General features: G+C 45.7%; 2 long non-coding RNA genes across 2 annotated transcripts; both read left to right on the forward strand.

Moving 5' to 3' along the window:
• The first annotated feature begins 1,713 nt into the window (after positions 1-1,713).
• Positions 1,714-62,669, forward strand: LOC112989013 (uncharacterized). The gene is made up of 6 exons (XR_003260691.2): positions 1,714-2,537; positions 3,354-3,562; positions 3,958-4,009; positions 61,290-61,577; positions 62,160-62,350; positions 62,473-62,669. It is a non-coding gene; the product is annotated as an uncharacterized LOC112989013 (long non-coding RNA).
• Positions 62,670-63,950: 1,281 nt separating this feature from the next.
• On the forward strand, positions 63,951-67,357 carry LOC135328410 (uncharacterized). The gene is made up of 3 exons (XR_010389244.1): positions 63,951-64,222; positions 64,853-64,999; positions 66,231-67,357. It is a non-coding gene; the product is annotated as an uncharacterized LOC135328410 (long non-coding RNA).
• Positions 67,358-144,179: the final 76,822 nt, after the last annotated feature.

Raw genomic sequence — 144,179 nt, forward strand, 5'->3', positions numbered from 1 at the left:
TCAGCATTGCATTAACCTTGTTGGACAAAACTCTAGATACTCAGCCCTAAACAAGGCCAGTTTCCTCCAGCACCTGTCTGGCAGTACTCTAAGCCTGGTCCCTTGCCTGAAGATAATCTCAGCCTTGGCTTGAGGCGACAGTCCCAGTGTTGCAATGCCCAAAGCTGGTTTTCTGAAGGACAGAAGCTGGTGCTGACTGGTGCAGCCAGGGCTCATTCTGGGAGCAGGCAGAGGAATTACATTCTTAGGGCAAGCGAACAAAATCAGATAGTCTCTTTTTGCCAATACGCTATGAAGCCAAGGTGGCTGCCACTGCTGCTGAGGGAGGACTTTGGGCTTTGGGCCTGTGCAGAGGTGAAACAGGAGGAGGACACCTCTTCCATTTCCCTTCCTCTTCCTCTCTGCAGCAGCAGGAGCAGCATTTAGGGGTTCTCCTTAGCTCAGTTGCACCTCCTTCCCTTCTTTCTGTCCTTCTCCTTCTTGTCGTGGGATTGATCCACGGGGTCTGCTTTACCCCAGTGCTGAAAAGCTGTGTGTCATCTCCACCCACCACATCCCGTGCGCACTGAGATCATGCTTATCCAAAATCCCCTTGCGCACGAGGTCCTCACCCCCAGCAGTACCCATGCCCCAGCCCTGCCAGCCTACCGCAGAGCAGCTGGGGCTGCCAGGGTGGATAATTAACAGCAGCAATTAATAAGCTCTGTTGCTGCTGTCAGGTGATGTCTAACACGGGATGTCTGATGCGGTCTTTGGTTGCGCCCCGGTTTTTGAATGACACTCGGAAGCTCAGCGGAGGGTGGGGGGGGGTACAGTGGAATGAGGCCCTCGAAGGGCAATCTTGGGCGAGGGTAATTGACTTCATATGTCTCACAGGCCACTTCTGAGATCTCAAAGCAGGGTCAGGGGTGCTTGAGGCAGAGACAAGAGGCTGTTCTTGCTAACAGTCATTTCCCAGTGGTATGTCAACAGCTTGTTACACAGCCAGGGCTGACGACTGTTAAAGATTGGGATGGGTGACTCATCGCATTTGCTTTAATATCCATTTTTATTTAGTATCGCGGTGCAGTGGCTTGACTAATCGGCATAAATCTCCCCTGCTTCCCAGGAGTGGAACACATCAGCATTGGGCCCGGAAGGAAAAGCAGAAAAGCTTTTTAAAACGAGGTCTGACCAATGGTGTCCAATGAGACCGTCAGCCTTCACTTTTGACCGTTCTTTAGGGTTTCCTGCTTATCTTGCTGGGTGGATTTCACATTGCCAAATTATCCTTCCTTCCCATTGCTGGGCCCTCAGGCTTTTCTTAACATGTTCTCCTTCTCAATCCTGACACTCAATGTAATGTCAGCAGCGTACGCCACTGATGCTGCTAACGGAGCTAGTTTGGGCCAAAAAATACTGGTGTTGACATCCAAGTGCTCAGCAAAAGCTTAGTTCACAGCAGATGAAGGTACTTCAGCTTTCTGTTGATTCCTGTCACTGCAGAGCTGACTACCTTTGGAGAGTATTAGCCACTTGTCCTAGTGACTAAATATGTGCTGAGCTCTTCAGAAAATCTAGTGATTTTATGTGATGGTGGGTTTTGGGGGTGGGGAATTGGGGTTAAGACAGTTGGATAAAATTAAAAGCATTAAGCTTACTTTACAGCTAGCCTTCCATTCCAGGAGGTCAAGCAGGACCCAGGAGCTCATGGAGAAAGACCCTGTGCTTGATGGTAGGGTTTTTGTCTGGCCCTGGATATCTTCTGCTGGGAGTGACTGATAGAAGGGCTTTAGGATGAATTTAGTTCCTCTCCTGGCCTGAGAGATGCTGCTACTCACGCTGTGGAAGCTTGCCCATGCTTTGAATAGGTACCAGGCATCTTTGTTGGTGCTCCATGAAATGTTTCCCTTTGTATTCCTCAAATGCCCTGTGAAGAGAAGGAGGTGAAAATAAACCTGTTTTGCCTAGGGAAGGACACACAGGCATGATCTGTCAGCTGTAGGATGCTGGTTTGGAAATTCTAATCCTCCTATTAAAGGATGAGATCCGTGGGAACTTCCAGTGTTTAAAAAGTTGGCTCTTGGTCCCTGTCAGGTTATTCCGGGTGTCAGAGAGAGGCCTCATAGCTCCTCATTTGGTCAAAGGAGGATTCCCAGATCCCACATGCTAAGTGGAAACCCTCCGTAGGAAACACCAGCCCCAGGGCTGCTCTTCCTGAATTTGGTGCCTCTGCTCAGATAGGACCCAGGACACTGACTCCACCTGAGGGTAAGGGCTCTCTGAGATAAGCAGTACCCTCTCTAAAACCTTGTAAAATCTCAGCTGCCTTTAGTACTTCCAGTGCTTGCCAGCAAAGTGAGAGACCAGAGCCCCCTCCTCGACTTCTGGACTCCAGCCGTTCCTCACCAGGCCAGGGAAGAGGCTACGGAGATGGTGACCCTCCATCCCTCCATCGAGCAGGGCGTCCGTGCACTGGAGTGGTGCAATGCAAAGAGAAGGGGCAAGAGAGAGCCCAGCTTTTCACACCGAGTCATTCGGCTTCTCAGCTTGGAGCGGTGAGCATTATTACGGTCCCTTCTGCCAAGACTGGTGCAGTTTTTGTTATTTTTTCTGAAGGAGAGTCAGTGAATGAAATAGAGCCACTGAAACATGGATCATTTTCTGGTTTGTGTTTGTGGACCTGGGTGTTTGGATTCTACCCAAGTCCCTCTCTACATGTGAATGTAGCTACCTGGGACCTCACACGTAAGTGTTGCTACATCTCCAGAGAGAGAAGGACATCTCTAGGAGGTGGGTCATGCCCACCTAGGCTCTCACATGCCCTCTGGAGCTATCTGCTGCTCTCCACTGGCTGCTGAATCAACCCCAGTGCTTAGTTTCGAGTAGGCCTTTAACCTTTAAATGTACCACATTCAGTGAGGTGAATTTGGAGGATTAACACCTACCTACATAACATTGCTCTTTCCTCCATCTTGAGTTTTTTTTTTCTCCAGTGACAAAGTCTAGCCTGACAATCCACAGCTCTGATCCCCCTTTCTTCCCCCACAAAATCTTTTGTTCAGTCTTTTGGGCAGTGGATAATAGAAACTCTAAGGTCAGCCTGACTCTTTTTTTGCTTCAAATTTGCTCTCGCCGCTGTTAGTTTCATCACCTTCTTCATGAAACAAATTTATTTCTTTACCTGAATTGTATTCAGTTGCCTGGGTGCCTCTTAGCACCAATTTCAATGGAATCTCACCAGTGGAAAGTCATACCAAAGTCACTCCAGTGCCTCAGCAGTTCTTACATCCCCTGTAAAATGACTAGTGTAATCTGCAGGGGTAAAAATTGTCCAATACTATCTCATAATTAATATGTTAATTAATTCACAGGTTTCGAACTGCCTGGGCTCTCTGTTCAGATCCCAGGAGAAGAAGAGATCCATATGCTGTCAGAACAGGACAGCTCTTGTCTTTTGGCAATGAGCAGGTTGGCTTTGGCCTCCAGCTGAAGTGGGATATACTCATCCCCAAACAGCTTCTACCTCCTGAGATCTCCGTCTAATTGAATCACCTTACACCTTCCATTGAAGAGGAGATAGGTGAGGAAGGGTCATCTGTGTATCCTCCTTTAAGCCTCCTTGGGTTAGCCAATGACTTTGGGCTGAGATGATGCACTTTCTCCAGTGCCTATTTCTCTCAGATCCACTGGTTACAAAGAGAGCCCAGAATGACTAACTCGATCCAATGTTTCAATATGTCGTTTGGGGCAGACGTTAATGGCAAGAGAATGGAAAGGGGAATGAAAGCTCTGAGACAGAGTGGCATTGCCTAGATTCGAAAAGCAGGTTGCAACATCAATGCTGGAAGCCAAATTTCCTGATTCCTTGTTTGGTGTCCTATGGACTACATTACAGTGCTCCTCTTGTTGACTCCTTGGTGTAACTCCAGCAAAGTCAATGGATTCACCCTCTCCCGTTTCCTCCTTTCCCTCTAGGCATGAATCAGCCTCCAAGCCTTTGGCTCCAGGATGCATCCATGACGATGAGGTAAGTTTCCAGTCTTAGACACTGACAGAGACAAGCTGGGAAGAATTTGTCTCTATGTGGCTGGAGAATGACTGTGTCCTCCCAGAAGGGAGCAAAACTGGAAGCCAGAAAAAGGATCGCCTCTTGGCAGTGCCTCCAAGTTCAGCGTTACAGTAGCAAAAGGTCAGGACTCAGTGCAAATGTGGCTAATCCTGCAGCAGCAGGGGCAGGGGAAAGACTTTATATGGTACAGCCCTCTCCTCCTTTTCTCAGGAGAAACGACTTGCAGAACAGCCCAGTGGAAGGAGCCAGAAGTGAGGGATTCTGCAAATTTTTCTCGAAACCCCTTAAGGGAATCCTATCAAAGTAGAAAGCTGGTTACAGCCTTCTGCCGTTACAAATACCATCTAAGCAACCTCAGGCTGACCTTAGTTGGTCAGTGACACTGGTCTTTCTCAGAAACCCACAGTCCTAAAAAAGAAGGAGCCGCTTTTTCTCTTTCCTCCCCTCCGTCGCCCTCTCCCTATTGAACCTCGGGCCAGAAATGACAAACAATCTCTCGACCTTCCAAGAAAACAAGGCAGAGCCACCGAGAGCGGAACAATAGGGAATGATGAAGACACAGCCACAATAGCTGGCTGTGGTTAACCTCAGAGGCTGCAGTCAAACCCAAGGAAATTACAGAAAACCCTTAAACAAATACAATGGCCACGACTGTTTTCTCCCCAGGCGACCCATAAATAGAAGCTAGTGCTCCCGGGGAGGGAGGAGGGGAGAAGCGGGTGGCCACTGTTTTGTTCTTCTGTGGTTCGGTGGAGGCTAAACTGGAGATTAGGCTATGAAATTTAAGGCAGCAAGAAAGCAAGGAATAATGGATTTTGGCGCTGATTCTCATGAGCTGCGTAAATCCAGAGCATAAAAAATGCTGCGTTTCTGCACGGTTCTGCGAGACTTGCGTGGGCTTGCTCGATAGTCTGCGAGTGGGGAGGAAACACACCTTGAGCCAAGGGTCACTAATAATTAAGGTTTTTCCATCCCTATTCCCTATCGCTAGCCCCAAAACATGTTACAGCTGAAGCTTAGATGATGCCTAAGTGGGCTATGGTTTGAAGTGAGTCCTCTGTACAGGAATATCGTGCTATTGTGCTTGTATGCACTTCAGACCAGTGATCTCTCTCTTTCTGTTTTCATTCTATATATTGTTTTGAGACCTGGTTCCCTGCAGGGATATCTGGATGATACCTACAGTGCTGATAATAGAGAGCAGTATAACAAAATGAAAGGTCTAGATAGGAGCTGACAGCAAACAGTGACAGATGGATCTCTCTCCTTTAGCTTCCGTATCTACTGCATGCTGCTTGTGTGAAGTTTTAACTCAGACGTCAGTGTAATTTGGTGCATTTCCCTCTAGGGCTGGGCTTGCACTGGTGGAGAGCTCTGTAAATTTTTTGCGGAGAGAGCTGCAACTGCACTTGATGGCACCTTTCCTTTAGGGCAACCTATGCTGCAGCACCAGTTTGCATCATTAGATACTGCTGCCGTGAGCTCTTCCATTTTTGCGGATTTCTGTACCTGAGCCGGTTGTCTAGACTATCTTTACAGACCATAGGTGCTTCTAGGCTGTGACTCATCTTACCCTAGACTAGTCTTCTGAAATAGGCACCCTTCCATAAAGGGAATCAGGTGCCTAATTCAAATGTAGAGTCTGTACCAGAGATCTCTAAGGTGAGATGAAACCCACCTAGGCATTTAGGTAGTGTCTGCTGTTACATTGCCTGCAGAGACTGCTTTTACATCAGTGGTGAACAGAAATGAGAAATTTAAGTCAACCATTGTCTCTAAGTTATTAAGGCAAGGAGGTAGGGGCTCTGATCCCCTATCATAGCTGTATTTCTGTTAACAGAATTGTATTTTTCCACTGATAGTCCACTTTGGAGAGCCAGCAGCCGGAGCCACTTTCATCACTTCCTTCTCTTCAGACCAGTGGTTTCCAGAGTTCATCCCACAACGCCCTTCTATGCAGCTCTTGAAAAGAGTGTTCAAATGTGGGCATCCGTGTAGGACACTGAAGAGATGGATTTCCATTACATAGCCACCATCTGGATGTCCTGCTTCTCTAGGGGCCCTCCGTGAACAAATCTTGGCCATCCTTTTAATTACTATAAACCTAATAAAGGGACTTATGGAGGGACCCATTGCATCTAGCTTTCAAACATCTAGAAGATGAGACAGCCCTTTTGGCTCTGTTAATAGAAAATGGTGAGAGACCAGTATCTCCAGAAGTGAGTTTATTCCATGCTAAAATGAGTGGCTAAAACAGCTGAGATTAATTACCTGCTGGAAGTGCTGGTGTCTTTCCCTTGGCTAGGGAGGAAGCCTAGGCAGACAGCTTAGGTTAGATGCTGAAGTTGGATGAGATGAAATATGGCCCAGTGGTGTGGCTACGGTGATGGAAAATAGCCATGCAAGTCTTTGGAGTCCTCAGAAAAGGCAGAGCTGAGAAGCTGTGGGATTCTGGGGATGAATTTGCCACAGTCAAGTTGCAAAGAAACAAAATACATAGTATGTGGCTGTAATGAGGCAGATTTAAAAGAAATGGAGGACGCACTAGGGCTTACCATTACATTTATATCTTGCAGTACAGAGGTAGGGTTAACTAGCTCACTAGTAATAAATGCAACCTGGCTAGAGCAGTGTGGAGCTCGAGGCCTTTCTGAATCCCCAGATTACCTTAAGAGTAGCCAGCTCAGGTATTCTGCACAGCTTAACCACCCTTTCAATGAGCCTGGATGCACAGAAAGCGGAGTGGCCCAGAGAATGGCACCTTGAACAGAAAAGGGTGGCTGTTACTGGAAAGAAGGGTGACTCATGCAGCCTAGGTGCTACCTTCATGCCACCTCAGGCTGCAACTGCCTGCTGGCAGTCCTCCAGCCCCATCACCTCCGGCCCATTCTCCTCAAGCAAATGCAATTGCTGAGGCAGTAGCAACATCCACTTCTGTTCCTTACAAACCTAAACTCCACCAGGCAAATCCCTCTGTATTAGATGATGCAGAATTGGACAGGCAGGTCCTAGCTGGATTCTGCTGAGATTTTTGTTTTTGGGTCTGCCTTTCTAGAAGGTATAGGTCATAACCCAAGTAGGTGAGAATTTCACATTAGTATTAGCTGGGAGCTGGGGAAACCTCAGGTGCAGTGAATTAATGTGACAAATCATCAGTTTTTTTTTCTTTCTTTTTTTTTTTTTTTTTTTTTTTTTTTTTTTAAGAAAATTAAGGAGAGACCAGCAGATATGCTGGGATTTGAGTTTGGGGAGATTTGACTCAGAGCTGGTTTGATGCTAGTGGCTGAAGGTATGGTCCAAGGTTTTGTTCTGCTTCTTTTTCACTAGATGGAGGATTAGCAAAAAGAATAACTGATACCTACCTTTTCTGTCAAGCAAATTGCAGTACCTGTTATTAATATTCTGACCTTGCCTTCCAGCTTCTTTGACATAATGTAAATTATAGAGATGAAGTCTGGGAAAGTCAGATTCCCAGTGGCTCTGGGATCTGGATCTGGTCCCTTTTGTTTTCTGTAAAATTAATGAAAACTTGCAGTAGTCCTGGAGACTGTTTTAGTGTTTCTCTGGAAATCGCTAATTAGTTGAAACAAGAACTCCTTTGTGGAGATCTAGCTGATGAATCTGTTGATGTCCCTAGCAGGATGAAACTGTCAGGATGTACTTGGTCCGGGACAAAGTTGGTTCTTAAGGTCAGACCGACCAGCCAGTGTCTGGCATGCTTGTCATCAGGGTTCAACTTCTGCGTCTGATTCATGCAATGCCGGAATTAAAATCAGTCTCTCGTATCTCGTATGATTTCCCTAATAACTGACCTATTTGTCCTTTTGCTTCCTTTCTTCCTCTCAACTCCACAATATTTATGAAAAACCTCCAAAGGACACATAATAGTGGGATAATGTGCTCTTCAAGTCATGGACAAGGAAAAAAGTTTTCTGTTTAACTAAACTTTGCAAATAATTCAGCTTGGCTTGGTGTTTTCTCTCTTGTTAATATTAGCTCTGAATCATCTAGGGGAGGAACTAACTAATGTTTGGCCTGGGATCTTGAAAGAGGTATCCAAGGCCACATTAATCTGGGTGAGTGATGTAAATTCAGCTTTCTGATTCACCCATTGTTCACAAGGTCATGATTAAGGCTTGCAAATGTCACTTACCTGGAGGTTCCTCTGGGGATGAGTCATGACTTCTTGCCTACAAACCCCCTTCAAAGACAGCTTTGGCAATGTCCTGCAAAGACTGAAAGGAGCAAGCAGCAGATGCCTCTGCTCTCCCCATGGCAAAAGAAGCAGCTTAAGCAAAAACAACTGTAGTGAAATGACTTCTTGGCATTTGGCAGATGATTCTGCTGACTCTTCCCTGAGCCTCAAGATGGGTTCTGATCTCAGGACAAGATGAAGCTTTATAACAAAGCAAGAAGGCCTCAGCGGCTATATAAAAAGTTTAGGCCTGTCTCTGTCTCCGTTGCTGACCTCTGTCAGTATTTAAGAGATACTCTCTCGCTTAAACATAAGGGACCTCTTCTCCACCTTGCCATGACCGGGCTCTCCAACCCTAAGCCTACACTACAACCATAAACCTGGACACCATCTTCTATGATTGTTGCAGTAGCAACTTGGGGGAGGGAGGAGGAGAATGAAGTTACGCAGAGATGTCCTGTGCTCTGGAAAGTTGGAAACATGCTGGAGTGAGATGGGGAAGGCTGGTGAATGTCCGAGGAGGATTCTGACAAAAGCTGATGAATGCTGGAAGGATGTCTCTGAGATTAAGGTGGGGAGAGTGTCTTATTTAAGGAAAGCTGTGCATTTTGGGTCATGAAGGAAAAATCCTGAGGCTGCCCAGTCTCGGTTAGGGGAAAGCCTGTTTTTTTCCTAGTCTTCGGGAAAGGTGCTTTTCCTCCCTTCATCCCATTTACTCAGAGGAAGTCCCTTTTGAGACACCTCATAATCTCTGCTCACTAAAATATAGCAGGCCCTGAGCTCAGCTAGAGCTGCTAAACGGTGCTTGGTTGAAGCAGAAGTGCTAATCCACAGAAATGACAGGTCAGGAGAGGTACCCAGGCTGACATCGTAAAACCAGCCTGGCAGCTGAGTCTGTGCGTGATACCACATCTGACTACCGCTGGCTTCGTGGCTGGTAAATGCTGGAATAAGCGTGAACACAGCACTGAATGCCTGAAGCACTTATAAATGCCCAGGCTGCAACAGGTAGAAGTGTTTATGGCTGTGGGAGATATTTATGGCTCTATTACATCCTCTGTTATTTTGGCCTCATGGACTTCTTACAAAATCCTTAATGAAGGTTTATATTTTATATTTTCCCTCATGGCTTGTGCTTGCTTGTAGCTAAGCATGGTGGCAGTGGGTGAAGGTACAAAAGGTCTTGCAAAGTAAACCTGGGAATAGCATGTAGCTGGTGAACGGCGGAGTGGCATAGCAGCAGGATTCACAGCCGGAGGAGAGGGCTTCTGCTTCTCAGCCTTCTTCCTTGAGAAGCCCCAATTCTCCACCAAAGTTCACAAAAACACAGACAGGTGGAGACACACATTCCTTCTTTAAACCGGCTGCGTGTCAGCCAGTAGCTCAGTCTAGTACCGTGCGGATATACATCCTGCCTTTGGGGTAGTGTGGCTGTGCACCCTTAGACCTGACTGACTCAGGAAAAGGGTGGCATTAGTGCCTACACCAGACTTTGAATACTCACTCACTTGTTGATGTTTAGGTGCTTCCGTTTTCTTCTGCCCACATCAAAGAAAGTGAGTGCTGGCAATCTCAGAACTTGGAGAAAGGTCACTTCTCCACATATATAAAAACACGGATGTTGTCTTTCTAGGGCACTTCACGCTTGGTAATGAACTTGTCCAAAATTAATGACATGCTCTGTAGGTACAATATGTTAGGCAGAAGCTTTCTCTAAGAGAGGTGGGAGACGCTGTGTGCAAGTCATGTGAGCTCTAGGTGTTGTTCTTCTTGTTGACCTTACACAAACCAGGTCAACACCCAGAAAAGTATCTAATGGAAAACTGTCTTAAAAAACCAACCCCAAAGCAATGAGGTACTGAAACAGGGGCTGCAGAGAGTGTAGTTCTGACTGCATGTGCCTCTGTGTCAGGGGTCTGCTCACTTTCCTTGTACTGGCATGTATTGTTCCATATGTTTTTGGTTCTCCTTAGCTGGACAGGAGTTGTCCTGCAGCAGAGGTGTTGGGCCGAGACTCTGGGATGGTTGTGTTCAGTTCTTTGCTTTGCTACAGGCTTCGTGGGTGATCTGGAACAAATCTGTCTCTTCTGTGGTCCATTTCCCCCACTTGCAAAGGAAAAGAGCTAGTGCCCCTGCTCGCTTCCAAGCACTAGTCATGCTGAGCATGAATACTGTGGTGAAAGAAGTACTCATGCCACCATAGCACCAGGTATGAGCAATGTCTGAGGTCCCTTGGAGACAAGCAGATGTCGAGAACAAGTCCACGTCTCTCTATGGTGGTTAAAGCCGCTGTCATCTCATGTGGGTCAGGCTGAGCATCTGTTGCAGACGTGGCTTGGCCTTTGGACCTGACTGCTTTACTTTATCGGCTACTACTGCAGACAGGCACATCCACAGGACACCACCCCCAGGTACCATCTGCCCGGATCTCCTGCTCCGTGGTGGGAACAGGACAAACACTTGCAGGAGGTGACCAAGTGTAGAGGTACATGCAGCGTGGGCAGAAGTGCTCTGTGAGATGCCTTTTGACTCATTCGCGATGACATGAACTCTTTGCAATTTGTAAACTCCAGGAGGGTCAAAAGTTGAAGGGCTTTTCTCTTTTGTTTGCCACCTACGTTGCCCTGTTTAGAGGAACTCTTGCGGGAATCCTCCCTGGAGGTGCGCACCGAGAAAGACAGGCTGCATTGTTCTGGCTCTCGACTCAAAACCAACACAGCTGACATGCATTGCTGCATGGTTCACCAGCTCTGAAAGGAAGGAGAGAGGCTGGTGGCTTAATCCTTTGAGCGTCTGTCTTTCATCCCTTAGAAGAGCCGGATATTTTTGCTGCTTGTCACAGTTGTAGGCAAGCTGAGTGCGTAGGTTCCTTTGGAGGGTGCAGCCCCACACCTACAAAACTGATAGCCAAAGGGCATGTCTATCCTGCTGGTGTAGGCAGACCTGAGCTACCTTTCCTCCTGTGTGAACTCTGAGGTAGAAGCACGGGGAGTGCTGTGCCAGGTCTGGATGTGGCCTGGCCATGCTAATCTGGTGCTGTACCTGACTTAACAATCCCTGCTCAGTCCTTGTGGTGCTTTACTGGAAGTGAGGAAAACCTGGCTAAGCCCCATCTTAACCCATCCTGCGTGAGTCCACCCAGTGCCATATGGACTTACTGGTGTGGGACCCTATTAGACTGTTATTTCTTTATTAGGAAATAATAGTGCAGAGGCAAAAGGCATGGAGGTGCGTAGCAAAATGCGAGTAACTCTGCAGAGGTGAAGCTGGCTCCAAAACTCTGGCATCAGCATAAAGACATGCAGCATTGGGCTAATCTTCAGGATCTCCCCAACCATTAGAAGCAGTGTGCATCCTAAGTGGGAACCGCTGCAGAATTTGCCTGTGCCCTTCAAACAGCGTAGCCACGCTCTGTAATTCCATGTCCTTCTGCCAGCAGAGGTGAAACGCAAGCTGGGCCATTCTGTGGGATGGGGAGGGAAAAACCACAAGCGCAGGCTGGTCTCAACCTGCGTGCCGTAGTCATGCAACGTAGCTGCTGACTCGGGAGGCAGGGTCTCCACCCTCTTGTCCTGCTGCTGTCACTGAGCGAGACATGCACAGGACTGCAGACTGCGGGGCAGGGATTAGCCAGACTAATACGTGTTTCTCCTAATTTTGTTTTTATCTGTTTTGTCATGTCCTAGTCCTGGCTTTCACTTCAAGCTGCTCATTCTTTCTCTGCTAGAGAGAGGTGCAATTTAGTAGCCAGTGTTTTCTCTGGAGACACTTGTGCATTTTAATGAAGATACTGTGAATCCCATGAAAAGGCACTTCACATCCTGTTCACAGCTTTTCTTTACCCGCTCCAGATTTTCAGTTATTCTAAAAATGTGAATACTCAGCACTGCCGACATTTCCACCATTTCCTGATGCTGTATGTGGGGTTCAAACCACAGGGAGTTAGTTCCCAGGTGAAATTCTTTTTTTCATCTGTGGAGAATGGAAGTTAGATCTGTTTAAGTTCAGTTTGGGCCCTACACATTTTAAATTAAAGCTAAATTGCATAGATATACTATGTGAGGGGGATCTCTTCAGCTGGCCCCTTCAAAGGCAGATATGGACAACCGCGAAATAGGTGTGTACACAGTGTTCTGCAGCAGAAGTTACCAGTTCTGTGCCTTTTCTGCTTCTTCCATCTTTACTATGCCTATATGCTGGGGAAAATATTGCCTCCCCCCCCCCCCCATTGCTATCTTCTTTAATATTCTGTTACCTTACAGCTTTTCCCAAGCCTCCCAAATACTCAGTGGTTTGGTAAGTGTGCTAATGGGCTTGGTGGCTTCATAGCATTTATCTTTTCTAGTAAAGCTGAAGAACTGCATTTTGCAAGCATCTCCTTAGTTGTTTTATCTTTAGCCAGCTTCCTAATTTCACTTCTAAATTAGAAACTCTTGTTTGGTGGAAGGGGATACTTTTTAAAAGGAGCTTATGTAAACTCTTTGGAGGCTTCATTAATTGTATTTAGTTCTCTAATTAATGGACTCACTCTATTTTGAATGATTCCTGCCCTGCTAGTAAATGTTTAAGATTCCTTCCAGCCACTTCTGCTGATGAACAAGAAAGTAAAATGACTTCATGTTGGTGAAAATTTCACCCTCCCTCCCTCCCTCCCTCCCTCTCCCCCCCCACCCCATCTCATATATGTGTGTGTGTTGGGGATAAGTTGGAGATCTTTAAGAAAGCTTCTCTGAAACGATACCCATCGCTTCACATTCCTTGCATTTTTCCTTTTCAAGAGCAGGGTATTAGGTCTGCATAAAGTCATCTAGGATACATCAGCCTTCTTCATGGGTGGATTTTAAGTGCCATATACAAGGGACAATATTTTTGTTCTGCAAATACTCCTTTAATAACCTCACCTATTATGCTCTGTCAATCTAGTTTTTACTGTGGAGATAGCAGAGTACGCATGAGATGTCACAGAGCACACTTCTTAATCCTGATCTGGTCCTGACCTTCATTCCAACCTCGGGCAAAGCATTTTGTCTACTTCCTCTCTTTGCTCTTTGTTTCCTGAATATTTAGATGTTAAGTCCATCAATGTTTCTGGGCCAGTCTGTACCTGAGCAACGTACGTCACTGATTTGAGCTGAGGATATTATCAGCATCCAATATCCTGAATTCAAATACTCTGAAAATGAATGGTTAAAGACTTTCCCTATTTTCACACTTGGAATCTACTCTTTTCTACTGCTTGGAGTTTGTCTGGAGTTCCTGTATGGATCACGACATTGTTTTGTATCCTCAAAGACAGCCATCATTGATGTAACTGGGGCCAATAGCTCGACATACTCAACAGCCTTGGGGCAGGACTCTGAAACTCTTCAGCTTGGTGAGAAAATAGAAGGGAGAACTTGTTTAAATCCACCCAAAGTGTGATGTATGTGGTTCAAAACATTTTAGTTCAATCCGAAACAAAACCTTTGGATTCTATTTCGGGTTCCCTTAGCAAAAGCAAAGCTCCACTCCAGCTGTTGCTTGTTCAGGTCACCAGCAAAGGAGAGATGACTCCACCTTTGTGCCATGGCTTAGAGACCAGGGAAGCCCTCTGTGTCTGTTGGGAAAGATCATTTCCCCCACATCCCCAGAAAGCAGGCAACAGGGAAAGTGAAACTTCTAGATTTTGGTTTTGCCAGAAAATGTAACTGGCCTAATGGTTTTGTATGGACTTTCTAAATAATGGATTGTTCATGGAGAAATTCACCACACCGGAAGGTAGATGCAACTTTTCTATTACTAGCGCTTCAAGAGCTAGAACAGGAGCGGGCACATCACCCGCACCCATTTCTAGGGGTACAAGGAACTAGCACAGGAAACATTTATTCTGTAACCAGTTGATTAATGGTCAGCTATTGCTTACACTTGCTTGCAGATACTGACCTCCCTGGATTTGGATGATGTACTTGACCTTGGCCTTGTCAGGAGGTCTTGCAGGGGAAAGTCCATCTGAATTTTGTGCTCATTACCAGAGAGTATCTCACTGATTCAGATGGGAAAGTTACCTGGTGAGATCTGTTGGGAAGAACCTTATGGCTCAGGCAGCTGTGAGAATGTCCCTCACACGTGTGCTGTTGGAGCCAAGCCGGAATATGAATTTGGTGTGGAAAAATTTGAATGGCGCGCATGTTTGTTAGGACTTGTCGAGAAGCAGTTCGAGCTTAACTGGAATCCCACCCCTGGCTCCTTATGCTGGCTGCCAAAATTTGCCATTGTAAATAAGTTGCACAACCCTAAGACACTTTCGTTAGATAAAATAGGACTCCTGCTCTCCTGCATGCCCCAAGTGCCTTGAGGTATTGAGAATGAGGGCAGAACTGGATCTGTGGACTAGAGACATATTTAGGATGTTTTCCTGGGTTAATACTGAAAAGGAGTGAAAAGGTCAAAGTTCAGGTATTGCCTCATCTGAATAACTTCCTTCCAAATCAAGGGCTGTGCAAGAATAACCAGATTTAGGTACTTGGGTATGGTTACTCATAAAAGGTGGGGAATGGGGGGGGGGGGAGGATGAGGAAGAAACTATCACAGAATGAAACCTGCTTTTGCAAATGTCACTGGAATGAGCTGCCAGGTATCTGACTCATTCTCCCTGTTGGGTTTAGCTGCAGTGGCTGAGGCCTCTTCAGCTCTTGCAGACCAACTGGAGATAGTGTGGGAACTGGGTGCACATAGGGAGTTTATATGGCACCAAGGGCAAAGTGTCCTTTTGTCACCAACTTAATCCCTCCCAGCTAGTAACAACCTTTACCTTTCCCCAGGATTTTCCCTTCCCTGATCCATGAGCTCTCCAGGACTAGCTCCAGCAACAGGCGGGTGGCCTCTGCTGCTGTGCTCACCCAGGCAACTGCTCAGGGCAGGCATGCATTTGCTACAGCCTTGTCTCAGTCACTGCTAACTAGGTATATTTAAGATAAACCCCAAATGTGAGATGAATTAGGTTAATATACCAGATTACAAAGTGTAGCAGCCCAGAAATTTTCACAGTCAGCTCTGCTGCTCTTGCTGTGGAGGAGGTAACACCCGGCCCGGGGTGGATTAGAGACTTGGAGGTGGTGGTCTCTTGAGCTGCCCCAGCAGAAGTCAGTAGAATATGCGAATCAGATCTGTGCAACTCCAATTGCTCTGCCTGCCTGGAACACGCGCGTTGGAGATGCCTGAACTCTGACCTGCTTGGGTGCAACTGAAGTCTCCTCCAGAGCCCCCTCAGCAAAATATACCAGTCCAGGCAGAGTACTGCATTATCAAGTCTGGGTGGTTCCAACTTGTCCAGCTGTAACAGCCTGTGTAGACATGCCCTTACGTTGTGCACAGAAGAGCAACCCCAAGCACATATTTCCCCAGATCTTAACTGGACTCTGCAAAACCAATCTCTTTAATTAATGGCATAGCAATAGGCCTGATTCTGTGCTATCTCTCTCATAGATAGAGAGGTTACTTCCTCCAAGCTGCTTTGCTAGGATGATAGCAAAGCATCCAGGAACCGCTGCGGTTACTGAAATAGCTATTAGCAGAGTTCACCGCTGTTACAGGGGCAACAAGATCTTGCAGGGCAGCCACAGTGCTTATTGCAGGGAGGCCTTGGGCCATGAGTGGCCATACAAACAGCCCGAGCCAAACCTTCACCTTATTACAGTCCTCTCCACCCTCGCTAGTGTTATTTTAGGAGGAGAGACCCCAGGAAGAGGCACATTCAGGACACTGTCAGATGAGTAGTCCGTGCGTCCTTTGACAGCAGTGATAAATGTGGCGTCTATAGGAGAGTCGGTAGAGCAGAGGAGTGTGTTTCTAGGGGACCACTGGAGGAAGGCTGCTGGAGGCAGGCGTGGGAGCAGTTGCAGAGCCATCTTCTTCCTCCCAGAGGGCTCTGTGGACTACAGCGCTCTGTGCCTGGTGATGTCTCCAAAGCAGAATTTAAGGGATTAAGGAGACGGCCCTACATAAAGAAACCGTTAACTCAAAGTGATCTTTCCTTCTTTCCCACCTCTTGCAGAGAGTGAAATATTCACAGCGAATTCCAGCGACATAAATCTCGGCTCAATAACTTCAAAATCTCTCGCTGTAGTTGCTTGCCAGTTGCCTGGGCTCCAGCGCTGGAACGGGGCTCCGGCTGCAAATTTCCTGCGTTCAGCTCCAGGATTCTCAGAGAATTCTTCATGGCACATGGAGCTGCCAAACATACCATGACCTGATTTATGGGTCGAGGTCCCATTCCTATCCTCTCTGATTGGACACACGAAGAATAGGAGCTATTGTGAATGTGTGTGTGTATTTCCACATGTCCAGAGTGTTTGCATGATGCCCAAAATTCTTGAAGGCCCAAAATGAGATTAAACTGCCTTCAGCAAGCCCCCATCAATGCTAAGATAAGATGTGTGCAGGAGATAGTCTCTGCAGGCACAACTGCTGGCTCATATCCAGCTGGATTTTCCCTCTTCTTCCCCCCCAGCATGGAGACATATAGGTAGGTGCAAGGAATAAACTCCATCAAGGACTGCTAAATATAAGGACAACACCTGTGGCTTAGGAAGTCCCTGTGCTTCAGATAACTAGAATCTGGAGCAATATCTTGGAATGGGATCTTAGTATCTGCCTGTGTGCATCTTTTTTGCTTTCTTAGTCACCAGAGACTAACAAAGAGAAGGAGATGTTAGGTTTTCACTGTCTCCACTGAAAACTTTAATTTAGCTATAGAAGTTGGGAGAGTAGACTCCCTATAGCTGATGGAGAAAGGTAGGTTAAAGGAGAAACCTGCTACATAGTAAATCTGGGGAGATTTGGCACCTATTTGGGAGTTTAGGGTTATGTGGGAATACCCGCTCGCTGCCCCTTCGCCCACTGCTGATATGTCTATGTGTGAAAGCAGAGCAACCCATTGCCCCTGTATAAATGATCAGCCAGAAGAACATCTCCTTAGGAGTTCATCATCTTCTTGCTAGGTGTTGCCCTTAAGCATAAGCTAATAGTCTTCAAGGAGCCCGGAGGACTGTCACGAGCTGATTCCTGCTGTTTCCCCTACCACCACTTCAGTTCCTTGGGAATCAGCTCAGCTGGTGTCTCTGCAATCAGCGGATTTTATTTCTCAGGTTTTCTGCTTCCCAGAGCTCTGCAGAGGTGCCAAGCTGGGCTATTTCTTGCTCCCTCCCTACTCTTCAGATTCCAGGCTTTTCTGCTTGGCCCCAGCCTTCCCAATGTGGTTTCCTAGTAGACCCTATCAAGCATTTCCTTAGTCCAGAAGTTCTTTCTCTTACTTGCTCCAGGTCACACCATGTCTTTCCCTGAACTGGGTCTACTGGCACTGGATCCAGTCTTTCCCTGTGAGTACTGAGCCAGCAGACTTGTTACAGCTGTTCTTACTAGAGCTGTGCAAAGCACTGATTTCTTTAGGTTGGCCCACAAAGCGCAGCACTGACAATGTTCGGTGTGAAATGGAAGCATCTCATTTCAAGCTTAGTCTGCTTAAAGTCAAGTAATCTGGCCTCAAAATACAGTTTCAAGCAGAGGCATTTCTAAAGAAAAAAAAATGAAAGAAAGGGAAAAGTCTAAACAAAACACTGCTTCCTTGAAATGTTTTCAGGTTTTTGGTGGAAACTATTCACTGAGTTTGCAAATAGTTTTGGTAGGCCCGAAACCCAAGTTTTTTCAGTGAATGAATTATTCATCTGAAAAGCTCCTGTTCCGCATCAGTCCTTACAGAACCCACAGCCTGATGTTGTCCGTGGGTGAAACCCAACCAAGTGCAGCTGCCTCCTCCTGCACAGACACAATCTATCCCAGAAAAACTGCAGAAATGCTTCATGTAATCATTTCTGGGTCACATTTGAACCCAACCCCTTGACAGTCTGAATAGTTTGACTACTAATATTTGCTCAGTGAATAACTGAAATGTCCAGAGCTGACAACCGTTGAATGCAAAGCCCTCTGTTGTGGTTTTCTTCTGTAGCAGCATGAATTTCCTTTACTTTTGCCTGAGCTGTCTCTAGAAACCCCATAATAATCATGTTATTATCTCTTACTAAGTGCTAAGGAATGTTGATGTAGGAAAGACCTGTGCTTTCGAGGCAGGTTAGATGAATCGTAAACCTTTGTTTTCTTTTTCTGATCGTTTGGCCTTGTCTTAATTCATCTGCTCTTTGTTTGGCCTCCAAATGACTTCCAGGTTTGTAACATATGTCTGGGCCTTTTTTTTTGGATGTAGTCACACACCTAAGCCACCCTGGGCTTTTCTAGTCAGGAACCGCTCTCAAAATTCAGGGCCAGTCCCCTGCTATGGCGTGTGTGTGTGTGGGGGGGTCTGATCTTTAAAACTCATTTGTCCGTGTTGCATTCTTTCCCCAATGGCACATCTCGAGTTTTCAATAACTTTAATTCCCATATGGTGACATTAGACTATATCCATTGACTACCCCTTCCCCGTTACGTATCTCATCTCGAAGCTGGTCGCTGAAACCCAGTGCTGGAGCGGAGGCATTTTGCTGGTGTCAGATCCCACCTCGTGAAGGTCTGGAGCACTGACTCACCACGCATGTTCTCCTTTCACGGAGCGTGCCAGTCGGCGTGTCTGGAGCTACGCAGGCGCTGGGACTCATCCTGGCAGTGGTTCAGGGCTGAAGGAAAGAAATAATTTCAAGTGGAGCAGGGGAGGGAGGGATCGGTAGCTGTCTTGCCTCCTGCTCCTCCGCGTGCAAGTGCCTTCTGACTTGAGGCCAGGCAAGCCTGGAGCTTTTCCCCTTTTATGTGGAGTTGCATGGAATGGGAACTCCACGGAAGGTGAGAGGCAATTTTGTGCGTTTGTTTCAGGATCAAGCGAGTGGTTTGAAACCTGTTAGAGATGCCTTTACAGCACCTTCCCCCGTTGCTGTAAGCACCTGGCCGTTACAGTGGTACAGTTTTGCAAAGAACTGTGCTGAGGCTTTGTTAGCGAGCACATGACGAGCACAGACAGAGTCACGATCTGCTGCGAGCTGAGATACACGCAGTATGTGACTTCGAGACCAGAGCTGCCTTGTGTCTGGCCAGCTTGGAAGGAGGCCAGAGGATCTCGATTTACATCCATTTATTTAAACTTGGCCATGGCTCATCACTCTCTAACTTGCTTGAGGTGAAACTAATTCTGTGAAGCTTCAAAGTTATTATTCTGCAAGCTTTAGAACAGAATTGGCTCTTCATTAAAAGGAGATTCGCAGAGAGCTTTGAACAGTCATCTTTTTAGTTTTGAAGAATGCTGGTTTTCCTTTGCTGTCTTTTTCAACTTTTGCTTTCTATTCCTGTGTTTTCCTTCCTCTCTAATTTCTTCTATTTTCAAAGGCAAAATGGGCTCAGGAAAGGGTGACTAAACTGTCTTGTTTTCTCTTTTAGCCTTCACAGAAGAAAATGTGGAAAATCAGGAAATGTGCTGTAGGAATAAGACTATTGTTCAGTGGGAGTGCGTGGATTGGGGAAAAATGGGTTTCAACAAGCATTAGCTATCATTTTTCTGCATCTTACACTATTTGGGAATTTCTAAGACTGTAAGAGATGGCACATAGTTCTAGCCCAGGGACATTCGTCACAGGGACATCCACAGGGGAAGCTTTCAATGAAATTGTCCACGAAATACTGACCTCATCTGCTGCTGTAGCATTTCCTGGATTTCCTAGATTCTTGGTCAGGACTGATATTGTCTGAACGAGAGGGTGAGGAGGGAGCCTTCCCTTGTCTCCAGTGGGATTGCAAGCGGGACTTTTTTACAGTCTCCCTTGTTGCAATGTCCGGGAAAGGATCTGCTCACCAAAGGTAAAGCTGAAGTGCAAGAAAACCCAAGCTGTTACTTACGAAGTATGTCACTGGGCCTTTGAGTTTATAGAGAAATAGCTATTTTCCCTCTTCTTCTTCTCTTTGAACAATTGGCATTTTATTTCCAGAGGAGAAAGGGTTTTAAAAAAGGTAGCAAATTGAGTCATACTAATCTTCTGTAATTTGTCTGTATGAACAGCTGGACTCCAAGTCCCTTTAGACTATATTAGGAGCTGAAGGTCACTGACATGTCTTTAGAAATGTGTTTTCCCCTAAATTCTAATAAGGTCTTGCATTTTTAACTACCATCTCCATGTTACCAAGACCTATCGTGTGTGTGCGTGTATTTCTTCTTTACCTCTTCCTGTGATGGTGGCATTAGGAACTGTCAGTCTCATGAAAGAACTGTCATTTTCTTCTTCAGAAGAAATCCTGCCTATTAAAGGGAAAATCCTTTCACTTGAAATTCCCTGTCTTTACATGCCTTTTCTTTCTGGTTAATTTGATCACATGCTTACTGCCCTTTGCTGTGTCCCTGCCTCCCAATATAAAACTGTCTTGTGTCTAAATGTTCTTTCCACCCTGCCCAGACCTGCAAGATTTGACTTTTGAATTGGTTTGAAACCTGGCAGCAATACTCTGATGAACATAAATAGTTCAAAAGTCTTAATTTTTTAAACACCAACAGTCTTAAAAACTTCCAAAACAGGGTGAAAAGAAAATGACAACCTTCCCTTTGAAACTTGCATTTGAAGGCAGTTGCTCTTGCCTCCGATATTAGAAGCAAAAAAACCCCCTGACCGTCATCCTGATCCATAAATCAGAGAGGATTTGGTTGGAGAGTAAACTCTATTTTGGGTGGGAATTAAATTTTCTATGGAAAACTTTAATGTTAGCCAAAAAAAATCCTCTATAAAATATGGCACCGGTTTTCTTCAGGCTCCTATTTTCTCCTTTGGGCGAGGCGTTCAGCCAGGTCCTCTTCCATAATGCATCACTTAGTGAGGGATAGGAGGCATCGTAAGAATTCCTGGTCGTTGAGCACTGACAGATGTAACCTGGTATGAACTTCCCTTTTTCTATATGAGGTAGACAGAAGTCTGGTTTCTTATGTAAAAAAATGCTCAGGTTTTTTCTTTTTTTTTTTTGAAAGCTTTCATGAGGTACATGATTTCACATATAGAAAGGGAAGGAAACCTGATCATTTCCATCCATGGTAAGCAAGTTTCTTCTACCTAAAAAAGAAAAATCTTTCCGCTCATCTCTTCTGAAACCTGGGCCGCTTATTTGGATGCCTACATAGGAACTAAAACATCTAATCTTTATGTGACTGAATCTGAAAATGGTGGGTGAGCTTGTTAGGTGGAAGTGAAATGAAAGAAGTAGGTTGTGTCCCTGCTCTCAACCCCTCCTGGCAACCTCCATACATTCGAAACCCACAGGCTGAAAACCACGTTTGTAACTTATCCTTTTCTGAGCTATTTTAGTAGCTAACGTTATTAGTGTTAGTATAATTAGAGGCATTCCAGCTCTGTAATGGATTCCATTCTAGGAGACATGAGTTTGCTTAGCCCTGGGCTTCAGTCAGCTAGAGTTTCCCAAAATGAATGGAAGCTGAAGATCCAAACTTCCTTGGGGTGAAAAATTTTATTTGTGTTCCAAAGCCTTGTCTATCCTAATTTCCCTTCAGGACTTCCACTGTTTCACACACTGGTACAGTCCCTGAATTTGCAGCACCAGCGCAGACCTGCTGGCATGTACCCCTGCTTGCTAGGACGGTGGCCTTTGCAGGTGACCAGATACCGTGATGGTGGTCAACGGAGCACCAAGCTAGTGATCTAAACTGGAGATCCCACTGCTTCTCCTTGCAGGCATGGGAGGAGCAGTGAGCGAAAAGGAGTCAGGCACAGAAAAAAGCTGAGCTCTGTCTATTCCCTTGTGCCTTGGTAGTGGATTGACTTGACCTAGCAGAGCTTCATATTCTGGGAGATTTTGAAGCTGGGAAGGTCTGATGGTTTTATTTCGCTTCGTTTCGCCCAGACAGAGCTTCCAAGCAGTTCCTGCTGGCGGGGGCTCTGGGGTGCCGAGTTACCCCTCTCCTTGTGAGGCCGGTGCCGAACTCGCTGAATTAGTGTCAGTCTGCTGGTGACAGGGACTTCGCGTGCAGCCCCTGGGAACCGAGCAGGGCTGCGAGTGGTGCAGAGTCTCCCAGCTGGAGACAGCTTCACCAGCTTGGAGGGAGATCTTTTTTTCTTCCCAGCTCACAGCACTGCCAAGCAGAAGGTAAAGTCATGAGAAGAATTGGAGGGGGTAAGCAGGGTGGGAGGGAGCTCTGCCTCTAACCAATTCCACCTGTTCCTGTGCACACAGACTTGCTCTAATTTCTGGCCATCTGTATTTTTACTTTACGCTCTGCCTCAGAGTCTCCTCCAGAAGGTTTTTTAAATTACTTTCCCAGCCTCCTTCTTGCAGAGAGAGCAGCTGATTAGTGGCTCCCCCTATTTAATTTTCCTATCTAGACTAATTATTTCTCTTGATGGTCTATTTATCAGGCTAGTTTCCCTTCTGGGCTGTTTTGCTCTGTGATGCTTTTCCAAAGAGGGGAGGAAGGGTAAATAAAAACCAGACAAGCAAACTAGATGCAACTTCATCTATATTGTTTCTCATTAAAATGAATACTAAATTCTTGGGCCACCCCTCTCCACTAATGAGCCCATCTTCCCCATAATTTCAATGGTTTCTTGTCCCTTGATCACCCATTCGCTGTCTTTCTGTCTAGCTAGGGATTCAGCACCACCTTGCCTGCCTTGCATTCCAGTGCTACAGCAGATCTTGGTTTTGCTGAAATGTTTGGTCTCACAGACTTACGTCATGATCCTACTGTGTCCATTGAGTCTGAAGCCTGCTTATTCCCTGTACTCAAGAGTAGAAAAATGACTTCTCTTTGAAACTAGAGTCTGGAGCCCAGTCTGGCAGGGTGAAATCCATGTTTTCTTTGGCACAGAGACTCAGCTTTGTTAGGCAGGGAGGGCAGAGTGTCCCATGTGGTGAGAAAGACAGTGCATTTTCTGACAGCCATGTGTCCAAATCTCCCTTTGGTTCAGGTAACCCTAGTCTCCAGCTCCTTGGAGGACAACCTCCAGAGTCCTCATTTCCCCCAATGCAACAGCATCCTGAAGGTGCCCGACCACTTAGCTGTCATCCATCCCTTAAACCCAGGAGGATTTTCTACTAAACATCTTCTATGTCACTCGCCTGTGGGACCTGTGCTGCTCCCCTGTGGGCTGAGCAGACCAATGAGCTCCTAGAATGGTTGCTGAAGCAGGCTCTCTACAGGGGTTTCCTGCCCACTGAGTAGGGTGCTCTTCTGGGAGTAATGGGAGACTTGCGTCTCTTACTTCCCAAGGTGTTTCTATGGACTGAGCTACCCAGGCAGCCTCTTCTTTCCTTAGAAAGCTTGTAATTTTTATAGATACACATATCCAAAGTGGAAGATTTTCAGAGGATGGACAGATGCTTGCACCCACTGACAGTGCTACAGTCCTTGGGTGTGGCAGTCATGAATTCAACACATTGGCCATTTTTGGACAGAACTGGGTATGGAAATGGGTCTCTTGCTTCCTAGGTGAATGACCAGATGGTATTCAGGATATTTTTCCGTGCTGTGAAGTGCCAAACTTGGGGAGAAGGCCATTGAATGAGAGGCCCATAGGCCATAGGTCCCTTTCTCTGGCTTGTAATGAGGAACCCAACACCTTGATAAGTAAAGCAAAAGCCTTTTTCCTTGTTCATAACGTTTCCTAACTTCGTGGCTTCTCAGGGTCCAGAGATTGGAGCTGAACTCATCTGTTCTAACTTTCATTTCTTTTCCTTTGTGGGCAGATTGTGCAGTAAAATTCTTCTTAAACCTCTTTAGAGGGGAACACCTTGAGACTCCAGAATTTCAGCATCCCTTCTTGGACTTTATAGACAAAACATGTAAATACCTAGTTCTGTTTTTGATGCCCTGAGGAAAGGAATCTCATAGCTTATACGCTGCTGTTGCTCTTGTATTTTAATCCTTTTAACAGCATCAGCTTCCAGTGTTTTAATGATTTCTCCTTTGCTGACACATGGGAGAGAAAATATGTTTTGTGCTCCCGGTTTACAATCTATATAAAGTTGCTGATTTTGTAAAGGTGTGTTGTACTTCTTGCAGGCTAGGAGGTCCATTCATCTTAATTTCTTTTTGTATGAAGGACCCAGCAGGTCAGTAACTCCTGTCACTGGTCTCTCACACTCTTTCAAGGCAGAATGACTGCACCAAAGGCACCATTAACAAACATAATGGCAATATTATCTCCTTCACCTCTCTTCCTACCTGTTGTACCATTTGGCTTATGTTTTTTTCTTTTTTTTTTAAATTTACCGAAGCTTTATAAGAAACAGAGGTTCACACTGGGCGGTCTGGAGTGCACTTCAGGATTTTGAAGCTACCATTCCTTTGGGTGCTACTTAGCTGGCTGAGGAGTTTGGGATTCATTACTGGTTGTTCGCTGCCTCTTCTGTCATTAGAACTGAGGCAGAAGAAGCTAGCAAGTGAGAGTTTCAAAGTAAGCAAAAGGAGACAGCGCTCTGCTGCTCATAGTTAAGCTGGGGAATGTCTTTCTGTAGGATGGTACAGATGCTAAAAATTTACCTAGGACCATAAAGCAACTGGAAAAACTCATGGAACAGACATTCACCAGGGATATCTTCATCCTTGGAGGTGTTCAAGATTCAGCTGGATAAGTCCCTGAGCAACCTCATCTAATTAGACCTGCTTTGAGCAGGGGATTGGACTAGATGACCTAAAGACATGTCTGGCTCAGGAGTGCCCTGCAGTTTTAGGATGCTGGGAAAGTATTCTGGGGAGTATTGCTCAAATATTGACGCTGTGTTCATCGCTTGCCCTGCCCAGTTCCTTGGTTCTCGACTAGTATCAGAGGCAGAGTACGAGGTCAAAGAGACCCTTGGTGGACTCAGCTTGGCTTTTTTCAACTTATCATTCTGGAATTGTATCTCCCAAATATTGCTGTGAGTCAAAAAGTTTGTTCCATTAAATTCATAAATAGGATTATTTGTTTAATCCAAATCTCTGCTGTATGTTTAAGCATGTATACATAAACATACATACTGCAGCTTGGTTCCTTTGAGATGTCTTACGTTTTGATCTTTTTTTTCCTGGGGCAGTATGTGGAGATCCTTGCCTTATTCCAGAGCTGTCTAACAGCACCGAAACCAGCTCACTGTTAAATTAGCAGAAATGACTGTTTATATTTTCTAAAATTTGTCTTTGTTTTTGCTGTCCCAACAGTACCTTGCTTTTCAGTTCCTTCTTTGGAAAGATGGGTAAAGATGGCAGTACTGGTGGCTTTTGCTCTATTTGGTTATGTGAAATGTTTCCCTGAAATAACTGGGCTTAGCTTTAATGTCACAACTTGATGGTCAAGCCAGTATCTTCCTGGAATGATGTCCAGTTTCCTAAGCCACCACTTGGAACATGGTGTTGTCTATAACCCCCTCTTCTGAGGTGGGTGTTTACACCAGTGCGTAATGAAGGAAGGGACCTGGGTATGGGCTATGTTACGGGTAAGTCAAGTGACAGCCTGTGGGGCAGCTCTGCTCTGCAGGTCCTGCCATCTGCCCTGTTGCCTGCTTAAGCCCCATAGTCAGACTGGAGAACGGTAGGGCTTGAAGGTACGTCGCTCAGCATTCACATCCAGCCTTGCAGCCACAAGCCACCTGCTCCTTTTAGCCTGCAAGGGAGCACCAAAACTGATGCTTGGCCCTGGCACTAAAGATGTTAGGAAGTAGGATCCGTAGACTCACAGAATCAAAATAATTTAGGCTGGAAAGGACCGCCAGAGGTCACCTAGTCCAACCCCCTGCTCAAAGCAGGTACAATAGATCAGGTTGCTCAGGGGCTTGTACAGTTGAGTCTTGAACACCTCCAAGGATGGAGATTACTCCACCTCTGTGGGTGACCTGTTCCAATACTTACCCATTCTCAAAAAAAAAAAAAAAAAAAATCTAGTTGGAATTTCCCATTTTTTACTTTCATCGTATCACTGTGCACCTCTGAGAAGTGTCTGGCTCTGTCTTCTCTCTGTCCTCTGATGAGGTAACTGCAGACACATGTAAAGTCTCCCCTGAGACTCTTCTCCTGATGGCTGAGCAGATGTGGTTCTCTCAGCTTCTCCTGATAGGGCAAGTGCTCCCCAACCGTCTTTGGGCCTCCACTGGACTTGCTCCAGTATGTCCCAGTCTTTCTTGTACTGGGGAGCCCGGAACTGGGCACAGAAATCCAGTTGGAGTCACAAGTGCTGAATCAGGATCACTTCCTTGCACCTGCTGGCAATGTTCTTGCTAATACAGCCCAGGATGCAGACTTTTTGGGAATAGGATTACACAACAGAGATTTAGCTTCAATAAATACGTGATCTGTCTTGGAATTTAATGGAAATTTTTTTGACAGATGGTTTTATTATTGATCACCCCGGCTGTAGGGTCTATATGGACTGAGATTCAGGAAATTCTGAGTTGGCTTTAGTTGGATTCTCCGGGAAGTAAAGAAAACTCTGTCTTTTTTTTCTGTGTGTAAATGACAATATCTCTTTGCCCTTTTTATCTGGTCTATGGTCTATTTTGAGACTCTAGAGCAGGACTGTAAGGCCAGGAGTCCTTCTTTGATTTGGAGAATCCATAATGCAAACATGACCAGAGGCATGGGGTAGAACCGTTTCTATCTAGATGCCTTTGGTTGCTCCACACAGCACATGCAACTGGAGCTGTTCATCCATGTGACACATGAAGACGTGGCTGCCATAACAGTCTGCATGCATGGAGGCATCCTAAAGTATGGATGCAGTCACATACCATGAATCCATCTGAACCTTCCTGGAAAAATAGTCGACTTTTTGTTTAGCCGTAAAAAATCCAACAACCTCTTTTGTTCCGGAAACCTCTGGGCATATTAAGCGAAACCAGATACTCGAGGGTGGGGGTGTTGGGGGAGAGAAGCATACAGGAAAGCAATCAAAATCTACTGGAGGAATCTGTCCTTTCTGGAATAACATAAACCAGTAACAGAATGTAAACAACCCTCCATATGTAACTTGTAAATCAGAAGTAAAAGGACTGAGTTCCCAGCAGGCCATGGTGAACAGTTGGCTGCTGAGCCTTTTTCTTTTTGTTCTTATTTGATTGAATTTTAAATTGGTCATTATTCTCCCCCCCCCCACCCCTTCCTGCTCCCCCAAGATGAACCACAAGCTGCACTCTTGAAGTGTGGCCTCCTAAATGATGCCTGAAATAGTCATAGTGTATTAATTTTGCAGTGGCTGGAGCGCAGGGTTTAATAAGGTCTGACAATGGTCCCTCTTGAAGTCATGCCAGTGGCATTAATTGGCTGGGACAAAGGAAGGCTGAGGTCTTTTCCCAACTTAATCAGTCACCTGTGCTAGCCTGTGTACAGGCTGGGCAGTTTGTTTCTGGTTTACTAAAACTGCAAGGAGTGGCACTTTTGAAAAAGAGATATCACTTTCTAAAGGCTTTTGGGAATATGTGTTTTGTAGCTTGCAAATGGCTTCAGTCTTTAACAAATACAAAGCCCCTCTATTTAGTCTTGAAATCAAAAGACCTGCTTTCCCCCCAAATCCCTTTTCTAGCTGAAAAGGGGAGAAAAAAAAAAGCTCCAAGATGTTAAAAAGGAAGTGGATGTCTGTCAGCCTTCTCTGTGGAGCTGCTGCTCTTGTGGTGCACAGAGGACTCCAGGCGTTGAAGTGGCCCCATTCGACTCCCTAGCCGAAATGTCCATCTCCAGACACTGGAATATTTAGGGACTTCATCTGATATCCATTTCAAAGACACCTCCCCATAGAGGAGCTTGCAAGTAAAGTTTAGCCAGGGATCATTACTCATCTGCATGATTTCATCTCTACCCCTCAAATACATGTTTGTACTAATTTGTTAAAATAGCAATTAGCACGGATCCTTTCCGGTATCAGCCACTGCGCTATCGAGGCAAGGATTCCAGCTCTGGAAATCCCCCCACCTGCCACTGCGTGTTTAGGATTGCTCTCTGCTCAAGGCAAATCTTAAACGTCAAGGGGATTCGTAAAGACTTTCTCAGAGCCTCGTCTGCCCTTATCATAACAACTGGCATCATCAGGCTCCTGACAAGATTGCACAGGAGATTGAAGGTGGGGTGGGAAGCAGCGTGGTGGTGGGGGTCGTTGGACTGATCTCATTAAAAGCTAGAAAGGTCATTTAGCTTTCAGGCTGCTGTAACTAGCGGTCTGTGACAGGCTGCAGATGAAATCTATGAGCGTGCTTATGCTGCTCTTCTCCTCTGAACTGACAGCGTGAATGGCAGGGATGAGAGCAATTGGGCATCCTCCCTCCCATCAGGAAGGAGCCCCCAGGAACTGCTTCAAAGCCTGTGCAAGCAGCATTACTCTTTGTCCAGAGCTTTGGGGCTGAACAGGCTTGAAAGGCAAAGGTGTTCTCTGGAGTGGGGTTTGAGCAGGGACAGGGCCTGAGGGGCTGCAGCCCCCTGCAAGAGCACAGCTGGGAGCAGTGCCCTGGGATGGAGACGTGCAGCGGCTCCTCCTGTGTTACCCTTTCGGACGGTTTTGGTCCCGGGGAAGCTCTCCCAGGTGTTGGTGGCAGTGACAAGGAGGTCTCCAGGGAGACTCCAGTTGTGTATTACGTGCCCATCCTGGGGCTTCCATGCTTGGTGGGCTTGGTGGGGACGTGATGGGTGCTGCCAGTGGACATCAAATGTGCTTCTTCTTCCGGACAGGCATGACGCTTCCCAGGCTCCAGTAACTCTGCTGAGGAGCTCCCAATTGATTGTCGTGGGAGCTGTGACACTACAGCTACACCAGGGTTAGGTGAGATGAATCCTCCCCCAGGGGAAAGCACAAGACGACTACCACTGTTCTGGCCTTTGTCGTTGGGATGTGTTTTGCAAGCCCCATGGCAAGCATCTGCTCTGCTCTGAGGTTTTGCCTTCGCTGCATGCCTGTCCCATCCCTGGTGTCGGTGGAGGAACTGCGTCCTGCTCGCGCTGGGCAGTTGTGCGGATAGCTGATGTTCAGGAGGTTTCACAAAACGGAAAGCGTTCTGGAAAGATTGGTGTTGGAAAAGTTAGAAAACAAAACAAGAAAGTGGTGGTTCGACTAAACTTCTCAAATGTGAACAAGATTGGTTTGTTTTGGAAGTCACTTCATGTGAGTAATTTAAAAAAAAATATTATCCAGTACATTTTTAGCTTAAAAACATCATTTGGACTATTCAAACTGAAATATTGCACTTAAGAAACACGATCTCCTTAATTTTTTTCTTTTTGTTGATGGGGGACTAAAACAATATAATCACAATTTTGTGAAATGATTTGAACTTGAAGAAGTATTTCAGTAAACTTGAATCAGCTGTTTTTGCCCCCAAGCTTAGCTGAAATATAGCACGTGGCCCAAGTGAGAAGCGTTGCAAGAGTTCAGGCCTAATTCTAAGAGCTTGGCTAACACTGTAATAGAGCCAATCAGGAGAGGTCGCGGCATAAGGGGCAGGGTGGAAATGAGTGTTTCCTTCTTGGGTGTTGTTTGTATGGATTCTGCACAGCACATTACTCAGGCAAGCACTTTTAGTGGTAATAATGGCCTACTGGGACCCGTGCACAGTCCAGCAGTATGCACTATCGCTTACAATTATCTAGAGGAAAATATAAAATTACTGGTAAAGTTTTTCAGATGATGCAATCCTGGCAGAGAGGTCAGGTATGGACAGGACAGTTATATGAGGTGATTGTGATGACTCGGTAGGAAATGCTCTCTTGATTGTGTTAATGCAGCCAAAGGCAAATTTATACTTTGAAGCAGCTTACAAAATGAGACAGCATCTTGGAAGGCAGCTGCTATGGAAAGACTTGGGATAAATAGTAGATAACAAATTGCATCTATATAAGTTACTCCAAACAGCAGGAAATCTATCAGTTGTCCACTACCCCCCCCAGTAGCTAGAATAACTAGTGAGGACAAAGCCTGTAGCAAAGGACATCTGAGGTTACCCGGAGGACAGCTTTTGAGCTGGAAGGACAGTTAAGTATTGGGACAGACTGTGGGTGGGTGGAGTGAGGTGAGGAATCTCCATCCTGGGGGGGTGTGATATCTTGTAGAAATAACTAGTCCTCTGAGCACAATCAGCTGAGCTTTCCTGGATCCTCTGGGCTTGGAGGCTGGCTGGCTTTGCAGTCTGAGAAGGTTGAAATTTTTCTGATTGGAAGCCCTTTCTTGTCCCTGTGGAAATTAGGGGTGTATATGGGTGTCCCTGTCTGAAAAACAGGTTAGCATCCTGGAGTGTTACAGTCAAAATTGCCAGAGGGGCTGGAAACATGGAGCTGCAAACCATAGAGCTGCAATGCCATAGGATTCTTACTCACACTGGAAAATTTACTGTTTTATACAATTATCTTGGTCTTTCAGGAACTTTTTTCTCAGGAGGCTCAAAGTATCCAGGTTTTCTTTTTCTCATTGTGTTCTTTAAAGCGCTTAAACCATCTTGCTTTCTCTTTCCTTGCTGAAGGGAAGAAATCTTTTTGGCTATGTCTATACTAGCAAATTAGTTGTGCCTGGGACTGTTCTCTGGTACTGAAGCCAGCTGACATGGAGCAGCCTGTGCCCATGCTTTTGGGCTCTTTTTTCCTCCAAAACAAGGTGGCTGCATCCAGACTGGCTATTGGGGATGGTCCCTGGCTTAGGCTAGCTCCTATTCAGGCACAGTATCATTTGACCTGGCCCAAAACTGTGCCAGGAGCTGTTCAAGGATCGTAACAATATAGATGGGGGTGTTCCAGCGTCTGGGAATGGTCCCTGATACTGTTTAATTTACAAGTGCAGACGTAGCCTTTGTATATTAGCAGGATCTAATGCTCACTGGTGGGACAAATCACTGCTATGATAGACAGTGACTGAGGTGAAGCAAAGTCAAAGGATGCAGAGAGCTGGTTCTTTGTGCCGTGGTGAGTGCTGGGACTTGTCTACTCTTTCGTGATAGATTCATTCAGGCCCTGAAGTTACGCAGGGGGGGAAAAAAGCAACCACTATCTATTCTCAGTATTGACACAGATGTATTTCTTAGTTGTGAACTGGCAGAGGCAATATTAACATGCATCTCTTCTTGAGGAAAAATTACCGCTCTTGTGGTTTTTTTGTTTCCTGGGCCAGGCCTTTGGCTGGTCTGAATCAGAATAGCACTGCCAATGCCAGGAAATTGTGCTCGCTTCTACCAGTTGGGATTCAGGCCAAGGACGCGCAGTTGTTCCCAATTTGCTTGTGCTGCTGAGCAGTGGTAAGGAGCAGCTTTGAGGATGTATTCCAACTGCTATAGGTGTTACTAAAGCTATAGTCAAAACAGCAACAATTGATTCGTGGTGTCTTCTGTTTAGAGCCTCCAGGCTCTGGTTTCATATAGGGACAGTGGAGAAAAGTTGCCAGGTCAATTAAAGGAAGACATCGACAGAGAAAAGCCATGTTCAAATGAGGTAGGACTAGTGGCTAACCTGGGACTTGCAGGTTGTCTCCACTGGCTGTAGCAGGGGTCAAGCCCGGCAGCCCTCACCTGGCAGGAGCTCTGAGCATGGCCTTGGCCCGTTTCCTAGTGAGGACATACCTACCACCGTGCTGTCAGTCTCTGCCAGCTACGACACTAATTCGTCCTTGTTGTCTCTGCAGAGCAGCCGATGGCTGGAAGAGACGTGGGGCACAACTTCTTCTTCTCCCGTAGGGCTGCCTGTGTGCGCCTGGCGTGGAAGTGAGTCCCTGAAGGAAACCAGAGGGGTTTGCAGCTCCACGTTTCCAATTCATCAGGGCTTTGTTCCTTCCCAGAGGATGATCCTGATGCCATCACAGTTACTGGCAAAACACCTGGATCTACAGGCCTGTAGGAGCTTAACCTCTGTTAAAAGCAATGCGATTTGCACACCTACGTTTCTTTAGGGTGCTGGGTGGTGGTACCTGATTCTGTATGACTGAAATCAGTGAGGAGTGCGTCACTAATATCTGTAGGCACAGGCTTAGGCCCTTGGAAGCATATGGTTATTAAAGCAACCCGTCCAACAGAAAGCCCTAAAATAGATGACTAGATAATTTCTGACAGTTAATGACCTACTAGAAGATCTGAGAGCTTAAGGGCCCTTCATCTAGGAACTCATTAAATGCCAGACCCATTAACTGTCATTACTGCTCTTACTATCTTTGGAAAAGTAGAAATGTTCGGAAAAACAAAGACCTTTTTGAAGTGCTGTAAAAGTTGGAGGATGAACTGCACGTTACTGTCTGTGCACAGAGGGTGATCAGTCTCACTTGCCCCATGACAAAGAGGTTTGTCCTGAGAAACTTCAATGGGATCCATTCCGAACGGATGCTGATCTGAGATGAACATCTGGTCCTAGGGCACCAACAAAAATACACCAGCACTTTTATTTTCAAATTTCTTCTAGTTTAGAGCTCTAATTCTGAGGTGCAGTTACGATCCATGAAGCCTCTGGTCTATTTTCAATGAGATGTTACATATTTTCATGCAAAAGGTATATGGCTCTTAATTTCTTCTGCAGATGAAACAGGCAGACCAAACACATTTATTGGATATTTTTCCTGTGTCTCAGATAGTTAAGATTAAGGAAAGAATACTGGTATTTGGAATCGTAACAATTAGGCTCTAACTTTCCTATTCTGTATGTAATTTTCATACCACTACAAATCCTCAGATTTCAGATATGCACTACCATAAGAGAAACAGCACTCACTATTACCATTCCTCAATAGCAGCACAGATATTAAGCAGTTATATTATCTGTGGAGTTTTGCTTGCCTATGTTAACTCATCTGCTCTAAAAAGACGTTGCACTGATTCTCTTCTGCTTCTGACGCACTGGTGTAACTGTGCTTGACCTAATGGTACTACACTGGTGTGAATTCAGATTCACCTTGGAATTAGAGGGAGTTGCTGTGGGTTTACCTGAGCATAGGAGAGTGCAAGGCCCTTGGCAGGCTTCTGTGGCCTGCACCAATTTATTGCTGGTTAGAGGCTAGTGGAGTGAAAGCTGGGACCCTGCTTCATTTTCACTTACAGTGGAGGAAAAGTGCCGCTTGTCAGTGGGAGGAAATCCTTTCCAGAAATTTCCCAAATAGGAGAATTTCACTGTTCTCAGCAGAGCTTTGCCAAGGTAAAAATGGTGAATTCAAGCTCTGGGACCAGTGCTTCGTAACCATGATACCCTTTCCTCAAGAGTGCCATTGTCCAAGGCAGACAATGAGCCTTGGAAAGGTAAAATATTACCCCAGAAAACCAACTGGTGGAGACGGGCTGTAAATCCATTGCCTCACCATAGCTTTTGTACCACTTACTCCAGCTGATAATCTGCTCTCTTCACAGGTGAGCAGTGGTGACTGTTGTTCTTTCATGAGTTTGGTGGATCTTTGAATGTCCAGAGAGTGAACTGAGGAATGACCGTTGCATTTTGTCTTGCAGCTCAGCATGGCCGTGTTGGTCTTTCGCTTTCATTGCCTATGTTAGGTGAGTGCTCAGAAGGTTGCATCGCCCTTGGATCTTTCCATCCTCCTTGGAAGGACTGGCCTTGTCTCAGTGGACTCTGTGCAAACACTCACGCTTTCAGTCAGGAAAGTGGAAGGACTTGTTCAAGGTCACAGAGCAGAGCTGAGACTAGACCTTAGCCTCTGGCTAAGGCATTAACTCTCAGACCTGGCCTCTGACAAACGCCTATGAAATCGTTCCCCATTTCCCTTTATAAAGCTAGTCTTGTTCATTTGCACCAAGCAGACACAACTTCCTCTATCCTGCTCCCACAGCAACAATTGCTGCCTTTGGCTTGGATTTGAAAAGGTTTTTAGGTGCTCAACACCCATAGCAATCAGCGGGAATCAAATGCCAGAATGCCTTTTTGGAGCTGGGTCTGTCTCTGCCTTGAGAAGCTGTCTTGTTTCTGCTGGAGCTAATGTGGCTGGTGGGAGGCTCTGAAGATTCAGAGTCCCTGTTTTTTTGGTTAAAAGATAAGAGTAGCTATCCGTTATGTCTACCGGCTGGTTAACCAGGCACCCAAACAGACTCAATCAGATAGCTGTGGCTTTTCCTACTCAGTGCAATGCTAGGTCATTGAAACAATTTATTTTATTTTTTCCCATGTAGCTTCTCAGATGTAAAACTCATTTTACTGGTTATATGGAGGAATCTGGCTATGGTGAAAACAGTCTCTGCTGAATCAGCAGATCTTCCCTTGTCCTTCTGGTCAGCGTCTTGATGAGAGCTAGCTCTCACTCTGATACAACCGTGGATGGACCAGGTGAGGTCCACGTGGTTCATACATTGCTCCCAGCGTGGTGAATTTCACAATATGCAGCGCAGCATTTGGGATGTGAAACCTCCATGACCCACCTTAGCATTGCCAAGGATTAGCTTCATGCCAGCAGGAAATGGACGGTGGGTTTTGGCAGGTTCCTCAGAGACAGGCTGTCTCCCCCTCCACTGACAAAATAGCATCTTGATGCTGAGACAAGTTTGCTGTGTGATCTGACTTTTCAGAATAATGAAAGCAGGTTTTATACTTCTATTTCAAAATGACATTCTTGTATAGAAAACTTGCCCCAGTCTAAATGATGAAAAAGCATTAATTATTTACTCTCCCCTCACCCTGAAGAAGAGGTTTTGATTGGCCTGAGACATTACATAAGTTTTTCTGGCGTCAGCCAGCAAATCAGAGATGTAAATAAATACACCGGGTGGCCAAAATTTCCAGTCTGATAAGGGAAGACAGGGCAGTTTTGTGCTTGCGTGTCTGCTTAGAAGATGATAAAGGGGAACCTTACTCAGCTGCTCCATCCAAGAGAGGCTGGAGGTGCATTTCTGGTGCCAGTGGGAGCACGGGGAGGGACAGTTTTGGGAATGTGAGCAATGAGGTGGAAAGAGGTGAAGTGACTCTAGCAGTGGGAAGCAGTAGGAGCTGCTGTGCTCGTACAGAGGACTGGAAACCTGCCCATCTCTGACTAACGTATATGTGCTTATTTATTGCTACCCAGAACTGGGACCTCCCTCAGGATTTGCTGCAGATAAGACTTGCGGGAATGCTTCATGGTGACTTTGCCTTGCCACCACAGCAGCCCTAGGCAGTGCTGCACTGTCCACCCCGCGCAGCACCTGGCTCACGTGTCCTCTGGGCCCTGCATGGCTCCCTGTAATAATAATAATAATAATCGTTGTTATTTTAACTCGAAGTGTCTGAAATGCATGAGGGTTGCGTTGTAGCCCACTGGAGAGCTGATTTTATAGCATATTGTGAGGTGTGTTGTGAGGGTGTAGGGAGGTGTTTGCGAGGGTTAGAGGAGCGTGGAGGATGGAGAGCACCAAACCTGAGAGACGCCCATCTATACAGTGCAAAACCTGGTGCAAAACACCGTTACAGCTGTGCTTGGGTTTCGTCTGAGGAAACTGGTTCACACCATAGAGGTGGAACAGGAATAAGCAGGGACGACCAGGAAAACATGACCTAGGGGCAAACTGGGTCCCTAAGCTATTGGCAATGTAGACATTCCTGGTGGGTATCTAGAGGGGGACCTCGATGGACCGTCTGGAGACTGTGACCTGAGTGAGCACTTAACCGGCAGTGTTGGACATCAGTACCAGCACAGTTGCAGCAACGTGCGTGGGCTGCCAAACACGCCGGAGAAGCAGCATAAATTAGCCTCCGCTGAGCCTCTCCTTCCTCCTGCCCTGGGTGGCTCCTCTAAAGCTGCCTTTGGTGTCATGGCACGGGGCAGATGTGCCCTTAGGGACTTCTGAGAATAGGAGGTATTTCCAAAAGCACCTGGGGGACTTAGGAGCCTAATAACACTGGGTTTCTGCTATCTGTCAGCGTTGCCTTTGCTGGAACGGAGCGAGGAGCAGGCAAGGCTGTTCCGCTTTCAGACGTTTTGGCAATAGTCTCTGTTTTCTCTGGGCATGGCCCTTGCCTCTTGAATCTCTTATCTCATGTGCGTTTTATTTCCCCACATGGAGTACAGCTGGGGCAGGAGGTTTATAAGCAGGAAGGCATTTCCCCTCCCCAAGCATGGCTTGGGAAGGGGGAGGGAGAGAAGGGAGGTGATTTGGTGGCTGACAGACCAAGGGGATCCAACGTGCCAAGCTACATCTGCGGCTCCTGAGAAATCAATTAGTGAGAGAGGGGAGGGGTGGTTGGCAAACCGCACGGCCAAGAGGAAAACATCACAAAAATGAAACGGAGGGATGTTTTGAAGAAGCGGCACTGCTGGATGATGTGAACTAGTGGCTTTGTCTGGTGGCGGGTGCGTGTGAGAGCGAGACACCCACCAAAAGGTTAATCAAGACCTGTTAGGGCAGGCTGGCCTAGGATCTGGGAAGCAGGCTGCTAATGAAAGAGACCGAGACCGCACTCATCCTGTGCTGAACAAAATAGCCCAGTATCTGTGGTATGCAGTGGCCGAGATTGGGGAAAATGCACATTTGGCAGCATTGCAGCATTTTGCAAACTCCGAGGAGTAAGCTGGAGTATTCGGGCTTTTTTTCAAACTTCGGTTCCCTCCCCGCAAGTCTGGATGATTTGAACTGCTGTGTCCTAGTATTTTGGAAACGAACGTGTCCGCAAGAACAGTAACAAGCACATTTCTAACGCTGCTCAGGGTGGAAACGGAACATGTTGGAAAGGTCATTGTCCTGGACTGTCAGCTTGACGCATAGTCCTAATCAGGGAACTTCCCTAGTACCAGTTCTTGCTCCTTGGACTATGCAAGTATTTTAAATTAAACACCTCCTGGAGTCCAGGTCTCTTCATTTCCAGATTAGAAACCTCATCCCTCGTTCTCTCTTGTGCATTCCCTCTGCTCTGCTAAGTTTCTAACTCTTTTCTGTTTCACCAGAAGACCTTTAAAGAAGGAATTGTGGAATTGTGTTCGTTGTGAATTTTGTCTTCCCTCAGCCTTGTTCTGGTGGAGTTGTGTGTGTGACTGTGAGGAGAGCCAGACCAGGGAACCAATCCGACTGAAAACCTGTGCTGTCCTTGTCCTTGTCCTGCTGGAACAGCTCTCCAGCCTTGTTTGCCTGTGGTTTTGTGAACTCTTGTGCTGGCAGTGAAGTGGAGTAGAAACTTGTGGCCAGGGGCTGTGAGGGAGATGTAATGACCCCTTGTACCAGCAACCTACTCCAAGACTCGCTTGAAAGGACAGTAGGGCTGAGTCTACCACCAGATCAGTAGACTACACTCCTGGGAAGTGGCATATAGTCTTCTTCCCCAAGCAAAAGGAGACTGATTTCACGTTTCCTACATCCCTGAAATTTGCTCCAGCCTCTGATTTGTTTTCTGTCCCCTTCCTCTCTCTTGCTGCAACAGTGACATCGTGACAAGTGTGTGCACCACCTTCAAGAAAGCTCCAGACTGTAGGGAGTTGGCCTGTGGCTCTGGTGGTGCACAAAGCACCTGCAGCCCCGGTCAGGAGGGACATTTGGGATAAGTCTCCATCCTCACAAGCCAGGAGATGTGCCCTTGCAGGTGTGTAGGCTGCCTTGTGCTCTGCAGGAAGGTTTAAACTCCCAGCTTAGGCTGTGGGAACCAGGCCACTTAGGATTAGGTGCTGTAATGCTGGGGTGACTTTCCCAAAGAAACTTGTCTGTCATCCATGTAGGAATGGTAGCTATGGGTTCAGAATTGTCCCCACACCTTTCTCTATATGGTTATACTCAGGGCAAACATCCTTCTAAGCTTCGGTCATGGTGCAACTATCCAGCTCGCTGGGTTTGTCTGGCCTGTTTGGTTGGACCTTGATTTTGCTATTCATTAAATTTCTCTAGATCTTTTTCTGCTGTCTTTCCGGCCACTGCTTGTGTGGTTCCTGGGTGATGATCCTGGTGAGAGGAGAGAATCAAGCAGACACTCAGTGGGGCAATAGAAGGGGAAAGTGTGTGCATGTGTGCGTGAGGGAGGAGGACTTGGGAACAAGAGCTGCTGATTCTGTGATAGTGTCCCTGTGAGAGATAGTTCATCTGTGGGTGTGAGAAAGGAGTATTTGGAAGTGAGCATGCGTGGGCAGGAGGTGTGTGTGAGAGTGTGCGTGCATTTCCATCCCCACACTTTGAAAACTTTTCTGAGCACTGCAGGGTTCAAACAGGCCCCGGTTCCTGAAATAAGCAACCCATCTTGAAGGTTGCATAGTCTGTGGACACCTGGAGGAGACTGTTTTCCAAGCTATGCCTTGAAACGCATTTTAAGCAGCTCATGCTGGCTGACACAGCTGTGCTGTCCGCAATGCTCCCGCGGTGGGAGCGGCAGCAAGGTGTGCTGGGGGTCAAGGCAGGTGCATTGGCAGAGGGAGGTCTGGGGCAATGCAATGCCTATTCTTCGTTCCTCTGGGGCTTTCACAGACGGAGAAATGCAACGTCTCCTTCACCACTGTCCGCTGTGCCTCTGGCAAGTGCTGAAGGCAATGGAAGAGGTACAGTTGGAGACCTGTGGGGTCGGGGCTGGGCTGTAGGTGGCTTCACAAGCTCCTGTAGAAGAGTGAAGTCACATCCTAATTTTCATGTTGCTATGACATACTTTTATTTTTTCCCACTTTCAGAGTCAGCATTGGGCTCCAAAAACCTAAGCAAATACCACATGCTCAGTGTGACAATGCAGCTCTTGGGGGCCGTGTCTCTGGGCTAAAATGCATGGGCACTTACAGTATGTAAACCCTTTTTATCCAGAAATGTATGTGTGCTGGCATCACTGTGAGGGAGACAGGGCTTCTCCCTCCTTGTTCTTTGGCTCACTAGCCCAAACACACTCTCACAGTGGGGGAGATAAGGATTCAGTCCCCTTTTCTATCAAAAGGGTTCAAGCCACATCTCCCACCGCATTCTCCTATCACCCGCCCCGAGGCTGTGTGGGGAGGTGGCAGGTGCCTCTTGCTCTCCCTTCCCCCTTTCTGGGAGAAGCTCTTCCACTTTGCGGCAGGGAATCACCAGATTCACTGGGTCAGCAAGAAAGAACAAGCAGGACTGTCTGTGTTAGCACTTGGGGAACTTCACCTGGGAGCGAGGAGCCCAGAGCCCCGGTTCCTGCTCCAAGGACTGTTTATGGATTTGAAAATTAATCAACCCATGGTGCTGGTAACTGGAATTCAGGTCTCCCCACTCCCAGGGGAGTGTCCCAATCTCAGGGCTGCGGAGTCATGCTCACTCTTGTCCTGTGGAGCTTCAGGTTTGGATTTTTTTTCTTTTCTGCTGAGCAGCTTCTTCAGAAAGGGGCCGTGAGCCCCTCTCCAGGCTCTGCTGTTGGGGCAGGGCACTGCCCTTGGCAGGTAGGATTTGGAGGATTTCTGCCTCCTATGTCAGAGGGAGCCAGGCTGTGGTTTCCCAGACCCGGAGTGCACTCTCTAACCTTTCAGCTGTTAATTGGGAGGGGAGCACAAGAGTTTTGCCTCCCACTTCTGCATATTATGGACAGCTGCTGATGCGAAGTGGCATGTGATGTGGTAGGTATGCAACGAAAACGCCTATGGGCCAGGCCTTGGAGGTGACACAAGGGAGGAATGATGCTTTGGCCCGGCAAAGCCTACTCAGACTGAAAAACTCCCAAGCATGTCCTGATGCCGTGCTTCTGGGTGGGGAACCCCACTATAGAAACACAGGTTTCTCAGTGACTCCAATGACCCCAGGGTGAGATGGTAGCTGAGGAAGGGCATGAAAATGAAATCTTGGACTTTGGTGACTAAAGCATGCTGGATTTGGGCATGTGTGAGACTGGATCTTCTTCTTGTTCCTTTATCTTGTGTAAAGGTCTTGTAGTCTCCAGTGGCAGCAACCCTTCAGTGAGGCCCCTTGGAAAACAACATGGTCTAAAGCAATGTTTCCCTCTGAGGAAACAGAGCCTTGCAGCACAAGTTGAACGTATGGGGCCATAAACAGGAAAGCTTTGATATTGCTCGTGTTAGGGATGAAGAGCAAGGAGAAAGGCCCTTGTCCAGCTGCCACTGAACTTGGTACTCCCAATTTCCTCAGCTTTCCCTCTGGCTTTTTAATGCTTTTTATAGCAGACCCCTAAATCCTGTAAGAGCTGTCACCCGATCCTGTGAGATGCTGAGCTCCCCTCTCGAGGCATGGAGGGTCCCCAGCTCCGGTTACAACGTCCGTCTCCCAAGTTCTAGTTCAGGCTCAAGCATGGAGTCTGTGCCTGTGGGCAAATCACTTCCACCTCTCTAAGATCTGGCTGTAAAACAAGGCTAATAACACCAAATTACCTACCTGTGAGAATTAATGAGATCATACTTGCTCAGCCCTTTGAAGGCATGAAGCATTACAGAAGCACTGGGGCATTATTACAGAGTGTGTTTTTAATATATGTCTAGTTTCACTTACAAATTGGAGTTTTGCTCCCTTTTGACTAAACGGCACTAATTAGACATGTAGGGTAGGAAATAAATGTTTCCAGTGTTACTCAGGCTGGAAACCAGTTAATTTCAGGGTTCTTTGGTTTAATTGCGTCTGAAAAGACATTGAGAAAATGTGTAATGAGCTGAGAATGCTTTAACTTTGTTTTTATTGTTCCCTAAACTCTTGCTTCTGCTAAGTCACAAGATGCCAGTAAAATAGGGGAGAACTGGATTGGAGCACTCTTTTTTTTTATTTATGTCAAGGTAAAATAATTCCTACTTATTCAGTTTAATATAGCCCACCTCCTCCATAATTCTCTGAGCACTTCACAAAAGCGGGTACAGCGTTACCCTCATTTTACAAAGTGGGAAACATAAAGCAGTAAGAGGTTGTGGGATTTGCCCAGGTTCAAGTAAATTAGACCTTGTCTATGTGAGAAACGTGTGCCAATTTAGTAAAACAGGTGGAAAACACACTGTGGACACTTACCTCATTTTAAGAGTGGCTTTTATTTTTCACTTTAGCCAATTCATATCAATTTAGGCTTGCTTTAGTTTAGTGGCTTTAAAGCGAAGGGTTCCTATAGCCTTTTGTATTGGTTTGGTTAGGATGAAACAAATTCACCCCCTAACTTGGGCTGGTCTCTGTAGACAAACTCTCAGAGGCAGAGATGAAATACGGGAGACTTGAGGTACAGCACATCCTGTTAGCTCTCACTGCTGGAGAAATCATTTCCCTTTACAGGATTTGATTAGGTGACCCTGGAACAGAAGTCCACACTGGGCCATCTCCTGATCACATTTGGATCAGTGAGCATCATCAGTCAATGGAGATACTGTAGGTTTATCTTTTTATTTTATTTTATTTTTTTTACTAATATAGCAGATAGCAGAATCTACTATTCAAATGACATTTTGGATCCCTGAGCTCCGGGTTTAGGCAGCTTACTTTTGGACTTAGCTGTGTTTGGTGATGTTTCCTCCTGCCTTCCCACGCCTTTGCTGCCACTCATTCCAGGTCACCTGGGAATGCTCAGGACCAATACATTGCTGAGTGGTGTCCAGAGGTCTGTGTGTTCATACGGACGATTGGATGTCACAATGCTGACCTGGTTCAGCTGTTCATAAAAATAGCAAAAATAATAAAAGCAAAATAGGAAGAATGCTGAAAGCTTGGAAAATTAAAGTTCCTCAGTTGTTTTTTTTCTTCCAAGTGTACAAGTGTCCACACATTTTTTGTTTTCAAATCTGAAATAATTAAAAGAAATGAAAAGCGAGATTTTTTTTTTCCCTCTGTCTCTCCCCTTCTGCTCCCTTAGAGGAATGGTGGAGTCCAATTTTAAGTCAGGTATGTTATAGTCAAGGAAGCTGAGCTTTCTGTAGCTGGAGAAGAGTTCTGCAAATACTGTGCTAGCAGGTTATTTCCCCCCGAATTTCTGACTAATGATTGTGGCTTGCAGAAGTTGAAAGAATATTGTCTGACATTCTGCAGTGAATCTTCTGTTAAAAATCTGAATTGTAAAAAATCAGCTGCACAAATATCTGCTCTATTTGTACAGAACATAACACAGCTCTGTCTTGCTCAGTGAGTGGGGATTGTAGATATTATGATAATATGTTGCCTGGATTCTGCTCCTTCATTTTGAAAAAGAGTTTGGCTTTCTTCAGATGCAATAGTCTAGGGGGTGGGGTTTTTTTTCTAAAATTGTTTTGCTCATCTATGAGTTTTCCACTCTTCTTGGAGCCAGTTTGCAACTGTGATGAACTGGAGAGAACACAATGGGGCTGAACTGAGTTTAGTTTGTTTTTGGAGTCCTGTTCAGGCTGGTCACCTTTTGGAACGGTGTGGGCAGGCAATTTCTAAGAACCGGTGATGGGGCACATATGGGTTTTTGATATTCTGTGTGTTTGAACACCGAGATTTTCCAACAGCATGGTTGTCCACAGAAACTGGCCTTCTGTGTGCTTTCTTGGCTCCTTAGCAGTGGCCTAGATTCATCCATTCCACCTAAATTGAAGGCACTGGATTCATCCTATTTCATCTAAACTGAAGACATTGACTGAGGTGTTCATGTACGGGGACTAGGTATTTCTCTTTATTCATTCTCAGAAAAAAGGCATTTCCAGAGGGTATGGGTAGGGTGTTCACCCTCCAAGGACTATACACAAGGCCAACAGAGACAGCACTCCTGGAAAACAGCTCTAAATCTAAGTGGTTGAAGTTAGGTGAACCATGGTAAAGAGTTTTTTTTTTTTTTTTTTTTTTTAAGGGGGCACTCATAGAAGCAAGGGAGCACATTGCGCTATCATGAGGCAGTCAGGCCAAGAAAAGCTGTCCATCCTAATCACTCAAACCAATCCTGGGTCCGGATGTGGTGGTGTGGTATTCAGTGGCTTTCTGTTTTCCTGTAGACTTAAAAACAATCATGACTAAACAGACAGTGGAAAGAAATTCCTTTGCTTTCCCACCACGTTAACGCCAGGGGAATAAAATGAGGAAGTCTCAAGCTCCGCAGTCAGGTGGGCTCTTTGGGGAATGTGTCTGAACAACTTCAGTCTTAGGAGAGCTGTGGTTTGGTCTGAGCAGGGTTTGAGGGCCAAACCATGGCCTAGAAGGGTGGTGGACATGGTGTTTGAAACTGCTGGTGGGCAGGGAGCATTAGGGAGCAACGATCAGGCTCTCTTCAGACTGCAGAAAGATTTAGAAATGTGTGGAATCTGATCACTGGACCAGTTTGCAGCTGACTGGTGGCTGGTCAGAGATGATTGGGCTTGCTGTGGCAAGCATTGAGAAAGGAATTTGGGGCTTATTTACTGAATTTGGAGGCCCAGAAGATCCTGGGGTCAATGTCCAGCTCTATGCAGTCTTGCTCTGTGACCAGGGCATGTTTCTTACCTGTACATTGGGATTAATCATCCCTCCCATTTTATGTTATATGGATCATTAGCGGCACTTCCATGGATATTCTCCTGCTATGTGTATTTACTCTGCACATGGTGCCATGGAGCTTTTGCCATTACTGAGGGAGTTTTCAGTGAATATTTTTGTTTGCGTAAATGTAAGTCTTGCAAAATGTTTATGCAGCTATATTTTCATGCTAACTTCTCAGAAGGAGGAAACTGATTGTTGTCACGTTCTTTTTCTAGATGAGTATGGGCAGTTCAGTCAGAGAACAAAATCTTCTGGCAGAGTCGCCAAGGAGAGTGCAGTGTGAAGAGGCATTTTGAAATTGCAGCACACCTGTCACTACTAGTCTGGAGGTCAAAATCCGTGCCCATCAGAGATTTTATTTAATTCTTTGGTTGATTTTTTACTATGTACCCATTATCGTGGACAGGGGAGGGATCTTTCTTAATTTGGAAGTCAGTGTTAGGAAGAGTTCTTTCACAGCCAGCGAAACAAAACTGAGAATAAGACATGGTAAGATACTTGCTGACCTCCTAATTTTTGTTCCCTGCATCACGCAGGTGTACGGCTGGTGCTGGGAGGGGAGGAGGCAAAGGGAATTTGCCGAAAATGAGAGGAATTGGTTCAGGCGACATGTCAGAAAACGTTATTTGAAACTCACAGTGAGGCAGGAGTGAGGCTCTGGATACCTACTAATGGTGATATCAATCCTCTCCCTCCCCGTGGCTTTTGGAAGCAAGTGGAGAGAGGGCTGCCCGACACGGAGAGCAGAGGCACACGAGGGTGGTGGTCCCTGGGTGAAGTCCCGGTCGGCACCTCTTCCCCTCCGGAGCGCGAGCTGCGAGTACCATGGACAGCGGTGGGTGGGGTGGTGTCGTTGCCCACTCGCCGGGGCACGGTCGCAGCACGGCGATCTTGGAAGCGTCGCGTAGGGGACCTACAAGCATGTAGCTGATATAGGAGGTGTTCTCAATTTTCCTTAGGCAAAGAGCAGGACTGAAGACAGTCTTTGCCTGAGGAGCAGAGAGCTTGGCCTTTTGAAATCTCTCCTCTCACACCCGTACAAAGCAGTGCCTCTGTATCAGTGCAGATAGCTGGAACATAAGGAGGAAGAAATCTATAGTAACAGATATTTCTGAGAAAGCAGATTTGACGGATGAAGCATAATGTTTCTGGGGGCAGGAATCTACTAGCAATTCTGGCACTAAAGAGTCTAACAGGAACATGCTTTAGTCTGGGCAGGCCATGGCACTTGTGCTTATAGTAAAGAGGTTACTTATAATGGTGTCTACATGACTACCTGAATGGACGTAGTGTTTATGCCCAGGCCTGATGCTTCAATGCCTGTGTTTCTCTACACTTGTTCCACAGTGCATGTACACTAGCAACACCCTTCTGCTCACCTGGAGGGAGGAGCACTGAGAGAAGATTAGAAAAATCTTGCAGGTTGCATGTTAAACACTTATAATTTAATGTAGAGAAGAAGAACCACCTTTGCGTGTAGGGAGGAACAGTATAAAGCAAAGTGGCTGCAGATGTTAATCAGGCTTAGTGGAGAAAGCAAAAGAGCTTAAACCACCAAAGGAACATAATTGCAAAACCTCAGGAGAGAAACCCACCTCCAAGCATTATTCTGCTACACATCCTGATCAGGACATTGGTGCTGAGTGCAGAGAACTGAGAACATCAAAGCAGTAGCTATGCATAACAAAGGAGTACTAATAATTGCTGAGAAACTAGTTCAGCAATCTCATAAGCACAGCACTTAGAAAAGTGGTGCCAGGTCCTCAAGTGATATATACAGCCAATGATGCTGTGGAAATCACCCAGATTTCTCCTGTGTTTGGCAAATATTACGCGGTAGATTCAGGGCAAGTTATTGTTTTTTACAACAGATGGGAACTTGGCCATCAGCTGATTGCTTCTATGGTTGCTTCTTGGCATAGTTATGTTTAAAGGGTAATTTGCCTTACACTGTCAGCAAACATAAATAAATGCCTTTGGGGCCCGGTGCTTTGCCATACACAAATTATACTCCTGGCCGTACCAGCCTTGCATTTAGTGTGAAGCTGAGCTGGAACTGGCCCTTTCTGTAACATAAATGAAATTCATGCCCTTTCAGTGTGAGTTTCAAATGCAAAGAATACCTTCATGGTGTTTGCTGTATTTGGTGTCTGGAGTAGTAGTCAGTGTGGAGCATTGCTTCTGGGACCAGCAAAGGATGCCCATGGTGTCTGGACAAGGTAAGCTGGGGGACTATTGTTCTGGAGTGCTTCAGCACAGCTGTTCAAGCACGGAAGAGACACCATTAAATATTTGATCTGTCTTTTCAAAGTAGCTAGAGGTCCCATTGAAGATTATGGTCCGATCGTGCTTCGTGCTGTATAAACATGCACTCCTTGGCCTGAGTTGTTTGTAATCCACAGAAGGACAAACCAGACAAAGGCTGGATTATGGACTCCTTTCTCAGATGGGAAATAGCTCAGGCTTTGCACTGCCCACTCATTGCAGACTGAGAGATGGAGGAGTTTGTATGTGTTTGTGAAGAACAGGGTGAGTACTACAGTATGTCATAGTTCAGAGGCAGATCTCTAACGGGACCCAGAGTTGTTCAGCTGAGACCTGCACTGGTGCTGAGTGACTGGGAAGGATGGACCTGGCAGAGGCTTTCTTCTCATGTATGGGACCTGGATGGCATAAGCATGTATTTACAAGGGAGGATGGTGTGACTCTGGCAAGGGTTAAGTCCTTGGGCTATTCTCCCCCTCTGAAGTTTGAGGAACTGGCAGGGTGTTGCCCCTGCAATGCTGGCTCTCCTGGAAGGTCACAGCAGCTGCATCCCATCTGTGAGGAAAAAATGGTGTGAAGAGCTCTGACCTTGTGAGATCTTGGGCCTCCCATGGCTGCAGTCTGGACCTGGCTTGCTGTACCATGTAAGATGCTCGTATTGTCTCCTTATACTACTAATGAGTCTTCTAATTAATATAGATCCATTTCTTGGTCTTTTGTAGTATCAGAGCTTTCTTTGGGTACCACCAGTTGGTTCTCTCTGGGTGCTGTTCTCTGTTAGGCAATGTTATATCTACCTCCAAAGATTGCATGGGACCTTGGGGACAGGCTTCCTACATGCCCAGACAGGCATTGCAAAAACTCTTTCTCAGTGCAAGTTTCCCACAGTCAAAGAAATTCCTTGCCGGGGCCACACCTGCCTCTGAACTTGTTTAACACCAGCCTACTAATGGGTGAAGCTGATAGGGACTAGAACCCACTGGAAAACACGCAGCCCAGCCCAATCTGAACATCTTCACCTGAGGCAAAACTTTCCTCTGTTGACAAGGCGACAGATGTCAGCTCCGGTACTCTGCTTCTCTTGACATGCTCATTTCCACCCTGGGGAAGAGACCTGGGACCCATAATAGGTATCAAATGGAGAATGATAGTACTGGCAGTGAGGAATGTAGCTCCATGTGAAGGTGAACAGAAATCATTCCCCGTTAGAGACTTGTAGTGGCCCTGCAGGGGATTTCAGGATCTGAAGCCCCTCTGCGAAATTCTTGGGTCAGTTGCGATGCTTGCATTTTCCTGGCAACAAATACACCCTTTTTCTTTTTCACTTGGAACAAGTTTTTCCAGGTCTGGAAGTGTCCCAAGTGAGAAGAAGAAACTAATTTCTCAGCTACTTAAAGATTCATGGGAATAACTTTAAGAGATTTTTGTATCATTTGTTCTGAATCTGAATTAAAAGCTTGGTCTGCCCCTTTCATTTCAACCAAGACACTGGCATTTAGCATGACTGGTATGAGGAGAACTGAATTAAACATTTCTGGCAAAAAATAATTTTGGGAAAAGTTTTACCCAAAATGCCATGTTGGATCAAAAATACTTGTGAATATTGATTTAAAATTTGAAACAGCTTCATCTGGAAAATAAAATATTTTTTGTTGCCTTTTCCAAATAAGCTTTTTCCTGTTTCATTTTGCAATGGTATTTTTAGTTTAAACATTGTTCTGATTTTTTGTAAATGTGAAATTATACTAAATAGACCAAAAGAGATATTCTGACTTGATTGCTGTGACCTCTAAGCAAGTATTTTGTTTCACTGATTTTTCTACTTGAAAAATCAAGAAAGCTATTTTGCAGAGTATTCTATTGGCCGGATAGCTGGAGAATCAGTTTGTCAAGTCTTGGTTAGGACCCAGACCAAACCAGCTCCATAGCTGAGTTTTACACTATGTGACTAGATTTATGGGATCCTTTTGCAGTGAAGCTGAAATCCCCATGGTGCTTTGAAGGGGTTAAAATATAGAATAAGAGATGACATGCTTAGTGGACTGCCTTTCTTTGGTGTTCTCTGATCATTCACCACAACAGAAGATGGAAAACTTTTATTTTTTTCTCTGCCATGTCTCTCGGGGCTTCTTCCTCCTTTTACCTGTTTCAACCCCCTTTATACATCATGATGTCAGCATTGTTGGCTGCTACTTTACTTGTCTGGGATATGGAAATTCTCAGTCTAGCCCCGACTTGCATTCTATTTTAGTCTACTGTCCAACACCAGGCACATTGGAGGCAGGTGTGAAAACCCTGCAGTCAGCAGAGGAGGATAGGTGGATGGAGAGGTCACTGGAGCTAGTAGACACAGTAGTCTGCCTGCAAACTTTCTATCAGGAATCTTTAATCTGTCAATTGCCGAGAGCCAGCCTGGCAGTCAATGCTGGCAGTCAACACCAAGAGAAGGCTTGTTCTGTGCTTGCCTCCTTGCACATGCTCCTTCCTGGAGCATCCTCTACCAGACAGCAACGAAACCAGGAAATCAGGCTAGATGGACTTCTGATCTAACCTCAGTGAGTAGTCTGTTGGTCTAAAAGTGTAGAGGCTAGCTTAATTCCTGAGGTGTGAGAGCTCGACTAGGCTGCACATGACCCACCACAGACAGGTGCTGAATTAGTTACCTGTATCTAGCTAGGCTCTAATCTACAATGGATTTTAGGAGGCATCTGCACCATATTTTCTTAGTTTCGAAGAAGGTTGTATTCCAGCATCAGCTATAGAAAAGAGGACCTGGAAGCCCACTGGCCACTTGGGAATGGGCAGAGATGCCAGAGAAAGGGCCAGTGTTTCATTCCTAGGCTGCATTCAACCAAAACGCAGCAGTCTATAAGAGCTAAGTTCCCAACAGCCACTTCAGATAGAGGCAATTATCTCTGCGGTTAAGCTGGGAGTGCAGGTTTCTTGGCTCATTTTGTGCTTTGTCATGAGCTTCGCTACATGATTCCTGAGCTAGTGATATGGCTTTCTGCCTCATTTTCTCTTCGTTAGGTGGAGGATGAGTTCAGTGGTGGTACATCTCAGGAACAGGCCCTATGGCTTGGTTAGATTCCCTTTTCACCTACTTACTGATGGGTGGCTGAAACTATCCCTGAGTTTGGCTGAAGGCCATGTGAAACCATGTGGTTGCAACCCTTGGAAAACTTCTGGGCAAAATCCCAGGGGAATGAAAGGGAGCACTTTCCTCAGGATCTGGAGCTGCCACTGTTTTTGGCAAGGCTCTGGAAGAACTATAGGCACACAAGTATGTAGTTAGACTCCGTAATCTGTGATTTAGGCTTCTGCACAAGAGCACCTTGATTCTGCAGGATGCTGCATTTTCTGTTGAAGTCTAAATGTGAACAAAAGAGGCTTATGAGTCTCAAAGCTCTAGCCCCTGATCTGGCATGTGTGTGCAGGTTTGCATGTCACGTTTGAGGCTTGGTTTGATCCATCTGCTGCACTGAATCACGTAAACAGGTGAATTATCTGAGTAAGATGGGAATCTTTCCTTTCTCCTTCTTACAGCTGGATCACGAGTGTGTCATTGACAAAACTCCCCTGCAGGTTAATGACTTAAAAAGCCCTGTGCTTTGCCTGGCTATGATAAATGACTAATACTAAACACTCCTTTGAGAAAAAGGGTGGGACTGATGAGGGGTGTTTGCCTGCTGCTGTGTCCAAAGTCAGCTCACTGGAAATATTGAATTAATGCAGGGAGGATTTGATATTTGGGGGACTGGTACGTTCCACTCTACGTGGAGTAAATGCTATCTCACGTCATGCTGGCTCTGCGCAAAACTTGAGTCAGATTGACCAGGGTCTTCTGCCCTGTGACTCTTTCAAGATCCTGTGCATGGGAATGCAGGTAATCAGGAATATTATTCCGTGAAAACCCCAGGGTGTGATTTACAGTGTTTACCTCCACGTACATGGTACCTCTTCTCTTGTGAAGGAGACAGAGAGAAGTCTTGTAGGATAGGTAGGAAAAGACTCAAACTTATCAAGTACAGTTCTTGGTCATAGACTGTCATACAACAGAGTCTCATTTTGGAAGGGTCTGTGGACCCTCTATATCACACAGCACAGAAGTTTGGCTTTGTTGAAAAAAAAAAGTTAACCCCTTTCAAACATGGTGTTTTTTTGGACAAACGTTCATTGCCTTTCCACGAGTCTTTTGAATTTAACTTGGCTGTGGATCTGACTCATTTGTGTCTCAGACATCTCTGTGTGAAACTGGACTAGTTTATAAGAGAGGTGCTGTAGTTTGCCTTCTCTCTTTCAGACTTTCAGTGGAGGGAATTAAGATCAGGGTCCAAAAATCAAAAACTGTGTCCTGGAACTGGGACCTAGGAACTAATCTCAGCTTAAAAAGCAAATAGGAATCCCTACCGGTGCTTGTACAAAAGACTTGGAGGTCCACATGGAGTGGGAGCAGGAAAGAGAGTGAAAAGCTGCCATGGAGAAAGAGAGAGAGAAATGACTGAAGTTTCTCAGACTGGTATTTGCTGCAGTGCTCCCATACAACCAATATTTAGCTTCGGTGCTCCTGTCCCATACTCTTATTTGTCTCTCTGATTAGCCCCTGAGCAGCGTGGGGAAGAGGCAGAGTTCTGCTGGCAGAGCGGGGTTTGAGGAGCATGCCTCGACATAAGGCCTCAGGAGAAACGAGGTGCTGATTAGCTGCTCATCAGGTGAGTGCTATTCATCAAGAGGAGGAGATGAGGCAGGGGTTCAGAGTCTGCTCTCCCCTACTTCTGGGTGCATTATCTGGCTGAAATGGAAAAATACAGCTCTCTGAGCTGGAGCTTTGCTGCAAAGCTGGGGCTACCGGGGCTTTGTTAATGCTCTAGGAAGGCAGAAAAAAGCCATTCTGGAACCCAAAACAGGAGGGAGGCTCTGGAAAAGACCAGACGGGTTCTGCACAGGGATAGTCATGGCCTGAGGACTTGTTAGTGTGTGTCCTGCGCTGTGCTTCTGCTGGCTCATCGCACGCCTGTGCACTAGACTACTGGCGTGAAGCCCTACTCGCTCCGGGCATTTGCACCAGCTGGGCTGGAGCGATTCTGACCTGGCACCGCATCCTGTGATGCCAGAGGCCGGATACCAGCCTGCGGGTCACCTTGCCGCTCGCGAGGAGTTAACTTGGGGCTAGAAACTGCATGGGCTCCTGTCCATCAAGACACAACTCTACTGCCGGGGGATTTTGTGTCAGTGGCAGTGGGGCTTCTAGGTTATCTCCTCCGGCCATGGGAGGAAGTTCACCTGTTGGGGATGCGGTCTGGGAGGGTCTTTGTGGGGTTTGGGAGACTAGACACTCCCAGGTAATTAAAGGCTTGAGCATAGCTGAAAAAGCTTATACAAAGGGAATTAATGTGGCAGTGGCAGCTTAATTTGAATAGTGCTGAACTCCTGAGAGATCGGCCTTGCTGCCTGTGCGATCTTTTAGCATAACATGTGGGGCATCGTGTATGAACGTGCCTCAGACCTTGGGCCCGCAGACCTCATTGCCTCGAGGAAATGCTGAGTCCGTGAACTTGTCAGATATTAGGCCGGTGGAGTGAGGACAAGACCCACCCTCAGATGCATTAGATAGAAAGAATTAGATGTGAGAGAAAAAGATGATGCAACAGCTGACCTCAGAAGGAAGAAGGCAAGGGGAGAGGTTCCAGATGATGCTTTTCCTAGATGTGGTTTATTCCATCTTTTTCTTTATTTGATGGTTTCCTGCAGACCCTTCCTCCTGCATACCCCTGGCAGCTTTCAGTGTTGGCCACAGTCTAAAGGATGATGTTACTAAATCTCTCAAGTTTTGTCTGTGATGCTGAGCCACAGGACAGAGGTAATGCATTTGGCCTGTTACCTCACACGATATTTGTGCCTTCAGCTTGTGTTTGCATGGCTTAGAGGGGTCTAGGCAATAAGAGGCAGCTAGGAAAGGTTTCTACCAGAGCAGCTCTTTTCAGGATGGAAGCTTGCTGTGGGACATCCTTTCACAGCTACGGTGACCCCAGGTACTGGATGCAACTGGTCAGAGCATCACCACGTAAGCAAAACAGCTGCACAGGGCGCCTTGGGCTGTGGTACCACCCTGCAAATGGGTGATACTGACACAGCGATGCTGTGCCCCCACAAAAGGTATGAGTGGTCCAGGCTGAAGGGTCAATCTGACCCTTCTGTTCTGATAATTTTCTGAACAGTTCTGTTATCGCGACTGGGGCTTGTCCTCCAGCTCCCAATTTTATGCTTCTCAGGGCAGACGGGAAGCAGATTCCTCTGCTTTTGTGCTGACTGAAATCTCCACACCCCCATCACCTTGTAAATACCAGGATCTTTAGAAGATCTTTAGGTGTCCCAGAGTAATCACAGCTATTAGTGGAGTTGCTGTTGGACTTTAGGACTAGTGATGACAACACTTTTCTTGCTTAAGGTGATGTAACTATTTCGGCTGATTGATTTCAGAGGAAGCTTCTGCCTTCACTTTGAGGAGAGAATAAATAAATAATAAAAAAACCCCAAAACAGACCTGATTCTGTTTTTGTCTCAGTGGAGAACGCTTCAGTTGTGCCAAGCATATTTTCCTCCTTGCCATGATTTTTTTCTACTTGCATTTGTGTTGAAAAATACAGGAGACGGGTAGGTTTTATGGCTGTCTTTCAACAAAGGAAAAGAATTAATACATCCAGATGGCTACACCCTGCCATAAATCTCTTATGCATTGGTAGAGAAAGACCAAACAACATCAGATCTGCAAGTCACAGTAAATGATCTAGGTGTAGCCAGCCTCCTGTAAGCAAGTGCAAGCAAATTTTGAGGTTTACTAAGGGTCAATTAGGAGACAGTGGGACAAAGTTCCTTGCTTGTGCAAAATTCCACTTTGTGGGGACACTCTGCAGGTTTTATGCCTGGGAAGAATATATCCCTTGTCATAAAGCTCTTCTTTCCCCTGAAAAACATCTTTAAAATACTTTTTTTCCTTATTAATGATGTGCAGTTGGTGACATCCATACTACACGTCTCTGCCCTGCTGCCACAGTGGTATCTATGCAGTGGGCTAACGAATAGGAGAGAAATATAGTTCCTATTCCAATAGTGCAAGGAAAGTAAAGAGGACGTGAGGGACAGATCCTCAGCCAGAGTAAATTGGCAGGTCTCCATAGGCTAAAGTTATGCTGATTTATAGTACTGGAGGAAGTGGACAAAAAAGATCCCGACTTCACATTTGTTGCTACAAAGAGAAAGGTGTAGGGGGTCACCTGAGGCTCTCTGCATACTACTGCTTGCAATATGAGGGGCATGGTCCCCTAGAATGGAGCATGCCAGAAAGTTTGCCCACAGTTAGCAAAGCAATGCACCAGCATTTGCTGAATTATTTTGCTCTGCATTGCACTGCTGCTCTGGCCCTAGAAGTGTTTGAGATCTGATTCTCCGCTTTGAAGCACGAATGTGAGCGTTGTTCAGGGCTGGTGGCAGCTGTGACTGTTACGGGGTGAGGGGAGGTGTGTAGGGGCAGGAGGGGTACACGGTGGCAGAGGTCCAGCTGCTGAGGCAGTAGATACCCAAGGTGCTAATGGGGAAGTGTGTTTGGGACGAGTGTAGAGGAGCCCCCTCATCCCATCCTCCTGCGAGATCTGTTCCTGCCACTTGTACTGGAGCAGAAAGGAAAGGCGAGTCCAAGCTGTCAGTCCCTGAATCTGCCTTTTTTGGAAGCTTTATTTACTGCTCTTCTGGTGTCAGCTGGCAAAGACGGGTCCTGTTTCACTGCGAAGAAGAAGCAGGAGAGCGGGTAGGGGAGGAACCAGCTGCAGGTGGCATTTGAGATAAACAAAGCAATTAAACTTTTACTTTTTCCTTCCGTAAACTGGAACAGCAGTCGAGAACAGGCAGGAATGTGGCTCCCTATTCCTGTTCCTTAATGAGCTCAGGGGTGGAGGTTTGACAGACTAGCTTGCAGCCATGTCATTGTAATGACAGTGCTTTGCACTTAACACCTTTTACCTGGGGGATCTCAAAGCACTGTGTAAACATCCACTCAGCTCCTGGCACTGCAGACCTGTATTGTTCTTTTGATCTAGCAGAGGAGGGGGCGGGGGAATTGGAAGCAGTAAGATTAAAATAATAATAATAATTAAAAAAATGCAGTGCATGTGGTTATGCTACCAAGTTAGCAACCCAGCAGAGCGACAACCTGCAATCCTAAATGCCAGACCTGTGCACCGGTGCCTCAAGTCCATGGCTTTCCAGCAGTGCCCTCTACGTCCCTTAGATCTTGACCAAGGAAATCACCTTGGGCTCGCCTGGAGTTCCAGGAAAACCAAATGGAGTTGAAAGGGTGCTGTGAGCGCCTCAGGGGATGCAACAGGGCTCAGCTAGCTCTTCAGAGCCTGGAGTACTGAAGCAAGGCATGTGCTAAGATAGAAGGGCAGTCACATAGCTCTGGTAGTGTCTTTGGGCTGGGCTGCGACCTTGCACTGGGCCATCTACGGCTGTCCCTAAGGTTAATTGCAGTATGAGACACTGATATGGCAGGGAGCAATACCATCGAATATCAGCTAATACGTGCTGGCTGTCACCCTGTGCCTTGCCCACCTGCTCCAGGAATGACAATAAAGAGGCCTCCTATTTCCTGTGTCCTTAAAGCTGAGGTTTGGTCGTGCTCCCAGGAGGCTCTTCAGCCTTGTTCAGTGCCTTAGAGACATATGTCGACTGAGTAGTGATGCACTGCCGACCTTCTGGCTTGGTCTTTCCTCTTGTTTGCACCAAGAGTGTGCAGGCAGCAGAGTAAGTTTGGCCAGGGCAGAACCAGGAGCAGGAGACCGCACTCAGCAGTGAGCCCCAGGGCAAGCTGCAGTGCCTGCATGAAGTCCTGCCGGTGTCTGGTGCCTGCCTTTAGCTGCAGGAGGGAGGGCATGCCTGCCTGGTGTGTTGCGGCCATGGTGAAATCTGTGCCTGCCAAAGGTGTCGTGGGGACACAGTAGCTTTGTCAGGGTGAATCCAAGGTTTCTTCATGGACTTCAGCTTGGGTTATGGCTCCTCTAAGCCCACCAAGGCCAACCTCGATGGCTATGTCTGCACATACAGGCACTTGCAACCTGACCCAAGAGGAGTTCAGACTGGAGGTGCACAAGGCTGGCTGGGCCAGTAAGCCTCCCTGGCTGAAGAGCTGCCCTCCGACATGCACGGTGAAAAGTAATTGGGCTCTTCCGTGCTATCAACACTGTGCCAACAGCTGTACCAACAGCTGGCAACAGCTGGAGTTGCAACTTCTTTGCTGGGAGTCAACTTTCCCATTTAGTTCTTCACACCTGTTTGCGCTGGAGGTAACACAGTGTACGGGAGCAGCTAGGAGTGCTGGATGCGATTCTGGAGATGCAGAAAGGTGGAATTAGAGGGTCCGGTGGAAATAGAGATTTTGACCTAAGAACTTGTTGACAGCCATACCCCCAGTATTTGCAAAAGCTGTTCAAGGGCTAAGCAGTGTCATGAATACTGTACTTGTGGTATCTTCTACCTGTTGCTTTCAAACTGCCAAGGGCTAAACCAGCAGCTGTGGACATGATACTGTTGTTTTTAGATTCTTTGCAGTGAGGACTTGGAGCTACCAAGCGATTGTGTGAAGCCCTTTCAAAACTCAGTCACCCAGCTTTGCTGCAGACCAAACCAGCTCTGCCTTGTTTTGCAGAAGAAGCAACAAAAAACCCTCTTTTTTTTCAGGTTTCAACACATTTCTTATCATTCTTGGGAAGCTCATTAACCACTTTTTTAATGAAAGATTATGTTAGATGGTTGAATCTCTGACTAATTTTTTGGTTGCTGTAGCTGGGTAATAAATAGTCTGCGTGCTTATCTCAGTGACAGATGGCTTCTGTGTTGTAATAGATTGTATCTCTATTTTATGCTAGAGCTCTCCTGTCCCTGGAGGCATTCTTTAGAAAAAGAAAAAAAGAAAAAAAAAAGGAAAGGTGTTTATCTCAATGAGTTTGTAATCCCTGCCTTATAAAAACAAAAACCCAAAGCTAACCCAAATCTGAATAATAATTTATGACTCCAGGTTCATCCCATTTTGTGACAGAGCCAAGAGTCTGAGACGAGAAATGATGCAGTTGGGTGCTGCTCCGTTCACAGAAATATGCAGTGTTTCTCATCTTGCTTCTGTCCCTGCTGCTAAAAGCAACAAAGAGCCATGTCCTCTGCTTGGGGGCTTGCCACCATTTAACACTAGGAGAGTTTATTGGTGGTCTATATTTCTGAAAGAAGGCATGTTGGTTAAGTCTACCTGGTCTTCAGGAGACCAGCTCAGGGCTAGTTTTCTCTGTGACCTTGACCTGTGCATCCATGCTGCTGCCTATAGGAAGCCCATGGCTAAAGTTGATGGTGTTCATGTTTTACAAGAATAACCCAACTGCTTTGAGTTCTGTCCCTTCTGCCCTTGGGGTAAGGAAGCTGGGACTTTTCTAGAAAGGATCCTGGCTGACACCGTGTAGGTGTGACGTTGGAGGTAAATGGGCTGCTCCACAGCAGTTTTGTTCACCATGGAGATAGAGATATACATGGACCCACACTGAGTGGTTGTAGGCTCAGTGCTGTGTCTGATCTAATGCTGTGAAGTTAACCTTGGGCCTCTCTGGGCGAATTAAAAACTGGGTCAAAAGTTGCTTGATCTTTTTGTTTTGCTGGTCAGTTTTGAAACATTATCTGTTCACTTAATTTATTTGATGTTATTTACTTGGGATTTGGTGCCTTCAGGTCATACGTAGGCCACTTTTGAAAGAACCCCAAGATATTTTTGTGTTGAAATAGGCCGAGCATGATGGCATCATCTGGCACCTGCAGGAGACTACCGCTGGAGCCCAGCGCGGGTGCATAGGCTTAGCAGCATATGAAGCTGCCGGGATGTGGAGGAGAATCTAGAAGTTTAATCCACGGGGGTGGGAGCCAGCTCCCTTTTTCCATCCATCCATCTGGCTCTGCATTTAAGGCCACCTTCTTCATGCAGTGCGTCTGTAGAACTTGTTGCCACAGTGACAGAGAAGGAGACTTCAACCCCACGTTTTGGCTAGCATCAATGTCAAACTCAAAAACCTCTTAGGAGAGTTCTGAAATACACTGCATTTAAACCTAGAACTTCCCAGAGTAGGGCAAACTGAGGTTTGAGTTTGAGTCCTTGTGAGGGAAGAGGTGGAATGTAAAGTTGGATTTTGTCTCTAGCAAGTTTGGAAGGGGATTTGGCAAACAGAAAGGATTTTCTTTCTGAGATACTGATTTAGGGTGATTTACATGGGATAAAAGGGGCTTCTCTGGGAAGTGAGGGGCTTCTGTCAAATGGCCCTGACAAATTTTGTGTTGTCCTCGGGGAAGTGAGCCATGTAAAAGCCCAAAAAGCCTTGCAGCTTTAGGGGCATTTCTTCCCATTGGCAAGTACTCTGAAAGGAACCTTACAGGGTGACACTTACCTTATCTTTGCTTTTTTTTCCTTGGACACCTAAGAAGGAACTTTAGTTTAAGAGCACAGAAACAAATCAGTGCTTTGAGGACCACTGCTCTGAATGTATTTTAAGGCTTAATTTTGAAGTCACCTTTAAGAACTGGCCATTTCAGGCTTGCTGTATCACAGACTAGCCGTGGACTACCTTGCCTGTGGACCAAGAAACCCATGAATAAAAGCAGTGTTGGAACGACTCAGGTTCTCCCAAACATGTCACCCTCTGGCCCACGTCCACTGCTGGTGCACGAGTCTGTAATGGGACCTGCATTAATTTCTCCTCTGCGTTTTAGGAGTCAGGCTGTTTCCAGCTTAAGCAGTATGCGAACAGTACATGCTGATCCTTCATGTTTTGGCCCTTCTCCAGCACGTTTTTAGTTCTCCCACAGGTATTGCCTGGAATGTGCTCAGCCCGGGTAGTTAATCCACACTGTTCTCGTCTCTTGAGAACAGCTGGAAATGATGGGTCTTTCCCTTGGCTTCTGCTTGTGTCTTGTTTTCAGGCCCATTTTCTGAGATTTGCCCTGTTAATGTCCCTCAGATGTGCGATGCCCACTCAGCACAAACTTTGTGCAAATGGCTCTGTGTTTTTCAGGTAAGCATGCTTGCTTTAATCAGTTCCCCAATCTATTCAAAACAGGATTTAAAACAACACCAAATAAAACAACACACTCCCTTCTCTCTTTGGCAGAGCAAGCCAAGTGGTTATGGGCTTTCCAGAGACCTGATTTTGGTTTTGGAGCAGGAGTGGAGAATCTGGCTGATGTGCCAGAGGGAAGGGGGTTAATTGAGGAATGTCTCTGGAGCTCTTGGTGTCTCTTTGTATGCCTGAGCCCATCTACAGAGTCTGCTGCTGTTGTGCCTCAAGAGCAGCTGCTCATTTTGGTGATTCTCTTGGCAAACAGGATTGTGAGAGAGAGAAGAAGTGGAGGAGAGGAGGATAAAGGGGAAGAGGTGAGAGTGTCACTCCTAGAAACTCAGCTGGTTGTTTTCCTAGGTCCACCTTCCATCTGAATAGAGGCTGTGATGGTAAAATTCACAGCCTGTTGTCACTAAGGGCAGGCAGTTGCCTGCACTCCCATGGTGTGGATGTGGGGATCAGCTATGCAAGTGTCTGCTCCTGGAGATGGATCTTCTGGGTCCTCCATGACCAGCTGCAAGTGTTTCTCCTTCTGTTACCAGAAGATTGGGACCATCGTCTTAAAAAATAGCTAAGACACATTTTCTTGCCCCTTTGGGAAATATCTCATGGTCTGTGTCTTGCTGTGCAACATGGTTGTTTCTTTCAGGTTCCCACTCTTGACATCTCTCGGTTTCTAGCTCTGATGAGAGTCCGTGTCAGGCCACAACTTGCCTTGGTCTCAGTGACTTTGTCCATCACACACTCCCAAGGACCTGCAGTAATAAAAGAGTCCTTAGTCGAAATGCTGGCCTGAGCTGGAGGAGACTTGCCTCCCTCCTGCAGGGATCACTTGTAGAGGCAGGTCTTTATCCTCCCTATGGACCAGGCATTGGCATAATGCCACATCACCCACTTGCAAGTGGTGCCACTGTTTGTCTTGTGCCTGTGATGGATAGTCACGGAAGAAAGGGCTGGGAGGACCATCTGAGGTTACATTGATTCTGCTGCTGCCTCAAGGCAGGATCAGCGCTAATCCATCTCTGACAGATATCTGTTTAATCTGTTCTCAGAAAAAGAGGGACAAGAACCCTCTGATGATGGTGATTCCAGAACCTCCCTAGGAAATTCACTTATCCTCCATGTTAAAAAACTTCTTGTCATGCCTGATCCAAAACCCCCTTGCCTGCTGCAGTCTTATCTGTGCCTTCTTGCTCTGTCCTGAGTGGATGTGAGGAGCAGCTTGCAGCAGCCTCAGCTGCAATCCAGTGCTGCTGTGAGCTGTGCACAAGAGATGGGGACCTGCAGCTAAGCCACATGATAAACCTCAATGCATGGCCAGTGTCCTTGCCTCTAGTTTCTGCTGGCGGCCTGAACATACTCAGCCTGGACCGACTGCTCCAGAATCAATTTTTCCCCTTCTCCCCAGTTTCAGTTTAGTGAATGATGAATAGAGGGAGCCCAACCGCTGCCTGTTGTGCTGGCACTGTTCCTTCCCGGCTCCTCTCTTTCTGGGGATGCTCACCATTCTTTGGGTGACAGGCCCAGTCATCTGAGGTGCCATTTCTGCTTGGAAGTGGCAGTAAAGTGTACTCAGGGTGCAGATCACTGTCTTGTACTGTGGGCTGGGAAGCAGAAGAGAGGCTAAAAACCCATTGCATTCACTAATCTTCAGCTTCAGAGAGGCTACAAGACACGTGGCTCCCCCTCTTGCCTCTCCCTCTCTACCCAGCCCGTCTCACCCCTCTCTACCTCCTCTGTTCACACTGGCACCGTGTCGGCAGCGCCAGGCTGGAGTTTCACCCTGTCCCGGCCCCACCCTCCTTACTAGTTTTTGGAAACCCTCCCACTCACCCAGAACCTTGGAAGCAGCTGGGCTTTGGGTTAATCAAGTCAACACAACTTGCTGGGATAATTAAGACATTCCAAATTCCAGCCACATCTACTCCCCCTGACCACCCCCAGCCAACCCCTTTCAGATTAACTCTATTCCTCTAATAGTTCACCATGCCTGGGGGGTTTATTCATGCAAAGCCTCTTGGCTCAGTCCTTATCCAGGCAAGCTCTGGATGACTTCAAGGGCTGGGGTTGATTTCAGCCTTGGTTTTGCCAGCGCGAGATCAGAGCATAAATAGCCTGGAGCACTGGCCTGCTGCTCTGTCCTGGTGACTTTCTCGGCTAATCCTTCTGCTTTGTTTCTGATCCTTCCTTGCCCTCCCCACCCCTTCGTTTTCTGGGCATGTGTGGGATCACTGACCTCCTGAGCTGCCCTTGAGCTCCACGTGGTCTCAAAAGGATCAGAGACTCATCCGTTGCCTTTCCCAGCCTGTTGTCAGCACTTGCTCCTGAATCACCAAGGAAGCCAGATACTCAGCCAGCATCTTCCTCTGGTGCAAATCAGTGCGGCTTCACCGGAGCCAGCAGAGCTAAGCTGAACTCTGCTCGCTGAGGAGCTGGTGCGCTGGTTGTACTGGGCAGGAACCTGGTGGTGATCGGAGCCTTGCTTACAGTATTTTTCTGGCCATCTTCAGGTTCATATCAAACCCATATTGCCTGTGCTATGACAGGCTAGTGTTTCTTCAGGTGCTTCCCCCAGGCTTCTTACATTCATGATGTTCTCAGGAAAGTCCCTCTGGAGATCTGAACATGCCTGAAAGAAGTAGTGAGAATGGAGAATAGAGGGAAAGAGAGAAAGAAATGGCTAGATGTCTAATACAAACAACAATGCTGCCTAGCTGTGGTAGAAAAGTCTTGAAGCAACAAATGAGAAGGTTGAATCCTGCAAACTGGTGCATCTCCACTGGTCTTACTGGCAGCTGGGATGCTTTATGTGGGCTTTGGAGCTAGCCTGTACATTTTGTAGTGAATGTAGTTCTGCTTCTTCAGGGAAAGCCTCAGATTTTAAGCCGAGGAACCTTCTTATTGGGGGACTGTTTCTTTCCTCCTTGAAGCATCTGGTGCTGGCTCATGTTAGAGAGATGCCTTCTCCTTTCTGTGATATTAGAGCCTTTTCCGTATACTTCCATGAAAGACCCTGGAGACTTGCTCACACACATGGTGCATAGTACTGGATGCTGGAAATTATTTTTCTTTAAATTTGAGAGGATCGAATCTGGAGTGGCTCTATTACTTTCCTTCTGGGTTACATACAGGAAGGTATGGAATCAAATAAGTAGGAGTTTAATACTCAGTTGTTTCATGTATATGATGTACATTAAGAGTGCCTAAATTGGGAGTAGCTAGATTTATACCAGGTAAGTGAAAGCAGAAGTTGGCCTATTTATCTTTTCATGTCTTCTCAGTCCTCCACTGAGATGTCTGAGAAGAAACAGAAGTGCTATTTCATCTCCAGTGTCACTACCATCTCTGGCAGCAGAAAAAGAGTTGAGAAAAAAGCTCCATCTGTAAAAATCACTGTAGTCATCTTTGTTTGTCCTCTCACTCCTTCCTCTTCCAGACACAGAGGGTGGGGATCCAAAAATCTGCAAACAAGGAAAGATCTATATCTTCTAAGAAAAAAAAATGCAGCTAGCTGCAAGGAGGCTTGCGAAAGGCAGCCCATCTTCTCCTCATTCGTGTAGAATCAGCCTCCTGCAACGGTGTTTTCACGTTGATCGCAACCTCTCCTGACACTGGAAGTGGGGAGAAGAGTGAGACCAGCACTGGTGAAATCTGTCCTGTCCGTTTAAGCCCTGTGGTGAAAAAGCTTGCAAACCAAGTTTAGTTTGCATGCATGACTTGGAAGGTGAGAGAAAAATCCAGTGTCAGATTATGAAATAAGCAGTCCATGGGGGAAGTTTCTTCCTAATCCACATCATTAAAGACTGCCCTGAAGCATGAGGGTTTATGAGTTCAGTTCAGGAAAGCACTGAGCCTGTGCTTATTTTTAAACCTTTCCTTAATTCCTATTCACACATCTCGAAGAGCAAATTTGACACATTGAATAATTAACGGAGGACTCATTGCACAAAGTTGGTGAGAAACCTCTAGACTAAAAATAAACCACTGAGAGTTGGGAATAAATGGGTGAAAATCATAGTGTGTTCTCTGACAGTTCGTAAAAGAGCAGGGAAGAGAAGAGAATTTGACAAAATAGTTCACACTGAATAATTCAGCCAGCATTGTTTCCTCCATGCTCAACGGGCTAAACTTGCAAGGGTTTGAAATGTTTAATTTGCTACTGAATGGGGCCCAGTTCAGTGGGGAAGGCTAAGTCTAAAACACATAGTGTGGGGCACTACCCACATAGGCTTGGTAGATAGGTGTTTTACATGATTTAAGTTGTATTTCTATCATCAAAATACATGTTTATGTCATTAAACTACAGGCGAGATGGAAGCTATAGCCTTCTCTGGTGCAAGTTGACTCCGATAAAGTTTGGTGAAGTATAAATTGACCCAGCTCTGCTAAAGCCGACGATTAATGCCCTGATTGATGAAAAACAGTTCAGCTCCACTTGAAGCCAGCTGACCAGTTGCCGGTGCAAACTGCCGTGGTCTCAGTGAAGTCAATGGCCAGGTGGGTGTAAACCAGCACAACCCTCCGAAGCCAGTAGTGTTGTGCTGGGTTTTTTTCACCAGTGGAGAATCTGCCTTTTTCTTTTGCCCTTTTTTTTCTTTCTTTTCTTTTTTTTTTTTTAGGTAGCTCTGGAAATGCACCTTCCTGATAATGAGGAAACAATTTCCAATTTATTTTCAGAGCCATAGCTGTCTGGGGAGCTATTAAGTGTGGGATGGAACAAAGCAGCTGTTGAACTCTGCACATCGACGCTACACAACAGGTTAGGACAGGAAGTGAAGAAGAATCCAATTGAAACCTTAGGGGGAATTTAAGGAGACAGAACATAATCAACTCAAATTAGATTTTGGCCAGGATACCAGGGCTCTGCTGTTGTGAAACACACATCTGGGATCTCGGGCAGTCATAAGGCAGCTCATCAGCTGGTGTAAATGAGCCTGGCTCTATTATCCTCAGCGGGTGAAAATTGGTCTCCTTGGAAGGAGTACAATGGAGGCAGCTTGGCTTGCGCCACACCAGAAAACCTGGCCCACAAGGTCAGGAAAGCAGCTTCCCACTGCTTATCTGTCTAGTTCCTCTCTGGCGCCGGTTCTTTTAAAATAGTAATACATATATATATATATATAAAGGCAAATAATGAATTTAGGGGGAAAAAAAGCATCCCTGTAAATAGCAGGGAATACAGAAAAAAAAAACAGTCCAGGTTTCCGCAGTATCTTTCCTGAGCAGGGACCATTTCTTCCTCCAAGTTTGGGTTGTGGCTGTTGCTGTTTTAATGCAAAATGTGTCAGAGGTGGTGGGGGGCTGATGGGGGCAGAGGAGGTACTCGGGCTGTTTGGTTTTGAAGGTCTTCGGACCTTGTAATGCTGTGACCCAACCCATCATGGAGACCTTCATCCCTGGGGGAATCCCAGGAACCCCCAAATCGTGGCAAATTTCCATGTGAATGCCACCCCCAGAAATAAAACCCAGGTGGGCAAATGGGTCTGCTGCCATTTCACACCCTGCTCTTCATCTGCCCGTTGGTCTGTGGCCTGGTTTGGGCCAGGGTTTTGCTGAGACGAAGGGTGTAAACAGCGCGAAGACGACACCGAGTCTAGATGAGGGAGGGAACATAGGAGGTCTCGTAGTCCACCTCCTTGCCCCAGGGCAGGATGAGCTTTTCCTACGTCATTGCTGACTGATATTGTCTAAATTGTTCCTGAAAACCGCCAGCGACGGCTCTTTTACCCCTTCCTGACAATCTATTCCGGTACTTCTCTTTCCTTATCTATGTTTTCCCTAGTGTCTCACATCAATCTCCCTTGCTGGAATTTAAATTCAGGACTCCTCATCCTAACCACCAAGGGCACGGTGATTAGGTTAGTCTCTTCCTCGTAGAAGCAGATCCTCATCGCTCTCCCAATGTCTCTTCTAGAGAAACCATCCCCGTTTCCCTCACTGTTCCCTTGCTGGCCACGTCTGCTCTTCCTCTTCACCCTAATCAGGCTTTTCTTCAACTGATCCACATCTTTCTGAAAAGCTGCTGCCCCAAACCAACCCCAGCACCCTCACAACACACTTGGAGGCTTTTCCAGGGTGGACTTGAGGGGACGGATAGCTATGTGTTTTGCAGGTTGCTCTACACCCATCTTGCGGTGGTGTATTCGTGCGTTTTACGCCGGCAGATTTCGCTGACTCCTGTTTGGTTCAGCCCTCTCCATCTCTTCAGCCTCTACCTCCCCACTTTTCTGCGTCCTCTGTTTGCACCATCCCTCCCTCCTGCCTAAGGGTAGCGTCCTCCAAGCGTCCTCGCTCCGCGGCGCCCTGTGTCCTCCAGACCAGCTGCTCCGGTTTGTCTCCAGGAGGACTATCATTGAGCTTCTCTTAGAGGTGAGCCGCAACGGTAATTTTCTGAGGCTTTTGGCTAAAGGAGCCCCACGAGGCTAAGATAAATATCAGTGTAACTCATCCAAGGTGTGGGTGGGAGGAGGTTTGGGGCTCTTACCTTAATCTCTGCTTGTGGGCCCCTGTGAGTCAACTACTGCCTCTGCTTAGAGGTGAAATTAAGTCCATATTTAAATGGACTTGGCTTGACTGGGGCCTAGCAAGGCTATCAGGGACCAGGGGCCAAATGCACAGAGGATTTAGCTATCAAACATCTGCCAGAAAAACCTAATTACCTGTGTGGGGCAGGACCTGCAATGTTTTTTTTTCACTAATGTCTTCCCAAAGTGATGTAAATAAACAAGAATCGCTGGGGACTTGGCTGCAAAATGCATTTGAGAAATGTTGCTGTCCCCATCCTGCCAGGGTGGTCCTCATGGGCAGGGCTGGAGGTGGCAGTTTCGCCTCCTGTGTCGAACTCAGTCTTACCCTCTGCAGAGCTGTCACCAGGTGCTGAGACCTATGTAGCCAAGGAAAACCCTGTAAAGTGGTGGTGCCACATCTAAATCATTTAGTTTAATGGTGATGACTTCAGCTGTGTCATGTGTGATAGTCAAACATCTTTTCTCTGCCTAGTTTTTCCATGGATTGCCTCTCAGGAAGCGTGGAGACAGGACCTTTATGGGTGATACTGAAGCAAGTAGCATCCTTGGATGAGATGGAAAAACCACGTGCCTGGCCACTTTTGTAATCATTCAAAGTCCCCATGGCAATTTTGCAAGAGTAAGTGTGTGATCCACTGCTGGCTCAGTTCCAGCTTTGCTAACCATATTGCAGCCTGGAAAAAAGAAGCACGAAATCAAAACAACAAAACCCCAAACATTCCTGCTGCAATTCTGGTTGCATGTGATACTATTTCGAAGCTGTTGCGTAGGGATGATTTTTGAAAGCAGGCAAGTTGACTACCCCAACATATGGGTTATAAGCTGATTCAGGCAAAAATCGCAGCATTATACAAAATGTTCCGGGTTCTCTGCTGCCGTGCATGGTATGAGGATTGATAGCCTGGTGCTATGCTGAGATACTGGTTCTGCACGTGTGTGTGTACTTGCATATACACACAATTGTTTGTAATATGCTTTATGATCAAAGGTGCTACATAAATGTGAGTTATTAATAATCATAATTATTGGATGTTGAAAATTGTTTCTGGGTATTTTGCCATTAAAAAATAAAAGAAGAGGGTTTAAGCACTTTCAACTTTTGCCCGGGAATATTATGTTCATTTATAAAACAATATTAATGAGTTGCCTAAAGCAGCCTGTAATTTGGGTTGTTGCTGTGGATACTATCTTGCCATTTAACAGTTCAAAAACTCAAAGGCGAGCGTTTTCAGAAGCAGAAGCGTAATAACAGTTTATAATACCTGACGTTCATGTTGCACTTTTCATTCCAATAGATCATAAATCATTTTGCAGGTCATAAATAGAGGGGGCCTGCTCACCTCCCGTTGCAATGCGGTCATCCCTGGGGTGGAAGGCAGCAGTGCCTCTCTGCCAGCAGTGTTAAGCAACAGCTTGTTTAGGAGGTGAAGTCATACGATCACAGGCGTTAGGGCTGGGAAAAAACTCATTAAGTAATTTACTCCATCCCTCTACCCCTACGTGCTTGTTCCTCTGTCCTGTACTTTGTCCAGACTAGTTTTAAAGATCCCAGGGGAGGCGAGGAACATCTCCAAGCGAAACTGCAAAAGCAAGCGGGAGTAGACAGACGAACTGAAGCCCAGCCAGGGCAGAAGAGCAATGTTCCTCCTGCAAAAAGTGCCACAGCTTCTCCGGGGTCTGTGGCGCAGATTTTCCAAAGCGCAGCGCAGTGCCGGGTCACTGATCCGTGCAGGCTTGGAAGGATTAGCTCTGCATCTTTCAGCGCTAGCACCAGCTTCTGCCTGTTACTCTTCCTACAAGTTTGCTCTTCGGACACTGACCGGGCGCTGTTCTCTCCCCGTCCTTTATAGGTGTGGATAAAGCGCTGGTGAAGACCTGTGTGAGTCCAAATATTGCCCTCCTGCAGCAAGACCACGTGGAGCTGATGATGCCTGGGCAACTTGGCGGTTGCATTCCTACAGTGGCGAAAACGAGTTTGGAATCAGTGTCGCTCTCAAAGAGGTCATTTGAGGTCAGAAAAGAAGGGCTAACATCTGAGATCTGCGGTGAAAAAAAGGCTCGCCACACAGGAAGCTGTGGACGCGCTGTTGTTTGAATCATTTAAAACAGGGCTGGAAAAGAGTATTCAAGAATAGAAAACCGTCCTGTGCTGCTTTGCGCAAGACACAGACAGACAGGCTGCTCTGACCCGCAGCTGGCACTTCGTGCTTGTTAAAACGGAGGTGCTTTGTGCAAGGGATGCCGGTTGTGGCAAGCGTTGCCTGGTGTGGAGGGAAGGAAAAGGGCTTTCTTGCTGAACCTCTGCACTTATGCAAAATTAGTCACCCTTTTAGGCCTCTGGGACAGCGCGCAGTGCCAAATGCGCTGAGCTGAAAAATGCAAGGTGTTGCCACTAACTCAGCCCCTCTCGGCAGCCCCGAATTCACTCAAGCAAAATCCTGGCTGGGGCCTTTTGCTGGACAAATCCTCAAGTCCTTGCTAAGCCTCCACTTGGCTCAACTCTCCCTGGCTTCGGCGGCTGTTTACTCATTTCTTACTCAAGGAAACTCCTATTGATTTTTTGACCTGAGTGAGACTGCACGAAGGATGAGTAAGTTCCTTAGGATGCGTCTTTGCGATCTGAGCCCCAGGGCGACCCTTCGCCAATACGGGAATGAAACCCTGAGTCCAAGCAGCGCAGCAGGGAATCAGCCGGCGAGTGCCAGTTGTTTGGAAATGCTGCTTGCCTTGCTGCTAGACACACCTACTTGTTCCAGGATCGACCTTCCTGCCTAAGGATATTTAACACACAATGGCTGGCACAACTGAACTTCAATTTTCCAGACAATTATGGTGAAGCGGCATTCACCGCATTCCTTTCATGCTCCTTTGATGTTGGGTGATTTCACAGTACATAATGATAGGACACAGACCAGACTAACATCCTCACCCCTTGGAACTCGCACCCACCACCACAGCCTCATTTATTTCTAGATACATAATATATATAATATATATAATATTTTATTTTATATATATATATATATGTGTATATATATATATATGTGTGTGTATATATATATATATATATATGTGTGTGTGTCTCCCCCCCCACCCCAAGCAGACGGAGTTGTTTTGAGCATCATTATTCTGGATCCGTAATTAAAGCACCCTTGTTAATTATATTAGGGGACACTCCTTAAGCAATTACAAGTTGGAGAGGAGAACTCTCCCTGCTCTGACTCCAGCCCCCATTATACAAAGTCCCGTAAGATGCTAAGCAGGATTGTTTGGGTTTTTGTGATTTTCTGCAGTCTTTCTTGAAATTAGGTGAGCCCTAGCTCAGCAACATCCTTTCCATACTCTGTCGAAGGTCATTTCTTAGGGATAGTTCAAGGCTAACCCTGTGACTCTGTTTCCTGCAAACAGTCAGCAGGGGATGCAGGGTTGGCTTTTGGGTTGCACATCGTTCTCACATCACAAGGCAAAGCTTTGGAGACTGAGGCGATGGGTTGTGCCCTCCTTGCAACATCTGGAAGTGGAGGGAGCTGGCAGTAAGAGCCAACACAGCGTACCGTCTCTGGGAAACTTCCTAGTGCAGCCAGAGGAGCCCAGCTGCGGCCAAGGCATGTTGCGTTACTAAACTGTTTGGGCGCTTCAGCTGCATGTCGGTTGTGTATCTAAGTAGCATAGCGACTGCCAGGAACGGAGGGCCTGTAGCCTACCTCTGCCTTACTGCTCTGAGGCAAGGACCTGTGAGTCCCGCTTCACAGGAACCTGAGTCATGGAGAAGCTCAGTGACATACCCAGGGTCGTGCACTCAGAGAGGCTCCCAAGATGACAAAGGCAGGACGGAGGCAGCTGGAGCCCCGAAGTGTGCTCCAGCCTCACCTTGTCTACTCACCTACCCTTGCCTCACCCTGGTCTGACCCACAGCCTAGACACTTGTGCAAAATACATCTATTTGCCTGGAGCTCTTGGTCTGTGCAAGCCCAGAACCACCCCGGGCAGCTGGTTCAGCACGTGGCTCCTACCCAGGCCTTGCTGGTATCCCTAAAGTAAGCAGAAACGTGTCCAAGTCAAGGAGCTCAGGCCACAAGTATGCTGCCTGGCACTGTCTACCACGTAGGGATAGGATGCCTTTCCTGAAAGGAGGTGGCAATGACCATTCCGTCATCCAGCTTTTATATAGCAGTTGGAGCTTTCACTTGGGCTGGAGAAACCTTGTGCTCAAATTTCACTTGGAGAGGATTTAAAGCCACTGTCTTATCCTCCTAGGAAAGCTATAGTCATTTAAATGCCCCTCCCATCTCTGCTACTGATATGTGCCATTGATCAGCAGAAAATGAGATTCCAGGAGAAAAGAGAAAAAAGTAGCAGCAGGGCTTACCTTACCGCCCTGAGAGGAGAGCTGAATGCAAACTAAGGTCTTGGAACTGGAAATTGGAATTTTTCTCATGTTTCTGGCTGATCAAATAACACAGCAGGAGAGAGACTCCTTCCCTATGTGTAGAAGAAGGGAAGCCTTTGGTGTGGTGACAAGCATAAACCAGTGTTATATTACTATATGTAATATATACAACATACAATATTTAGTGCTGACACACCAGGTATTCTGGTAGTAATCAAAATGCCTTTATGTCAGTGTGATATACTTGCAACCTGTCCCCTCCTGATGGTAGAGTTGTCAGGTAGAAATAGACTATTGCCTCTGCCAGCAACTAATTTACTTTTCAGCTTCAGTAATTGATGCTTTGCTTTGATGGTGAAAGTACTGGTCAAATCTTTGCTGTGGGACTCACACATGTGAGAGTACCTGTCGATGACACAAACCCCATGTTACTGAGGGACAATCACAGGAAGAGTATCCATAGGGAACAGCAATGTGTAAGGGCATAAAGAAGCTAAACACAAAGAAAGTTGATGCAAGGGTATCACCAAAGAGACCAAACTCCAGAATTATCTAGGGAGAAAGGATGCACCAGTAAGAAGGGACAGAAAAGGAGGCTGTTTAGAGGACAGGAGAAATGATACTGGTTTGTAAGGCTGTGGAAGGTGACTGCAAGGAGGAAGGGAGTAATTTGCTCTCTGTATCCATAGTGTGAAGAACGAGAAATCACAGCAAGGAAAATTTATATTAGGGGGAAAAAAAAAGAACTAATACGGTGGTAAGGATAATGAAAAGCAAAAATCAGCTGCCTGGGGAGGGGGTGGCACCTCTGACCTTGGAGAGTTTTAAGCACAGGTTAAACATCTGATAGGGAAGGTTTTGTTCTTCCAGGTTTGGGGCAGGTAGACGGGGTGGGTGATGGCTCGGTAGACGGGGTGATTTGCATGATTCAATGCTCTAAGGAGACTGGGCTAACGTGAGACTTGGGAGACTGGGTTTCAGTTTCTCAGCTCTGCTGAGGTGACTTCCATAGCTTGGGGCTCTCAGCTGAGACACCCTAAAGCCTTTACCTGCTCATCCCTTCTCCTTGTAACTGCTGGTGAGCAGGTTTGTGCCAGGAATCTTAATCAAAAGATCCTCTTCAGCTACATTAAGAGATCCCTGGCCACAGCCCAAACATAAGGTTTCTGAACAAGGGGAGGTCCTAATCCCTTTAGGGATCTGCACTGTTTTTCTTCTGTGACTTGGTTCTTTATAGGTGAAATTGTGCACATTGTAGGAGTGTGTAGGGCAGGGGATAAATCCACTCAAATGTCCACGAGGTGATGTGGACTTCAGCATGGTAAAGAGCTCTTAGGAGGGGCATCCTGGGAAAGCACAACAGAAAAGTCTACCCAGCTCAGCTGGTCTGATGGGGTTTCAGAAGCCCCCAGCCGAAAAGCTGAAGCAGGATACTAGCAAAACGTTGAATTTTCGTGCAGAAGTGAGCTGGTAGCCAGGAGATGGGAGCTGTCTCCAACCTCCTCTTCTCAGGAGATGCTTGTCTTGGTGATTCTGGATGGTCGTCCACGGGAGCTCACCTTTGTGCCTGACCCTGGCACCCATCAGCCGTGATCCTGACTCACCAGTGCAGTGATTGCCCGAGCACAGGACCCGGAGCCTGTCTGCTGAGCAGGAAGCGTACAAGGACCCTCAGCAGAAGAGGTAGGAAGGCAGGGCCTTGATTCAAGAGGCGGCTCCAACTCCTTTCTCCCTCATTTCTCCTTCTACAGCACTGGGGAGGTGAGCACAGAGCAGGGCACATCACCAAGGCTAATTTGAATTGGAAAATGAATGCCAGGTGGTTGGAAAATTCCCTGTTTGGGTTTCCAAAGAAAGTCATAGGTTGGGTGGACATATTATTTTATTAAACCTTGACATGCACTCTTCTCCCCACCCCATTACCCCAGGCACCTGCTTTCCCATCAGGGGTGTGCCTCCTCCCAGAGGAATAGCAGGCTGGGGAAGAAAGGTTTTCTGCAGCACAGGCACACCACAGCCGCTCTCTGACTCAAACCTGTGAACTGCTCAAAGCTATTCACCTCGATTGAGGTGCTCGAGCAAATAAAGGGAGTGTGCTCAGGCCAACTTCCTGGGATTATTTGTGGTCAAAGATCCCCTCGCATTTTTTGTTTTCTCCTTGTCTTGCATGTTAAGTGGATGGCCTGGAGAAATTCCAGAGTGGGTAATTACCTTCTGCCTACTTGAAATTCCCTCATGCAGATTCTCCAGGAGGAATTGCTCCTGACTTCTGCTGTTGGAAAGGGACAGAAATCATGCTCCACCTCAGAAAGGATGGAGGAAGGGTGAACTGCTGCAGGGTGAAGAGAGGGCTCGAGAGTAGTGTGCCCAGTCCCATGTGCTTCCCACCTTGAGCAGTATCTCACAGTTCCACTGGACGTGAAAGGCCAGTGGCCATCAAAAAGGCCATCAGGCTTTCAGGGCCCTGCGTGCACATCTGCATTAGCTGACCTGACAAGTCTTGTGTCTAGTTGGATTCCTTCTCTCTGGGTTCCTTATCTAGCTTTTCTCCATTTTTGTCCTTCTCCTTGGGTTCCTTATCTAAGCTTTTCTTCATTTTTGGTCTTCTCTCTGGAGAACGCATTCCTATGTACATATCTTCAGTTCCTTCCAAACTGGGGGTCAGGCATGCCTGGTCATGCATGCAGCCTATTAATAGTAAAGGTTCATCTCTTCTGCCTCCACTGGATGCTTCCCTTTGCCCTTTTATTATCTGTTTTTCCTCTTGTCTCCTTGTTGCAAGTTGGGAGCTACTAGAGAAGCACTGGGCTCCAGTATTGCTAAGGAATAAGAGTTCACCCAAGACCTTTTGCAAGATTTACAGTCACAATACTTCACTGTAAATCATCAACCCAAGTGCACTGAAGTCCTGCTTCAGCTCCTCTCTGCCCTCCCATTGCTGCACTTTCCATCGACTTTAAGAGCAATGCATGTCTTGCCTTACGTGAGACATTTAGATGGAGGTCCAGCAGACTCCTAAATGCAGACATCTGCATATAAGGGCTTACCTGTGTGCTAGAAATCTAAAATCCCATTTCAGTCGGGGATGATCTAGTCAATAAGGTGAGTGGAGGGTGTGAATCAGTTGACCACACAGACATGGGTAGCGCAGCACAGTCTGCTTGTCTCCAGCTATCACCGCAGGAAAACGGTTGGTCCATTGTTTGCCAGACCCTTGTGGATGTCTCACATACCCAGAGTGTCTGAAAAGTCACTGGAAGCCGATGTGTGGGCAATTGAACAGAGCTTCTGTATTTATCTGCCCTGGTCTGGGAGGTGAAGGATACCAGGATCAGTAGCTGTTGCTTATGACTACACCAGGGCTGCGTTTAGGCTGAGGAAGCTGGAAGTATGGGTGCCAGGGCAATTGAATTGTTTTTCTTCCTAGTGTTTTTTCACAGCTGTTGATGGAAGTGCCCTCGGGTAATTTGTCCATTCTCACTCTGAACTCATATATGCTTTGGGGACAATGAGTTCCCGACTGTACTTACACACAGTGGTTCCCTGTGATTATGCACAAAGCAATTCCTTTTGTTTTAAAGCTGGTAACATAAGAACTGGAGGATGTGACATGAGATGATGAGAACAGTCATTCTTTATTCACCTTCTCCAGGAAAACTGTGATTTTTTTCAGACCTCTGACACATTCCTTTCCTCCCCTCATGGGGTTTGTTTTCTGAGCCCAAGAGTCTTAACCGCTCATCTACCCCCATCCAGAAGCTATTCCAGATCTTTGGTCACCTCTAACATCTTATGTATTGGTGACATTTTCCCTTTCAACTCTATACTTTCTGAATTAGGAGACTAAAAGTGTGTACTGTATCTGCTAGAGGTGCCCCATGGATCTATACAATACCGTACTATTTTTTTGTCATATACTCTGCTCATTTCCTCACATTCCTTCCTAATAATGTTGTTGCAGCCTTCACAATGGAGGTAGGTGAAGCCAGGTCTGCAGGGAGAGGTGATGCATCTGTTATTAGATCAGCTCATGCAGATGCGTGCGCGCGCACACACATGCTCACGCCCTCCTTATAAACCTTGCCTTGTTAAAACTTCCCAACATTTGATTTGCCTCTTTTGACCACCACTCCCTCAAGGCCTGTCTGCACCCATACCTGGCAGCCCACATAGGGCAGGGCGGACAGTACCTGCCCCCACAGGCTCAGCCTGTCTGGATGCCTGCACAGCCCCTCCCTCTCCCCCAAGATTTCAGGGCTCATGCTATCATCCCTCTGCTCTCTCATCCAAGGTCTGATGCGCTTGCCCTAGGAAGAAGCCTGCAGACCCAGCTCGGGCTCATGGGCACACAAGGAGAGCCCATAGGAAAGAAAGGAAACGTGTTGGAGAGGGAGGAGAGGCAACCTTGTGTTTGTATCTGTGTGTATTTGTGAAGGATGGAGCAGTCCAGGCCTCTAAAACATCTGCCTAGAACACAAGGCATAGTTTGTCAAGTGGCCTGGGATTTTTCCTGGCAAAAGCTGAAGGTGGTTCATGTCACCTATGGCAGAAGCCCTTTGCTCTTCCTATTTTTTAGGCAAAGAGCAAGCCCTCACGACAGCCTCCTCTCCTCACCTGCAGTCTTGAAGCTTTCTGCAGAAGCCAGCCAAGGTACAGGGCTGCAAAGGACTTTCATGGCCCCCCTCAAGATGTGTTGAAATTGGGCACTTGATGGGGATGATAGCTCAGGCTCTCCAGATGCTGGATGAAGACCCTGGGAAAGACTGATTATTTCAAGGGAAATTGCTCCAGCTGAGGCATTGCCCAGGAATCCTGTGAACTAACCTCCTGTGGACAGGATTTAACCTCATGTAGCACAAAAGCAACGAAGGCAGGTCCCTGCTAACTTAATTCTGTGGAGCCTGCCTCCAAAATCAAAGCTGAGTTCCAGCTTCTTGGATGCTCAGAGAGCTAACCTGGAAGATAAGATATGAATCTCCCTCCTCCCCAGGGGAAGCAACAAAAACCCAGGGGTCACTCCCAGTGTCTGAAGGGTCTGCCCTGGGCCTCCACACTTGTTCAGTTTATCTCAGGCCCAGGGTACAGGCAGGGCTTGAGAAAGTTGGCTTGGGAGATGACCCAAAACAAAAGCTTTCTCAGATGGGTGTTTTGGACTGAACACAGCGAACAGACACCCCCACCCTCCCTTGTTCCCTTTGTCCCTTTGAATTCCTCTGACTCCAGGAAGAAGGACTGCAGCCACTAGGTTCATCCCAGAGAAAGGGATGGATGTGAGTAATTTGTGGACAATGAGATATGAAGCTCTCTTTCCTTCTCCAGCATGTAAATGTGGGTGGTGGTGAATCTTGTAGATCAGAAAAGTCTGGGACTGGAGTCACTGATGTGTGTGTGGTGTCAGACCAGTTGCCAGCAAAGCCATTTAGTATTTATTATGGCATTTACTTAGCCTCCAGGTGACTCTAAAGCTTTTTCACCAGGGTTCTCTGTTGCCCTTGGGAGTCAAGACATGGTGAATACTCAGGATGTTTGGCTTCGTGATGTATACCCAGCCTCAGGGTGCAGGCCGTGTCCAGTTCTGAGTCTTATAAGCAACCACAGCTACTTTTCTTACCCTTCTTTGGGACACGGGGCTCCATAACATCATCATCTTAGAAGCCAAACTTGGGCTCCCTGTGCCCCCATCTCTGCATATAGATATTCTCTGTTGTCTCTAGCCAGGGCATGCCATTTAGTTGCCTGCAAACAGGTGCCTCGTTTAACTCTTGCTGAGGAAACACAGTAGGAAATTTAGAATTTCTTAAAAAGCCTTTCTGTCCTTAAAAGTTTTCAGATTTATAGCTCTTTGTAAAATAACATAAATCTGAAATGTCTCCTTCCCTTGTCCGGTCTCATTCCTTCTCTGAACTCGAGCCTTTGACAATGCCTTAGACGAACCAAAACCTCCCTCCCCTTCCTTGTTCGCTCTGTCGGGATGGAGGAACATCCCCTGACGGGAAGGAACCTGCTTTAACATACCCTGTTTTTGTGATAACCAGCTTAGAGGCTGCAGTTGCATCAACCCTGACACTGTGTAGAAAGTTCATTGTTTCCAGGTGCGGAGACAGTGATGGAGACAGTCCTGCTTAATAGTATTGCAAAGTTAATCCTAAGCAGGGTGGTCATTTCAGATAGGCCTTGATAACCATGATTTAGTCAAGCTGAAACTTGTTCAGCTCCTAAATGAAAAATGAGGCTTAGCATTTGATCCAGACATATCTCAGGCAGTCGCTGCGAGGCTGTGCACTTCAATATGTAGGTTCTTGGTAGCTAAACAAAAAAGAATAATTTTTAATCAAACCTAAGAGAAAAAATGAGTTTCTAAATCATACAGGAAACTAGAATTCGCTTTCAGGACAAGATATTGTATCCTTTGACCAAGACAAATTGTAGTCTTTTATCTGCAAACATATTGACACAATTAGATTTCAGAATAAAAACAAAAATCAAACCGGGTAATTAAAACATTTCATTTAGTTTTTTTTCCTCACACTTTTTTCTTCCTTTTCAAAAATTTGTTCCGGGTTACAAAAAGGAGCCCAAATAAGGGACCTGAATATTTCTTTTTTTTTAATTTTGTGGCAAATAAACTAAATGCTGAGAGGAACCGACTTGCCAAGCATAAGGCAGAGGAGAGTCTCTTCTTGCCTTGATAATCTCTACCCTGTTTATCGGTTCAGACTCTCAGCCCCACTTTCCATTTTACATTCCCCAGCTAATTCCCTGTGGCAAAGCGTGGGCAATGGGTGTGATGTTCCAGCTCTTCCGCTGGCTGTTCCTTCTCTCCCCGACCATGCTGCCTCGGAGCTCTCTGCAGGGAGGCAGATGCTGTCCTTGACCCTGTCACAATTTGTCCTGCCTTTTCTTACCCGCAGATTGCCAAACTCTCAAGGCCTCTGGCATCACTTTGCCTACCCCACCCTGTTGCCTCCACACCCCTTTCAACACAATCCCACACCTCCTCCACCTCCCTGTGCTCCTTCCCGGTCGGTGCCTTGAACTCGCCTTGTTTCCCATCCTTTTCTCCATGTTACTTGTTATCTTCATGTCCTATCGCTTTGGGACACCTCTTACTTCACACCAGTACTAAATTCTCTGCCTTGACATGCATCTTGGTTCGTATCAGCACAACAAACCCTTCCCACTTCTACAAACACCAATGAAAACTAAAGTCTTATGTCTTCTGCAGAGGAGGCCCACTTATTCTGCAAGGTAAGGAGACTTTATTTGTTATTATTGGTGTGACGATGATGCTTACTGGTACTAAGCTAGCTGGGGACTCCTCTGTGGTAGGTGTGTTATAGGAAGACAGATAGTCTCTGCCTCCTAAGATTTTACATTTTGAGCAAAACAACCTTGTCTAGGGTCACACAGCAGATCAAAATAAGCTCAGATTCCAGCTGGGTTTGGATCCTTTAGCTCCCACCCTGCATTACCTACCATTGCATCTCAGGAGAGCACTTCCATAAAGGTGGTGGCTCAAAGCTGGCATCTGAGCTCCCTCTGTGGAGCAAAACCTCCCAGTTGAGGACACGTTGGTTCATCTCTCAGCCTCAGCTTCCACACAGAGACACCAAACTGACCTGTTCGGTGGGCAACTTGGGTCAATTAATTAGTTAAGATCAGTAAAACACTCTGAATCATCATCAGTGAATGCAATAGGCAAAGCACCTTTCCAGTATTAATTAGTTGCTTTAGGGAGCAGGGATTGTCATGCTGCCCCATTATACAGCCAGGAAAATTGAGCTGGCATTTCCCCTTGCAAAAGAAGAACAAATCACCAGCCCGGCTTAGAATTCAGGGATTTTCCATTTACTCATCCTGAACCCAGCCTAATGGTCCTTACTCAGCTATTACCTACCCTACACCTGCACAGACTCTTAATGTCAACAGGGGTTTCCCTGGTAAGGAGAGAACAAAAACAGAGGAAAGGTCATATGTGCAAGTCCCGATGCCTTACCCCAGTATAAAATGGAATAAGGCAGTGGTTCATCCAGAGACAGCACACGGCAGAGACAATGATAACTCCAGAGCTTGGACTTACCTCTATGTGACCTGGTGGTTTCTTTCCTCTGAGGTTGCAGACACTATCCTGTTCAAGTCCTGAAAGTCCTCTAGTGCTCCTCATACCTCTCACCCAACTGGACAGATGAACAGGCTCATTCTTCCTCAGATCAAAGGGGAAAGAGTGCCCTTGTTTTCTGTCACACGCAGAACCAAAGGGTCACCACAACACCGAGGTGAGGACCTCATGACCTTGTCAGAGTTTTGCAACATGCCGGCTCACATCCTGGTCCAGGCTGAACCTGATCCTAGACTTGAGGCAAGAGAGGCCCTTAGATCAGTCTCAGGGCTGTTCTCCACAATAAATGACCGCAGAATAGTTGACTCCATGGGACCATCAGCCACCAAAGTGTTGCCAGAGCAAAGCGTGCTCAGACTGCCTGAGCGCTGGATTCTCCTTTGAGTGATGGAGTTCAGGAGTGGTTGACGTGGAGTCGGCTGAGTAGGTGCAAGCCAAAGATACTACTCCACAATGCAGGGTGAAGTGATGAATTGGTGGGAGAGAGGGCTGCAAACAGGAGCCTGCTCAGTGCAAAGCCATTGGTGTCACAAAGCTCCATGCTGCTAGATCCAACTGACTTTGCAGTTCTGGGAGCTGCGTAGGTCTCCGGTTTTGGAACAAACTGATTAAAAAGGGGCCTGAACTTTCTCTCCGAGGGTGTGCTAATTTAGGTCTGTGTTCTCCACTTAGTGATTGTTTTTTTACAAACTTTGTAGATAGCTGATATCTTCAAGATTTCTCTTCTTTTGACCAGTGCAAGTGAAACCGGTCAATATAGAAAAACTTGTGTGGGGGGACAGGTCTGTATAAGCCTCATTTTATTAAGAAAATGGGCTAAAAAAGTAACAGAAAGCCTTCAAAAATGTGACAGTTAAGAGCTCTGGAGATGACAGTACCAGTCTTCAGAGACCCTGAAACACCTGCTTGATGAAGACAGCCTGCCCCATCATCACAGAAGAGACAGTACCTTCACTCAGCAATTGCAGATGGTATTTTCCTCTCCTGAGGCAAGAACATGGGAGAAATCATGGTTATGAAGAGTAGTACCATGGGTAATGAGTGAGCATCTGTGACTCCTAGGTTGGCCATGGAGATTCACCCACCCATGCAAGAGCAAGATTCATAAATCTCCTAAAACTTGACTCAGCTCAGAGGGAATTTGTATGTCTTTACCATAAGTGACATCTCAGTGTTAATGTGCACAGCTGGTTTAAACGGAACCCAAAATGTCAGGTGTATTTATCCTTTCAGTGAAAAGTGCAGATTCATCCTCCCTTTCCAGGGAATCTTAGGTGCTAAAGGTTCTCAGACCTTTAGGGTTTTGTGCTGAAAATCTGACATTAGACTGACTTCAACAGGGGACATGTTGGACCGAGAAAAAGATTTGGCCCTATTTTATTATTTTATTTTATTATTTATTATTTTACATTATATATTATATTTTATTATTTATTTTATTGCTATCCCTTCCCCTGCCTCAGAAATGCATCTCTGAGGAGAACTGTCCAAGTGGCTTATAACCCCAAAGACTTAAAATAGACATGATTTTGGATCAAAATGCAATAAAACGAGTGCAGCAATGTTACACAACAGATTAGAACAGGAAGAGAAGAAGGAAGAATACAGCCAGGTTGCACACGGCAGTGGGAATTTTAGGTAGGCAGAAAGTAGTCATCCATAGTATAACCCAGTCGGAGTGCCATTCCAACTAAGGATCCCATTAGGAAGAGCTGCCATTTAGCAGCCACCACCCTACCCTTCCCTCCTCCCTGCCGAACAAACTTTTGTGCGAACACAGACATGTTGTACATAACTGCCAGCAATTAAAATCCAGCTCGGATCCAGATGCAGGAGTCAGGTAGGGGCTGGACTTATGGAAAAACAACGACAAAACAACAACAACAACAACAAAACCCTTAGAGGCAAAGGAGAAAATGCGGATTGCATGGTGAAGGGCATTGAAGGGGAGGGGTGCGGTCAGCCCCAGCCTTCCCTGGGGCCTGGAGCCGTCGCTGAAATTCTTGCAGAGACAGTAACCAAATCCACATGGTGCACAGGCCTTGGCAGATGAGCGTAATTTAATTGCGAGTCCCATACCTGAGGGGAGAGGAAACTTGTTTATTTGGAAACAAAACTTGTTTTTCTCATTTTTTTGGTTTGTTTTGTTTTAGCCTCAAGGCCCTTGGAAGTCTGTTCCTAGTCACTGTGCATGAATCCTATCTTTTTTTAACCCTGCTTCTGCTGATTCAGACAGAGAGCCATGACAAATGAATGTTTTCTAGACATTAAGGCCAGAAAAAGCTGTTATAGAATTGCCACATACTAAAAAATGTATCATCCCCTGCTTCCTCTCCACTTCCCCAAAGTATGAGATGGGCTTAAATATCCTAAAAGTTATGAGACCGCCCCCCCCCCCCCCCCCCAGCCTTTTGGTTTCTGTTTTATTTTCTGGTATCTGAGTTAACTGGAGAAATTTTGATCATGGTCACTGCAAAGTTAGTGACAAAGAAAAGAAAGCAGAAATTTTCTCAAAAATTACTTGATTCCGGGAGCTGCGTTCTTGAAGGAAAACACAAGATACCATAGAAAGTCCAGATAAATCTCTCTAAAGTTACAGTACCAAGTACAATCCTATAACCTGACCTTCTGAATCACACACAATTGCTGCAGGTTCATGAGCCTAAAAAGCAAGGTGTGGGCTTGAACAAAACTTTTCTGTGGAGGGGAGGGGAAGGTTGAGGGAAAGAAGGGGATAGAGATAAAAGTTCAAAAACTTCAAAAAGTTCAAAAGCTTCCCTGTTCTGAATCCATACCCAGCTCTGCATTCTGCAACTCAGTTCAGCTTCCCAAGGGTATCCCGAGTTTACTGCTCCCGTTCACCAAGTCACCATAAGGAATACTGTGCACACAGTGGCTACTGGTCCTGGCACTGTGCAGAGAAATACCAAAGTCTGATGCAAAATCAAAAGCCAGCTTATTTAAAGCCGACTTGCTAGACATGAGTAGCACCAATCTGCACTGAAAAAATAGTTCCCATCTAAAATATCGAGCCCTTGGCTTACAATATTGGAGCTTTCCTTCCTTCCTTCCTTCCTTCCTTCCTTCTCTCTATTTCTTTCTCTCTCTCTCTTTCTTTGTCTCTCTCTTTTTTTTTCATATTGCTTCACTATTGCACTGGTAGCTTCACTTTGTTCTTTCACTAGAAGATACAATGAATGGTTCTTGCCTCATCCAACCTCACTACCGTGCATGACTTCACAGCCTTCCCTCTTATATCCCTTCTCAGATTTTGCGTTTTCAAGATAAAGAAATGTATTTTGTTTAATTTTCCTGTGCATAAAGGCTGCTGTTTTAGGATGTGATGATTACTGGAAAAGTAGAGGCAAGATTGTGCGTGGCCACAGGCAAACCTGGCTGAACCCTTTGTTTCACTGCACCTTGTTGTCCATCTCTGCTGCTCCTTTGACCGGGAGCCTTCCTCCCAGGTGCCTGCTCCCACCTGCAGCGATCTCCCCTCTTCCCACCCAAGCCACTTCTGTTTAATTTTGTAAAAGGCCCCTCATCCCACTAGGGTTCAGAACCAAACTCTTACCTCTAACCATGGCTGAGAGCCCATTTCCTGCTGGCTCCTTGTCCTTGCTCCCAAACCGGGTGACACTGAAAGGGCAGCGAAGCAGTCAATAGCTGGATCTCTTATAAACCAGATGATGGCAAAGGTCTGTGTCAGCCTGAGTCAAGATGTGACTGCCCAGTTGTGCTAACCACCTAACCGGAGCCTGTGGATATACTGTGTGGCAAAGTGTGATGTTTACTGGAGGAAAATAAGGATGATTTTTCTCACTTGCTTCTTTTGGCCTCTTTACAGAAGCGTGGTGATGGTTCAAGGTGGGAAGCCTTCCTTTCTGATCAGACTGAGAATGAGCAAAGCTTGCTCCATGTGAGCTCTCTTTGGCAGGTGCATTTTGAGAGGACATCTCACTCAACAAGCTTGCTGAAGGAAACCAAACCCAAAGCTTTATTTTCTAAGGTCAAATACCAGACCAAAATAGGGGGAACTGTGCAAAAGGGATAGCTTGGTTCCCAGTGATTGCCGTATTCATTGTGTTAAAGGAGCTGCCCTTGGAGTCTTCTGACTTGTTTCAGTTTCATGAATGAGAAGCCATCACCCCAGCTGAAGAAAGTGTGCTCTATATATAAGCCAGAAGGCCAAATTAATGTTTTGTATAATCGGGAGGGGACTCTGCTGTTTGTAAGGAAACTGTCTCTGTGGGGTTGCTTCCAGTTCATGCGCTCGCTCTGTGAGGTAAGATTTCATAAAAATGAGAGACAGTACTAGAAAATGTCCTTGTGCCAAAGGTGAGAGGGCTGATGCAAATTTCTTTTTATTGCTCTTTTTGTAGTCTCTTGTTTGGGAACCTGCAAGCACAGAGGCAGAGATAGCAAAAGATACAATGGACATGAGAGTAATAGAAGAGTAAGAGCAATATTTCATCCCATGGAGAATCTGGATGCCATACAAGCCCTGGCAAGGCAAAACTTTGCTCAGTCCCTAGGGGAATGTAAATTTTCATCTTCTAGGTCTGGGGTTCACCCTATCTCTGGAACCAGAACACTATCAGACAGAAGACCAAGGGCCTGCAGTTGCTGCAGCGATTTCCACTTGCTTGTGGCTGCAGCAAATGACACGTTCAAGGTATTGTCGAGGGTGAAGAAATTTAATAAGCAGTGCCTTTGAGCTCTTTTCCATATCAAAACAGTGAGATAAAAAATTACAAATGATTAGAAACACTGCCAAGCAGTTGCACAAACAGTGCTGAGGCAATGAACCTGAAAGTTCGTCTCCATCGGGTGAAACATTCTCTGTGGGAAGGACACCAGGCCCTTAAAGAAAATATGGTAGACTGAACTTCTAGTAGGTGACAGTTCAAAAGGAAGATGAGGCACCAGGATATTTTTGGAAGAGAACCTGACTACCTGTGACACAGGTCCCAGCTGGATGGAAGCTACAGGAGCCAACTGATTGCTCTAATAAGCCTAAATTGCATCTAGAGCAGAATGTGAGTAAAGAAAACATATGAATCATGAGATGTTTCACTCTGAGAAATGAATAGGACTATTTGTGTGTAAATCTTCTCATGCTAGCATCATCTGAAAATGGTATATGGGTCCATATACATCTTGTCCATTCTTTAAGTCATTATTGAATAGAACAAGTCTATGACAAACCCCTACTGAAATTCACCTCAGCTGTCCTCCCACCCGGCCAGTAAGGGTCAGATTCACTTGCCCACAGAGACATCCAGTGTTATATGAGGCACCTTGGGGTATCTTGCCTCTAGCTGCTGTTCCAGAAAAGTAAGTGTCTCCTCTAAGCACTGCATAATATCTACCAGTAGATTTCTCGGATACTCTATGATGTTTTAAATGGCACCAGATGTCTGTTGTTTGGATAACTGAATTCCACCCAAAAAGTTGGCTCAGTGCGGAAACTAAAATATCTAAATTTAGGGGTCTGTCTATGGGTGCCTTCATTTAAGCCAGGTGCGTGCAGGTTCTCCTTTGACTAATGGAGATAGAGGGCTCTGTGCAGTAATCTCTACGTAAGTGCATGGTGATATCTGAGATGCTCTAAAGTGTTTGAGACATCAGCAAAGGGCAGGCGCTGGACCTGCAGGGGTGATCTGTGATCTGAATCCTACCCTAAACCACTGACAGCACTTGACAGAGTGTGACCTTTCAGCGGGATGTGCTGGGTCCTGTGGAAATGTCATTTAGATAATTCTTTCCTTTAGTGTCTTGTGAAACCACTACCTGGGAGGGATCCACAAGACTCACGAAAGTCAAGATATTGTTTCTATTGCTTCCTCTTTATTCACAAGAGCTGTTAACCTTGCCAGATTTGGAAATTAGACTGGTCTGACGTGATTTGCTCTTAGGAAATCCATTTCTTATCATGTCCCCTCCAGGGCTGAACAGCATGTGTTCAGCCACCTATTCCAGTATCTCCGTTGGTGTTGCAGTTAAGATGACTATATAATTCCTTGGAATTTTCTTCCTTGCACCTTTCCTCCACATTTTAAAGATGAAGCCTAGGTTTTCCTTTCCCACACCATCTCGAATCTCCATGTGCTTGTACTTCAGTATCTGCCACGCTCTTTTTTGGACTTTGTGGAGCCAGAGCGTTTAGGCCCCCACTGTCCAGAAGGCCGGATTTACGGACAAAACCACAATCCTCTGCTCGTATCACCCTGTCCTCCCAGGCTGAGATTGGGGATTGAAGACCTCTGAAGCAGGACTTTGCATCCTTAGCCATCTGCAAGGCCACCGAGCATCTTCTGAAGTGGGATGCTCCTGGCAACAGCTGTAGAAATCGATTGATTGATTGACAGATTCCACTGCAACGGGCACATTAGGAACCTGTAGGTTGGAAGACTAAAGAGACATTGAAAAAGCCCTGCTCAGTAAATACAGATGCATTCACACTTTATATTAGGGCATGGCTTGTCCCAGATAATCACTAATGAGGTCAGAGATTGCCCAGTTTGGCTCCAAGAGGTAAAACGCAGCTGTTTACATCGCCTGGCTTGGCTCTAGGTGCAGGTAATCAGGGCCTGCCCACTTCAGTGCATCTGACTTATCTAAACAGTCTTTAGACTGTTCCCTCCCCACTTTGGCCTCTGATCCAGCGTTTGTTGTTTTAATTGTTTTAAGCATCTGGACTCAGTTAACCTCTTTTTTTTTTTTTTTTTTTTTTTCCCCCCCACCAGTGCAGAATCAAAAAAGGCACTTAATACTTCAGCCTTCTATGCGTCATTAAATAAAGGTGCCATATTTCCTTACTACTTTGTGCTGAGGGGTGGGTGGGATGATTTGGGGCATGGTCTATAGTGCAAGGGATGAAGAGAAGATTAAAGCAGGAGGAATCTGTCCTGGAGACAGCTGATTTACTGTACTAGCTCCTGACAGCCTTATATTACAGGCAGCCAACCATAGGCCTAGCTGTGAGAGATGGTTAGAAAACATATGCCAAAATCGTTTTTGACTGAGAACAGTATTTCTGGGACAAAGCTGAACGCCCCCCCCCCCCCCCCAACTCCAAAGCCTATTAATGGAAGCATAGAGATTTTGGTGAAAAATCCTGCAGAAAAAAACAGCAGTGTAATAAAACAAATTAAAAAAAGAAGAAAAATATTTTAGAATTATTTTTTAAACTTCTGAAAATTCTTTTTACTTTCATTATCTTTTTTTCTGGTGTGATCATTTTTACAATTTTCCATGGTGTGTCAGTGGTGAAAGATTCATTAGGCAATGTGACTCTCAGTATGTCATAAAATAGTCGTGGAAGTATTCTCTTATTTTCTTTTGTTTGCCTTTTCAAATCATTTAGGGCAAATGCTATTTAGCACTGACTGAAATATCTTATCTTACTTTCTAGATCAAAGTGTCTCCTGTTTATGTTGTAATTAATAAGTAATGAAACACCTTAATTACAATACAAACTGGAGATACTTTGATCTGGGAGAGAAGATAAGGTATTTCACTCACTGCTAAGTAGCAGCTGCTCATAATGATTTTGAAAAGAAAATAAAAATAGAATATTTAAACAATTTTGGGTCATTATAGCATGCCAGGAGTACCTGCCATAACATAGGAAGAGATAATATAAATATACTAAAATACTATTTAAAACCCATAAAATAACCAGAGAATTTCTTGAACTATGTTTTTAGAGTGAGAATTCTCTTATGCAGGCAGTTTCAAAAGTAGTTGGTTTTGTTCTGATTCCAAGTGAAAACAGTAGAAGTTCCTGGGAAAATGGAACATGGGAGCATCAGTCCCTTCTCGGTGCTGCCTCAGTTTCTCTTCTTGCACAGTAAAATAGACGGATACAGACATGTTCATAGCTTAAGATGTCCAGAGTAAAGAGGAATATCCCTGAAATTATGAGTCTGGTCTGGGGAAAATACTTAGAGAAAAATCATTGCTCACAGTCTCTTGCCATGCCCTGCAGGAAAGAATATGCATCTCCCCAAAGAGCATTGCTGCATCTTGGCCCATCCCTGTTACTTGTCCTCCTCGGTGTTTGGGCAATTTCTCTGTAACTCATTGTTTGCCCAAGCAACATTGTCTAGAGAGGCTAAAAGAACTGGCATTATATCATTCGTCTGTGATAAAAGTAAGCAAGTGATGGCTTTATTTCAAGAGTACATAGAGTCAGGCTAACCAAACACAAAAGGAAGACGGGTTCTGTACCATGGACATCTTCTTGCTCTTGAAATACCCACTCCCAGCACCCCAGGCTCTGTGGAGAAAAGCTCGTGTGCTGTTGGGTAGGGTGGCTGCACTCTGAAGCACATGGCCTAGCTGCTGAGTTTGGGCTGGAGAAGCCGGGACTTTTAGTTTGGTTCATGTTTGGATCATGCCAAGAGCCAGGGCCATAGTAGTAGGACGACCTAAGAGGGTGGGTGGCTGGGAGGACAGTGGAAGCTGTCTTTCACAGTGCTGTCTCTCCAGTAGTGTGTTTGGGAGAAGCTTTCAAGTCACGTCAGGAAGAGAGGTCAGCCCTCCGTGCAGTCTCCATCTCCACGCTGTGGCTATATCCAGCCCTGGCTATGTCCCCTTCTGACTGCCTCCTGCTTTGGTAATGATTAGCCTTCACTGGTCTTATAATATAAAATAACCTTATTGCTCATCCATCACTTTCAGATTTCATCCAGAAGTAAAGTCAGAAATTTGTAAGGAGATCAGTATTTTCCAAGAGAAAAGTAACCAAGCCAAGCTAAGCTAAGCCATGCTAAGCCAAGCCTTTTTTTTTTTTTTCCACAAGCTTTAATAATGTGATGCTAATGGCAGACAGGATAATGTAAATGTATACCTAAATGAGAAGAAAAATGGAGAGTGGGATGGGGTCATATGTTAAATAGTGATGAACTAATTTGATTACATTTTCTTTCATAGCAAGACTAATTTCTAACAGAACAATGCTAAGGTGAGCAAAGCTTAAAATCAGGATGGAAAAGATGTTTCCTTTCACAATAATTTTCCACTGCTTTGTTCAGACACTTTTGGGATGGTCTCAGCAAGAAAGTATCATTTTGCCCAGGACTGGGTAAAACTCCATCTGCCTAGGATCAAGGACCACAGTGGTGGGACCAGCACATAGGGAATAGGCAGACTGTAGCTCACTTTCTAAAACACATCTTTAATCTATTCACATTTTTTATGTTATCTGCATGAAGCACTTCCCCCCCCCCCTTTTTTTTCATATTCATCTCATTTTTTTGGCCACCACAATCAGCTCATGTCAATGAATTTTACAGGCTCGCATGTGCTGCTCATTCTGGATATTTCTGTTACCAAACTCATCAACCTACAGTTGAAGAATTTTAACTCAGGGGTTCACTTAAACTTTGAACTTTGTTCTACCCTAGGCTTGCTCCTTGGCTTTAGTGTCAGTGATAAATAATAACCATCCATTTTTCCCTGCAAGAGAAGTTTGATGCCCTCTACTAGGGAGGTGATTAAACATGCTCTTGCACCTACTTGGGAAGGTTTCCTGGTAATGAACATTTTTCCGTCTGTGAATGTCTTTATTTTCTTTCGGCCTGTTCCCAGCCTCTTTAAATACAACTTTTCCTAAAACATGATGTTTCTTTCTTGTTCTGTCTCTCTATCATTCCCATATTTATTTTCTGGGTGAAGCACTTATCCGTATGAATATTGACATGTGTGATGATTGATCACCTTGGCCAACATAGCAATTAATGAATTTGGAAACTTCCTTTCATTCTAATATTTTTCTTAAGTAACTGCGAGCATAAGGACTGTCATGTTGCCTAGCAGTAAGCATTGAACTGGGACCCAGCTAAGAGAAATACATGTTTTAGCTATACCTGAAAGACCAGACTCCATCATAGTGAAGACTCAAAGAACCTCAAGCTGATTTCTTTAGAGCATGATCTGATCTTTTTCATTTTGCTGTAGTGCTTCAGAGCACTCAATATTTTTGCTGACCATGGAACCCAGTCCCCTAAGGGCCTGATTCAGTCTGAGGATAATCACCTTTAGTTTTCTCTCAATTATGCCTCAGAAACTGTATAGTATTGGGAATAAATGAACACTGAATAGGGACTTCCTAAAGCTGAATGAGAAAAAATATTTGGACTTTCTCATTTCAATTCTGAAATTTCAAACCTTTTTCAAACTAAACTGAGAAGAAAAGGCCATCAATCAATGTCTTTTGTGCAAACAGATAAAAAAAATCCAAATAATGGAAACATGTAATTTTGATAATACAGAAATATGGCTTCAAGAAGGCATTTGATTTTGATAATGTCAAAACATAGTATTTTAATATCCAGTTTGCTAAAATATGAAATATCTCTATAAATACAACTTATTAATATTAATAGATGTCAGAATGATGTGGAAAATAAATTTAAAATGGAACCATTGAAATAGTATAAAAATGAAGTGATTTGTTGTTTACCAGTCAAAACAAGGAAGACAAAAAAAAAAAAAAAAAACCCTCAAAATTTTCTATTGAAGATTCCAGGAAAACATTTGACTTAACAACAAAATGGCATTCACTAACAACAAGATACCTTTATCAACATTTTATGATTTAGCTTGATTGCTTTCTGTGGATCCTTTGGAGGAAGAAACCTTGTTCTTTAATGATTTGCTGTGATTTTACTAGCATTTGTGTTCTTACAAATTCTGCTTCAAACTCCTCAGACCGAATATATTTCGGTCCCAGGTCTTGTTCTGCGTAGGAGGCTGGTACTTCGTTGTAAAGACAAAATCCTGAGCCCAATTAAAATCAAAAACGAAGTCTGTCTTTGATTTTCAAGGAGGAACTTTTTCACCCTGGTCACCTGAACAGTCTTGGAAATGGGGAAATATATGTTTAACTTCAATGCTGAGGCTCATTTGCGCTAGCAGAAGGGCTTCCAGCTACAGCCTGAGAGAAAGAGACCTACTGATTTCATGGTTAGCACTGGCCAGCCAGGGACCACGTGGACGCTGATTTCATTTGATAAGTTCTCCTGCGGGCTCAGAGTTACTCACGACCCAAGGTCACGGCGAGGCCTCTCCTTGGTGATGTTTCTGGCTGGAGTTCCCAAGGTCCTTCCACCATCTGCATTATTGTTTCCTCACGCGCTACAACCAGAGACACCCACTTGCTCCCTCCTTGAGTGGAGGTGAGGGTTGTGGGGCTGGCATTGCAGGGCAAGAGCAGCCACTGTTTCAAAAGGCTGATGACTGTGAATTAACTTTCTTGTGCTACTAAAGCAGAGCAGAGCCAGCTGTGAAATCCAGACACATTTCTAGCTTGTGGTCATGCATGGTGACACTTTGCTCCTTCTGGCTATAGGCAGACTTCCTCCAAGTGATGGAGGAGTATGAGTTACCAGACAGTGCAGCCCACCTCCCTGCTAAGGCAGTGGTTTCCCACAATCTCTTTATTGTTCACTCAACTGGTAATCTCTCTGAGCAAGGGGACCTCCAGAATTTCTTATAAGAGACAGTTCTTCAGTCATCCAAACCAAAATGAACATTGGAGACTTACTGTGTGGGACGAAGAGGAGAATTAGGATATTGCCCTGCGGTTTAGCCTGCAAGTAAATCTCCTTGGATCTCAGACTCCCTCCTTGCTGTTTCATACATGTAGGAGAGCCAGAACTGCACGAACTAGTATTTGCGTAGCTCTATCCCTTTGGCAAAGCACGATGTCCTGGCCCAGCTTAGGGATAGCTTTCAGAGTTGTCTTTGTTTCTCCATTTCGATGTCTGACTTTACAAATTGTTCCTCCATTTTTTTCTTTTCTTCCCCCTCCTCTTGTCCCTTCCCCTTTTTCTTCATGCCACCAGCATTAAATAGCTCAGGGCTGTATTTAAAGAACTGAGAAGCTGCAAAGAATCAAGTAGGATAATGGGAAGAAAGGCTCAATGGATCCCTAGGGACTTATCATGGTTTCTCTCCAACTGTTTTACATGGAGTCGAAAGTTCAACCTCACATTTTCTGGAAAGGAAAAAAAAAGGAGAGAAAGAAAGAGGACAAGTCGTGATGTGGGAATCTTTGGACTGTGATGAAGATGGAAGGCGCCACTCGAAAAAGCGGAGCTCTTGCAATGAGAAACAGATGTCCTACATGTTCCTAAACACATTCAGTCCGTTTTCAATTACACCAGAATTAGAGCAGTAATGAGAAACAAAACAGGGTTGTTGGTTTTTTTCTCTCTCTCCTCTGTCTTCTTTCCTTTCTGCCCCAGATGGATCGGTAGCATATCTCCAGATGACATCTCAGATTGCTTCCTAAAACAATGCTAATCATCTAATACTTCTAGCCTGACACTAATCTTTTCTTTCCTCAGTCTTTTTTTTCTTCAGACAACTGACTATGGGACCAGTTCTACAATCTGAGGTGTTTGTCCGACTTCGTGAGAAAGGCTTATTCTGCTCATTTTCTGCTTGTTAGGAGCTCATTGACAAAGACACTTTTATGTGTTTTTTTTTAACCAAGATTTGAGCAAATGTCTTTCTCTTAGCTGTTGGATTCCTCATTAGGGCAGGAAAGAGGGAAGGATTTCCCTCAAAAGTTTGTGTGTTAGAATCAAAAAGTCTCATGAACTATTGTTTTCCTTTTATTTTCTTCTTCCCAAAGCAATTATGGATTTTGCTCGGTGCTTTCTTGGTTGTTCAAAGGCAAGACCTCACTCAAAAAACCCCCAATCAAACAACTCTCCCAACCCAGCCCTCCTTCCCCCAAACTTGCCCCGACTGGTTTGGCAAATATGACTTTTAAGTCCCTCTCTCAGATAAATACATATACATACATACATATATATTTTCTATATATATATGTATTTTCATAGTAGGCTAATCATTAGAATGCAGTCAGACCTGCCAAGTGCCATTTTAGTTACAGCAAGGAACTAGGAGATAAGGGACTTTTGAAATATGCTGCTAGCCCTTCTGTTGACTTCTGTTGGGGTAGCAGTGTTGGGGGATCCCTGCCTCAGTTTCTTTTCTTTTTTCCATTAGGTTGAAGCTTTGCAGAGAGGAGCAAGGAAGAAGCAAGCACGGGGTGTGGAGAAAAGGATGGTTATGAGAATAGTAAAAGGATGGTCCACATGGAGCCTGGATGTTGGGACTGTGAGCTTTCAGGACAAGGAAGGATGGTTGCCCCTTTCCGTCGCTGGCTGCAGACTCCAGACCACCACATGCAAGTTATAGGCCTAAAGCTTATGTCATTTAAGGACATGCGAAGTAGCACAAAGTGATCTGACAAATCCATTTCATCCTAGTGGAGAGATCTTCTCTGTACATCTGGCTTTCTTGCTATGACTCTCAGCAGAAAGGCTAAGAGCTTTAGCACCTCAAAAACCTCATGCTTTTACGCATTACTTTCTGGATGAGGCTGGGGCAACTCAGGAGAAAGTTTCTACTAATGCTAAGGTGAAGAAGAATTTGTTCTGCAAAGCCGACAGAGTCACGCCTGGTGCAAGGACTGTGTTTGCGTGTGCAAACAAAGAGCAAAGAAATGCCAAATGAATAAAGACTAACTCCTTGAGGACACATGTCCTCATGGTTGAATTCTCTGTGGAGTCTAATGAGTTCATGCTGAAACATATCCCTTACTGTAGCACCATGAGGATCTTTTTCTCTCCCCATTTGCATGACATTTGTAGGAGCTGAATAGTTTTAAGACTTGCCCCCTTCTTTCAAAGTTGTTTGCAGCTGATCTGCTGCTTCAGTATTTGCTGGACAAGGAAAGACAGACAAAGTGGTCATGTAGACTTCATATTCTATAGGAAACCAGGTGATAATAAATTAATAACTTGCCATTATCTTCCCCCTTACAAGAAGTTTTCCCAGAAATGTTTGCTTTGCATGCAGGGGAGACAGCTGCTGCGATTTCTGAGATGAGTGCAGGGCGGAGGAGCCTTCTCCAGGCTGAGAGCCCTGGGACAAACCTGCAAGTTTCCTTAGACTCACCTTTCCCAGCCATAGAGCATCTTCCCAGGCAGGAGCTCAGAGCTCACCCAACCCTCCCAGCTATGGTCCTGCACCAGTGGTGGGGACTGGGGCTTGCATGAAGGACCTGGCAAGGGATGTGGCTCCTTCGTGAAAGGCCCAGACTGAGGTGCTCTCTGGGGAAGGCATCTTGCAGAAGATGACAGGGCAGAGTCTGCTTTCTGGATGGAGCCAGAATCTCATCTCTTTCCACTTCCAGAGTATCGATGCCTTCCTCTCTGCATCCCTGAGTTTGGTAGAGCCGTTGCAAACCCCGTCTAGCCATACTCTTTTCCATATGCTGTAACACTATCACCCTGTTTATCATGCCTACCTGGTCCGTGGGGGTGTATCCATTTCCATTTCCTGTGGTCCTCAGATGTGAACTTAGGACAGTTGGCTTCCAAATGCCTCTTTCCTCCGCCTCCCCCTCCCCACAGAGGGGCACCTACAGGAAACACCCTGTTGCACATTTCTGGCATTCACAAGTTCAACACTCATTTATCAGGAATCTAGTCTTTCTCTTTCTCTTTCTCTTCTCTTCTCTTCTCTTCTCTTCTCTTCTCTTCTCTTCTCTTCCCTTCCCTTCCCTTCCCTTCCCTTCCCTTCCCTTCCCTTCCCTTCCCTTCCCTTCCCTTCTCTTTCTTTCCCTTCTCTTTCTTTCCCTTCTCTTCCTTGCAAAGTTAATTTGCAGGGACCAACAGCCTCTGCATGAATATTGTTCTTCTCTTTCCTCTCTTTTTGTAACCTCCTTTATTTCCCTGGAGATTGCTCCATGAGAAAACAATGAAATAAAAGAAACTGATTCCTTGTATTATTATTATTTTTTGCAATGCCCTGTGTTTTTTAATTAAGAAAACAAAACAAAACAACAGAACCATCCCATCAACTGCTACATCTTGCTGGGGTGTGCTGGAAGCGACGTGCCTTACGGAACGATGTCGCCTCGAATCAGGAGATAGGAGACACTTTGGAGAGGCAGCTTCCATGAAACAGAGCCTGCGTCAGCGGCATCTGAGTTCTCCCTTTGCAGATTGCTTGCAGCGTGGACCGACAATCCCAGGCCCAGATTTTCTCTGATTATATAAGCCCTAGGACTCTGTGCTCTTGCTAAGGCTCTCAGCAGGGTTTGTTACCTCGGGGTAAAGGCAGCTGGACATCCTCCAGCCTGGAGCTGGCCTGTCTCCGGTCAGCTCCTGCGTCTCTGAACTGCAGTTCCCTGCTCTTCCAGACCTGGGGTTAGCAGGGGCAGAATTAACACGGGCCCAGGCTGTACTTACTGGGCTTGACATACCTTGACCTGCTGAACAATGCTCTGGAAAGCCTGGAAGCTGCTGTTCTGCATTTATCCACAGAAGCAGCACAGCTCATGGGTCCTCCCGGGCCATAGGGCTGCTCTGCCTCAGCCCCAGTTCAAGGCATGGTGTGCCTTGCAGCTGGGGTGCTGGCTGGCACCCCAAAGCAGTCATTGTCTTGCTTGATTTTTCTGGAGCATCTTTGGGTTTGAAGGAAGCCAGTGTGACACAAGTACAGCTGCATGGTCCCCACTGAGGCACCCATCTTAGGGCCCATCAGCTGGATTCAGCCCCCTTCCCAGTACAACCCACCCAGCTCACTTTGCTGTCGTCTTCTCTCGATGCCTTGTTTTTCCTGCCCGCCCCTCCAAGGGGCCTGCACCCTTCCTTATGCCTCATGGAAGTGACTTTCTATATCTGGTCACAGGACAGACACATTTCTTGTTGCAGGAGTGTATAAAAACTTGTGCACATTTGGCTTTGCTTGTACTGTGTAGGACAGGGATCCTGGGGATCCTCACTGTGCTCTTGGGTTCCCATGCAACCTGGGTGAGTCCCTTAAACTTTCTACTCCTGTCTCTTGTTTAGATGCAGCTGACTGATTACTGAGTATGGTGGGGCAGTGGCCTTGGTTGGTGCCTCTGGGCTTGACTGCGACCCCAAGAAACTAAAGGTGAAATTTCACAGCTGGCTGAAGCTGCTCTAAGATGCCAATCAGTGGATGATTTACTGCAAATGAACCCAAAAACAGCGAATGAACGTTCGTTTCAGACAAACAAAGGAAAGAGAAGGAACTGGGAGACTTGGGAGAAGCGGGAAGGAACATGGGGGAAGCAGTGCACGGCTTAGCTGAAGATGGTTGTGAAATAGTGGGATTTGAATAATGTTGCACTAAATATATTGCAAAGCTAATTCACTATGATAAAGTCACCTACATCCCTCCAAAGTAGGTATAAAGTATTACCACATTAGAGGAGTAGAAGTTGGCTTACGCTTTGCATAGTCCACAAATAATCAGGCCTAGTATCTCCTGAAAAGAAGCCACAATTGCTTCACACTAGGGAGTTTTTAAAGTCCTTTAAGAAGCAATATTTTGCTGCAGTTTTAGCCAATCTCTTTTCAGTACAGGATTTGGTTGAAAAATGAGTAGAAAAAGGCACTGATCTATTGAAAAAAGTACATATTTTTACATGTTTTTTGTATTTCTTCCTAGAAGTGTATCAGAAAATCTTTCCTTTGTATTTAAGCAATTGAGAAAAGTAGCTACTGTTACATTACTTTATAATCTAAAAGATATGATATAAAACTCTCCTAAGGAATTAAGATAAGAATGTGGTTTTGAGGTTAAATTTACATTCGATTCTGCATTTCCTAATTTCTGAGTATTTGATGTCTCAGCTTTTCCATTTCATTAACTTTTGTTATTTGCATTCAATATAAACTGCTCTTACAGATTGCCAAAGGAAATCATAAACATTTTAGCTATCCCTTGGCCTCCCCTGAAATCTATTATCCTAAAAGTGGCTGATCTAGAATGAAATCAGCTTTCATGAAAGACTCCTGAACCTTCTTCCTTTAGCCTTGCTGGCTGGGTATCCTTGGATGTGTTTTTAAATGTTTGCAATTTAACTTTGATGCCTGCATATTAGCATCCAAACCTCCTATTTTAGCACATGTGGCCAGATGGATGACTATCCCTCCCTATTCTGTAGCAACTTGTTGACAAGTCTTCCAGCTTCTGTTTTTGAAGTATATTGGCTTGATTTTAAACTGGGACTTTTCAAGTGACAATCTTTAAAATACAATAACTAAGAGCCCGGATTATTCTTGAAAACACGGATGCTGTATCGGCTACTTTCATGGATTCTGGGGCTACCTGCAAGCTGTGAGAAATGGAATAAGGGGGTATTTGCTTGATCCTATGCAACATAAAAGCAAAACTAAGCATGGAGAAAAGACATTTCTATGGACAACTTGAGTCCCGATGTGGACACAGGGCATGGTTTGAAATTTGAGTACTGTCATGAAGGAACCAAGAGTCTGAGCAGGACTCACACCCGGGAGCTGCACACTGCTGTCTTAGCATAGCTACACCCATATAAGACATCTGGTCTTTCTTGCTGGCTGGTTCTCAAACGAATGCTCTTAAACTGATAAATGCTACTGAGTTGAAAACAAAATTCTATGTCAACACACGGACCATATTCCACTGAAAAGTATTTTTGTTTCAATTCGTGAAACATTAGAATTATAGAATACAAAAGAAAAGCCTTACCCACAGGGGGGAAAATACTACAATGAATAAGTTCACTCCCTTTGCTCTTTTTCTCCTCGTTTTGAATTCCCAGGAAATTTCATTTTTCTGCATTCCATTGGAGAAGGGAAAATGTTTCAGACTGCACTGTGAGGTGAAAGAATTTGGTTTCTACCTCATTCAGACCCTGCAATTTATGCAGACCTATGTGCAGACACAAACCTACAGCCTCTGAAACCTTCCCACTTGTATTTAAAGCATGTTAGCTCTCAAAACAATGATAAAACACAGACTAGAAAAGTTCATAGGAAATACTATGACGCAGGTGCAAAACTTCCTGTTTTCAAAAATGTCAAATGTCAGTAAAAATATGCTACAACTTTAAAACATTGAGCCAATTCCTTTCAAAAAGACAAAGAAACTTAGAGATACTTTAGAAATCCTCAAAATAAGCCAACTGTGAAGAATAGCTTCAGCTATTTTTAGTTTTTATGTGTTCAAGATTTGTGATGAGGAGTATCTGGAGAAGTGTGATTTTTTCCCCATGATTTATTTCCCATATTAGTTTTTCTCTCTTTTTGTCATTAGCATGATTTTGTTCACCTTAACCATCCCTCTCCCAAAACATGTTCACCTTTGGACAGATAGCTAGAGTGAGGGAAATTCTGGCCCCAAAAGAATTAGTTATAAAGAGTTGTGGGAAAGTGAAGAAGAAAAGTCAGATTTCAGTTCCAATTAACTATTGTGTCTACTTTGTGCAATTCATTTAACCTATATAGAAGGTAATGCATATATACAAGTACAAAAACAATTAAGAACGCCTCATCAAAGCATTTCATGCAATCCTTTATAGATTTTAAGCTTGTTGGGAAAGGCAGTGTCTTGGTGAGGAAATTCAGTATGAAGTAGGTAGATTTTAAATCTTAGTCATCACTATCAATCTCCCCCACCTTAAAGGATTGCTCAGCTGTCTTAGTGCAATTTGCCTTTCGTGTATCAAAGTATGGCGCCCAGTAACAAAGACAGGAACTTTATTGCCCTGGGGGAAAACAGAAAATGATCCCTTATACTGCATAACTAACTGTCAGGATTAAACTCCAGTCAAGTTGTAACTGAATTTTCATCAGAGGCCAAAAGCATTTCTTAACGTGCTCTAATATCCATTTGAATCTGTGGATTGTTTTCAAGCTGCTGTAAAATGTGCCTTCACCCTGCAGCATGTGTTCATGCAATGTTCCCTCTTCCGCGTTTCCTGGTTGAGTTTCTCCTCTAGGGTCTGGCAGAGCTGTGGCCTTTTCCTATGCACAGCTCGTGGTAGTGGTGCGTAATGGGCAAGGATTTATGATAGAGCTAAATGGGTTTTAACCTCCCCTTTCCCCCTCTAGTTTGACTGGCGCTTTACACTTGTGGGTTTGCATTTGCACAGAAGAGGACAAATGGTCTGTGTCGCTGCTGAAGGTGGATTGACCCTGTGTTTATTGCACTGAATCTGCATGATTTTTTGAAGAGGGGCTTGATGTGCTCGACAGGTGGTAATAGCATTTTCAGGAGAAGAGTGGAGTAATGCCTTCAGGAACCATGTGCAAATGGTAGCCCTGAACCATTGCGATATAGAGTTGGAATAAACCAGAACATGATGAACATCAATTCCCTGGAGAACCGGAGGAAGAAGGCATAGCAAACAGCAAAGCCTCCTCGCACCTGCGCAAGCTCAGAGTCTCATCAGCCCCCAGACCGAAATCCGGTCCAGCATTGGAGCACGGTGTCTGCTGAGAGCAGGCCCAAAATGCAGGTAAATGTTTGCACTCAGCAGGCAGCTCCCTGTCTCGCCCGCGCAGACACAACTCATGCATCTTCCCTCATCTCCCAGGAATTTGCTTTAGATTTCACCCTCGATTCAGGGCTGGCTTGCGGAAAGGAGTGAGGTAGTAAGAGAGTTGTGTACGTGCAGTCTGTGTGAGTCCCGCGCGCTGATTCCTGGCTGGAGCAGATCTCGCAAGAGCTTTTGATTGCCGGTGACCAGGGCAAAGCGAGCACTTTTCAGGGAGCAGTGCCATTCTATTTACTGTCATGTCAAACAAAGACAAATCCTCATTTCTAGAGAGAAAACAAATTAATGCTGTCCTCAGCAATGAAACTGAAGTGCAGTCCTTCAGAAATGCAGGGCAAGGGGCATTTCTGGGAAGGTCAAAGTAGCCCTGACGCCTGGAAATTAAAGATTATGTCAATCATTTTGGATGTTTCTTCTCTAAGACATTAACTGCCCCAAAGGGAGCCTGTGAGTTGGCCCAGCCAAGATACAAGTTGGCTGTGAAGATGTCTTGGAGTAAAACATCCTTATGCTATAGGAAGCTATGCATTGTGGATTGTCCCCCATGAATTATCGCACTTCTCACTTTCTGGGATGGGAATTGTGGGACAGCACTGGAGGACTAGCAACACCTGAGCATCCTCTCTGCAAGGAGGGCTGTGAAAGCAGAACATGGGCACCAGTCTGCTTCCCTAGCTGGCCCTGATGATCTGGAATCAGATCTCTGAAATCAGGCAGGAGGTTGTGCATGGAGACAGAGATGGGATGGGGTTAATAAGAGGTTGTAACTGGTTCCTTCCCCAGCTTGAGGTTACCATAAAGCTGTGAGTGCAGTAGGGAGTGGCGGCTGAAGCCTTTCACCTCCTTCATCTTGCAGGGTAACAGTAATTACTGCTCAGCTGGAGGTAGGGCTATTGCTGCAACACAGGAAGAATCATTCTTGATGTATGCCGCATGCATGCACGTGACTCGGTTGCATAATGTGAATGATTACTCCTAACCAACACTTGACATGTTACATAGGTGCCCTGGTTTGGGCTATGTTTAGCAAGTGGTAGGGAATCTGTCTGTCACTGCCAATTGGCTGAGGGAGGATCACGTGCCCTGGTGGATGGGAGGTCTTGTCCGGAGAGCACACACAGCTCTGCCTAACGCCTCCAGAGAACTTGCTTAATGATTATTTTTAAAACTAGGGCTAGAGGCTCTTCCCTAGGTCAGGGTCCAATAGTGTGAAGTGATGTGCAAACGTGTAATAAATGACAACCCTTGCTCCAAGCAGCCTTGCAGCTAGGGCACAAGGCAGCGTCAGGGAATCTGGGATCTCCTCTCAACTTTGTCAGAGTACGATGTGATGGTGAGGTATTTATTTCATATCTTGGAACCCCCATTTTCTTCTTTGCAAAGCAGAGGGGATTGCAGCTCTTTTGCAGTGCAGTGTGGAGCCACGAGCTTTCAATATCTGTTTAGGCTGGGGGCACTTCAAAAGTGTAGAGTATCTGTAAAGACTTTTTATCCCTGGTATCTTTCCCTGTTATACAGCGACTTCCATCCATAATTTAATTGTTACTCTTGTTTTAGAGACCCTATCTGTTTTTGTCATATTGGGTTTATCGGTGGTGGTCAATGCACACACCCAGAAGTATGGATGGTCCTGCAGGGTTCTTAGTGGGACTCACACATAACTGACTTCCTAGAGAAAATGGAAAACAACATACCTCCATGGTGAATGACAGTCCAGAGACCTGACCCCAGCACCCTGCTTTCAGATGAGAAGTAGTAGCTGAGTGGGAGAAGATCTCAGACTTCTGGGGGAGATTCAGTTCCCTACTGTAGACCCCTAAATCTGATGTTTCTGCATGAAATAAGGCTCTAAGACCCCAGTATAATCACGGAGATCAAAATGATACCATCAGTGAACTCCCAAGAGATATTCTCCTTAAACACAACACCTAGGGCCTGACTCAATTGCTTATATAGAGTTGTCTCATATTGCCTGAGAGGCCCTGGAGCAATTTCAATAACCTCACAGGATGAGCACATCTGATGTAGCACCTATGGGAGACGGTGCATTTCTAGGCAGTCCCAAAGGGTGCTGTGTGGGCAACCAAATCCCTCCCTTCCACTGCAGCGAGTCAACTGGATAACTAGTATTGACTAGATCTCCCTCTGATAACGCTGGCAGCTCAGACACCCGGCTAGCTTGTAGATGCCTACATGTAGGGGTGCCAGTCTTTGAGCTGAAGACTGCCCCGAGGTAGGATTCGTTTGCGTACATATTGCAGAGTTGATGGCTGTTTCAGATGCTCTAGGATAGCACACTTGCCCTCCAGCACTCATTTCAGACTGGTACAGGTCTGCGTCATGTGTGGCAGCCCCAGGCAGTCTTAGATACCCTCGAGCACCTCAGATGCCACCAGGTGCCTGTGGCCACTGGGTCAGCCGCACACACACGACCAGATGGCAGGCTGAGTGCCACTTTCTGGGAATTCAAACTGAGCCGTTAGCCCTAGTGTTTGTCTCTTTGTCAAAGAATGGGAAAGATGTTTATAAGTTGCTTGAGAGAAAACTGAAAGGACCTTCTGTGTAGATTGCTATTGAGAACATCATCTTTGACTGCCCGTTAATATCATCCTCACTGCAGCTCTGCTTACTTGATGAAATTTGAGCTTCCTGGCCCTCTCTTGTTCCCTTCCTTGTGATAAGTCTTGTCCGTGCACTCAGCTACAAGTCATGAGGTGCTGAGCTTGCTCCTGATCAGTGCTCCTCTCTGTTTCCCTTGGAAACTGCTGAACTCAGGGCTCCCACAAACTGGAGAGGGTTTGAGCACTGAGTTTTGGTTCAAGCTGTTAGGGCTAGAGTAATAGGACTTAGCTCTACATGCAGATCTGGAGGTCCACAGAAGTTTGGCAGTGGAAACTAAAACGTACCTCCATGGGAGAAAATGTATGTGTTTGTGAAGATTTGAACAGCTGCTGAGTTTCATGGGGATCCTGTCATTTACACCTCTGCATCGGCTGATGTAATGTTCTTCTGTAACTCCCCCCAAAGGTCACACTCTGGTGAGTCATGTCCCAGACTCTTGGGGTAGAAAAGACCAACCTGGAGATCCCAGAAAGCAGAGTTGTGTTCACAAAGCCCACAGCAGCCTTGAGAGGTAAGATTAATGAATTTAAAGTTAGGCCCTGAGTTGCCTAAAGATGCCCTTCTCTGCTTTGAGAGAAGGAAGACACTAGGAGGATTAGTAAATGTAGGCTAAATTTGGACTCTGAATAGCTTTTTGGTTTCTCCTTGAGCCCTCATTTAAGAAGGTCTGTTTTAACAGCACCACCACTTTGGTGGCTCAATGCTGGCTAAAGAGAAAGAAAAAGAAGATCATAACAGGCCATTCATTTTGTTTTCCTGTGTCTGGAAAGTCCATCCTGGACTTTTGCAAGTCGATGTCTTGGGTCAGGCAGCCTGAAAATGCCACCATCTGCAGATGTAGGGCACCCCTTGAGGCATACCATAGACAGTGCTGTCAATCAAACCATCAAAGCCACCATCAGTGTTAGTATCAGTGATCCCCTGCATCTCCCAAAAGAATGAAAAAAAAAAGTCATTGGGAAATTGTTATATAGTGTAAAAGGAAAAAAAGTGTCATTTGGCCAGCAAAAGATAAAATTTTGTGAACAAGCAGTTTAAGCCCTGCCTGTGCTGATGTGCTGCACTGATCCCCTTTTTAATTAGCGCATGACTAGGCGAGGTGAGGTTCCCTGCACAGGTATGGAAGCAGAAAGATTTATGAACCCGCAGCTGTTTGCTGCTGTTCTGGAACCTGACCAAAACCAAACATACACAACAAAGATCAGGCTGCCTAAACAGGGAGGACGCTAGCAAACTGAGCAGAATGGGGTCATTTCCCAGAATGCTCTGTGCTGGCGAGGGCAAAAAATACTCCAGAATAAGGAATTGCAGCAATGTCCCCAAGGTCCAGCCTAAATGAGAGCCCCATTATGCTTGCATGCTGCGTAAACACACGGCAAAAGGTACTCCCTTCCCCAAAGAGTTTACAGCACGAATAGTTGAGGCAGACAAGGTAAGGGGCAGACTCATAGGGGAGGAACCATAGTGCAGTATGATAGGGTGACGTGCATGAGGCCTCAAAAGTGAAGTGGAGCTCTGGACTCAGTTCTCGTTGGTCCTAGGCCAGTGATGCAGTCCTGGAGTTGCACCCTTATGTTTAGGGTGGTTGCCTGGGTTGTAGGTGGTCCAAGGCAGGGCAACCAGGATCACTGAGGTGAGACCACCAGCAAGTAGGGAGTGTTGCTGTTGGTTCTTTGCTCTGTGCCACCCTCCGTAAACCCATTTTTTTCTCATTATAAAGTGCCCAAAATTCTCCTGGAGCCCATTGAACCATGTCCACTCAGCCCTAGCTGGACCTCCATTTCAACCAGGGATAGGCCAACCTATTCCAGGGACTTTAATGGGAATTTCCCTTCCAGCTGCTGCTCCAGGCAAGCCTAGGGTCAGTGCAAGTGACACTGGGAAATAAGGAGAGCACTCCATCTTGTGCACCAAGTAAGAAGAGGGCCTTGTGGAAAGAAAACAAAACATGAATGAAAACCATCCAACCAGGGTCTGAATTAAGGCTTCCTAGATCCTCGGTCTGTCTTTCCCTCCCTTAACCCCAGGATCAGTATTTTCCCCTCTGGTATGCAGCATAGGGGTTTTTTTCCCCACTCAGGGAAGGGGTAGGTACCTAAAGGCAGCTTTCCCTGAAAAGCAGCATTATGGGTAGAGTGCTAAGCTAGATCGCAGGAGACTCGACCATCTCTCCTCTGACCTTCAGCTGAGCATGCCTACTGCCTTGCTTAGTTGTCGAAAAACTACCTTTCTGTAGACCTCCTTTTTCTAGAAGCCACGTGCCAAGCTCCTTACTTTGGCCATCAATATCAAAAACATGTGTGGGAATCAGGCTTCTAGCAGGGGGAGTTCAGGCTGGGGATGACTAAGCTCTGTGTGGGATATGTCCTTTTCACCTGGATTTCAGGCCCCTTCCGGTGTTTGCTGTTTGTTGACCCAGAGCCAAGCTCTTCCTACAGCCTCATCCTTTCAGTTGAAACCAACTTGCCTCTCCTTGGTAAATGTCTCTAGAACCTCACCCCAGCTCCCCAGGTGATTAGGTGCTGCTGAGATCATTCAGCTTCGTTAGACCACAAGCCTGAGTCTCACGATGGTGCCTGTGATAACCCTGGTGTTTGCCTCCTGGCTCTCAGCGTTCCCAGTAGCTGCTGTTCTCCCTGGGCAGCTCCCATGAACTCCCTACCAGGTGTTGAGGAGGGGTTGGAGCACCCCCCCCCCCCCATGCTGTTGTCATCCCTGGGATGGAAAGGCAGGGGATGGCACTGCCCAGCTAGCTGCAACACCTACCCTGGGCACTCCTTAGCCACAGTCTGTGCCTTCCACGCTCTCGTGTGATGCCACGCATGCCACCAGGCTCATCTGCCACCAATCCAGGCACAACCAGCCCCTGTGGCATCAGGACTTGGTGGTGGAAGGGGCTGAAAAGTGTCTGGTCTCTCCGGCAGAAAAACACCTTCCTGCTGTGTGTGTTTAGGGCAGACTGCCAGGTTGTGCCATTGCTGATGGCATGGTCTGAGATGCAAGCTTGACTTTTGCTGCTAACAGGCCGTTCAAGGCTCTTCCCCATAACTGTTTACCAGGGATTATTATTTGACTTACTATTTGGTTATTATTTCAGCTGATGCTGTTAGTTCATTAGCAGCCACAAAACTTTGGTAAGAAAGGGGGCAAAGTGAAAGAAACGTGAAGATCCTCTCCAATGTTCTTCACAATATTTTCAGACCTTGGGCACGTAATTTCCGAGGGTGCATGCAAGCTGTGCAGAAAGGGACGCAGCCATCTACCTCTCAGCTGAATTAACAGCAGTGACATACACGGCCCTGCGGGCCTGTAACAGGGTCCTTGAGACCTGGCTGAGTTGTGACTATGGATGACCAGAGTCCAGATGCAGAATCACCAAACTCTTTGCAATTAAGCCTGCCCTGGAATCATAAGCAGACAGCTGGGTCAGCCTTGTTAAGCCTCTACTCACAAATGAGCCAAGCCAGGGTCTGTTCTCTGGCCCTTGGGACAAGCACATGTACACAGCACAGAACCATAGCATAACTGCATCTGGAAGGGACTTCTGGAGGTCTTTATCCTGAATCTTCTCTAAAAGGAAGGCCAGCTTCAAAGACTAAGCAGTTCGCTCAGAAACTTGTCCAGTAGATTTCTGAACACCTTGAAGGATGGGGGACCTTTCGGAGGTGATTCCATCCCAGGTGCAGAACTTTGCATTTGTCTTTGTCCGCATGCCTACACTCTCTTCTTTCCCCCAAAGGGTGCTGAGAACAGCCTCTGCTCTCCCTTGAAGCATGCCCAGACATTTTCTGGAAGACATTTTCTGGCAAGGCCAAAACTGGAGACTGTGCTGACAATCAGCTTCCTGGCCCTGCTTAGTTTATTAGTATAGACTTACTCTAGGGCAATCAGCTCATGAACTTTGCCATGGGACAAGTCTCAGGCCACTGATTCCTGAGCTGCTGTCTTTTCACCAGAGGCCGCCTGCACAAACAGCAGTATGGGTGGTGCGTCCGCTCCATGGCTGTTGCAGTTTGCAGCTTCCACTAATGTAAATTGAAATCATGGAGGTTCAGATCAGCTCTTCTGAGAATTGCAAATGTCTCCAACTCAGCACAAAATACAAGGTTTGCTCTCTGCTCTCAGTACTGGGAGGATAGCTGGTTTAATAATTCCTTTCATCACGCCAGCATAACTCTCTGGGTGCAGCCTTACCCTAATGTCAACCCAGACCTAGGCCTGCATGTCTCCGAGGCTCTACTCTGGGCCATGTGATTCCAGGCCAGGATGGCATTAATTCAAAAGTTTGCACACCACAGACCTTTGCACAATAAAGACAAGTTGTGTGTCTTCTGAAGAAACCTGACAGGCTGTGGCTCCACCAGAAATATAAATCAAACCGCATGTGTGACAACCCTTCATACTTTACTGTGGCTGATGCACAAATCACCATCAGAAATAAATTACATGGGACCCTTTCTGCCCTGTGACCAGCGGATCGGGCCTTCACAATTTCCACATCTCACTGGCTGCATGAAGAGGAGCTTATGCATCAAACAAGCAGCACCAAAATCAAACAACCTGGCTGCTTCCTAGGAAGTCCTGCATCAGGGAAGCTGTTTGTGGTGTGAGCCTTAGAACAACAGGGGCAAACATGGACAACAGGATTTATGGCACTGGGAGCACAGAGGTATGGTCAAAGAAAACAATTGTTTGAAATTATCCGGAATTTTTAGCTGGCTCTACGGCCCCCTCCAGAGATGCAAATGAAAAAGTGGACTTTACCAGATTTATTTCTGCAAGAACAGAAGATTTACTCACACTTGGCTCTTTTTCAGGTGTCATAAATTGAGTCCACTATCTTTTCACAGATTGTCTTTCTAAATTTATCAGAAGGACTTTATGGTTCAGAACATCCTTTTCTTACCAGCCCCTCTTCCAACGACCTACATAACAAGCCTAGGGTACAGCTTGTGTTTATAAATATGCGTATCAGTTACATTAATGGAAACTGATTTATTACACAAATAAGAGACTTCATCAGTTTTCATCTGGACCTCTTTCAATGGGACATAAATTACACTGTTGCTACTGGGTTTGGTTTTTTAAGTGGATTTATCGGAGCAGGGACTTTGCTCATTTATTTTATAGCTTTCCTTGTCTGTGAAATAATTATAGTTTTGAAAATTTTCTCCATCCCTTTTCTTCTCTTCATACAACTCCCTCAGAGAATATTGGCTGATATTCTGGGGAGTCAAGTCAGGCACTGCTTGGCAGACCTAACAATTTGGGGTACCTCTCCTGAGCCTGCAAAAGGAGTGCAGTTTGCAGGATGTGGTGACTTGGAGCTTTGCAGAAGACTCATTTAGACCATCTCTAACCCCAAAATAGAGGCCCTCGGAGTGGTTACTCCCTTCAGAAAATGTTTGGCCTGTTAATGTGTTTTAGGAAGCTATTGGCCTCTTGATCCATGTTAACACCGGAGGGTGTGTTCACCTGCCTTAGCATCTCCAAAAGGTGGACGGAGAGGAGACAGTCCCTTAACTGGTCTGTCTGGGTGAGCTGGTCTGTCACATAAACACTGCTTGGCCACATGGATGCCCCAGTTGCTTAAATGTCTACAGCTTCCGTGGATAACACGACATGCCCTCCTGTCACAGGATGGGGAACCTCAGTGGTCCCTGGCTCTGTGGAGCGGAGGGAGAGATCCCTTTAACTCTTCATGCTGCCCTCAGCCTGCTCACACACCCTCTCACCATCTGCATGCCCTGAGTGGCTGCCCAGAACACTTTCTTCTGCAACTCGCTTCTGGAGCCTCAAGAAAGTGAGCCAAAGGCTTGCCTGGTTTTTTGTTGTTGTTGCTGCTGCTGTTTTTGCCTAAGGCTGGAGCATGATCCCATGAAACAGAAGCCCAGGCTCCTAGGAATGCATTGCATTACAACACTGTGCGGCAGAGACTTAGACTATTTACATAATAGATCAGAAAGCCTGGCCAATTAGCTGACAAAGGAAAGGGCGTACTAGAAGGGCACTCAGAGTTCACCCTAATTAAGAGCAAGCCATTAGAGAACTTGCCTCAAAATGTGAGGGAAGCAGGAAGATGAGCACTGGGTGAAGGCAATGATGATTGCACCAGCAGTTTCTGAGCACATTAGGGACATATCCTCCTCAGACACCATCCCCGGGTGAGCTGTTCTCACAGCTCAAGGGTGTGGATTGGAAGACCGAAGCAAGTCACTTGCTTAGGATGAGAGCAATGACTTGACCGCTGCCCAAGTCTGCTATGACCTCTGTCTGCTTGTCCATCACTCTGATTCCCTCCCTATAATAATGTACCATAGGGCTCATCTTTGGTCTAGTGCTTTGGTTTGACACCTTTTTGGCACAGCCTCCCTGCACCCTTCTACGAGCTCATTGCCTCTGAAAGCTGTCCACCCCCTGTGACTAGATGCAAAAGACGTTCTTCTGCTCTGTGGAGGATAAACAGGCCCATGCTCATGCAGGTGGCAGCCCGGGTGAACAGACAGAGAAAACCTCAGTCCCAATCACTCCTTAATTAAGTTAATTTGCTAATTGCCAGGACTTAGTTGGGGGAGGAGCGCCATCTGCTGAATCCACCATATTCCTCACCCTTCTCTGTTGGGGAGCACTGCAGGTTTCCAGGGACCAGTGTGCTATGAACCCAATATGCATTGGGAGAAAGAGGATAAAATTGGTGTCTTCCATCTTTCCTAACTGGACTTGGTACTCCATAGTTTCCCTAGATACTTCATTTGGTTCTAGTACCTGGATGGACTGAGTGGTGCAACTCACCTATTACAAGCTTTGGTGGTCCTCCATCTCAAAACAGTGGAGTCTCTTCCTATTGAGCTGGAAGCACAAGTTTCCCTTCAAAATCCTATTGCAGAGGGTTTTTCAAGGAAGTGGCCCTTGTTCAGATGAGTATGAACTGCAGGACTGCTCAAAGCCTGCATAGATGATCTGTCTGGGTAAAAAGTGAAAATCAGGGTATGGGACAGGTGATTGATGCCTCTTCAGTGTGATCAGTTACCACTTATCAGCAGAGCTGTGCTGACAGCCTGTGCCTTCCTAGCCTGTGAAACACACTGGTTTAAAGCATTTTCATATCCCTTTGGTCCACATCACTGTCCCTACCCTCATGAGTGTTTAATATAATGCAATGTGCTTTTCAGCTGAAGCACTTCAGAGCAGCACATGATCAGTTGTAGCTGTTCAGCTGGCAGGTGGTAACTTGCAAAGCTGTTGTAATTCCTTTGCTTATGATCCTCTGTCTAAACCCCAAGTTTCTCACATAAGGGACTTTGAATTGCCAACCTATGTGTCAATCTGCCAGGACTCTGGCCACCAAGACTAGTAAAGTGGGGTTGAAAGTCCTGAGAATCTTTAAAATAACTAGCTTTGGGTTATTTTTGTTTCTCTGCTAGCTTTTGAAACTCTAGAAGGCTTCTGATTTCATATTTCCAAGCTTTGCATTACAGTCACAAAGGGTAGAAGCTTTTCTTTTTTTCATTTGACGTGGAGCAAAACCTGAGAATCTTCACACAATCTCATGAACCCAGCAGCTGGGATTTTATGGAAAGAACACTGACAACTCCAAGATGTCCAAAAAAATCCTAAGAGTTGGCAGCACTGGGGGGTTACTCCCCTCCTGGTCCACGGGACAAGTTACTTGGTTTGGTCCAACTGCTGGCTGGTTTTAAGACACATCCTTTAGGACACTTACAATTGCTAGGACTCAGAGTCCTCTCAGCTAACCACAGGTACTTAACAGAGGTACCTAAGTTATGAGCCTGTTTGCTCCAGCTGTCTTTTTAAGGCAGATCACTCTATCCTAAAATAGGGAAAATAGATTAGCTTCAAAGGTGCTGATCTATCTTCCCTTGCTAAAGTGAAAACCTTCAGTGGCTACTCTTCTAATGCATGTCCTTCCTTAACTCACGTTGCAATAAAAGTTTAGCACCGAAAGTCCTTTTAAAAGCCGGCCTCTAAGACAGTATGTCAACCCCTTGTGGGGCCTCCTGTTCTGTACAGATCACACTCATTAGCAAGGGAAAGTGGAAAAAGTGGAACAGATTGCACTCCTGGCATTTCCCCCCCGCCCCCCCGATTCCTCTTGGAAGTCCACTCATTCAAACAGATCCTTCCAAGTAGCCTGGTTCATGACCACTGAAGATTATAAAAGAGCCAGGAATCCAGCATCCCTGCAGCTCATCACTGACAAACAGCGCTGTCTGGATGGAGCGCTTTCAATAAGGGATTCTTGCTCTGTCGGGGCTGTCAGGAGACTGTTTACAACAATAGCCCTACAATTACCTTCAAATGATGCCCTTTGAGCACGGTGTTCTGGGAGCCTTAAGACCAAAGCTTCTGAGCTGCTTTAGCTGCATCAGAAATGTGAAAGTAATAAGGAGCTGTTCGGATCTGAAGATGCTGTTGCTGTAAACAGATGTTGTTTTAAAAGCATCGCAGGAGCTAAAACAGCTTGGAAGAAGATGACCCCAACCCAAAGATGAGCTGATGAAAAAAAAATAATCAGGATTAAGGTTTCAGTTCAATGCTGCTATTCATTGTGTCAAATCTTATCTAACTATCCTGAATTCGCCATTCCTGGGCACCAAGATGAACACAGATCTCATTTCTCTATGTTGAAATTTTAGAATGAGAAGCCTTTTTTTTTTTTTTTTTTTTTTTTTTAAAGAAAATGACAAGGAATCAGTATTAACTAAACCTGATGGATGCTCATTGATTATCTAGACAATTATAATACCTAGAAGAAAGCTGGATAAAAATGCTTCTCTGTTTTATCCTGCATGGAAAATTTGTTCTGTCCTCTTCCCTCCCCATAAGACAAAATGGCCTGTCCAGAATACAAAGCCCACCCCTGAAGGGAAACCTCTCCTTCTTCTCAAACAAGGAGATCTTAATGAAAAATTAAATCTTCTCACTTGTTTCTTTTTCTTTGCCTTCACATTTTTTAAGCCTTTAAAATGGTCTTGAGTCATAATTTCAGATTCTTTTCCATGGCCGTAAGCGATAAAAACCTCATGCATGTGACCTGGAAGAGCTGGTTCTCCTTCAGCATTTTGGGATTCAAGAGCACAGTTTTAGAGAGGAGGAGGGAAAAATAATAATAGTGATAGACACATTAGACATCATGAGAATGGGCCTCTTGGATGGAAGTTGGAGACCTTGGTTTCAAGAAGGTTCTTACCAGCTCTCTGGGTGATCTTGGAGAAGTCACTAAGATCACAGTCATCCTACCTAGAGGGCCACTGTTAGCTACCTGAATTAGAAATCTCATTGCTGAGAAAGACATGAACACTGGGACACAACTCACAGCATCTCTCTCTTCACTGAAGGACCCTACAGCAACCCTTCAGCTTATTTGTTTACCTCTCATATGGGCTTCAAGTACCCTAATCTAGGCATGAATCTCTCTGGTTCAGTTGAGGGGACAGACCTGCTCTTTCTTTGTCTGGGTAGAGTGAGAATTCTTTGGGACAGAGCTTATCCTTCACATGTGCTTTCATGACACATGTATCATGTTCAGTGCAGCTGGATCTGCTCTCAGATGGGTAGAGGCTTGGAGGTGGGTTTTACAGGGCAAAAAGGTCTCACAGGGAAGGCCACATGGCAAAAAACAAACATCGAGAAAAACATTGAATATCCCCTTTGCCTGAGATATTCATCACACCAACCAGAGGAGACACTGAGTTTTTCCCTGAACTGTTTCACCCTTCCCCAGACTCTAGGGGAATGACACAAATGTGATTCATGGGCCAGGACACTAAGGTGACTGTAAGGAGATGCTGCAGAATTAAAGCAACTAAGGCAAGGGGACCAATGGGAGGGAGGCCACAAGCTGATGTAATGTCTGGGTGGCTCAAACCAGCTCCTCAATCTCTGTTATTATGCAAAGGCAGGCAGCCCCTGGAGAACACATGAGCTCCTTTCCCCCTCTCCACAGCCCTCCACACAGTCACATTAGGGACATGCCCTTTGCACTCTCACCTACAAGCTCCTGGCACAGACTTGCATCCTCCAGGCTTCTTCCTCCAGCAGCCACACAATGCTCCCATTGTGCAAGCAGACCCCCAAGCACCACAACCCCAACCCCACAATGAAATCTCCCCACCACCTTTTGCTGGAGAGAGTATTTGATTGCAATCAAGTACCCACACCTGGAGGAGGTAGGAGGAGGTAGGAGGGGGTGTCGGGAGTGTGGGGAAGGGCTGGCTCCTGCCATCAGACTGGCAGCTTGCTCAGAGCTGGAGCAAGAAAGGGAAGGAGGTGGCTGAAGGCAGGGCTGAGAAGCACCAGCACGTTTTTTTTGTAGGATAAACTTGTGCAGCATCAGCCACAGCAAGAATCCCTGCATACTCTCTGCCTGTTTCACATGTACGTTTCAAATACTGAGAAAAACAAACAAACAAACAAAAGCAAAACCCCCCCCAAAAAGTCTGCAGAGGAGGTTAAAAATGCAGAAAGGTCTGCACTGCACAGGGCCATACAGATACTGACTCAGGTTCTGGGAGGTTGTTCTACGGCTTCCTGCTTCTAAGTCCTCATGAAGTCCTGCGCACCTAGGTATGAAGAGGTTAAGTCAGCCTTGATGGAGGAAGGAATGGCACTAAATCTACATGCTGACCATATCCAGGATCCCCGGATGAAGTTTTTCTATCTGCAAGGGTAGGAGAATCACTCCTGAGGGACACACATCAGCCTCAGCATCCGAATTCAGAGGGGCAAACCTCACTGCACAAGCGCTCCCTGCTTGAAGGCCCTTTGCTGTAGGGCATGGACATGATCCTCAGCAACCTGCCTGTCCCACTGTGCTCTCCACTGCCATATGGGGATATGGGGACAAGGCCAGGACTGGAGGGGAGAGGGAGAATGGGATGGATAAGGGGAGTGATGTCTTGGTTGGCAAAAGGTAGGGGTTCAGTCCTGGTCTGGGGGGTTTATTGGGCACAGCAGGAGAATGGAGTTGGGATCACAGAGCAGGAGAAGTTAGATGAAGGCTGGCTTAGAGGAATGGGTGGTAGGATACTGGGAGACATAAGGAGACATGTGGCTGGAGTCCTAATTTATGGGGTGAGATCTGTAGCTGAGAAGCAAAAATAAGCCAATGAATGGGTTTAGGGTCCCTGCTGGTAAAGCAAGGGACATGGGGAAATGGTGTTTTGGGAGCCACCTCTCTGTAAGCCCACGGAGAGGGGTCTTCTGAACATAGGGGTCTCATGGCTGCCTGCTTGTGGACAGTCCTGGTGGGCTCGTTCAGAAGTTGTGTGATTGAGGACTGATCCAGACCAGCTGAACCTGATGGATATTACCCCACTGAGAAACTCGGGTCAAGAGTGAGGGCAGAATGAGGCCCTGTGAAGAAAAGAGAAGCAGGTGAGTTCTGTGTAAAGGCACTTCTGCACGAAGCATGGATGCTGGCGTTCGTTACAAAACACCAGAAACAATCTGAATTCCCCAAACAGTGTTTATGGGAATAGGCTCTTCTTTTCTGGGGGGTTTGTTTTGTTTTGTTCAAGCTCGTCTGTCACATCTTGCACATTTCATTATTTAGGAATTTTTGATTTCGGAAGATAAAGTAGTCCCAGAGGAATATTTTCAGGGAGATTATTTTAACAAGCACTTTTGTACCAGGAAATCAGTGAGTTTAACCTAACAAGCAACTACCAGGCCAGGGGGACAAATAAATCTAGTTCCCACCTATTAATTTTACAGCCTACATAAAGTAGTGTTGAAGTCAAAAGTATATGTGACCCAAAAAGACATTGCTCATTTTGACACATATATAGCTTGCCCCCTGCCTGAACCCTGTCCCTTAGCCTAAATCCAGGAAGTGGGCTCCCTTTTGTAACGGATCATAGGCCTGTGTGTCAGGAATGTGTTCTACCTTAAACCAAATGTGAGCCTTTCTTAGCAAAGCGATAGGCTGATGGAGATGTTTGCCCCAAATGGGGATAGCTTTCCTGTTTTGCATTGTGCGAAATGTTTTTGTTTTATTGCACCACTCAGTGATTCAATCCAGTGAAGCTCATGTGGGAAATACTGGGATTTTGTCTTGCCAAGTTGACATCTGAAAAGAGCAAGCAGGCAAACACTTCCACTTTAGGACTATTTGTAATGGTTACTGGACTATTAGACACATGAAGGGAAAAAAGCAGCTCAAAGAGGCAACTGCATCCCATAGACGGAAGGGACTTGGATAATGCAGAAACTTTACTTTCATCTTTGAGCAGGAATGCAGTGCTATGCAGTGAGGAAAAGAAAACAGAGCTTTCAGCACACACAGAGGTTAAAAATAAAGCGCACAGTTTGAATGAAGAGGGTGATTAACCACTGGCATAAATCAGCAAGGAAAGTGTTGGATTATCCACCACTTGAAGCATCTTGAAATGAAGGTCGGACGCCTTTGTGAAAGATGTGCCATGGTCCAGCCCAAGGCACTGGGCTCCGGGCAGCGGTAAGTTGAAGGGGCTTTTTGGCCTGCGTTGCCAGTGCAGAAGTGGAGGATTTAGCTACAGTCTACAACTGTATCATGGAAACATGTGAAGCAGGTGGCGATAGGCATGTGATGCCAAATCTTAATTAACCATATCAGCCGGAAAACTTAGGCCGTCGGAAGAGAAACATAAGCAATGAGATCAGTCCATTTTGTAATCCCAAAGAAAGGAGGTCTTTGGCTAGAGCATCTGAGACCTGAATGTTTCCCTTGATTTCAGCTATCTGTGGATCAGGCCCTTGGTTGTTTGAAGGCAGTCCAAATCTTGCAGGTAGGAAGCAGCTCAGCTGGGTGAGATAAGATGCTTCATCAGGGGGAATTTCATTCACTCAGGCAAAAATGAGCCCTGCAGAGTTGATGGTCAGCTCCGTACCTAATATCCCAATGGTTTTTAATTGCATTGCAATGGAGACAGGCTCAGAATCATTTCCTAATTAAATCATGATGCATCAGAGGTGAGATTTTGATACACAAGTGGATGATGAGAATCTCTGCATTACACATACATACGTGCAGTTTCTTTCAAATATGGTTTTAGTAATTTTAGAAGCTCAAACCAAATGCATTACAGAAAATGACCGAACATCAGCTGCCTCAGAGCAGTGGGAAATCCCTCGTGCTGAGTGGAGCCAGCTTCTTGGGAGCGCAGGGACAGGGTATGTCTGAGCTCTATCCTACCTTTGGAGCTGGAGTGGTTGCGGTGAGGGTTTCCATGTGATGCTGAGGGCAAACTTTCAGCTGAGTAGGATTCACTCAGCGCAGAGTGGCTGGGGGCTCCTGGCAGCCTCAGCTTTACTTGAGAACCAATTTGGATCACAAGAAAACAGAGAAAGGAGCAAAGTACCTCCATGCTGAGGCTGGGTGCTTGCCTATGTATGCAGAGAGCAATGCTTTGGGCACCTTGGGATCTCGGCAGGGCAACAATAAAAGCCCTGAAAAAATATTGATGCCTCTAGATCAGCCTGTGAATGAAGACCCCAAAATCCATTCAAAGTCCCTTTATAGGTGCCAAGGCAGGTGCTCTGGGTCTTCTCAGCTTCTTTGAATTTGCACAGGCAAAGAGAGCCACAGCCTAAAGACGTAGGCCTTGGCTGGCCTTCCTTTCATGTTCCCACTCCTTCTCACCCTCTGCTCAGCTGCCTTCCTTATGAGCTTGGCGATGACAGCAGCAACCGTCTTGGCTTCAGGAAAGGCAGATGGGCTCCACCCTGCAGATGACCCCCAGGAATTTTCAGAAAATTATTTTGTTTAATTTTGTTTACTTAGTCTTTCCATAGTTTGTAGTGGAGTGGGAAGGCAACATTTGGGGGGTTTCAGCTGTTTTTTGTTTAATTTCTTTTGGGGTAGCTTAGCTGTTTTGGATTCTTAAGCTTTGGGACATAACGTTATTGCATGTATTTATCTAAAGCCTTTCCTCCAAGCTGGAAAAGCACATTGTGGTGCTGATGACTGTGATGCTAAGCCTCCAATTATCCTGTCTAGCTAGGATTTTTTCAGTTACCGCAACCCATGATTTCAATATCATCCCCACTCCCTTTTTTTATATTTCAACACTTGCAACATCCTCAGGTTCTTCGTGCTTTAATATCATCAGGGCCTACTCTCACCCTGAGCTCTTTTGCTCAGACTGGATCTGTCTGTGCTTTGACTTGGTGCAGGTTGACTTCAGAGCAATCTGGAAAGGGAAAACCAAGGCTAAGGAAAGTGTCTTCATGTGGGACCAAGCTTTCGTTTGTGGTGCTACAGGTATCCCACACGTGGCTCCTCCTAGGCAGAACGTAGATGCTTGTAGTCCAACTAGAGGTCTCTGAAGCTGTCACTCACCTGCCCTTACTGCGTTGGTTTTCCAGATAAGACCTGTAATCATGCAGTTGCTGTGCTATACTCACTTTTCTGGTCTCTGAGACAGCGAATGATCTTGTAGGACAGTAGCTTGCTTTAATTATTTGGACTGAGAACTTCTGATTTTTTTTCCATTTGAAGATTTCAGTCTCTCTACAAAAAAAAAAAAAAAAAAAAAAAAGGCAAGGTTTGACTTTCCTTTTTCTTTTTTCTTTTAACAGAAAGGTTTGGTTTAAAAAACAAAGGCATGCCTTGTTTTAGTAGAAAAAAAGTCTAGTGTTTGAAAACAGCAAACCATATTTTTTGGTTCCTGAAATGAAAGCCAAACCACAGCCCAAACATTTCTACTGGAAAAAGATTATTGCCATATTTATTTTTCCACATAGATGCATGGGAGACCCCTGTTTCCCCCAAACAGTTACAAAAGCAGAGCTCCAAACTCAACTACCATGCTTTCCATACCTTTTTTCTATCACCTCCTTTTCTTCCTCTGCTCTGCATTGACCCCACTATCAGCTGTCCTTGGCCCACCCATCGTCTGGGAGGTTGCCTCATGTACGTCTATCCTGTCTTCCCTCAGCTGTCTGCGTTTTCAAGGCCTGTTTGTGTGGGCATTTGGCCCTGGGAATGACTGCCTAGAGGCCACTGTGACCCTGTCCTTGTATTCACGGCAGCATCAGTGTGGGATGACTTCTGGGTCCATGGGCATATGCCGTTCCCACCCCAGTTCTGCAAGAACCCCCTTTATCTCCCCGATACAGATCCCCTGCTGTCCAGTGATCTCTGTATATCCACATAAAGGTGCCGTCTGCTTTCACAGAGATGTGCCATTTCTTCCGCCAGTTGTATAAGACATCGGACACTGCTAAAGCCCCCTGCTCTCTCTCATGAATGGCTCTCCATTCAAAGGGTTCAAATTTTTGGAAGAAAAATCTATTGAGAACTTTCACATGCAGAGTTCCTACCTCTGGCTAAGGAAATCCCACACTCACAAATGGCTTAAGGCCTATAGGCATTTCTGCCCTACCCTTTCTCTCCCCCAAGCCTTGAGGGGACATAAACCCAACGTGTGTTTCTTTGCACAGCTTGCCCCTGAGCTGGAGTAGAGACACCATCAGAGTCTTTCAAGGGACACTTTTGATGGCAGCTTATCCCCAGATGGGCTGCTTTTCCCACCCACGTGCCTTCTGGAGTGCTTGCTGGGGGCATCTGAGGTCAGTGCACTTCAGTGCACCAATGAGCAGAAGACCAGCTTGGCCAGCATGCAGAACTGGGATTGCAGTGCTGGTCTCTCCCTTCCAACACTGCCCTCTATTATGACACTGGAGGTAGAGAGAGGGAGGACGTGGGACCTCTGTATATGAAGATCCACACGTTCCCCAAGATAAATAAGAAGCTGAAATTCAGATTGGTGCTGTTTATCCTCACACTAGTTCTCGCAGGATCATAAAAGCCAAGAGAAGTGACAGCACCCATCTCTTTTAGGGGAAAACAGCACAAAACCACAACCTCCAGTGTCATGCTGCACCACAATGCTGCAGAGGTTGGACGAGGACCTTCCTCTTCCCCTGGAGCTAGAAGAAAGTGTCTCCTCTGTGATGCCCTCAGGTTCCCCCCAGGGGAACAGTGCCTTGGTATATTTTTAGATACATGCAGAAATAAACACCTCTGCCCCCTCACTGTGATTAGCAGACATTGTGATGATAATGATTATTTGAGTTTCCTCAAATGAAGCAAGTGTTCAATTATATTTTCATTCTTTGGACTGAAACTTAACCCAGTTTGTTTTCCGATAAGGCCATATGGAGAGAGGACACAGCTGGTATTTCATCCAAATTAATATGTGTCCTGGCTCGAAAACAAGTCGTGTTTGTAATGAGCTCAATCTTCATATAATAACACTGTTGAAACAATAAACGTCACTTCGGCTCCAATTTGGTGTCTGGACTGCAAGGCATAAAAACAGTTCTGCTCTAAACTGTCAGGGTGAAGGCTGGATAAACTCGAGAAAGTTCAGGTCAGGTGAAGTTTCACACACGGAGACTATTATTGGAGTGAGCAGGCTGGAGGAGCTATTACAGGGAGAATGTGCATCACTTTTCTCCCCACAGACCAGAGTCAGAACTGCTTTGCCCGACGACACATCCCTGCACGGCTGCATCTGTAACATCCTCCGTTATGTGTGTGAAGCCTTTCTATGAGCAATTGAAATATCTTTAATCAACCACGAGGGCCTAATTCTGCATAGGATATAGGCCCCTGTACTTGGCCTGGCCCCTTCCTTTCAGCCTTTAAAACATCTGCTCAGCTTCTGCCTAACCATGACCATTCCTCAGAAGTCCCTTTTTTTTTGCCAGTGAAATTTCGTTATTGATTTGATACAAGGAAGCCATGGGGAGTCTTATCCAAGACAGAGATGAGTATTTGCTGCCTAGATCACATCCAAGCCCTGCAAAGCGCTGCAGACTAGGTGTTCCTCAACAGCCTGGCCACCAAGGCTGGATTCAACTGGCAGTCTTGGAGCAGGCATAAAGTGGGTCAAGCACCCCAAAAAAATATCCGTGAGTGGCAGTATAGGGTATCTGTGCTCATCAGCGCTTAGAGGACTTGGTCAAGGGAGTGGGAAGCCTTCAGCTGAGCCTCTTCTCCTATGATTTTAATGTGCTTCCTGCCTCTTTTGGGTTGTGACACAAACAGGGCTGTGAAATGGGAAGAAAATAATCTCAAGCTTAGCCTCTGTGTGTGGGAAATAACACGTTCACTGGGCCCAGCAAGCGCAGATTTGCAAGATTGCGTCAGGCTCCCAAGCCGCAGTACTGGGAGCTATGTTGTCTTTAGAGATGGCTCAGTTAATGTTTGATATTGTGGGTACGTTGTAGTTTGCAAGAAATATTGGGAGTTGGCAGCAGTCTGGTCCTATAGGCTTGGAAGCCACCAGCTAGCCCAGCCTAGTCCCTGCTGCAACTTTGGTTTAATCAGATGTTAAACACTTATGGGAGAACCCAGACCTTCCTCACTACAGGCTAAAGAGCATCTATATCTTTAAATGTATCTGTGCCTTTTATCTCTGGGCTGTGCATCTGTATGTCCTGCACAGAAAGGTAAAAACAATCTTTCTCTTCCTTTAGGCCCACTGTCCCCAGACTTGCTCATTGACATCTGAGTGGTTCAAACTCTGTCCTGAAATTAGTTGGGTCCTGTCCAGTCATTATTCTGGAAAGCTCCTGTGCTCTGCATGTCTGCTCATGTGAAAACCAAAGCCCTGTGAACAGGAGTTCAATAGAAATAAAAGATTCACAGAGACTTGAGTACTGTAAGGAAAGGATGGGTTTTGTGCACCCGTCCTGCCTCGGCCTGGCCTGTGAGTGACGGTGAATGTTGTTCTCGTCAGCGCCGAGCTGCAGGAAAGGGTGAGGTTGGTCTGTAGCTTTTCCTGAGAATAGAAATTGGCAGGAAGGAACTGAGGAGTGAATGTTTCCTTGGATCAATACATGGAGATTCCCTGTCTGGGAAAGGGAGAGGATGGAGCAGAGCAGGAGCTGAGATCAGCATGTCCTGGGGGGACGGGGCTCTCCAGGTCTGCACAGACACTGGTGGTTGTTTCCTCATCTCACTGGGCACCGCTACCTTTTTTCAGAGCCTTTGCACCTCTAACAGCAATCCAGCCACAGCTATTGGGTCTCCGCTGGACAGATGCCTTTGAATGCTTGCCTACACAAGGAATTACAGTGTGGGGCCTCTTATGCAAGCCCAGGGGTCCCAGGCAAAAAGGGGAGAGCAGCAAATCTGTAGGCTTCCCTTTCCCATTCCCTTTCTGTTTCTCCAGGCTCCAAGGCTGGAGCCCAGGCAGTGATGTTTGCATGGTTCCAGGTTCTTCATCTCTTAGACCATGTTGTATCAACACAGATCCATATCTGCATCCCCAGCTTAATGCTCAGTCACCCGGCCCCTGTCCCTTAATCTATTTTACATTCAGGGCAAAATAGCACAGCAAGGCGAGTGCTTAGTGCAAAGCAGCAGCACACCCCTCAGCGTTGGCACACTCCTCTTAGAAAGCCCCAGTGCCACAGCACGAAAGCAGTCAATCAGCATAATTGCAGGAAAACAGAGGCAGCGCGAAGCTGCATGACTTGCCCAGCAGGGCTGAGCGAGACAGCAGTGGCAGCCAGAAGAGAAATCCAGGGCATTCCCATGGCTGCAGAGTGCCACGTGCCTACTTATACCTTTGGTCTCGGTATCCACCCATTTCCTTATGCCATAACCTCATTGCTGATTGCTGGCAATGTAAACATGTTAACGCTGCTCTTGACTGTCTGGAGCTTCTTTTGGGGCACATAGCTGTCACACTTCAATCCCCTGAAAGAGCAACGCTAGCTTTTGAGCCGTTTCAGGGGTCCCACTGGGCTCAGCTTTCTGACCATACTCTCTACGACTCTGTGGGGCAAGGAAACATTGAAAGCCTAAAGGTTTTGGTTCGTAGACTGCTTTGCTTGAGATGGATGGCAGAAAACCCCATTCTCTTTACATTATAAGAGAGGAGACAGATTTGGCTCCCATGATGTGCATTTGATGAACACATTTGATTATCAGACATGACCACTAGAAAACTCATGAGAGCAGGTCTGACACTGTGCCTTCCTCCCTGGACTCTTTCCAGGGAATAGGACTGGCAAGGACCTTTATGGTGAAGGTCTGACTTTCTTCTTACTTCTTCCCATTGCTTCTTGTCTGGCTGAGGGTGTGGAACTTGCCAGTGCTTCATCTTCCACATAAAAGGGGTGATCCTAGGTTTTAGGTATGGTCTTTTTTTAAATAAGCTAAGTGAGTCAGTGGGCCCCTACAGTCTGCATGGAGAATAGGTGACACCAGCTTGCTTAATACCATTGCTTCCTAGCTATGAGCAGCCCCGGTTACCTGAAATGATCCGCTCAAAGTCTGAAAAACTCCACTTGCATTCCTGGATTGGGAATGTCCTGGCACCTTGCAGAGGATTGCACCTGGCCATATGTAAATAAGGCCACACATAAATAATAAATTGTAGGGAAAAGAATATAGAGAGGGGGAGTGGCAAGGAAAAGAGAGGGATGAAGGGCTGGGAAGATGTACAGGCAGAAGACCCTGGGAGGAACAGCTAGCTGGAGATGGGAGCAAACTACAGCTAAACATTGTGTATCAGCATGATGTATTCTAACATTTAACAGCACATAGGAAAATGCCCTGCATAAAGCATATCCGCATTTCTCCCCCTTTTCTTTTGCTTTTGTGGCACAGACAGCACAGGAGTGGGTCCTCCCTTGTGGGCTGGAGAGGAGCTCCTGGCCGGAGGTGGGGAAGGACACACGCTCTCTGTTTGGAGCAGACAACTGCCAGGCATGTCCGTCCAAGTCCGTCTGGTCCAGTGGTGCTGTCTGGGCCAAAAACTTTGCAAAAGCTCTCTATTTTTGGCCCAGGGTGAGTAAACAGCGGAGAGCTGCAGTGCCTTTTTATTTTGGTTATAGAGATGGCCGTGTCACTTACCGTAATGCTATTTTTAAAGCAATACCATAGAAAAATGCAGCGCTGACAAGCAGAAATGTTTATTTTCTTAAGTTAAAAAATGTGTGTGCATGTATGTCCTTCTGCCTTTCATATCTTGTGTTTTGAGTGCTGTTTAGATGCCATGGCCCAGTGTTTGATCCTCTTCTCCTTTCAGCTGGCAAAGGATGCTGCTGAGCATGTCAGAAAGCTCAGCATGGGGCATTTTCACCCCAAAAGCTATCAAGTCCTTGGGACCAAGGGGCTGAGAGGGGAGAAGGAGCCAGCAGGCCATTTCTGTCCCTTACACTGCTGTCCCTGCAAAGCAGTTTGCTGGTTGCTCTCTGTGAGGATCCTTGGAAACAAAGATATGCCCATTTTTAAGTACCAGTTTATGGGGGAGTAACACTGATTCCATCACAGAACCCACCCTTTTACTGAGATTGCATTCTTCCTTCCAGCCTCATGCTGTGGAGTTTAGCTTGGGAATGTCCCAAACAATGCATTTCCAAGTTCTTTTTTTGGATAGAGGAGATAGGTAGCTTTCCCCCCCCCCCCCCATCCTGTTTTCAAGTAAAAAAAGTGAGCTCATACCTGCAAGTTCAATGGCTTGCAAAGACTTTGATTTTTCCTTGGCCTTGAAAAACTGTGACAATTCTGGCCCAACATCACTGTCTTCTGACTACTCATCCTTTTGGGCTACCACATGTGCTCTAAAAAGTGGTTTCTTTTGGCTGGGCTGAAGCTTTTTGCTCAACTTCCCTTAGTTTGGCGATAATCTGCTCTCTTGAGTATAGAGATAGAGGCAGTTTTCCAAGGATACGTTCTGCTGAGGTGAGCCTCCTTCTGACACCAAATGGAGGAATGCATTTCCAGGGGTCCATTACCCCCAAGGGCTTCCTCTGCATTGCTTATGGACAGAGACACAGAAGAGCTTGGCATGTGTCTGGCAGAAATTTCCTATTGACTCTTCTCCCCATTTCAAAAGATAAATAAATAAGAAATAAACTTTTGGTTGAAATGAATGTTTTGGCAAGAAATGCTTGTTTTAACAAAAATGTCCATGTTTTTGTTAAAATCCCCCAATTATTGGGTTTTAGTTACGTACAAAAATTCAGTTTTATTTTTCTAATGCGAGCTCAGAAATGCGAAGGTTTTCCTTTTCTCTTCATTATAATAACGAATGTCAACTTTTGCAATCGTAAATATATTTTGTAAGAAGAAATTCCCGAAAAGGCTCTATGATGTGGCCAGCATTTGTAGGACCTGATGTAGAATAGCTGCCGCTAATATCTCACCTCGTCTTCCTCACAGTGAATTCATCTTGGGGGGGATACTTTTGTTGGTTATAGGTTTGGTCTTGCACCAAAGCAGTCTTTTCTTATTTGCTGAAAGAGGCAAAAAGGAGGGATAGCTTCTAGAGAAGTTCCTCATTTAGGAATTTGCTTATGCCCAGAATCCTTTCACTCAGCAGTTATACCTTTAAAACACACAATAACTGAGAAGGTTCTGAAAAGTGACCATATATGTTCTTTTTGGTTGAGTGCCTGGCCTGCATAGAAGCCAAATTTGAGTTGTTTCCTTCCATTCCTGGGAACAGGACGATTTTAGGGACCACTGTGCTCATTTCACACTCCTCTCGTATTGGCCTCTGATCTAAAATTAGTTGTATGGGGCAAGTATTGTCTTTCTGTCCTGTTTTTGTACAGCACCATGCACACCAAGGTCCTTGCTCACAGGATACATATCATAAATGTTGGCTGAAAATATTCTCGAAGTATTGGTTCCAGCAAGGCCATATGATACATCATAAATCTCCAAACTAAAGGCTGAGAAGTTCCCAGATGCTATGGGATGGACATAGGAATAAAAAAATTCTTAGGATAGAGATCCAGGCCTTGTAAGCACCTTGTAACACTTTCTACATGGAACCTGAGCTACTTTGATTTAGAGATCATCAGTATCAAAGTGTTAGCATTTGATCTAACTAACTCTGCTAACTTGTCATAATAGGTTGCTAATATATATGTGGACTAGCTGGAAGTTAGAAGAACTTACCCTGTGCGCCTGTGTTGTATGAAAAGTAGATGCATGGTGAGCCTAAAAGATCTGTGATTTCAAAAACCAGTGAGTCAAATTCATGGAGGCAATTTCCTTGAAAGTTTTTGAACAAAAATATCTGGAAGTCCCTAACCTTCAGATTGGTGTCTACCAAAGGAAATGACATTCCATGCTGGACTGATTCTTATTTTGTCTTCCACGCAACCACTCCTGGCTATTTCTGGAGACTGGGGACTAGTGAGATAGAGCTTTGGTGGGGTCTGACCAGTGAGATCAGTCTTATGGTGTTGGAATCAATTCCACCCTGAAGGCTTGTAAGGGGATAATGTTAATGTTCAAGATCTAACTGCTTGAAATAGGGTTACTACAAGGTCTTTATTCTGGAAGGTCCTACTAATATCAGTGGGACAGGCTTTCAGACAGGAGAGATCACATTTAACTCCTGCAACTTCAGTTCTACTTGAATCTCAAACAGCATTTGAAGAAGACTTCAATGTTAATCTTGCATAAACACAACAAAGCATTAGAAATCAAGCCCAACCATGTTCATAGATGATGACAGCTATTCTTCCTTTGTACCTGTCATCATGGATTGGCTCTGGAAGGAAGGGTATGTAGGCAGGTAGGCAGCTGCTGTTTGCCAAATCAAACTAAAGCCTGCTAAATCTATGTCAAGGAGTCAGGGAGTCAGTCTGAGAACTTTGGGCTTGAATGAGAGGTTCCAGTAATTCCACAGCACCCAGCTCATCCTGGTGCTTAATTAACTGACAGTGAGCAAGAATTGAAATTTCCCCTGGTTGCTTATAGGAATTTGTTTGAAAGTTTCTATACAGGGCTGAGGAGAGAGTTCAGCTTGCAAAACACCCAGGATACAGAGCCTGCGCTTCTGCTCTTTCATGCAAAGAGATGGGTTATCAGCATGCCAACAGGATTTAGGGAACCCAGGAGAGGTCTTGTTAGGTAGATCTTTGCAGCTACTTGCTGCAGGTCTCAAACATTTGTCCTAAAAGTTGGATAAAAGAGAGGATGGAGTTCACTCCTTTGAGACTGCCGTGTTGCAAGACAACGTTAGCGCTGTCCAGGTGTCTGGAGCTGAACCCCAGGTGCAAACCAGAGTTAAACCTGGAAAAGGCAGGAGCCGAGAGGCAACTTTTATTCCATGCCCTTTGCCTTCTACCGTTTTAAGTCACCGTCAGTTAGGAAAGGAATCTGAATTGCTTCACCTCCTTCTCTGTGCACAGACACTTCCAAAGCCCCCTTGAAGTGTTGTAAGAAAACCGGGGGGGGTGAACAACGCATAACACTGATATTTGTAGCCTGGCATGCAGATAACTCCATTGCTGGAGTGTTACGTTTCTGAGTGGACAGCAGGGCAATTTTATTAAAAAAAAATGCACATATCTGTGGTCTTCACGGCAGTGTTCACTACACAAGAGCCACTCGGAATCAGGCCAAAAGACATTTTATTTTTTACTGCTTCTTGAACAAAAAGTTCCCTTTCTCTCTGAGCCTCATTCTCTCTCTTTTTCTCTGTTTCTCTCTGTTTCTCTCTCCAATTTTGATTACTTCCTCTACACATCCATTTCACGACAAGCTTATTTGTTGCTTTTGGCTACTGGGCCAGTGTATATGGGGGATTACAATGGAGTCTCTGTTCCCGCACTCGTAAAGTTGCCTTAAACAAGTGCCAACTACAGTCTAAATCTGTTCATCTCTCTTGTTTTTGATATATAAATATATTTTAAGAAAATAATTGTTCTTGAGATTTATTTGACAGTCAAGATTTCCTCACACTGAACAAGCCTGTAGCTTTTGGTTTAAAGTCTTTCATATACCTATATGAACATGATTGATTGAAAGAAACCAGTTCCAGACACCCACCACAGAGAAAATTCCCACTGGAAACCACAGTGGAGCCTCTCAAAACCTGTCCCTGAAAGCTGGAAATATCTTTTGCCATGAAACCTAGAGTCCTTCACAACCCAGAGGAATTTCATTTGTCTTAAAAATATCCTGTTTGATTCCCCCAAACACTTCCCTCTCTCCCATCAAGGAACTGCTGGTGCTGACAGTAGCAGCACATGGATCTTGCAGAAGTCCCAGACAGCTTTGTGCTAGAACACTTTATTTTAGTAGTGAGTTGGACCATACTTAGCAGTAAACAGCAATCTCCCCAACTCACAATTTTGAGCCAGAATTTAGCTTTTGTTTTCACCTTGTAATTTTCCCCACTCATCAGTTCTGCAAGGTTTCACTATGAAGAATCGTGCTAGCATCTTGCAAAGATTTACAGCGTTTAGTTTTCTCCTGTAATGATACAGCATTGGACACCTTGGTCCGGATGTCTGCCCAGAGTTTCTTATTGGTTTGTTCTCAGGCTGAAAGGTAATTAGCTGATGGGAAAAGGCAGGTGGAAGTTAGTCTGGCTGAATATGGCTTTCATGGTCGAGGTGGTCAAAAAGGAGGAGAAACCTATAGGCATGATCACTTTGCCATTTTATGAAATGAAAATTGAGTGACTGCCCCAGATCCCACAAAGAGCTTGTAACAGAGTCAAAGGGGGAACCTGCATGGCCCCTGTCGAATCTTTAGATTGACTTTCAAATCTTTCCATCCTCAGCCTTGGAAAGCTTCCATATCTATTTGGGTGCTTGATAGGTGCATCAATGCCTGAGCAAAATACTTCCATAGCTAAGATATAAATGTATAGAAAACCACTGCCCGTCCTGGGATCTCAGCCTCTCTGGAGTACACAATGACCGCACTCGCTGGACAGGGGATCCACGGCAGGATTTCTGTCTTTTGGGGTGCAGAAACTTGGAACTGGGAGCCCTTCTGTCCACAGCATCCTCTGGAGAAGCGATGTCCCTGCAGCACAGTCCTGGTGAGACCACTCAGCACTGCCTCCAAGCAGTCTCCTTCTGACAAACAGAAACTTCTCCCTCCCCTTGCCAACATGAAGATTTTAGAGGACTGAAGTTGTAAAAATGTGGTGCTTGACGACTGCTGGAAAGAAAGCAATAGGGAAAAATGTGGAAACGTCAAATGCACGATTTTCCTAAGTGAAATCTTTTGTTTCAGAAACACTGTACTATTATATTCGCACTCTGTCCATGATCCTTTGATTCCTTGTTTTGAAATGATGGTGTGTTGAAAACTGACCCTTATTTTTTTCTAAAATATTAAAAAAGAGATAAATAATCTGAAAATAATTTGTTGTCAGTCAAAGGAAACATCTGAACCAAACTGGGTATTGCAGACTTCTCTTAAAAGATAACCCCACTAAAGTATTTCTGGTTTGATTTGATTCAATCTGTTTTTCCCTTTTTCTTTTTCCTCATCATCCTCCTGATTTTTAGGTTCATCTACTTTGGCCAGGACACCCAGATGAAAATTTTAAGAGGAACAATTTAGTCTTTTCTTTCTCCCTTTACCTGTGTAAAAGGATTTGAATTCCTCAATTCTGGATTCAGGTGCCTGGGAGGAAAAGCAAGGAAAAGCTAGTCTCACTGGAAAGTGATCCCAGATATCTTTAAGAAAATCCCCAGGATAATGTTTTCTCCAGCCAAAACCATAACCCAGCCAAAACTAAGAAGCTCAGGTGACCTTTTGCCTAGGCCAAGGTCAGCAGAGGTGTCTCTGACTGAGGTCCTAGAAGAAATACCTGACTCTCTGGTTCGCCCCCAGGCCTTGGTTCCCTGCTGCTCAAACTTCCTGCATGTGAATTTCCTAATTCTCAATGCCTCCCAGCATTTTGGAACAAACTAGTTATTTCAAATCCCGGATGATGCTCTAGGTATGATAAACTCCAAAGATCATGCTACAGGCAATGAAGATGAGACCTTGAAACGCCTGGCTGCCTCCGCAGCCCCCCAAGACCATTCTGGCAGGTCTTCCATGTTCAAACCTTGCTCGCTCACGCTGTGCCCCGGGACATGCAAAACACACCCTTGGCATCACGCTACAAAAAACACCACTCCAACAGGCTACAACACAGCCTGCACTTTACGTTTTGCACTCTGAATTGAACCCCCCTCCCACACACACACAAAATGAAAATAGCTGTGTCTCAGGGCTGTAGGCAGCAAGTGGCTCAGAGGAGGCCAAGTCCTGTGGACATCGCCAGGTTGCTCCAATCAGGGTAGTCCCGCCAGTGTGAACTTAAGCCACATTATGCCACACCTCCCTTTCTGGGACAGATGCCTTTAGCAGCATTAATCGCTGTCATTTCTGACCAAAGTGGGACTGAATGAATCAAGAACTTCACTAAACACTCCTAGCATTAGGACCAGCTCTTTCCACCTTGCCAGTGCCTGCTGCATGTGTTGCACCCTCTCCGACAGTGGCACCGGGGACGCGTGGAGCTGAGACTGCCTCAGTGTTTACACAACACCTGGCACAAGCGGTATGCTTGATGTAGATGCCTAGATGCTACTTAAACATAAATGTCACCGAACGGCAAGGAAAGTGCTACAGGATTAGTAGACTATTTTGCTCGATGAGTGTGCAGGCCGAAATGCAGGGTTATTGGCAGAACTGGAAGGATGAAGACTGTTAACTGGGTTGAATTCAGCTGTGTTGGCAGCAGGGTAGGGAGCAGATCCTTTGCACGGCTAATGGGTTAGGAACATATATAACTCTGAAATAGGAGCAGAGGGGGAATATCCCAGGGGATGCTAGCCAGCACCGAGGTGTGCTGTCAGGTCGGGGGGGGGGCAGATGCAGGGTCATCGCAAGGGAAGAACCGAGCAGCTGCCCAGCACACCCAGGCATGGAGCTTGTTTGCCTGATAAATTCAACCCTGAGCAAAAAGGAAGAAATGATGAAATGGAGAAAACTAGCGCCAGTTCTGCAGAGAGAGCCCTGAGCGGACGGCATTGTTTTATGGTCCAGACTGCATGACTGATTGGATTTCCCAACAATATTTCTCAATGCCTAAGTGCGAGAGGCCCCTGGGAACAATAACTTTCCTGCAACTCAGAAGTTGAGTGATGAAGCCGTGGGTTAATAGCAATTAGTCTCCACACTGGCGGCTCCCTCTGCCACCTCCAGTTCTTTTTAATTTGTTGCTGGCCCCGCCGTGCTGTAAATAATCCTTTGTTTTAAATTCACTGTAAATCTGCTGGTGAAATAACTGCAGCTTGAGTTATACAAAGAGGATCCTTGGTGGCTATGCTTGGGCAGGCTGGAGGGACTCTTGTACCTGTGTTCCCTTGCAGAGATTCATGGCTGGTGGTTGAGCTGGGGACCACAGGTAATTTTATGGCCTTCTGTTCTCAGTCACTGTACGGATTTTACTGTCAGAGAGGTTAAGCAGGGAACAGCCACAGACACTTAATCTAGGTACCAACTGAAAATGCAATTATCACATGCATAATAAAAAATAAGTAAATGAGCTCTCCAAACTATGACTCAGGAATATCTTAAGTTTGGAGAAACTTTCACTGCCTGATAAACTGGAGCAGGGAGAATCAGAGCAATGAATTTAAGGGAGAGCTGAACACCTGTGTTTACATTTCAGTAGCCACGGGAGTATCTGTCTGAGATCACAGAGACAAACACAATGCACTTTATCCAAGGAATCCACAGATTAATGATGCCCACCTTTGCTGAGAAACAGGGATAGGCGAGAGTAACACCAAGCTGGCAACATCAGACTTTCCTCTACAGATAGGTTTCAGTTTTGTTTTTTGTATTTCTTGTGATTGTTGGAGGATCTTGCTGGCAACATCTTGACCATAAGCTGTGGTCTGTGAACCATGATATAGATAAAGGAAACAGCTGCATTTTAGAGATGAGGCCTGAGAAGCAGGAAAAGTGTGACCTAACTAGCTTGCCACAGACATTGAAAAAGGGGGAACATGTTTTGGAATGGGGATGCTTAAGCCTTGGCATGCATGCCAAGTTTGACACTAAGAAAGAGTCTGGGTTGACTGACATCAACAACAGTGTGCTACCATGGACTTTGGGTACATTTGGCACTGGGTATCAGAGCATCAGATCTGCTCTGTCACCTTGTGGTATCCTCAGCTCTGACTTGGGTACCCAGATTCCTTATGCAGGGAGATGGAAGTCCTTATGTGTAACTTAATGCAAAAAGGGGCCATATGTGTGAGTGCCTGACTTAGCTAGCCAAAAATGAATACTGCTTATGGGCCAAAGAGGCATACCCACCTATGAACTGAGAAACCCTCCTGGAGTGAGTCATCTTGCACCATCAGGAAACATGAAAATGAGGAAAATTTTGTATCTCTTCTTTCACAGAGATCTAAGTCAAAGAAGAGGAGCAGGGTTATTCTAGTGAATTGGAGAGATCCCCGAGGAGTTGCCTACCCCAAGAGGCCATAGATGCTTTGACCATGAATGAGAAAATGCTACTGAACCCCACAGTTTTTTTCACTAAGTTTCTTCATGAAGTCCCTGGAGACCAGGCTATTTTCTGAGGTTCATCGGATGCCGACAGAACATCATCGCAATGCTGCTGTAATGGTGTTGGCATCACAGCTTTGCACTGTGTAAAATGAGTTGTCTCCTTTTGTGTGTGCTGGGACATCATCCTGTAGCATAGAAGAGACAAGTCTTATCTTTGTCAAGCTTTAAAGGAATTAGTTATCAAAACTGCTGAATGTGGACAGATCCCATAGTTCTTTCTGGCTCTCTCATTACTAGAATAATGATACAGAGTTCGGACTGTTCAGCATGATTACCTTAATCCTGGAATGGAGGACCTTGAAGAGGTTCCTATCTACATACACAAGACAAATGTCATTCCTGGAAGGCTGAAAAGTGTGGCTGGAATATGAAGATCTGCCTGCAGAGCTGGGCTCCGGAGCATATCTATTTCCTGCTGGAATGGCTTTCATAGTGTCAAAGACTTATGGGGCAGAAGACCAGAAGACATCACTAAGTGTGACTCCCTGCAAAACACAGGCTATTTGTTTGCTGTTGTCCCTACTTTGCCCAGAGATGCTTCTTAAAAAAGCAACAAAACAGACAGAAACCATATCGAAGAAGCCTTTGGCTTTTCTCACATTCTTTTTCTTTCTATCCAGACCTTCACTGTAGAGTACAATTGTGAATTGGGTGCTGTGATTAATGGGAGTGATCAAGTGCTTTCTCCCACCTCTCCCGAGGAGAAGATGATTAATTGGAGGGAGATAGAGGGCCTCTTTAGATTTGATTAATATGTGCACTTTCTCAGCTGATGTTCAGACCCACCTCAGGCATTTGAACCACCACTTTTGCCACAATGAGCATGCAATAAAAGCCAAGGCAGGAGGAGGGAACTAAGACTGTAGGCTATGTCACCATTTCTGCTGTGTGAATTACTCTGCTTTCAAGGGGTGAATTAGGAGCCTCAGAAAACTAAATCCTCAAAGACTTCACAGGCTAGTAAGTTTGCAAGTCACTTCTGATGGATGGTGCTTGAGGAATCAGGTGGGTGATGAACTCAGAAGCTAAGAAAAAAGGCATATGAATCCTTTGATCCTCTGGTTTGAATCTGGCCAAGAAATCTGATTCTACGCTCAGCCACTGTTGCATGAGTCTGATCCTACCTTCACCTTAAAATGGCCCTAATTGCGGTCCTTAGTGAAAGAAGAAAGGAGACTGCCAGAGGGAAACCTTGGCTGCTTGTGCTTGTTAAAGGTCTCGAGGTTTTTATTTTTGCTTCATGTCTGAGTGAAGTTTCCCTTACAGATACCACGATGGGATTGAGACAGAAGGAGAAAGGGACTGATTCATCCAGGTGGGCCCTGTGCCCCAGTCCCTGGAGTCACAGAAATAGGACATTGGAGTGAAGAATGGAAACCATGACCTGTGTCCACTTATATGAATAGAGGACAGGACAGTTCTGTGTCACCAGTCATGATAGTGTCTAAACTCCTGTTGCAGTATATTTTGGGCTCTTTGGGAAAACTTTTTAAACTTATCCCGGACTCTGATTGTGTTGCTGAGTTACTGGAAGCCCTGCTCGGAAATCTGGAATAGATATCTCTGGAAGTGACTTTTTCTGAGCCCTCCAGTAGATTGAAACACCAGCCCTGGGGAGGACCAACAATGAAGGCATCATAATATTTTTGTTTTAAAACCAGAGCAGAGAAATTGCACTTCTTTAGTCTAAATTCCTGCACAGCACAGGCCAGAGAACGTCATCTGGTCATTTCTGTGGTTGGACATCAGCCCTTGTTCTTGGACAACTGTCCATTTTCAAAGCATGGGACTTTCTGAACACTTTTCCTTCTGGTCTGACATTTTACTTGCTTTGTGGAGGGCCTAAAATGGCTTGCTTTGTGTTTGGGCATGCGACACATTGGAGGAAATTTGATTCCATTGACTTCTGCGGTTAGCTTATTTAGGAGAAAAATACTCACCCTTTTTTGAGTCATGGTTTTGACAAATTTTTGAACTCTGAAGTACTTCTTCATTCAGACTTGACCTGTGAGTAACTAATTATTACAGTTAACTGGAAGTTCTGCATAAATGAGAAATTAGTTTTGGATCTACTGAGATCAAAGATATTTCAAAATACTTGGCAAATCAAAATTGAAGGAATATTTAATAAAATTCAGGTCTCACTGAATATTTTCAATTTTGAATTCACAAGGGGTTTAAAATTTTGATTTAAAATTGGAAAAATTAAAAATCAAGTGGGATTTTGATTGAAAAATTCAGAACCTTGCATTACAAATTGAAAATAAATCACACTGAAAACAAACCGCATCATTGAAAACAGATTATTACAAAGCAAACAAAGGGAAATGTTATGACTGCTTCAAAAGTTTTTTGAATATTTTTATATGGGAAAAACGGTTTGGTGAAACTGAGACAAATTCATGAATATTTCAGTTGTTTCCAAAACTGTAGGAAGCCTAAGGTTGCTTCTAATAGTTTTAGCCAAAAGTGCCTGTGCTTGGCAGCTGCCACAGGGAAATGACATTACGATCCAAGTCTCTTCTTGAGCAAGCAAGGAATACCACCCGGCTTTCATTATTCTGCTTTTTCACCAGCCATGAAATTTGCCTGTTTCTGTGTGTGGTTGTGCAATCCCAGTTTGCAAGTCTAAAGGCCTATGGGCCTGCTACTGGGCCTGTTTGGAAAGAGAGATTAAATATTTCCAGAATCTCATCTTGGATATATCTTCAGAGGGAGGCAAGTTTCACTTTCTGTTCCCATGACCTGAGCTTCGGTGCAGAACACAGACCTCACACAGTTTTCCAGAGGTCATTTCAACCACTTTTAGAACTGAATGTGAAAATTGTCCATTTGTACCAGCGAAGGTAGGAACTCATCCAAGTTCAACGGACCAAAAAAACTCTGCTCTTATGGTAACCACTTCAAACCAATGTTATGAAACACCAACCTTTTCTTTTACAAGACCGGTCAATTAAATACCTCCATGCTACTCCTGAGTACGAGGCTGATGGAGCTCTCCAGTGGCGCGCCAGGCTAACCTTTCTTGGAAAGGTCATCCCACGCAGTGCTGCTGACATTTGCGAAGAACAAACCACCAAAAACTTTGCCGTGACAGAAGATGAAATAACGCTGATTGCTTCTGAAGGTCCCCTGAATTACTCTAGGCTCTTTCCTGCAATAGAGGACTTTGTCACCTGTTTGCATTACAATTATTTTGTCATTTTTCCTCCAGATCTGCAGAAAATAGAGAAACTTTAAAAAACATAGGTTTGAGGGGAAATTCTGCCTACATGTCCTCTGATTTTTCTTTACTCCTTCATTCTTTTATGATGTACTTTTTCTACTATCAACTGTTCAAAGTCTGGAGTCCTTACTTGGGTGTTTCTTAGGCAAAAGTCCAATCTATTAGAACAAAGAGAACTTCCAGGTGTGTCTCTCTTTAAATTGGTGGAACCTCGTGGAACTTAAGGTCCTTTGATTTGTTTGCAAAGCAATTGCATAACACATAAACTTCTTTTCTCTTTGGAATTTAAATGATAAAAAGAACAAAAAAGAAATCCTTAAACAACCCCAAAGTAGAATGTCTTTGGACCTGAAAGAAAAACTTGTAAAAGTGTTCGCATCTCGCTTAACCTGACATGACCTCGGTTCAGCAAAATACTTGAAAAAGCATTTAGTGTTAGCGAATGTTCATTTCTGCTCACTGCCAGGGTCCAATACTATGTTTCAAGACCCATGTGTATCTGCACGTGTAGTGCCCCAGTCTTCATGGCAGAAGTCTTTCACCATCGTCACATAGAGGCAGACAAGGAAAAGCCAATTAGAGTCTTCCCATGGCTTTTTACTGGTGACATATTCTCCTCTGAAGGCCCTCTCTGCCTCACAGCATTATCAGACATGACTGGGAATGGCTTGGCACAACAGGATTATGTGATAGGTAGATGGCCTTCTTCTCGGTAGGTACATGAATGGTATCAAAAAGAGCATGCAGTCTATGATTAGCAAAACAAGTGAGATTTTAATTTCAAAAGCACTCAATAAGACAGTGAAAGACAAGAATGTGGTTATTGTATCACCACCTTTCCTTCTATAAATGTACTGAGAGGTGCTCTCTCTTCTACAGATTTTCACAAAATTTGCTGTAGGTGAGTATCTCTGAGACATCTCCTTTGTTTCTTTGGATGGGAATTGGCGAGTGGATTCTCAATTTGGATGACTGACACTTTGATGTTTATATATACACAAAGACATCCATTTCCCCTGTTCTGCTGCTCTTCCTCACATCCACTGCCTGAAACTCAGTTTGACAAGCTGAGGTTGCAGGACCAGTGAAAATCACTTGCCCTGTCCTTTTTGTTGATCTGGGCTACTCCCATCTGGAGATATAGGAAGACAAGGAACCTTTGAAAGGCTTATTTTTAGAAAGCTGTGATCTCAATGAAACCATATATTGACCTAGAAGGATCCTGAGAGGTGAGTGGTTGTGAACTTGGATCATATCTTTGAACATAAGTCCTACTTCTTCCCTCTGCTTCCCACAGATGGCCAGGACCACTGGATACTGCCTGTTCCTCTCCCCTCTCCTGGTATTCTCACTGGTCCTTACAGCCAGCACCAATGGTGCTGCCGTCAGTCAAGTTCAAATGTTTATAATCTCCTTAATTAAAGATAAGAAAAAAAACACAGATAGAATAGTTTATCCCCTGCACTCAAACAAGTGTTATTTTTCTTTTAACGTCATCTCTCATTCCTTCCCTTTCTTCCCTGGACAGCAGTTTTCTAAGAAATCTCCTTTCCAGCAGCCTGTTTGATTGTCGTTTAGACAGCCTGCAAGATGACAGCTGAACTGCCCTTTTAAGAGAAAAGGGGGAAATGCTGAAGCAGCAGCAGGGTTTGCATTCACTCTTGGAGTTCAGTCCAACTCGCCTGAAAACAAAACAAAAGCGGAACACAAAAAAGCAGAGAGAAAGAGAAAAAAATGCAGCTTCTGTCTCTGGTGCTGACTCTGCCCTGCAGTCTCCCTGCGTGAGCAACGCGGACACGGCAGATATCCTTGTTAGCTCCTCAAAAACAGATTTTTGCAAATGCTGTATCTTTTAAGATATTGCTTTTAGCTGCTCTTTCTAACTGTGGGCTGACATCCATTCTGCGACGGGTGCCGGCATAGCCAGGCAAGCTCCGCACTGCAAGGACGAAGGGAAAGAGAGAGAATAGAAAAAAGAAATTGAGAAGGAAAAAGCCACAGCAAGAACCCATGCCTCATGTTTGGGACAATTTTCAGGACTTAGCAGAAGATTTTGAAGGTTGGTTCTCTTTGGTAGTTGATCTGTTCTCAGGATCCTGCCAGTGAAGGCCCAGAGGTGCCACAGTGAATATCATGGTGCCCGTACCAAGGAGATGGATAGCCAGGATGGCCATGTCCACCTACCCTCTGCAGAACAACCCCTCTTGAGGAGCACAACAAGGTGAGGCATGGGATAATGTATCTCCTCATTTCTTCCCTCACTGAAGAGGTCTCATATCTGGCTTGGATGTCTTCATTTCTGACTCCACTTCTTTAGCAGTCATGAAGTCCATAAAACATTTGGACAGGAGTAGAGAACCTACTGATTTAGACAGATCTGTCTCATACGTGAAAGTCATGTATGTCCCATGACAGGCCAAGGTGGACAGTTCAGAGCACAGACCTTTGAGCCACAGTGTCCAGGGACAAATTCTTCTTCAAGAATTTCAAGAATTATTCTTCAAGTCAGCTTGGGCCTCATGCTCTCCCTGGGCTTCTATCCCTTCTTTATAAAATGAAGATGGCATCACTCCCTCCAATGATGAACACATTACCAACTGGAGATGCTGGGATAAACTACAAGCCTATCACTTCTCATGAGTGAGCGCTAGCTTCAGACCTCTTTAGAGCTAAGGATAGTAATTTGGGAGCAAGAGCTCTCCCAAGAATTAAACTGCATTTGAGACCTCACCGAGGATGAGGCGACGGGTGCTGGGCTCCTCAGCTGCAGTTTGTGTAGGCAGAGCAGCACTGATACGAAACCATAGGTCTGTCAACACTTAATTGTTCCCAGGGCTGGGGCTTTCCGGAGCTGCCTTGGAAGTGAATAGGGATGCATGTCGAAACACAGGGCTCAGCCCTGGGGGTGGGTTGCCATAGCTGTGCCAAACCAGAACCAGACACCAGGGGACACGCCAGCACCTGGGTCTATTTCTGCTGCCCCTCCTGACCCTCTTCTGACTAGACCTGAGATGTTGAACCTGTGCATGTGGCTCGTGATTTGAAGACTGGCCAGGAGGAAGCAATAGCTGGCACCAGCACAGTGCAAAGCGTGACATGTCTAGGGCCCTAACTGATGCCAAGCTACTGAGTGAAATGCTTGCAGCAAGAAGCTGGAACCCCACAAAGAGCATCCAGCTTTGTGCGGCACTAGCTTCGTGCTGCATGGACTGCCCCGACTTCTGCTCTCCAGTCTGGTTGTTTGGCTGGTTCCTCCTGCTGCCAACACACACGTGCTCGTCCTGATGCACCTGAGTGCTGAATCCCTGGGGATGTGATTTAGCATGACACTATCTTGTGTGCAAAAGGAGACAACAGAAAAGGTTGTCCAAGCCCTGCGGAAGGTCAGTGGACCAGATTATAATGCTCAGACCTGTGTCCCATCCATGGCTCATTCCCCCGGCATCCCATGGTCTGTCCGGGATGCCAGCTCCTGCTAACGAGCTTTACAAGTCTCTTCCCATGTGTCCACACTGCATGTAAGACCAGACTTTTCAGCAGCTGAGAGCCTTCTCCGACACCCGTGACTGCAACCAGGACACCTGACATGGTATGCCGGGCAAACCCAAGCCTTGCCGGTAGTATATGGTGGCTCGTGAATGGGAGCTGAGCTGTGCTCTGAAAGGGCTTGTAATTCCTCTGACAAACAGTCACTCAGTTCCGATGCAATAAGGCAGCAATTGCATGTTCAGAAATGGTTATTGAAAGCAGATTTATTAAGGATTAACGAGAGAAGTGTGGGAGTGATAAAAACACTTGCTAATCTTTGGGCTGGGCTGATTTTGATATTCATCTAGAATCTGAAATAACAGCAACAGCAAAATCCTTATCTTATAAATCTCCTGCTAGGTTTAATGTGACAGTTATCATATGTTTAAATATAAACTGATGATTAGAAACATATTCATTCAAAATTAAGCATGTAATAGATTGTTATCTGTGACTACTTGCTTAAATAAATACATGTTTTCACAACCAATTCAGAGCCTATTTGAAAAGATAGCTTGTTTTGTTATTACCATTTTTTTGGTAATGCTGTAGAGTATGTTTCTTTTTTTCTCCATTCTTGGCATAACAGAGATATTTTTCATTCCTAAGCTGTATATGCTTAGCCAGCACATAATCATAATAACAACAATAATATTAATAATAATGCATTTTATTTTTATGGCACCCACCAGCCACAGCTCTCCGACTGTTTCACAAACAAGAATACTGATACCCAGAGAGCACTAAAACATCCATCAGAAAAAAACTCAAACAATTCAAAATAAAAAGCTGCCCATGTAATTAAAGCAAAATAACAATGCATGCTTTCGATTACTAGATCTTCAGGTCTCTTTTGAAAGGCAAACAAATTGAGAGCATTGTTTCACTGTGATCCAGCTGAGAGGCAGAGGGAGATGGGGGAGAATGCAGGAAAATTCAGGAAATTCAGGCTGCACAGCAGGGAGTAACCTGTCCAAGTGGGCTTCGGTGACATTACGAAGATGAACGATCGCTGTGCCCTGTCTTCCTCCACGAGCTGAAGGGCTGAGTTGGGAGGATATAGGAATAGCTGCACTAAGCTGGACTGATAGTCCAAAGCCAACAGTGGGCAGCAATGGATGTTTAGGATGGAATATGGGAAACCAGGCAAGTCTTGAGTAGACATCTTAGGGCTCTTTCTACATTATGGGTTCTATCTACATTTGGCTGAGGAAAGCCAAGGTGAGAGCTGTGGGACTGCCATAGCTGCTCCGGAGGAAAAAAGGAGGAACCCTGGTCTTTGTGCTGGTGCAGACCACACTGGCAGACATAAACATCAGAGCTGGCCAATAGCCAGCTTGTGCCACTCACAAGGGACCAGTTAACCAGAAGGCAATACCTGCCAGCTGCCTCCCTCCCTGCCTTGCATCCCTTCCCCACATCCATGCTCTGCCCATGTTGGACATCCAAGGAAGATACCATGAGAACCGGTTATTAGATCTGTGGGCAATCTCCTGGCAGAGCATCTGTGAGCAATGTTTGCTCTTCTGCCAATGAGCAGAAGTCTCCAGGGGCCGGGTCCAAAACATCTAGACAGCCTAGAAGAAGAGGCACAATGAACCGTGGCCACGGTGAGGGGTGGGAATGCTGAAGTACTGGTTGGTAGGTTTTATTGCTAGTAAAGGGACAAATCTGCTAGAAAACCAGGCAGAGTAGGAGCTGTGAGAAGGCAGCTGGGCAGTGCCAGGGCCATGATTTGGGCAATAAAAAGGTGTTTCTTCAATGCACTTTCTACAGTATGTCTCCATACCTGTCCAGGTTGTTTCGCCAACCTCCTGTGTTCCTCCAGGCTTAGCTACAAGGGTCTCCTCACAACTGTGTCAGAGCTGACAGCTGGGTTTTCCTTCCTTCCTCACCCATGGGGTGGGATCAACACTAATGCAGGGGTTTCTATCCTGTTACCTGGAAAAGGAGTCTAAAGCATCCAGCTCAGTCTTACACACCTAAAAAGTGTCACCTGAACTAACTTAGTGTCCCCTGATAGCATTCCACTTCACTGCTCCTTTTCATTTCCAAGTTGTTATGCAATCCATTACTTTGCAAAGGACCTGGTATGACATTTCAAAGATCCTAACGCCAATTTTTTGGAAAGGAAAAAAATCCCATTTTCCTATTTTCTTCTAGCATCTCAGCCAGATCTGTATCCATGCTGTTACCTTTCCTTTCACCCTGAGTCCTAAGGTCCTTTCCCTGCCAACCTCTCCACTACCAACCAACAGACCTCAGCTGAGGTTTCTAGATGTGGCACAATTAGAATTTATCCCAGACTTGTATTTGCTGGGTGTGTAGCATGCACAATGCCATCCACTTCCAGCCTTTAAGTAAATTATTGTCAGATCTACAACAGTTCACAGAAAAAAACCTGCAGCATAAATTTCCACTTGAATTCAAGTGTTAGCTCAAAGAATCTCCTCTACTTACCTTAGCCTCAGCCACCTATTTGGCGGAAATTGCTAGAAGCAAAGTGATAAAGGAACATCACTTTGTTTTATAAATCCTTCCCTCATATACTCTTTCATCCCACTGCTCTTTCCCTTTCCTTCATCTCTTTCTCTTGATCCATCCACTTCCTTATACATCTTTCAGCGCCAAGGTATCTAAAGGATATGAAGAGTTCTCTCTTTCTTCACCAGCACCAGGGTTTCCATTCAATTGCTTAAGCATAGGTATGAAATATCATCAGACATGTCCTGAGCTATCTGAGATATCCACACAGGGTTGAGCTTTATGGCACTTGACCCGTGGGAGACATGTGTCTCTTGTGGAGTGGCAGCTGGAAGCCAGGTGAGATGTCCCAGAGCATCTCAAATGGTACAAGAGATATGTTCAGGGAACTGAATTTAGTCCCAGATATCCACTGATTAGCTCTCCATAAAGGGAGATTAGCACCTCACTCACAGCAGACCCCCAAAATTAGATGATTGAATGTGGAGCTGAATGTGGAGCAAACTCCGGCTTGCATGTCAGAGGCTGAGTGTGACGTTCCTTTCTCTGTGCAGGGAAGGGCAGTGACGATCGACACGTTGCGCAGCAAGCTCAAGGAGGCTTAGCTTGGAGACAGCCTGGGCAGGAGCTTGTTCCAGACTTGTCCACAGGCACAAAAGACAGATGGAAAAGAAAGTGAGAAAGAATTTCCAGGAAACACTTGCGCAGTTGCAGTCCTGCTCTTTGAAAAGTGCAGGCAATTAGCAGTTTAGTGATGAATCCCAGGTTAATTGGCTTGGATTAGGTCAGCATTCCCTGTCCTCCTGACACATGTCACTTCCTTCTTGCTCTGCCTGAGGGTGGTGGGAGGAGAGAGCCATCGGCCTCACCAATATGCACCATTAGCCGGAAGGTCTCGAAGCGCTCGTGGAGCAGGACCTGGCTGGAGGGCAGCAGGACTCACACCTGATAGAGCCAGTGGTGCTCTGAGAGAAGCAGCGAGATTGCTGGTCTGCAGAGGCTGAGCAGCAAGGCAAAGGGAAAAGAGATAAACGCCAGGAATGGGTCTGACCACTGGGTGATACAAGAGCTTACAAATATTTGAAGTGTGTGAAATGCAGAGCAGGAAGAAGGGCCCTGATAGCAGACACGGCTGCTGGTGAATGTCCACACCTCGCTCAGACGCTTCCCGTCTCCAGTGCAGGGAAACATGAGGTCAGCTCCTGGGGCCGAGCAGCTAAGAATAGCAGGTGCCTGATAGCACGCGCTGGACCTGCATTAGCAAACCACCATCACTGTGTGCACGTTAATGAATTTGACTTTACACCATCCCTGACAACACTGCTGAGGACTGAAAAGTGAGTGATTTACCAAGGTCACATTGGCTGTTGATGGAAGAACTAGGAATAAAGATGTGATAAACTGGCATTTTTAAACAAACACATACACATTCACATACATATACATTCACCAGTGAACAACTACATAAAGACAAGTGAATTAAGAAAAAGTCTTTCCACAAAGACCTCAGAAAAATATCTGTACCCTGGAACAATATAACTCCACTTCTGGTTAAATGGAAGTCCAAAAATATTCCTATAAACTCTATATTTAGTACAAAAGTTCCCTCAGACACGGTTGAGATATGTTACTTTGGATTTTAACATATTGTAAGGAAGTACTTAAAATATTTTACAGCTAGGTTTTCCAACATTAAAAACAAAGAGGCATTTTGACTGGGAAAGATGGGGACAACTAAAATAGAATGGTAGCAAAATATGGTGACATTAAAAACACCAGGATCTTTTTGGCAAAAACATTTTGACAAGGCGCAGACGATTTCACAGGGCATTTTGGTATTTTTTTTCACACTTCACCCCCCCTCCAAAAATAGATTTGTATAAAAGATTTTATCATTTCACTAGATCTGAACAGACCAGGGCATAGATTTCCTGAACGCAGCACTGTGCCCTAAATTTAGCTCTTTAATGACAAATATTGTAGCCTGTAACCCCAAAACACATAATTTAGGGAAGGTCGTTGCATTATAACTGGACTGAAATCAAAGGAAAGAAAAGTGCAGGTTGTCTGTAAAATAAATTGTCCTGACAATGCTATATCTCCAAGGTAGTTTCCTTACAGCGGAGAAGAGAGGTTTGTTGGTTATGCACAGAGGATGAGTAAACTATGAGTAAGCTGTGAATGACAGATTGCTCTAAAGATCAGTTCTCCAGGAGCTGGATTGCATTTCTGAACTTTGCGATCCAGCCTGCACTAGGGAATGACCATCTGAAAGGTAAGGAAGCTGGGACCAGCCACTGTGCAAATAACGTCATGTAGGGATCCCTATGAGGGCATCCCCTCGGGAAGGACCAGGGTTTGGCCGGAGTTCCAGCAGATCAAGGTCTCTGCCATGCACCAACCCACGTTGGACCGTCCCCAAAATGGAAGTGACAGGAGGTAAAATAATTAGTGTTCATCCATGGCGCTAACCATTCATCTGAGGAGATTTCCAGTTATACCCAGGATACCATGGGGATGGGTGGTCGTGGGGGAGGAAAGGGGCACCCTGAGCCAGGTTGATGCAGACTCAGTTCTCTGAAATGGAGTGAGCCGTGGTGATTTATTCAAGCTGGCGAGGTAGGCAGTGAGTTTTGGCTTGGGGGAGCCTGGGGCAATGAGTAAGCTTGAATTTCTGAAGGGTGGAGCTCAGAATTCTTTTTTATATTATGCAAAATTTAAAATAGAAAAGAAACTGATTCATTCTCCCCAGCCCTGAGGAAGACATTCCTCAGGTTAACTTTAGGTGTGTCAACTGGGAACGCGGTGTAATAGGGGTCAGAAGGAGGGCGAGTGACCCACCCCTACGTCCCCCAGAGATGAAGGCTCTCCAAGAGACCTGCACACCAGAGGGAGATCCTAGCCGAGACTACTCTGGCACTGTCACAAAATCAAAGGATGCCCCAGCCTTGAAGCAGCCAAATTCAGTGATGACTATGGAGAGAGGAGCATGGTTGTCCCAGGGAGCGCTGCAAAAAGGAAAGTGCAAGCAGCATTCAGCTGCCAGGTCGGTCCATGCAGACTCTTCTCTCAAGAGCTATGGACAACCTTGAGCTGTGAATTGTGGCTGACCTGTCGTTATGTTTATCCTAACTGCCTTCCCCACTTGAAGCAGAAGGAGATCCCTGAAAGGGACAGGGGAAAGTGGAAAGTGTTATTGTAACCAGCTCCAGTTCACACCCTGCTTTGAAGGGAAAACACATTGTATGACAGCCAAGTTTCCTCCCTTCCTGGGACTGGCTGTGTTGGCAACACAAACAACAGCAACCAGACAGAGACCAGGAGCTTTAACAATGACCGCAGCTCTGTGGTGGATGGAAAGACTTTACAGCTTTTCATGAAGAGGCATGATTTTCTGAAATTGCTGCACCGCCTCCCCTTTTCAAAGAAACAAGGTGCTTTGTGAGAACCTCAGTGTGGGCACACTGGGCACTTCTAGCTCTTAGGGCTGTGCTCCATTGTGTGCGGCTGTCTAGCACAGACAGGAGCTCTCCAAAATGCTTCTTCCAGCTGCCCAGAGAGCAGGTTCACCTGGCCAAACAGTAGTGCCATCAACTCTTTAGCTGTCTGAAGTCTTACCCAGGATGCTGGCCACAGCACCCTCTGAGTGTTACGACCCAGTGGGAAGAGATGAACATGCCTTGCCCGTGGGTCTGGTCCCCAGGAGATCAGAGCTGTGTTTCTGGCTCTGTTCCTGAATAAGACATTCCACCTCTCTTCCCGTTTCCCTAAAGATCAGGGCAGTCTCCGTAAGTATCACTGTAATCACTAACAGAGTGGAGCCCTCATCTCAGCCTCCTGCTGCTGTGGCAATATGAATAAGAGTAATGCCCTTGGTTTCCAAAGCCCTCCCACCATTTGCCCTCCTATTGAAGGGGGAATTGCAGGGGAAAACTGTTCAGTCATCAGCTTTATGCGTCCATAAAGCTAGTTCTGTTATCAGTTACCAAATGGAATTCACATGCACCAGAAATATTCAGGATGCTGAAAAATCCCGGCATACACTCAACAAGTGCCTGGCTGCTTGGCAGTATGAGTCACCCTCATACAGAGAGAGCTTTTAGGCATCCAGTAATATAAAACAAATGCTAAATCTTCCAGAAGTGGAACCAAACTACTGATTCAAACTTGGTATCGAGTCCTGTGCTTACTGGAATTGCATTTTTATTTCAGGGAGTGAGGAGGAAGGAAAGGAAAGAGGATGCTGAGGGCATGTTTGGCTTTGCCACTGCCCTTGCTCATGGCTATGGAGATGTCCCATCTTGCTCTCTCTGTGCTTGTTCACCTACAGAATAAGAAGATGACTCTATTTAATGAACTGTCTGCCTGTGGGTCTGCTCTAGGCAAGAGAAAATGCTCTCTTGTTGGGGATTTTCCAGTTCCAAGAGAAAATATTTGGATCCTGTCTCTGCCATCACCACCAATTTTTATGCCATGGTAGAAGGCAACAAGGAGACACACTTGTAAAGTCCTTCACTGCAGAAGATTTGTAGCAGGGTTGTAACAGAACTGATCCAATAAATGACCATCAGGTGTGTGGAATATTGCAAGTGGAAAGCATCACAGGCGTCAGCCTCGAATGGCTCAGGGAAGGTGTCCAAGATCTCCACAGGGGTTAGATCTGAAGCTGTGTAGGACACTGACCTCATGCTTTCTGCCCTGAAATATTCATACTGTGCAAGACATCAGCATTCATTATAGACAGCACATATATATTCCTATTTGTTTTGCATGGACCTCCCATGCCTGGGCTCTGTGAAGGATTCCCAAATATGTCCCAAGAAAACAGCTCAAGTTGAGAATGAACTGCACTGGCAGTCTGCAGGAGGGAGCCCAAAGCGTCTAGTGGGAGTCATCAAGACACTTCTCCTTGGTATGCGCCGATATATGGAGCTGCTTTGAGCTGTGGACAATCTGCCTCGAAGATTCCTGCCCCGTCCCCCCACTCCCATCTGAAATAACCTGCTCTTGTCTCTGCTCCGTTTCTGGCACGTGAAGTATGCATGGCCCCCGGTGCTCTTCTCTGCCTTCTCAGGGACAGCTAAGGATACAGAGGGCGTGATCTCAGCGTTTCCTGTCACGCTCAGACTGATAGCAGAGACATTAGAGGTGGAAAGAACACCTATGAGGTCATCTCTGCCGTCCCCAGGGAGCAATACAGGATTGTTCCTTTGCATTTTATTATCTGGTGCTCTGTCCAGCTCAGCAGTGACATGACTCAAACCACGACTCTTCCCTGAGCTTCCCTAGGGGAGGCTAGTCGCAGCCTTGTATTTCTTACTGTCAGGAAACATTTCCTGATATTCAGCCTAAATTTTCCTTTCCTTAAATTCATTCTATTTACACCTATTTTCAGACCTCACCCTGAGCAACCTCTCCTCCTCCTCACAGTTCAGACTCTTTTGGGACTTGTTGTTCTAAATGCATTTTTGAGTCCAGTTTCACTTCAGCTTCAATTCATGCTGGGTACCCCTTATTTCCATACCTGAAAGCCTCAGGCTCTTCAGTGCACCCCTCCTCATTACAGCCCTGCGAGACAAGGCAGAACATGCTTCTTTAAGGCCCCAATCCTCCAAGATAGCTGGGTACTCAAAAGCGAAATCTATTTTGACACCCATAAATGACCACTAATACCCCAAAGTATCCTATTTTCAGGGCCATGAACAAATATCCTATATGTGGACCTCCTGCCTTAGACCAGTCCCTGTAATTGGGATCCTCAGTTAAACAGTTCCTGCCTGTCCATGGGCCTGGTCTCTTCAGTTTTGGCTTACTAATCTCTGTTTGGTGTGTTAGTAGAAGCTGCAGGTCAAATGCCTCCGCTTCTGACTCTACACCGTATCAGTGCAAAGCAGAAAGGACTGGAGGGACACTGCTCATGTGCTGGACAAGTCACCAAACAAATGGGCCATCTCTGCTGGCCCCTTGGCTCATTGAGCCCAGACATTGGCTGTTTTGATGTTTTTTTCCTAAGTGCATAGCTCTGCTTATTTTGTCCTTCTAATATTTGTGGAGTTCTGTCTTTGCAGTGTGCAGAGAGCCAGTCAGGCAAAGGGCAACGTGAACTAGGTAGTTTTTGTTGAAATAAACACTGGGAAGTGGCACAGGAAACAGCTGAGAACTCATCTCCAAAAATCAGTTGGCTTTAGGGCTGAGCTATGAAACTGGGAGCCACAGGAAATCTCTGGTCTCTGAGAGGTGTCAGGGAGAGACAGTTTTAGCAATAAGCAAGCAGGACAAGCACTTTGGTAGGCAGCAGAATGAGGAATACTAGGAAATTATAGGGGAGCTCTGTGGATGCTCTTGCTGTTAAATGACAGCTGGTCCCAAGCTAAGAACTGCATATGGCAGGGGCAAGGCCTTCTTTTCAGGAAGACGAGCAAAAGATTCCTTATACCAGGGCAATCTCCAGACGGGATCTTTCCAAATGCTCCAGTTAATGGGAGTAGCCTTAAGAGGTTTGAGTGACTGAAAGCTCTTGGAGCAGAGATCCTCTTTTTTTGCTCCTTGATTGCCCAACATCTGGTACTGTGGGGGCCTCTTCTGTGCTTGGGGCTCCCAGGTAGAAGAGCAATAGTAATCAGTATTACTAAGAAAAGGAAGTATTGTCCTGGATTTACTCCAGAGGCAGAAATGATTATAATTCTCTGATGGGAGCAGATTCTGAGCAACCCAAGGCCACAGTGATTCAGAAATATAAGCCAGGAAAGTTCACGCAAGTGTGTGTGTACGCAGACACACCTTCATCTTTGGCTCCCTGGAGGTTTCTTCTAGGGAAACATTAAAGAGCAGTGCTGTGTTTTTCCCATGGCTGGACAGGGGTTCAGATGTAGAACTTGCTGCTTCTCTGCATACCTCCATGTTTCTGGCAATTAATGAGGGGCCCTTCCTTTGCATCCCTGATTGCAAAGTCAGCGTGCCGTGAAGGACTCTGGCTGGCAAGGGCTGAGCATTCCCTGGGCAGACAACATCCAGCCAGGCTCTTCTGATTACCTCTGATTACTCCTGGGATGCTCATACAATGCCACATTAAGAACAGTCACTCCATTTTGGGGCAAATGCATGGGCAACCGCACTAACATGTTCACGGTGTGGATGAGCTCACAGGAGGAGGCCAGGGTTAGCAGTCTGCTCTGGGCACTTGCAATCCACCCTGTGCACTGAACAAGAAAATAAACTCTGTCTGGCTTAATGGACTTGCAAACCAGCCTGCAAAAGACCTCAACCAGCCTGCAAGAGACCTCAATACATCTCCCTACTCCAGGACAGGACCAGCTATGTTGTCCTTAGCAGATTTTTACCTTATCTGTTGATAAAGGCCTCCAGCAGTAACCTCCAGCCCCCTTAGTGAGGCTCTGCGCTTTGCTATCTTGTCTGCTAGGAAGCATTTCTTGCCAGCTTATTTTACTCTTGCTGCAAGTGAAGTCCAGGACTTCTTGTCTAACAGTCATGGATTTGGAGAATGAGTGATTCCTTTTGCATTTGTAACAGCATTTTATGTGAAGGTTCCCATCGTATCACTTTCCCTTTCTACAGCTAAGTGGCCCCTGTTCTGTTCGTCTCTCTCCACAGGCCATGCTTTCTAGACCTTGGATTCTGCTTGCTTCCTTCTGGCCTGTCTTTAATTTGTCCGTAGTTTTCTTA

The sequence above is a fragment of the Dromaius novaehollandiae genome, chromosome 4 (assembly GCF_036370855.1).
Source record: "Dromaius novaehollandiae isolate bDroNov1 chromosome 4, bDroNov1.hap1, whole genome shotgun sequence".
Taxonomy (NCBI): domain Eukaryota; kingdom Metazoa; phylum Chordata; class Aves; order Casuariiformes; family Dromaiidae; genus Dromaius; species Dromaius novaehollandiae.